This window comes from Nuphar pumila, chromosome 1, assembly GCF_984573655.1.
Source record: "Nuphar pumila chromosome 1, dmNupPumi1.hap1.1, whole genome shotgun sequence".
NCBI lineage: Eukaryota > Viridiplantae > Streptophyta > Magnoliopsida > Nymphaeales > Nymphaeaceae > Nuphar > Nuphar pumila.
In genome coordinates this window covers 155,984,529-156,128,707 of record NC_143249.1, presented here as the reverse complement: position 1 = coordinate 156,128,707, position 144,179 = coordinate 155,984,529, and the positions used below count along the sequence as shown (strand labels likewise).

Below are 144,179 nucleotides of genomic sequence, written 5' to 3'. Positions count from 1 at the left end.
GCCAGGTATATCATCTTGAAAAAAAAATGAAAGTCAAACCAATATAGAAACCTTTACACCAATAATATAGGATAATAAAACATGTTTAAGTGTATAACATACAACGATGAATTATGGTTCTCGTCTATAGTATAATTCTTCAATATACTTCATTACAAAGACACCACAATCGACGTCATTATTTTGTAAAGGAGCATCCTCTGCGACGTGAAGCCTCCATGGGCCAATGACGACACCCAACATGTCTCTAAAAAATCCAACATGTGGTTTATGCAAAAGCAAGTAAATTCCGGGCTACAGTACCAGATATAGTAATCTTATAGATAAAAACTTACCAAATGCACAATGTCATGGTCTACACCAATGTTATAGTCCAAGGAGTTGTATAACCATATTTTTTGTTTTTGTACATCCAACACGTATAAGACCTAATGCTTTTTCGATTGCCACAATGTAGGAATCAATATCTACAAATCGATTATAAAATATCTTACAAAATCAATATGAAAATGTGTATTGATAGTATAAAAATCGATGTTAAGAATCAACATATAAATCGATATTAAGCATCAAAACAATATCTTAAATTGATATTAGAAATCAATATAAAAATCGATATTAAGAATCAGAACAATATCTTAAATCAATATGGAAATTCCTATTGATAGTTTAAAAATTGATATTAAGAATCAATATAGAAATCGATATTAAGAATCAAAACAATATCTTAAATCGATATTAAGAATTAGCATAGAAATCGATATTAAGATTCAGAACAATATCTTAAATCAATTTGAAAATTCGTATTGATATCTTAAAAATCAATATTTAGAATCAAAACAATCTCTTAAATTGATATTAAGAATCAAAACATCTTAAATTGATGTGAAAATTTCTATTAATATCTTAAAAATCGATATTTAGAATCAAAACAATATCTTAAGTCGATATTAAGAATCAAAACAATATCTTAAGTCGATATTAAGAATCAAAACAATATCTTAAGTCGATATTAAGAATCAAAACAATATCTTAAATCGATATTAAGAATCATCATATAAATCGATATTAAGAACCAAAATAATATCTTAAATCGATATTAGGAATCAACATAGAAATTGATATTAAGAATCAGAAAAATATCTTAAATCGATATGGAAATTTCTATTGATATCTTAAAAATAGATATTAAGAATCATCATAGAAATCGATATTAAAAATTAAAATAATATCTTAAATCGATTTGGAAATTCCTATTGATATCTTAAAAATCGATATTTAAAATCAGCATAGAAATCAATATTAAGAATCAAAATAATATCTTAAATTGATAGGAAAATTCCTATTGATAGCTTAAAAATCGATATTAAGAATTAAAACAAGATCTTAAATAGATTTAACATCTTACAAATCGATATGGTCACAAACCTTTTCACTTGACCAAAATTCTGTCATTTGGTCATCGTTACCTCAGTATTGTAGTTCGTCTAGAAATCTAACTGTGTATGACATTCGGCGGACGATACTCTGTTGAACGAAACAATAATAATAGTAAGTTTAAAACATGAAGGTACATTAGTAAATCAAAAAAGAAAATAAACATATAAGATAACCGATATACCATAAAATAAGGGGTGACGACGTGGACCGGCATGGTTGTTCCCTTGCTTTGAATATACATGATGAAATCGTGTATAGTCTGTTTACAACAAATATGCACTTGTTAATATACATACCTATGGCATACGTAAATGTATAATTGATAGTGGTTTCATACGTATAAAATTACTGATAGTGTTTCCTTCTGTAAATTTATCTTACATCCGATCGATGTTCTCTTCGAGCACTTTACTGAGTTTTCTGGCACCTTGTTTTGTGGATGTTGCACTGAAATTAGCCGAATATTCAATAAACGAACTGTAGCATTATATTTAGTAAATGAACTGTAAATGACATAAAAAAGACGAAGCAGGTTAAAGGAATCGAAGGTACCCTTTTTTGTGGACGTTCGACTGAATTGCAGCATCCTTCTTCAACATTAATACAGCTTTTGCGATGAAGGAGGTTAAAGCAAATGTCAGCTTTTTTGTTCGTTGCTCATGAAGCAGGTTATAGGAAAGGATTTGGTTCTTCTTTAAATAAAATGTTGCATGTTCCATGCTCTTAAAGGAAACGTCTTGTGTTCCTTACGAAACACACTACTGAAGTTATGCGACGCTTCATTCATTTATTTTTCACGTCGTTTCACGTTCTGCCTATTTTCAAAAATCATGCCCAAAGAATATAATAAATAAATAAATTACATTGCGCATTAATTAAAAGACGTTGTTTCATTTGCTAGTATCATCGAAACGATGTTAATACGTGTAAATGAATGCCACGTCGCATAACATCAATAGTGTGTTAGATGACGTTTTTCTAAACTCTAGACCCTAAACACTAAACTAATGTTATGCGATGTTTCTTGCACTTAAAGGAAACACTATAAATAATAAACCATAAACCAGTAATCGCTTAACGATTGAGCTAACTTAAGTACAAATCGTGATAACTTCATAATCGCTATACCTAGTAATCGCTATACATAATAAACTCAAAACAAGTAATAATCGTTATCACATGAAACACTATAAATAATAAACCCTAAATCAGTAATCACTATACGATTTAGCAAATGTAAGTACAAATCATGATAACTTCATAATCGCTATATTGAGTAATCGTTATTACAGGAATCGCTATACATAATAAACTCAAAACTAGTAATTGCTATACGATTTAGTAAACGTAAGTACAAATCGTGGTAACTTCATAATCGCTATACCTATTAATTGCTATACTAAGTAATCGCTATCACAGGAATCGCTATAAATAATAAACCCTAAACTACTAATCGCTATACGATTTAGCAAACATAAGTACAAATCATGGTAACTTCATAATCGCTATATATAGTAATCGCTATACAGAGTAATCGCTATCACAGGAATCACGATACATAATAAACCTAAGCCAGTAATTGCCATACGATTTAGCAAACATAAGTATAAATCATGAAAGAATTATATAATTACAAACCTAAGTTTATGTAGTCTTGTCCATTTTTCAGTGGTACTTCTGTTTTACACTCATTAAGAAAGAATTATATAATTACAATAAAGAATAATAGAATTACAACATAGAATTATCAGGATACACAAATCATATAATATGTTTATTCACTGGCACTTGACGACTAAGATGGACATACAAATCGTCTCTTTCTTTGCCTTGGTAGAGTCTCTTTATTCGGTGGCCTCTTCGTTACCTTGATCTTATTAAACCCATTGGTAATCATTTCAACTAGTGACCCAATTTGCCTCCTTAAATTCTGCACGTCCTTTCGTAACTCTTTATTCTCCCTCTCCAGCATCGCTAACCTTTTGTCGAACAATACCTTCTCCTTTGGGAGTTGTGTTTGCTCCTTATCGTGTACTTCAATAGAGGGAATCGTAGTATCCACCAAAGGGACAGGATGGACATTACATTTATGCTGGAAGACGATATGCTCAGGGATAAGAGTGACCTTACTTTCAGGTTGCTTCTCCTCAATCTGTCAATTTTGACGCATGGGTTGCCAATACTGTTTGAAATAGTTGAGGTCATATTGTCATTCTTTATAATCATATGGTATGGCACGAACACCTCCTTTGTTTCAGTTATCCAATTGTTTCCTGAAACGTTCGTGCCAAGTCATGTTCCTGGCCCCACCACTATTCATCTTCCTTCTCAATACCACAGACACTTTTGGTATCGACTGTCCCAAGCCAGCTTGTAGGAGTACTCGACTACCATGCTGCAACTCAGCTTCACATTTGCTAAAGAACCAAATATTGCAGACAGACAGTCTCATAGCCACAACAACAACCTCTTCGTCCTCGTCCTCCCCATCTCCATACGGTCTCCACACAACCTGTATAATCGAGATTGTAGTTTAGATATAGACATAATTATTCATGCAAAATGTTGAATGCGATAACGATTTGTACTAAGAAAGACAAAATCCTAAAGCGATGATTACTTAAGAATGCTAAACATTACAATGACTTACGCTAATGAAAGTTAGATACAAATGTGATAACGATTTGTACTAAGACAAAATCCTAAAGTAATGATTATTTAAGAATGATAAACATTACAACGATTTACGCTAATGAAAGTTAGATGCAAATGTGATAACGATTTGTACTAAGGAAGACAAAATCTTAAAGCGATGATTACTTAAGAATACTAAACATTACAACGATTTATACTAATGAAAGTTAGATGCTAAGGAGATAAGGATTTGTACTATGGAAGGAAAAATCCTAAAGCAATGATTACTTAAGAATGATAAACATTACAACGATTTTAAAACATTTACCTCATTTAATTGTAGACCATCTACAATGAATTGAGCATTTTCCTCCTTGACATTTATTGTAGCCCACTGACCAATCTTGAGAAAACCACAGACCGCAGGGCCACATTGAGGATGCAAAACGACAATATGCTTCCATGTCCAAGCCTACAAAAATAATATATTAGTAAGACTACAACCTTCAACGAGCTTAGTTTACAAGTATTAAATATGTAATAAACAAATATCTGAATAAATGGCCAAAACCCCCAGACGATTTTTATACCCTTACTTGCACGGTAAAGTTGACTATACAAGTGTGCGAGCATAGCAACACCCCATGCCCAGTTGTTGACTTCATCTAAGTCTTCCACAAACTGCAGCCACAAGTAACTTATTCTCGAACCAGAACAATCGAAAAATAAAGTAAGTCCAAAAAAATAAAGAAGGAAGCCACTCAACTCTTGGTCAGCCGCTTCAGATGCACATGTAGCAGACCGGCCTTCCTATTTATTATGGAAAAAATAAACTTTCATCGATGAGGAATTGCTTCCACCAGAAATACACTCACATCATTCCTCCATTGACATTCCTAGATGGGTCGTGCACTTGTCCCTTGGGTTGTAGTTTGAATCTCGTGTTAGGACAACACTTCCATAGCACTTAAGACCCGTAATTTGTGCCATATCTTCTAGGGTCATGGTGATCTTAAAACCCCCAAACTGGAACGTGTTCGTCTTATGGTTCTACTTATTGACTAGGTGGGTCATGGTGTTCCAGCAATTTTCAAAATAATGTTGGTCCAGAAGGCCGCCAAAGTGCATCTTTCGTAATTGGTCCTTCTGATATTCGCTCAGCTTTCTGTACCACGACAGAACTATAGGCCACTGACACTGGCCTTTCAGCTTTTCACCTGTTGCTCTGCTTCTCTTCTGACCTGCCTATAATACAAAATATCAAATCACAATTAGTCTCATTATATATAGTAATCGCTATACATAATAATACCTATCATAGTAAAACGTGGCCAATTGGAGCGATTTGTGTATTAAATCATTTTTAACAAATGTCATTTTATTTGCTCGTATCATCGCTATACGATTTAGCAAACATAAGTACAAATCATGATAACCTCATAATCGCTATACACAGTAATCGCTATCATAGTAATCGTTATCACAGTAATCGCTATACAGAGTAATCGCTATACATAGTAATCGCTATACAAAGTAATTATTATCGCAGTAATTACTATACAGAGTAATCACTATACGTAGTAATTGCTATACATAGCAATCACTATCACAGTAATCACTATACAGAGCAATCGCTATTCATAGTAATTGCTATGCATAGTAATCACTATACATAATAATACCTACAATAGTACATCGCGATGTACAGTATTGATTAACGTACCTTTGTCATACTTTTCTCTTCTTTATCCACTCTCTTCCTCTGCTTTTTTACTTCTTCCTTCCTTCACTCCTTCGCGTCCATCCTCTGCTTTTTTATTTCCCTTTCCTTCTCTTCGTCCTCTTTCTCCTTCCTTTGTCTTTTCTTTTCTTCCTCGTCCTCCTTCTCCTTCCTTTGTCTTTCCTTCTCTTCTTCATCCTCCTTCTCCTTTCTTTGTCTTTCCTTCTCTTCCTCGTTCTCCTTCTTCTTCCTTTGCCTTTTCTTCTCTTCCTCATTCTGAATATGCTTTCTTGTCTTTCCTCTTCCTTCTTCTTTAATTGTCTTTGCTTCTCTTTCTCCTCCTCCTTCTTTTTCAACTGTCTTTGTTTTTCTTTCTCCTCCTTCTTCTTCAATTGCCTTCGCTTCTCTTCCTCCTTCTCCTTATTCTTCTTTTGCTTTTCTCTCTCCACCTCCTCCTTCTTTTGCCTTCGCTTCTCTTCCTCCTCCTTATTCTTTCTTTACTTTTCCCTCTCCTCCTCCTCCTCCTTCTTTTGTCTTCGCTTCTCTTCCTCCTTCTCCTTATTCTTCCTTTGCTTTTCCCTCTCCTCCTCCTCCTCCTCCTCCTCCTCCTCCTCCTTTTGCCTTTGTTTCTCTTCCTCCTCCTCCTCATTCTTCCTTTGCTTTTCCCTCTCCTCCTCCTCCTTCTTTGTTTGCCTTGATTTCCTTTGCTTTTTTTCTTTATCCTCCTCCTTTATTTGCTTTTGCTTCTCTTCGTCATCCTTCTTCTTCTTTTTCATCTTTACTTCTTCCTCATCATTTTTCGTTGGATTATCATCTTCAATATCTGACGGATTAGGCTCCGCTCTACACTTTACCAGCAATTGCTCCTTTTTTTTATCATTCTCAATCATCATTATTCTGTAGTACGCTTCTAATTGCTCATACAAAGCATATTGTTCAATGATTTCATCAAGAGTCATCCCCTCTAACGACGAAGTGCTTTTTTTCTTACAAATGTAAGCCATTGGTAACATGCACAACACGAAAACATCATTATAAGATTTAGCAAACGTAAGTACAAATCATGGTAACTTCATAAATCATAAAAACACATGATTACACGAAACTCACCGAGACGGCAAAGGGTGCTCCGACGAAAGCAGGTGACTGCAAATATTTTTTATAGAACATTTAGGGGAAAATATTGCAAGGAGCTCTTTTTATAGCAGAGGAGTTTAATGCTTATGGGACCCGCCAAATATTTTATAATAAAATAACATATACCTTTTTACGTTTTAGGCAGTTTACGCCAAGGATCAAATATCATACAAATCGATCTAAAAATTCTTGTTGATAGCTTATAAATCGATATACATAATCAACATACAAATCGATATGAAAATTCCTGTTTAGGGTTTATGGTTTTAGGGTTTTAGGTTTAGGTTATAGGGTTTAGGTTTAGGGTTAGGGTTTAGGTTCAGGGTTTACGGTTTACAGTTGAGGTTTAGAGTTTAGGGTTTATGATTGAGGTTTAGGTTTAGGGTTTAGGGTTTTAGGGTTTAGGGCATAGGTTTAGGGTTTTAGGGTTTAAGGTTTAGGGTTAAGGTTTAGGTTTAGGGTTTAGGGTTTAGGGTTTAGGTTTATGTTTTAGGGTTTAGAGTTTAGGGTTTAGGGTTAGGGTTAGGGTTAGGTTTTAGGGTTTGGGATTTAGGGTTAGGATTTAGGTTTAAAGTTTAGGGTTTAGGGTTTAAAGTTTAGGGTTTAGTAATATATTAAGGGTTTAGGGTTTAGGGTTTAGTAATATATTAAGGGTTTAGGGTTTAGTAATATATTAAGGGTTTAGGGTTTAGCGTTAGGATTTAGTAAGATATTAAGGGTTTAGGGTTTAGGGTTAGGATTTAGGATATAAGTTTAGGGTTTAGGATTTAGGTTTAGGGTTTAAGTTCAAATTGTTGCTCATTTAGCATTTTTTATGAAAATCGCTTCAAAGCGTCGTACCTGTAATTAAATAGCTATCACGTGAATCTCTATCGTCAACAACTATAAATCACTATTGCATCAAACATATAAATCGAACCTGCTTTATACATACAAATCACTGCTTCAAACATACAAATCGATATAGAAATCACACCCTTCATAAGTACATATCGTTGTAACGTTTGGGCTTCAACAGTAAACATCATTGTATGATTTAGCAAACATGAGTACAAATCTTGTTAACTTTATAAATTATAAATCGCTATTGCATTAAATATATAAATCGTTGTTGCTTTAAATGTATAAATCATAAATCATAAGTCGCCTCAACAATTTGCCTTTGTTACGAAAATATGTGTCATTCATTTATAAAAGAATTGTCATTTCACATCCCGCTCGTTATCAAAAATTGATATGCTATGTGAGGCCTGGATTCCGGTTGACGATTTATGTGATTTACACAATGACGTCTATGTAGGCCACAACGATTTGCCTTTGTATAAAAAATATTAAAATAGTATAACGCAAATCGCGGTTGTAGTAACATACTATTAATTTATGAGATATTATTTTCTTTGTTAATATCAATTTGTAAGCTATTATGCTGAATTTTTGTATCTATTTGTAATATATTATGCGATATGTATATCGATTTGTAACATATTATGTGTTTGCTAGTGTTGATTTGTAAGATATTTGTATTATGATATTGAAACATATGTGTGCAGCATTTACGTTGTTGCGCGATTGTAGTGGCGATTTGCATATTCAAATCGTTGTTCATTTAGCGATTAAAATTGAAATCGCTTCACAGCATCATAGTTGTCATTAAATCGCTGTCACGTGAATCGCTATCATCAACACACATATACGATAAGTCATTTCTTTTATTGGCATGGTAAATAACAACTTGATGCATAGAATAATGCGATGCAACTAACGATCATGATAGATAGCATGAAGAATGATGTGCATGTCGATTTAATTTTGCATGGTCGACAGGAAGAAATCCTTTTGCCTCATAAGTGCACATAGTTTTCATTCTCCTCCTCCTTCTTTTGCTTTTTCTTCTCTTCGTCATCCTTCTTCTTCTTCATCTTTAGTTCTTCCTCATCTTTTTTCGTTTGCTTTTCATCTTTAATATCTGATGGATCAGGCTCCGCATAATAAATATCCAACAATTTGTTCTTGTCTTTTACATTCTCAATGTTTATTATATTTTGGTACTTTACATAACCCTCATATATATCGGATTGAAGGATGATTTCTCCAAGAGTCAACCCCTCCAACGGCGAAGGCTTTCTTGTCTTACGATTTATAGTCATTGTTAACCTGCACAACACATAAATTTAGCCGCATCATTATATGTTACAACTGCCTCCCCAAGTATATATTATTATAAATTATCATATTCGTTACACAATCACCAACATTACAAGTAGTCACAATATTTGGCTTCATAAGTAAACATCATAGTATAATTTAGCAAAATTAAGTACAAATCAAGGTAACTTCATAATTACACATTGCTACTGCATCAAACGTATAAATCGTTGTTGCTTTAAATGTACAAATCGTTGTACAAATCACACCCTTCATAAGTACATATCATTGTAAATCATAAATAATAAATGCATAAATCATGAATCATAAATCATAAATCGCTATTGCTTCAAACGTATAAATCATTGTTGCATCGAACAAATCGCTACTACATTAAATGTATAAATCAATATTAAATTCAAACTTACAAATCGTTGTAGAAATTTAGCCTCCATAAGTACATATCATTGTAATATTTGGCCTTCATAAGAACAAATCGTGCTAACTATTTTTCGATGCCCAGAAGGTGGATATGTACAAATTGATTTATTTTAGTATGAAAATAGGTGTTATTTAGCATGAATAGTACAACCAATTGTAAGATTTAGCATTCAGATTTACAAATTAATTTGTTTACATAACAAATCCTTACACAAAACTCACCGAAAAAATACAAGTTTTGCTAATCCGATAGTGGAGGAGAAACACCTAAAAGGTAGATGCAGCCAATGGTGGCAATGGTGCTCTGACTACACTTCGACGATAGTATATGACAAAAAACGGTGTTTCGGTGGTAGCAGATGACAACAAAGGGGTGCTCCGGCAGTAGCAAACGACGATAAAGGGTGCTCCTATGGCAGCAGACAACGACAAAGGGTGCTCCCGCGGCAGCAGACGGCGTTAAAGGCTGCATCGTCAAAATGAGCTCCTATTACAGCATATGGTGCATCGTCAAAGGGTGATCTAGAATGTTTAGGACGACATATTGCGAGGAGCTCCTATTAAAGCAGAGGAGTTTACTCCTTAGGGCGAAAACTATGATGATTTTAACCCCGTCTGGTGGAAAGACATTTTTGTCCTTACTCGAAATATTGTTTTATGGCGCTTATGACGGGAAATAATACTTAAGTCTTTGCAAACGCACCGAGCTTCGATGCTAAGTGATGTTGATACACACGAGAAATGAGCCAACCATGCTTATATATGTGGCGCTTATTCAGACCCGAGAACACGCACCTGTGTGTTTCGAATGCTTTGACCAGGAAAGGGTGTTGTGTGTTCTCCCCGAAACACAAATTCTCGTGTTTCGGTGTGTACGGAGGAATATCTTGGGACCCATGATAATTCATATGCCAATGTTGCCCGCAATGACTTTATAATAAAATAACATATAAAAAAGGTAGATATGCTTTTGATAGAAATCTCCTCCTGTAAGATAGATATGCATTAGACAAAAATGTCCTCTCGCTCCTTGTTAATAGATTTGCATGTTCCACCTTTGTTTTTAGCTTGTGTTGCAACACATGGTCGCCTTCGCCTTCCTGCCTGATATGTAATAACCACTTTTTTGGAAGGCGAAATTAATGGGAATTTTAAAGATATAATGCGTAAATGGTTTGATTTGGGCCTGGGATCTAAATCTCGGATCCAGGACCCATAAGAAGTTATAAAGTAAACATAACGCGTGGAATCAATATGCGGATCCACACTATTAGAGAACTTCAGATCCAAATCGCGGACCCAGGTAAGCAAAGGATCCACTAATCCAGATCACAGCAGGCTCGCGGGTTTTGAATCCAGACCCGGGTCGCACCGTGTGATACCGATAAGTAATGGTTAAAAAAAAAACAAGAAGACCTTGCCCGATAAAACAGAAAGAAAGAATTTAGGGTTCAGAGTGAACCCTAACAGAAATCACAATAGGGAAGTGTGGAGCACCACCGCCGGAGGAGAACTCCTCTCTTCACGAGCTTTCCCCTACAAAGGGGGACCCCGAGTCAGTCTCATCTCACTCTCCTCTGCCTCTCAACTCTCTCGTCCTCTCCCCCTCTCTGTTGCATCATCGACGCCGCTTAGGCGAGCCGTCGTCGCCTCCTTCCTTGCCTCTCTGTGTGCGACTAAAGTCGACGTCGCCAGCATCCTCCTTCTTGCAGTAAAGTCGACCATCTACAGACTTCAGTCGGCTTTGTACTCGCATCTCTAGCCTCCAATCGCCGGAACAGGTAGGATTTTGTGCCACTTTTTGTAGGTATCGACTGACATCGGTGTGGGATTGGGTCGGTCATGGGCAGGGAATCTGATCTTTCTCATTTTTCGAGTGCTCTGATGAGATTTTTGGCTACCGGAAAATGCAGGCCCGTGAGTTGGGGTTTCCAGTAGTCGTGATTTTTGATTTGGGGGTTTTCTTGCTTAAACCCTAACTTGGAAAATCTCAAATCAAACCGATTTGGGATTTTGGTTGAAGCTTTGGTTAGCCCAGCCGTGGGGTTTCGATTTCTTGGATTTGATAACCCCAGATTTGGGGGTTTCCTATTGGGGAGCCGATAAACCCAGATTTTTGAAGAAGGGAATCTGATTCTTGGTGTTGGGTGACACATTTGTTGGTTCAAGTTAGTCATCGATTGATTTGGGATGATTCACATGCCTTGTTGGTTCCATGTGAATCGATGTTTTTGGATAGGTGTTTGAGAATTGTATATACAAAACTGATTTTGTGCTTATTCATGTACTCATTTTCGTTGATTTGATTTTGATAGGCCTTAAACCAGAATCTCTACTAAATCAAATGAAGTTTGTGGTTTTTCTTAGAATAGATATATTGAACTTTACGCTAACCTGCGTTTTCTTGATCTGAGTTCAATTTGTATATTGACATATTGTTTACATGTATGGTGTTATCGTTCTGTTATGACTGTCAGAAATCTCATTTCTACTGAAGGAGTTTTCAGATGGCCTGAAACCTATGGATTCGGCTGAAAGAAGATCCCCAATATTCACAAAATTGGGGACGGTTTCTTAACCTGGATTCTGATTTGGGGTTAACTACAGAGGGGGGTTTTGCCGATTTCCTATGGTTTTGTTTCTGTGATTTCATCAAGTATAGGGTTATGTTACGGAAGGGGTAAACACCACGTGTATATTCTTGTTCCTCCGTAAATGAATGCAAGGTGGTTAACACAAAGGGTTGGCTTCACAAATACTGAATTCATACCTATTATTGGTCCTAAATATTGTGACTGATTTTCGTGTATATTCTTTAAGGTTTATGGTTCAGAATTTGGGTATAAATCATTCTGTGAAATCTTCGTAGTTGTATATCATGGATTATAGCATGAATACTTTAAGAATAATTTCCTGGTAATCACATGAATGGTCAAAGTTTGAAACCTTAGGGTGTTCGCTAGACACTGGATTTGGGTTTCCCATGAGTAGTCGGTTTTTGAAAAACATTCTTGAGGGAAAAAGGATCTAACATTATTAGGGATTTTCATTATTGATTATGGATGCTTTATAGAGGACACTAATATACATGTGATCTATATGCTTGCGGAAAAGAAATCTCGTCAATGTGCTTTTGGAAGTATTTGTGGCTTTTAGGATGATCAGTTTGAAGGCACTTAGCTGAAGCTTATTATAAGTTGTTAATAACTACTAACTTACAACTGAGAGGATATCATCTTGCAGTTCATTGTAATCTGGTCTATGAAAATTATGATAGTGGTGTTTCATGTCTTAGCACCATGACTATATTTTAGGGTGCTATACAAACTGGCCCTGTTAGAGAATGCCCAGGTTAAGATATTTTCAATATAAACAATGTCTCTACAATTTATTTGGTTGAGAGGGAAAACTATCTTTTTTATGACATTGGTTGCATATCTCAAAAGATCATAAACTAGATCTTCGAAAACTTGGGAGGACTAATAGCATCTTATGTGCATATCACCACAGGGACTCGAATTTGGGATACTACCCAAACTATCTCTAACAAACTGAGCATCCTTATTTTAATTATTGATTAGCTGAATGTGTTCATTTTGTGGTATCGACTCCTGGTATTATGCAAGCTGTATTCTTCTCTCATGGAAGTCCATGAAATTTTATTATGATGGACTGAATTTAGTCGGTTGGACTGAATTTAGTCGGCTGGACTGAATTGACTATTTTTTAGCTAAAAAGATGGGGGTTCGGGATTGGTAAGCTCGACCACCTTCCTTAGCCTATGCAAAAACTTACACTTCTGTCTGGCGAATACGTGAAATGTTATCTTAGCATTTCATTGTACTGGTTATGCATTTATGAATGAGATCATGACTCGGTTAGTGATATTTTTTATAAGCGTGTGTAATTTATGTGCACACTCACACACTCAAACGAGATATGCATTGGTTAATACACGTATGTGATGTAGGTAACACACATAGTGAGGATGCATATGGCTGAGAAATGGCATGCTTATGATTGGGTTTGTATTTGCGTGGGTGCACATGCGTTTGACACATGTCAGCATGCTTTATAGTTTGCAACATGTGAGGTATTTGGTACCTATTAACATATTATTGCAAAGCTGGTTTTGGAAAGTGCATACATGAAATCAATGTGTGTTTAGCATGTAAAATCATGCATAAATGTTCTCATGTACTTATGAATTATGGATGAATGCATGTGTGTTAAGTGATTACAAAAAAGCACTTGTACATGGATGGTGAACACATGCATATGATTATGGTAACTCATGCACATTATTAAATTGGTTTGGATGAATGTGTATTTGGAGGCATGCTGACCTCATTGCATAAATTACAAGTTATGATTTTTGTATATGATGCATCGATGGTCTAAATGAATCATCACAGGCCTGGAGAGCCGTGAGCTTTGGTTTGCTCTTTCTTTAATTGTTTAAATGCATCGCAATAATCATATTTACATGATGGTTTTATTTGTGTTGTTCTATTGTTGCCACAAGGGGAAGGCCGTGAAGAGCTACGCATTGGTGATTTGCGAGCTTATGTTGCATGTTGATTTGCAAGCTTATGATTAACTTTGCATGTTGGTTTGCATATGTGATTTTATTGCTCTATATTACACTGTTAGATGTGTTTCCACGGGCTGGAGTCTCGTGATGGTTCTCGCAGGGGTTGATGCGAGCTTTTGCCTTGTTTTTGCATGTGGAACTGCAAAACTCAATAATTGGCTCATAATAAAAAGATAATGAATAAGAATAGTGTAATATATATTCTGGGATATCTCATCTGGAAAATGAGGATCATAGAGTTCCAGTCTTTGGGAGACTGTGAGGATACAAAAACTCCGTGTGCTGAAATTTTGGCCCCTGAATCCAATATTGAGGTTCCTTCTCCTGGCCACGGTTTTCGGGAGAGTCTGCCACTTTACCTGGAAGTGGTGTGTTGGTCACAGCTGTGAGTTTGTTTTGGTACCAAAGAAGTGGCACTTGTGAGCGTGGGTTGTCCCTTGTGTCTCCGACATTAGATGTGGAGGTCTAATGATCCGAAGGTGATTTGGTCGAGGGCTAACTTCGGAACCTAGTAATAAAATACAAATTATGTGTTAAGCTACACTAAGAACCTACTTGACCTCGAGGTTTGTACCCGTTTAGTGTATTTGTGGGCAACGGTAATTAAAAAGAGGAACTTAAACTGTATGCATTTAATAGGGCATGCATATGGAAAGAGAAACTTAAGGAAAGATAATAAGAGGATTCATGCATTACACATAAGTCATGCATTTTTCAGCTATGCATTAGAACATGCATATGTTATTTGTTCCTTTAATTGTTATATATTTAATGGATACATGTTTAACTTCTAATGCATGTTAAATGCCTTGTTCTACTTGATTTGTAATTCATGGTATTGTTTAATATTCCTTTATGCATAATGGATGTACCTTGTGGCATGAATGCGTACTGGAATTATGAATTGTCATAATAGCATTTCTCTGAATAATTGTGTGGATTCGTAATTGTGGTTGTGGGATATATAAATGTTGCTATTGATGTTACCTATCAGTTAGCTTCTGATAAATTGTTGATTGTCGTAGTATAAACCTTGGTTTATTTTTTATATATATTGAACATCATACTTGACACCCATATCACATACTGGATTCATGATATATCACATTAAAAGTTACAGGATTCCTACTTAGACAGTTGTAGTCTAATTCCTATAAATTTTCAGGTGAAGAATTGGAGTTAGGAGCGACTGCGGGATGGGGCTTCGATCAGGATTTTGGATTTACTGTTCCAATGATAGTGTGATAACTCTGATCTTAATTTTCATTGATATCGAAATAAAAAGAATGTTTTGGTCTTGCTCCACCTATAATGTTCTGGAATGCTTAGCCCTCTGGCATGACTGGTTTCCGCTGTATAAAAAAAATCCTCAAAAATTTGGGTTAAGATTTTGGGGCATTACAATTATGGTATCAGAGCATTGGAACACTAAATCAAAGATCACGGTCGTGTCATACCCTGCAAGCGCTCTGTAAGTATAATTTATTTTGTTTTGTTATTGGTTGTGTTACTGGTACTTTTTATTATGATGCTCATATTAGCGTATAGGTGAATTCTCGCCTACAATTGATTAATTTTGACCTATTAGGTGAATGATGTATCACGCCTACATAGTTTCATATTGTAGATGATTGCATTATAGATGATTGTCTGAAGGAATCTATTATAATGGCATAGCATGATTGATATATGTATCATGAATATTCGACTAAATCTCTTAGTAGACATGTGCATGTGTTTCACATCGAAATCATCGATTGTGATATGATGCCAGAATTATCAAAGCACATGAAATGATGAAATGATCTAAATATCTTAGATGCATATATGCTTTGAATCCGGTGTGCATAACTCGAACTACGTAGAAGTTACGTACCTTGAGGTTTAGTTGATTTTTGATATATTCAAGATCACAATGTGTAAAACTTATGTTTCGGTTACACATGCTTCGAGGTTAAATTTGGAAATACAATGTTTCTAGTGGCAATGATATAATGCATAGGATAATATGCTTCTGTATGATAGGATTAAAATGCCACGTGATTTGAAAATTTTGAAAGCATGTGATATATGCTTAAGTTCAACAGTGAACTAGGATTCATGGAACCTTATTGGGGAAAGGTATGATTTTATAACTTATGTGCCATATGAAGTGATGATGCCTATTGGTGATATGTATGTCCGTGCCAATATTGGTGGCTATCGACCTTGAAAGCGGTCATTTGTATGTATCACTATTTTGGCATCTGTTGAAGATCCTTTTCTGCAAAGGATTATCTGTGAGGGTGTGTATGACCAAGATCAGGTGATCCAGCTAGAGGGGCGGATCTCTGTGAGGAAATACATTGTCCAAGAGCAGGTAGCCGCAAGGACGGTGAATTCTTGTGAGAAAGTTTATTGTCCAAGACCATGTATACCTTCTAGAGCGGTAATTTCGTGTGAGGTTGTACAATTTTCAGACCAAGTGATCCGACGCGGATCTTGTTAATCTTTAATTAATAAAGAGTTATGGTAAATTGTGAAGATTCTCCAAGATTGAGGGAGATAGCTTGACATGAATCAACAGATTTGGCTTTTAGTGTAGCCAAATTTTATCGTTATTGATTTTAAATCTTGATATAATGACATGTTTGTGTGTTTTGTGGATAGAAGGGTCACTTTGTAGGAGATTTTAGACCTTGATTTGAGGTTATGTTTGGTTTTTCTGTGAAAAGATGGGGTCATTTTGAGCAATAGGAATACGTAGAGGTTATTCAGGACAAGAAGACTCTTAGAAATAATGAGAACAACAAACAATGACGTGATTTTGTACGGATTTTGCTATCAAAGAAATCATGTATGAATTTTTGTTTAGATCGACTTTTAGCTCCAAACTTCTCAGAGAAACACATTGTGTTTTGTCTTGATCCGTATATGTTGGAATATATGTTGGGAGCTCGCACACATACGTGCATCCTTGTCAATACCAATCCCCTCAGATACGATCTCTACGTGAATCCTGCAATGAAATTTCGAGGACAAAATTCTTTTTACGAGAGAAGGATGTAATAACCACTTTTGGGGGAAAATTAATGGGAATTTTATAGATATAATGCGTAAATGGTTTGATTTGGGCTTGAGATCCAAATCTCGGATCCAGGACCCATAAGGAGTTATAAAGTAAACATAACGCGTGGATCCAATATGCGGATCCACACTATTGGAGAACTTCAGATCCAAATTGCGGACCCAGGTAAGCAAAGGATCCACTAATCCAGATCGCAGCAGGCTCGTGGGTCTTGAATCCAGACCCGGGTCGCACTGTGTGATACCGATAAGTAATGGTTTAAAAAAAAAATAAGAAGACCTTGCTCGATAAAACAGAAAGAAAGAAGTTAGGGTTCAGAGTGAAACCTAACAGAAATCACAATAGGGAAGTGTGGAGCGCCGCCGCCGGAGGAGAGCTCCTCTCTTCGCGGGCTTTCCCCTACAAAGGGGGACCCCAAGTCAGTCTCATCTCACTCTCCTCTGCCTCTCAACTCTCTCGTCCTCTCCCCCTCTCTGTTGCATCATCGATGCTGCTCAGGTGAGCCGTCGTCGCCTCCTCCCTCGCCTCTCTGTGTGCGACTAAAGTCGACGTCGCCGGCATCCTCCTTCTTGCAGTAGCGTCGACCATCTACAGACTTCAGCCGGCTTTGTACTCGCATCTCTAGCCTCCAATCGCCGGAACAGGTAGGATTTTGTGCCACTTTTTATAGGTATCGACTGATATCGGTGTGGGATTGGGTCGGTCAAGGGCAGGGAATCTGATCTTTCTGATTTTCCGAGTGCTCCGATGAGATTCTTGGCTACCGAAAAATGCAAACCCATGAGTTGGGGTTTCGAGTAGTCGTGATTTTCGATTTGGGGTTTTTTTTTTTTGCTTAAACCCTAACTTGGAAAATCTCAAATCAAACCGATTTGGGATTTCGGTTGAAGCTTTGGTTAGCCCAGCCGTGGGGTTTCGATTTCTTGGATTTGATAACCCCAGATTTGGGGGTTTCCTATTGGGGAGCCGATAAACCCAGATTTTTGAAGAAGGGAATCTGATTCTTGGTGTTGGGTGACACATTTGTTGGTTCAAGCTAGTCATCGATTGATTTGGGATGATTCACATGCCTTGTTGGTTCCATGTGAATCGATGTTTTTGGATAGGTGTTTGAGAATTGTATATACAAAACGGATTTTGTGCTTATTCATGTACTCATTTTCGTTGATTTGATTTTGATAGGCCTTAAACCAGAATCTCTACTAAATCAAATGAAGTTTGTGGTTTTTCTTAGAATAGATATATTGAACTTTACGCTAACCTGCGTTTTCTTGATCTGAGTTCAATTTGTATATTGACATATTGTTTACATGTATGGTGTTATCGTTCTGTTATGACTGTCAGAAATCTCATTTCTACTGAAGGAGTTTTCAGATGGCCTGAAACCTATGGATTCGGCTGAAAGAAGATCCCCAATATTCACAAAATTGGGGACGGTTTCTTAACCTGGATTCTGATTTGGGGTTAACTACAGAGGGGGGTTTTGCCGATTTCCTATGGTTTTGTTTCTGTGATTTCATCAAGTATAGGGTTATGTTATGGAAGGGGTAAACACCACGTGTATATTCTTGTTCCTCCGTAAATGAATGCAAGGTGGTTAACACAAAGGGTTGGCTTCACAAATACTGAATTCATACCTATTATTGGTCCTAAATATTGTGACTGATTTTCGTGTATATTCTTTAAGGTTTATGGTTCAGAATTTGGGTATAAATCATTCTGTGAAATCTTCGTAGTTGTATATCATGGATTATAGCATGAATACTTTAAGAATAATTTCCTGGTAATCACATGAATGGTCAAAGTTTGAAACCTTAGGGTGTTCGCTAGACACTGGATTTGGGTTTCCCATGAGTAGTCGGTTTTTGAAAAACATTCTTGAGGGAAAAAGGATCTAACATTATTAGGGATTTTTATTATTGATTATGGATGCTTTATAGAGGACACTAATATACATGTGATCTATATGCTTGCGGAAAAGAAATCTCGTCAATGTGCTTTTGGAAGTATTTGTGGCTTTTAGGATGATCAGTTTGAAGGCACTTAGCTGAAGCTTATTATAAGTTGTTAATAACTACTAACTTACAACTAAGAGGATATCATGTTGTGGATCATTGTAATCTGGTCTATGAAAATTATGATATTGGTGTTTCATGTCTTTGCACCATGACTATATTTTAGGGTGCTATACAAACTGGCCCTGTTAGAGAATGTCAAGTTAAGATATTTTCAATGTAAACAATGTCTCTACAATTTATTTGGTTGAGAGGGAAAACTATCTTTTTTATGACATTGGTTGCATATCTCAAAAGATCATAAACTAGATCTTCGAAAACTTGGGAGGACTAATAGCATCTTATGTGCATATCACCACAGGGACTCGAATTTGGGATACTACCCAAACTATCTCTAACAAACCGAGCATCCTTATTTTAATTATTGATTAGCTGAATGTGTTCATTTTGTGGTATCGGCTCCTGGTATTATGCAAGTTGTATTCTTCTCTCATGGAAGTTCATGAAATTTTATTATGATGGACTGAATTTAGTCGGCTGGACTGAATTGTCTATTTTTTAGCTAGAAAGATGGGTTCCAGGATTGGTAAGCTCGACAACCTTCCTTAGCCTATGCAAAAACTTACACTTCTGCCCGACGAATACGTGAAATGTTATCTTAGCATTTCATTGTACTGGTTGTGCATTTATGAATGTGATCATGGCTCAGTTAGTGATATTTTTGATGAGCATGTGTAATTTTTGTGCACACTCACACACTCATAGGAGATATGCATTGGTTAATACACGTATGTGATGTAGGTAACACACATAGTGAGGATGCATATGACTGGGAAATGGCATGCTTATGATTGGGTTTGTATTTGTGTGGGTGCACATGCGTTTGGCACATGTGAGCATGCTTTATAGTTTGCAACATGTGAGGTATTTGGTACCTGTTAACATATTATTGCAAAGTTGGTTTTGGAAAGTGCATACATGAAATCAATATGTGTTTAGCATGTAAAATCATGCATAAATGTTCTCATGTACTTATGAATTATGGATGAATGCATGTGTGTTAAGTGATTACATAAAAGCACTTGTACATGGATGGTGAACACATGCATATGATTATGGTAACTCATGCACATTGTGAAAGTGGTTTGGATGGATGTGTATTTGGAGCCATGCTGACCTCATTGCATAAATTGCAAGTTATGATTTTTTTATATGATGCATCGATGGTTTAAATGAATCATCACAGGCCTGGAGAGTCGTGAGCCTTGGTTTGCTCTTTCTATAATTTTTTAAATGCATCACAATAATCATATTTACATGATGGTTTTAATTGTGTTGTTCTATTGTTGCATGGGTGGGAGGTCGTGAAGAGCTACGCATTGGTGATTTGCGAGCTTATGTTGCATGTTGATTTGCAAGCCTATGATTAACTTTGCATGTTGGTTTGCATCTGTGATTTTATTGCTCTATATTGCATTGTTCGATGTGTTTCCATGGGCTGGAGTCTCGTGATGGTTCTCGCAGGGGTTGATGCGAGCTTTTGCCTTGTTTTTGCATGTGGAACTGCAAAACTCAATAATTTGCTCTTAATAAAAAGATAATGAATAAAAAGAGTGTAATATACGTTCTGGGATATCTTATCTAGAGAATGAGGATCTTAGAGTTCCAGTCTTGGGGAAACTATGAGGATACAAAAACTCTGTGTGTTGAAATTTTGTCCCCTGAACCCGATATTAAGGTTCCTTCTTCTGGCCACGGTTTTAGGGATAGTCTGTCAATTTACCCGGGAGTGGTGTGTTGGTCACACTTGTGAGTTTATTTTAGTACCAAGGAAGTGGCACTTGTGGGCGTGGGGTATCCCTTGTATCCTCGACATTAGATCTGGAGGTCTAATGTTCCGAAGGTGATTCAGTCGAGGGCTAACTTTGGAACCCAGTAATAAAATACAAATTGTGTGTTAAGCTACACTGAGAACCTACTTGACCTCGGGGTTTATACCCGTTTAGTGTATCTGTGGGCAACAATAATTAAAAAGAGAAACTTAAATTGTATGCATTTAATAGGGCATGCATATGGAAAGAGAAACTTAAGGAAAGATAATAAGAGGATTCATGCATTACACATAAGTCATGCATTTTCCAGCTATGCATTAGAACATGCATATGTTATCTGTTCCTTTAATTGTTATATATTTAATGGATACATGTTTAACTTCTAATGCATGTTACATGCCTTGTTCTACTTGATTTGTAATTCATGGTATTGTTTAATGTTTCTTTATGCATAATGGATGTACCTTGTGGTATGAATGCGTACTGGAATTATGAATTGTCATAATAGCATTTCTCTGAATAATTATGTGGATTCGTAATTGTCGTTGTGGGATATATAAATGTTGCTATTGATGTTACCTGTCAGTTAGCTTCTGATAAATTTTTTACTGTCGTAGTATAGACCTTGGTTAATTTTTGGTATATACTGAACATCATACTTAACACCCATATCACATACTGGATTCATGATATATCATATTAAAAGTTACAGATTTCCTACTTAGACAGTTGTAGTTTAATTCCTATAAATTTTCAGGTGAAGAATTGAAGTTAGGAGCGGTTGCGGGATGAGGCTTCGATCAGGATTTTGGATTTACTGTTCCAAGGATAGTGTGAGAACTCTGATCTTAATTTTCATTGATATTGAAATGAAAAGAATGTTTTGATCTTGTTCCACCTGTAATGTTCTGGAATGCTTAGCCCTATGGTATGACTGGTTTCCGCTGTATAAAAAAAAATCCTCAAAAATTTGGGTTAAGTTTTCGGGGAGTTACATGATGAGTTGTGGAGCCTGATTCATAGTTTCTTCTCTTATAGAAGGGGGGGGTCTAGGGGTTCCTCAGGTGTGGGTCCCGCTGAACGGTCAGCAGGCGAGGGTCCAGAGGGGGAGCCCCTGGCGGGGGCTCTCTGGGGGGCAGCGCCCCCCAGAACAAATTTTTCTTGGACCTGACTTGTTTAGGTTTAGGGTTGTCGCCCTTGCCTTGTATAAATTCTTTCTTTTCTTTCTCTCTTGTAACTGTTGAAAAGAGCAATACGATTTCTCTCTGAGCGGCCGTGGTTTTTTTTACTCTCTCTAGTTTGAGCGAAGGTTTTTTTTACGTAATTCTGCGTGTTCCTCTTCTTTGTAGTTTGATTGTTATTGTTTATTCGTTTTCTTGCTTGAACGTTTCCTAACACTGCCTTATGTAGAAATTAGATCAGAGAGTAGCGATTTATAATAAAAATTAGATGAAAGAGTAGCGATTTACAGTAGAAATCAGATAAGAGAGTAGCTATTTATAGTATAAATCAAACCAGAGAGTAGCGATTTATAGTAGAAATCAAATAAGAGAGTAGCGATTTATAGTACAAATCAAATTAGAGAGAAGTGATTTACAATACAAATCAGATGAGAGAGTAGCGATTTATAATAAAAATCAGATCAGAGAGTAGCGATTTACAGTAGAAATCAGATAAGAGAGTAGCTATTTATAGTAGAAATCAAACCAGAAAGTAGCGATTTATAGTATAAATCAGACCAGATAGTAGCAATTTATAGTAGAAATCAGATAATCGCTACTCTCTTATCTGATTTCTACTGTAAATCGCTACTCTCTGATCTGATTTGTACTATAAATCGCTACTCTTTGGTTTGATTTATATTGTAAATTGCTACTCTCTGATTTGATTTCTACTGTAAATCGCTACACTCTGATTTGATTTATATTGTAAATCGCTACTCTTTTATCTGATTTCTACTGTAAATCGTTAATCTCTGATTTGATTTCCACTATAAATCGCTACTCTCTGGTCTGATTTCTACTGTATATCGCTACTCTCTCGTCTGATTTCTATTGTAAATCACTACTCTCTGATTTGATTTCTACGGTAAATCGCTACTCTCTTATCTGATTTTTATTGTAAATCGCTACTCTCTTATTTGATTTTTATTGTAAATCCCTACTCTCTTGTCTGATTTTTACTATAAATCGCTACTCTTTGATTTAATTTCTATTGTAAATTGCTACTCTCTTATCTGATTTCTACTGTAAATCGCTAATCTCTTAACTGATTTTTACTGTAAATCGCTACTCTCTGATCTGATTTCTATTGTAAATCTCTACTCTCTGATTTGATTTCTACTGTAAATCGCTACTCTCTTATCTGATTTTTACTGTAAATCGCTACTCTCTTATCTGATTTCTACTATAAATTGTTACTCTCTTATCTGATTTCTATTGTAAATCGCTAGTCTACTTAGTTCGACACTGCCACCGTTATCTCTGTTGTAAATCATTCTTCTCTGTCTACTCAGTTCGACGCTTGCACCCTGGTATCATGATTAACAATAGACAAAATGCTGATTCCTCTGGTAATTCAACTATTTCTCACAAACAGACGATGACAAAGAGTGCTCTGGCAATAATAGATAACGATGACGATAAAGGGTGCTCTGACGACAGCAAATGATGGTAAAGAGTGCTTCGACGACAATAGACGACGACAAATGGTACTCTGACGGCAGCAGACGATGGCAAAGGGTATATCGTCAAAGGGAGTTGCTGTTACAGCAAATGGTGCATTGTCAAAGGGTGATCCAGAACGTTTAGGGTGACATATTGCAATGAGCTCATGTTAAAGCAGAGGAGTTTACTCCTTAGGGCGAAAAAAATGATGATTTCAACTCTTTCTGGTAGGAGAACATTTTTGTTCTTTACTCGAAATACTACAAGAAATTTATGGATTAGCGATGACCTAAATCCGTCGCTAATCCGTCACTAAACCGTTTAGCGACGGATATCTTTCATTGCAATTTTTTTGATGCTAATTAGCGACGAAATATATCTCTCGCTCGTTCCGTCGCTAACTTGCGATGGATTAACGAATGCCAAAATCCGTCGCAAGGTCATCGTTACTTTGAGGAGGTTTGGATTAGCGATGGATTTATATTCGTCGCTAAATTTAGCGACTATAGAAAATAGCGCCGGATATATCTGTCACAAAAAATGAAAAAAATAAAAATATATATTTAAAAATTTAATATCGAGAAAAAAATTCTTGTGATACAATTTATATTTCCTTTACAATTTATATTTCATGTGAATACAAAACAAAGTACACATCAAAATACATATAAATAGAAATCGAAACAATTAATCGATCCACTATAAATTTCTCAAGTTCTAATTATTTACAATTCAACAATTACATTTTTGAAACAAAAAGAAAGTAAAACAAATTCAACACATAAATCTAATCATCGCCAAGATTTTGTGCGTCCTCTTGTTCGTTATCTCGATCTGTCCTTTCAGCTCCACTACGCTCATTATCGCCAGCAACCTACACGAGAAAAGAAATGTCAATATTGATAAACAAAATATACTGAAATAAATTATACTCTATATGTGATTCTATCATGCTCATATGTGTTCTAAGGCACTTAAAAAACTTTATACAAGACTCTATCATGCTCATATAAGTGTTATAAAGCAGTAAAAAAAAACTTTATATGCAATTCTATCGTACTCATATGTGTTCAAAGGCAGTAAAAAAATAGTATATGTGATTCTATCATGCTCATATGTGCTCTAAGACCGTCAAAAAGCTGTATATGTGATTCTACCATGCTCATATGTGTTCTAAGGCAGTAAAAAAACTTTAAATGTGATTCTATCATGCTGATATGTGTTATAAGGCAGTAAAAAAACCTTATATGAAATTCTATCATGCTCATATGTGCTCTAAGGCAGTAAAAAAACTTTATATGTGATTCTATCATGCTCATATGTGTTCTAAGGCAGTAAAAAAAACTTTATACATGATTCTATCATGCTCATATGTGTTATAAAGCAGTAAAAAAACTTCATACATGATTCTCTCATGCTCATATGTGTTTTAAGGTAGTAAAAAAACTTTATATGTGATTCTATCATGTTCATATGTGTTATAAAGCAGTAAAAAAACTGTATATATGATTCTACCATGCTTATATGTGTTCTAAGGCAGTAAAAAAAACTTTATACATGATTTTATCATGCTTATATGTGTTATAAAGCAGTAAAAAAACTTCATACGTGATTCTATCATGCTCATATGTGTTCTAAGGCAGTAAAAAAACTTTATATGTGATTCTATCGTGCTCATATGTGTTATAAAGCAGTAAAAAAACTTCATACGTGATTCTATCATGATCATATGTGTTCTAAGGCAGTAAAAAAACTTTATATGTGATTCTATCATGCTCATATGTGTTATAAAGCAGTAAAAAAATTGTTTATGTGATTCTACCATGCTCATATGTGTTCTAAGGCAGTAAAAAAAACTTTATACATGATTTTATCATGCTCATATGTGTTATAAAGCAGTAAAAAAACTTCATACGTGATTCTATCATGCTCATATGTGTTCTAAGGCAGTAAAAAAACTTTATATGTGATTCTATCATGCTCATATATGTTATAAAGCAGTAAAAAAACTTTATATGTGATTCTATCATGCTCATATGTGTTCTAAGGCAGTAAAAAAAACTTATACATGATTCTATCATGCTCATATGTGTTATAAAGCAGTAAAAGAACTTCATACGTGATTCTATCATGCTCATATGTGTTCTAAGGCAGTAAAAAAACTTTATATGTGATTCTATCATGCTCATATGTGTTATAAAGCAGTAAAAAAACTTCATACGTGATTCTATCATGCTCATATGTGTTCTAAGGCAGTAAAAAAACTTTATATGTGATTATATCATGCTCATATGTGTTCTAAGGCAGTAAAAAAACTTTATACATGATTCTATCATACTCATATGTGCTCTAAGGCAGTAAAAAAACTTTATATGTGATTCTATCATGCTCATATGTGTTTTAACGCAATAAAAAAAACTTTATACATGATTCTATCATGCTCATATGTGTTATAAAGCAGTAAAAAAACTTCATACGTGATTCTATCATGCTCATATGTGTTTTAAGGCAGTAAAAAAACTTTATATGTGATTCTATCATACTCATATGTGTTATAAAGCAGTAAAAAAACTGTATATATGATTCTACCATGCTTATATGTGTTCTAAGGCAGTAAAAAAAACTTTATACATGATTTTATCATGCTTATATGTGTTATAAAACAGTAAAAAAACTTCATACATGATTCTATCATGCTCATATGTGTTCTAAGGCAGTAAAAAAACTTTATATGTGATTCTATCATGCTCATATGTGTTATAAAGTAGTAAAAAAACTTCATACGTGATTCTATCCTGCTCATATGTGTTCTAAGGCAGTAAAAAAACTTTATTTGTGATTCTATCATGCTTATATGTGTTATAAAGCAGTAAAAAAACTTCATACGTGATTCTATCATGCTCATATGTGTTCTAAGGCAGTAAAAAAACTTTATATGTGATTCTATCATGCTCATATGTGTTATAAAGTAGTAAAAAAATTGTTTATGTGATTCTACCATGCTCATATGTGTTCTAAGGCAGTAAAAAAAACTTTATACATGATTTTATCATGCTCATATATGTTATAAAGCAGTAAAAAAACTTCATACGTGATTCTATCATGCTCATATGTGTTCTAAGGCAGTAAAAAAACTTTATATGTGATTCTATCATGCTCATATATGTTATAAAACAGTAAAAAAACTTTATATGTGATTCTATCATGCTCATATGTGTTCTAAGGCAGTAAAAAAAACTTATACATGATTCTATCATGCTCATATGTGTTATAAAGCAGTAAAAAAACTTCATACGTGATTCTATCATGCTCATATGTGTTCTAAGGCAGTAAAAAAAGTTCATATGTGATTCTATCATGCTCATATGTGTTATAAAGCAGTAAAAAAACTTCATACGTGATTCTATCATGCTCATATGTGTTCTAAGGCAGTAAAAAAACTTTATATGTGATTATATCATGCTCATATGTGTTCTAAGGCAGTAAAAAAACTTTATACATGATTCTATCATGCTCATATGTGCTCTAAGGCTGTAAAAAAACTGTATATGTGATTCTATAATGCTCATATGTGTTCTAATACAATAAAAAAAACTTTATACATGATTCTATCATGCTCATATGTGTTATAAAGCAGTAAAAAAACTTCATACGTGATTCTATCATGCTCATATGTGTTTTAAGGCAGTAAAAAAAACTTTATATGTGATTCTATCATGCTCATATGTGTTATAAAGCAGTAAAAAAACTGTATATATGATTCTACCATGCTTATATGTGTTCTAAGGCAGTAAAAAAAACTTTATACATGATTTTATCATGCTTATATGTGTTATAAAGCAGTAAAAAAACTTCATACATGATTCTATCATGCTCATATGTGTTCTAAGGCAGTAAAAAAACTTTATATGTGATTCTATCATGCTCATATGTGTTATAAAGCATTAAAAAAACTTCATACGTGATTCTATCCTGCTCATATGTGTTCTAAGGCAGTAAAAAAACTTTATATGTGATTCTATCATGCTTATATGTGTTATAAATCAGTAAAAAAACTATATATGTGATTCTACCATGCTCATATGTGTTCTAAGGCAGGCAAAAAATTGTATATGTGACTCTACCATGCTGATATACTGAAATAAATTATATCCAATGCGCCTAAGTTAAGGCAATCAAAGTTATATGAAATCTAACGACATGCAATACATCACATAAAACTTTTATACATGAGAAGCACCTGCAATCGAAGTTCCCTTGTCCTGCAAAAAAATATTGAACTCATCTTGGAGAACATCACGCACTGTTTCATGAAAGTAGTCACACATTGTGTCCTTAACGATTTGGCGTACATCATTACCGTCAAGAATATGATGTTTGGAGCTGATGTGTATGGGAGAAGTCTGTGAGCCATGACTGGAAGAAGCAACAACTGGTGATGTGTTCATATTACTCCCAAACCCGAACACACGACCCTTTTTTGGGTTCACCTGCTGCAGTCACCCATGCTGCAAGATCAAATGATGGATGCTGAGTAGAGTCATCACCATATCGCTCTACCATTTGTTTCTCATATGCCTCCTACAAAATGATGTTTACAGTATGCATTAATAATTAAGAATTACGATGTTTATGATAACTTGTATATTATAATGATTATTAATACAATAAATACATATCGTTATCGTTCTCGCCTTCTCTGATACAAACTCTCCCGTGGTTTACGTTTATGTGTTTCAACAAACACATCTTGTATGGCACAATGCCTCCTTTTTCTGCTTTCTGCGAAGTGAAATGATAAAAGATTTAGTTAACAGGTTTGCAACAATACTTATAAAATTGACAATATATATATATTGATGAGTTATCATTTTCTTCTGGAGGCTCCCAAAAGTCCTAGATTCACCTGTGTGTAGATGGGCTTCGAGCATTTCCGCTGGATTTTGTGCAGCCTTCGCTGAGCGGTTTCGAAATGCATCCCCCGATCACTTGTCACACATTCCCTCCAAATAATCTCTCCTCATAGTAATAGGGCCATGACCCTTCCACTGTAGTGGATCATCTATTCCGCCAGATACTTTTTTTGCTGCAGTCTTCATATTGTGCAGCATGTCTGCAAATTGATTGGCAGTCACCTTCTGTCACACCTTCCTTGTATCATTTTCCTCCACCGTAGTTGCGAAGCGATTCGAAGCCTACAAATATTTTCAGAAAGTTAGTAGACATGACTAAAAAAAATTTAAATATGAAACACATTAACTATGAGAAATAATTCTATACCGTGAATGAGGACCACAATCTGTCTAACACCTCCTTTGGGTACTCTTTCCATTGAGCAACAGGTCCTGGTAGATGTTGAAGTAGTGAATTCCTAATATCGCGTACTACTTCTTGTGGCTCGAACCTCGTGTTTCACATGAATTGGTACACAGTAAATATCAATATACAATATTTATAAGATATGAAATAAGTGAAAGCGAAATACTTACGGTCGATTATCGAAATACACTATTCAAATGAGTCTTCTTGTGCCAGTCTGAGAAGACTCTACATCCTGTGTTGGCTCGTGACTTGTATGATCAACTGGTGTAGGTGGGTCATATACAGGCGAAACATCATCTGTAAAAAAATACGTTAGAAATTCTCAGAATGCACATTTCAACTAATCAAGTATCCAATTAGTTAAATGATATACCTATCAAAGGAGCCCATGAAGATGAAGGCTGAGCCTGGCTACCACTGGATGAACGACCACTGTAAACTCCACGAACCATATTCTAACAAATAAAAAATGTCATGCAATACATTCAAATTGTTTAATGCATAACTTATAAACTTAATTTCGTATCAAAACAAAAGTGAATGACATTAAACCAAAGAATAAAGGAAGGCATAAAATTATCCAACCTAAACCCCTAGGGACACAATGGACCAATCCTAAACCTCAACTCATCAATGGTAGTGCAACAACAGAATAAGTCATGTACCTAGGGCGACCAAGCATACATCATAATAATGTCATCATTCACTTGTATGTTTTCATATACCTGACCAGAAAAAAATAAACAGACTACAAAGACATCACTCGGTAGCAAGAGCACTCTAGGATTTGTAGAAATTCTCCCCATTCACAAAGAACGACACCTTCAAACACCATAAACTTTTCCAATGCTCATAACTTAATTTGCTACAGAAAAGTTCCCAGCTATGCTATCTCATATGCTTATTTCAACTGCACTTCTAAAAAAATGAGTATCCAACCGCCACACTTGCTTTCTCCATTTTAGAATAGGATCTATCCTGCATGTCAGATGACTTTTGTAGGACACAGAATCATCAAAATTAAGTTGGAAAGTGGTGGTGTTAGTAGGCTCACAAACATAAAAAAAAAAAGACATAAAGGAAAGCAAAATATTGAGAAGGGCTACAATGCAATGCAATGTTGGGGCCCCTCTTGTTTCCCAAGGACTTTATATGGTATGTCAATAGAAAACCTCATCATCCTTAACGCAATCACTCACAAATACTTAAAAATCAACATTACAAGATCATGGTCTCTCAGACCCACTCAACAATCAAATACCAAAATGAACTCAGGCACACACGACCAAAAACCAGAAAGGCCAATTAACTCTACTGAAGAAGACTCCCCAACTGACAGTAACACCCATTTAGACATTAAAAACTTCAGTCAGGCCATCCATCTCCAAACCTTTCACATCAATCTGATCAATACCCATCGAACACAAATGCTAATCAAACACATTAACAATGCAATGCAACCATACTTTTTCACAAAATCCCAAACAACTGCAATCCCATAAGCATGACGATGATAGACATCTGAAAAGCAACATTATATTCAACTACTCATTCTAATTGTCGAATGAAAAAATAAAAACACCCAAAACACGCATTTGCATGCTTCCCACGACAAATCCAATTGACACCCATGTAACAAACAAGTTATTTTTTAACGCATTTAAAGTAAAACCCCAAAAAGAGATCTATAACGTATTGGGTACAAAAACATAACCTGGAAATCACATTGTCTATCAATTAAATACCAAAAACCCCGAAAATTGTTGCATCGCCGGCAGGGGGTCGGCCCCCTGCCGGAAAAAATAAAAATGCAGACCCCTGCTGCCCCTACCGGAAAAAATAAAAGGGGCAGCCCCCCCCCCTTTGTCGGAAAAAAAAAAACTTTACATGCGGCGGGCGGGGGGCGACGGGTGGCGGACCGGGGAGCGACGGGAGGCGGGCCGGGGCGTCGGTCGGCGTAGCAACGGGCCGGGGAGTGCGTCGGTCGGCGGGGTGACGGGCCGGGGATTGCGTCGGTCGGCGGGGCGACGAGCGGCGGGGCGACGGGCGGCAGAGGAAGGCGTCAGGCGACGTAGGGAGGGTGGGAGAGAGGAAACAAGAAAAGAGGGAAAATAGTTTCTGATCAGATTTACGTGAAAATTAGCGACGAATTGGGCGACAGAATAATTCCGTCGCTAAGCCGGCGTAAATATATACAACTCCTTAGCGACGGAATATGTATGTCGCTAACGACGTCGCTACGTAGCGACAGAAAAATACCGTCGCCCAATTCGTCGCTAACCGCAGCGTGTTGTTGCGACAAAAATGGTCCATCGCTACATCTGTGAATATCACAAAACTTCATGATGGATTAGTGTCGCTCGCTAAGCTGTGGCTAATTAGCGACGAAAAAAATCCGTCGCTATTATCTATCACTAATTGACATTTTTCTTGTGGTGAAAGGTCATTTTATGGCGCTAATGGCGAAAAAAGGTACTTAAGTCTTTGCAAACACACCAGACTTCGATGCTAAGTGATGCCGACACACACGGGAAAACAAACCCCACGTGCTTAGATATGTGGCGCTCATGCAGACCCGAGAACACACACCTCGTGTTTTCGAGGGGAGAACATATAACCTGATTAGACCTGCTTCCGTGCCGGGGTGTTTAGGCAAGAAAGCGTGTCCGTATGACAGAGATTTATTAGGCCGCTTTAAACAAATTTTGTGCAATCTCTGAGTGTACGATAATTAAAGGACTCTTTTTTCTTTGTAACGTTAACTTGCTTTCTGAAAAAATAAAACCAAGCCCAAATCATACAAAAGTAATTTAAGTAATTTCGGTTTCTTGAAAAATCCTGTGTTCCAAGTCGGTGGTGGGAAGACCAGATCTGCACTACGAACACTACCACGCAATCGGGACTGGCTGAGTTAGAATTGGCAGTCAGAGAGAGTGTGATTTCTTCAAGCGAGCAAGTTAAAAATCAGCGGTTATTTTCCACCCTTCAAATTTTACTCCCTCCTGCCAGAGATCCATGGCGTCTAAGCACCATCACCTATCGGAAGGAGGCAGGGGACCCTCTGTAACCCAGAAAAAGTTCGTTCCCCAATCCCCAAAAGCGTCGAATTCTGATTCAATCCCCAACGCGCCGTTTACTACCTCCCTGAGGGAGAATTCGCGCAAACGTGAAGGTAGATCGTCGAGAAAACCGGCTGATTCCCGTGCTGATAGTGGGTCGGCTTCTTCGAGCCGCGGTGGGCGTGACGATATTCGACTTGGGATCTCCGAGAAGCTGGCGAGGTTCGTGAACTACTTGCCGCAGGATGAGGCGGTGGCGATCGGCCTTGGCGCCGAAGACGGCGGGCTGGATGCTGTGGAGTCGCAGAAGGTGGTCGACCTTCTGAACGAGGAGCTCTCTCGGTTGTTGAAGCTGAGCCCTCGGCAATTCTGGAAAGAGGGTAATAGTTTCTTTCTTTCTTTCTTCATTGTTTTCGGATTTCATTGTTTCGTAAATTTAGTCTAGAGTGGGCGAAATTGTGTTTCTTCTTTAGTTTCCATTTTAATTCTTTAATTTGAGGAACTGACGCTTGTTTACTGGATCATGACACGTTTATGTCAATTCGAGGAAATTTGTTGTTTTGTGAGAGATTTTTAGTAGGAATTGTGTAGAATTTTCTTTTTGTTAGTATGGCCATCATCATAATCTTTTTTTTTAATGAGATTTTGAGTGGGGATTGTATAGAAATTTCTTTTTGTTAGTATGACCATCGTCCTAGTCATGGTTGTTATTGATATTGAGATTAATATCTCATTTGGTTGCCGTAGACAACAAAATGCAGCTTAATTCTTTTTCCGGTTCAAGCTGATGCTTTTCTAGGTTTTAATTGGAAGAAACCGTGTATGTTGGCTGAAAAATGAAGAATATGTAATTGGAGCATAATGGGCGTATATTTCTGAAAGTTCTCAATGCTGAAATTCATGGCAGCTGACTTGGTGATTGGTGCTGGAAAAAAAGTGAAGAATGCAAGAGATTCTTTTGCAGGCATCTTCTAATTTCTTTCGACAAATTTCTCATTATCATTTCACTTTCTACAAATTCCTCATGATCATTTGGCTGCGTGAGTTCTTTTTCAATGAGGTGTCAAGGTTGTTATCAAATGCTTCCATTGTTGGATAAAAGTTTCATAGTCAGATCCTGTTTGGCCATTTCATATGGACATTGGTTTCTACATTTTCATGTTGCAATAGTTCTGTCAGTGTCACCGATATCACTGATATTTTGAAAATATCATGTCGGTAATTTAAGGTGGGACAATATTATTGGCAATATATTGTGATACTTTTAAAATATCGCCAAACTCAAAATATCCCGATATTTTTTCTATATTTTAAGCTTACATTTTCTATTTTTTTCTTTTTATATTTTAAAACCTTTTAAAACTTGTTTCTTTCTAGTTTTGCAAAAAAAGTAATGCAAGACTTTCTTGTCTTCTTGATTATTATTTATATGTTTTTCAAAATTTTAAACTCCTGAGATTTTCCCAAGAAAAAACAACTTTTGAAAATCTCTCCGCGAAAAACCCTCGGTGAGAAATTACCATGAAAGATATAAGTCACTATGGTTTCTAATAAGTGGGAGTTCTAAGTTAATTGGACTATACTAGTTTTGATCGCTTGACTAATAGGTCATGGAGGAGGTGATATAAGTAACGGCAATGCTGTGCGCTCAATAATGATCTAATTAGATTTATTCACCAGATATATTATGTTATGTACATATTTAAAGTGCCAATATATGCCATATTATAGTTGCAAGCAAGTTTGTTAAAAAAAGAAAGAAAAGTTCAAGCATGTCAAGAATATGTAGCATGACCTTCCTTAACATCTTCAACATGAACTCATATATGCTGTGAGCTATCCATGCTTACTGTATTATATTCTTACATGTATGCGTAAATGTGTTTGTGTTGATCAACCATCTTAGACCATGCTATATATTCATCAGTGCTCAACCATTCATGCAGGGTAAACTTCCGTCTTTATGCTGCTATTACCAGGATCTTCATCGACATTCACACGTGCCTGTTGGTCGAGTCATTTTTATTAACCTTATGTCTAATCTTTCCTGAGACCAAAAGAGAGATTGGCTTGTTTAGGTGATGCTTACTTGCAGATAGATAATTGGCTTATCCATGGCATGCTTTACTTGAAAACATTTCTGTGTCTGTGCGCATGCATGTGTGTCCATCATGCATATGTTTGTGGTTGTTTCTGTCTTGCCACCTTGATGATTATCTACTCTAGGATCGTATTTTATCTTAAATCTCTAACTTGTTGAAACAAATATTATTTTCTGCATGGAATGTGGTTCACAATTTTACCCACTCATTTTATGTTTTTCTCCAGTTGCTAGCGAAAGTTCTCTACACGATTTCTTAGATAGCTTTCTACAGTTCCGGAGTAGATGGTGTGACTTTCCTCATCATGGGTCCAAAGGAATGGTTGCTGGGGTGATAGTTGGGGAGGTTGAGCTAAGCCGCCGTGTCTTCATGTTCTTCTATCGCCTGTCAGTCTGGCTTTTATTTAGTTATGATTCTTTGGCATAATTGTTTTCCTCCATGTTGTCATGTCTAATTTGATCAGATCCAATTGTATGATGTAGATCTTCCAACAAAGATCCTGGAGCCCGCCCTAGTGATAGCCTAAGTTCCAAGGAGCATGCAGGTGTTCATCTTTACAATTTTTATACTTTGCGCGATATAAATATCTCTTTTAGCATAGCCATATTGGAGCGTATTTATGTGCCATACTGTATTCATTATGGCCTTCCCTTATGACCTGTGTAGCACTATTGCAAGAAAGGAAACTGCTTGACCTGCCAAAATTGTTGGATATATGTGCTATCTATGGTCATGATAACAAAGAGCTGACCAGATCACTGGTAAGTACTTCATGTTTCAATTGCATGTCGCTTGCCTCTTTTTAATTTTTGTTATCCAGTTTAACTACTATCTGTCAACTATGAAGGTCACAAGGATAAATTGTTTATATTATGAGAAAGAAATAAGCCTCTAATATTTAAGGATTCATCAAACTATCTCAAAAATTCTAAGGGCACATATCATTCACTAAAAGTTTTCAAATCAGGGCAGGTCAATTGGCACCATTAGCTGAATCTTGACTGAGTTTGGCCTTTTTTGTCAGATATTTTGTCCTCAAAAGTTCACTGAAGTGAATGACACAGTTGTTTCGGGCAAAGCTACACAACTTGGACCCACAACATTCAGAGCTGGATCTGGTTATTCATTGTCAGATTCTGTACTGAGAGGCTTACACCGGATTCAAATAGAAATGGATCTACATTTACTGAATGTTCCCCAAGACTGGACTCAGTTGCAAACCCACTTGGATTTGTCCTGAGTTTGACTTATCCATATTTTCAATAAGATCCTAGCTAGAGATCAACAAGCTGTAATTCAACAGGGCGAGAAGTTGACCAGCCTAGTGGGCCAGATAGACATATACTGCTTTGGGTTGGTAGGAATCAAGCCCTAGGTGGATAGAGCTCAGATTGGTGTTTATAGTGCATATCTGGATTCTACTTAATGAGCATAGATCCTTTTCACTTTATCTAAATGTCGAACCTAGACCATGCGTATCAGGACCCATCCCCACAAAAACCAGATTTTTTTGGGTCTAAGCTGGATCTACTAGGGCTGCCTCAAGGTGAGGTGATTCAGGCCTATGCCTGAAGTCACTAGGTCCAATCTATACCAATCATTATGTATTTTTATGTTTAGTCAGTCAATTTAAAGTTTAGCATTTTCAAACCTTTTGCTCTGTTTGGAATTTTTTTACATGCATCGATTTTGAAACGGTCAAATTATGTAATAACCCCATGTAAATGGTTCAATATCCTATTGGGAATTCAAGTGACTTGGGCAAATTGTCACTGGTTCAAAATGAAGATTCAACTAAATCTTGTTTAAACAGAGTTGTATACAGATCATCACTAAATTTAGTCTTAGGTCTAACACCTCGTCATGTAGACTGTAACCTCATCTTTTGGCTGTATATGCTTGCAAAATTAATCAAATAGATTTCAGGGCAGACAAGATCCACATTACGAACAGTCAGACAAGTGTCTATTGGACTAGAACTCAAGTTTTACCTACCTGATTTGATATGCTTTTCTTATGTAATATATACGTGGATTTTTGGTCTTTTTAACTTAGGCCTGGTAAGGAGTCATATTCAATGATCTATCCAAATAGGCTTCATAGGTCTGATCTTGTCAGGCTGGAGTCACATGGATTCTGTAAGAGCAGCTTTTACTACATCGAGATCTATGTCACATGAATGCAGATAGGGGAGTGGGACACGATGCGGATACACTTGGTGCAATACGATAGTTTTAAAACATTAGGACACGGATACATCTGTATGCACATATAGATGTGTGTATTGTGTATATAAAACAACAATTTTAAATCACTATGATTAGGAACATCAAATAATGAAACTATGTTGAAATTGAAATGTAATGTAATTGATGATAGATAAAAAAAAAAGAACTAAAGTGAATATGAAATAAGTATATAAGTTCATAAAAAAATAGATAAAGTTGATGACAATGTTGGCTGTGTGTAAAACTCATTTGTCTATGTCCATGAAGTGCTGTGTTGTCTGAGTGTCATGTCGTGTCGACATGAGATACACATGCTAAGTGAATTGTCCGTGTGGCATAAATTGAGATCCCAGGTGATTCAAGTTCCTCTCTGCATAGGAGGTGAATTAGAATAACCTGCTTAAACCACAATGACTATACGTCTTTAATGTAATGAAATGGTGGTCTTCTACTAAAGCACTTGAATCCACCAAAAAGAGTGTCTAAAAGACACTTCAAGCACAACCCATAAAAGGGCATAAAAGGAAGAACACAACAATAAATGAAAAATCTTTATTAATAACCAAAATGCTTAAAAAGCATTGAATACAAGTAATGGACGGGTTCACCTCTATTTATACAAGAGGAATGAAGAGGGAAGAGCTCAATTGAGCTCTCCCAAAAACACTCGTTGGACTCTAGTCCAACGGCTATCTAGAACTTGACTAGATTATATATCTAGTTCAAATGAAACTAGATATATATACAAGGCAAAAAATAAAATAAAAAAATAAGGAAATATATATATATATAATAATATAATGTAATATTATTATATATATATATGTTACACTTTATATTTTACATTTTAACACTCCTCAAACTTACGTACAATGAGCGAAAGTTTGTCTAAGAGGAAGTGAAATCTGGGAGCAACAAGAGGCTTGTTGAAGAAATCTGCTAATTGATACTCTGATGTAACATATGGCAGGTCAATAGTTCCATGCAAAATTTTTTCTCTCACATAGTGACAGTCCATTTCAATATGTTTGGTGTACTCATGAAATGTTCGGTTGCTTGCAATGTAGATCACACTTTTGTTGTCACAACACATTCTTGAAGCTTGTGTTGCTTCAACTCTCATGTCAGCTAGCAGTCGTCTGAGCCAAACAACTTCCATTGTGATGGTTGCCATGACTCTATATTCAGCTTCAGTGGAGGAAATAGAGACTTTTTGCTACTTTTTGCACCTCCACGAAATTAAGGACTCACCTAAGAAAACACAAAAGCCAGTGGTTGAGTGCCTATTATTAGGATCACCTCTCCAGTCAGCATCAGTATAGGCAATTAAATCTAATGATGATGATGAAGACAAGAAGAGGCCTCGTGAGAGAGAGGTCTTTAAGTATTTAATAATACGCAAAACTGCTCCCATGTGTACTGAAGTGAGAGCATGCTGAAACTGACTAGCTGTGTGTAAAACGTGTGCTATATCTGGCCTAGTAATGGAAAAATAGGAAAGCACTTCGATAAACTGTCTGTAAGGAGTGGGATCAGCAAAAAGTTCTCCATCATCAATTCTCATTTTAACATTACGAACTTCTGCAGTGTCCACTTTCTTATCATCCATAATGCCAGACCTGAAAACAATATCAAAGGCAAATTTAGATTAAGATATCAAATACCCACGAGGGGAATAAGCAACTTCAATTCCTAAAAAGTATCTTAATAAACCTAAGTCAGTCATTTCAAAGTGAGTTTTAAGAAGAGTTTTGATATTTGCAACTCTCTGTTTATCACCTCCGGTGATGATCATGTCATCTACATAGTGAATAATAACTATAATCCCTACATCAGAATTCTTAATAAACAAAGCAGTGTCGGTCAAATAGGGTTAAAAACCAATATCAAGCATTACATGACTAAACCTATCATACCAAACTTTTGATGCTTGTTTAAGGCCATAAAGAGTTTTTTCTAAACGAAGAGCCATAAAACGCTCCATATCAAGTTGTTTTTGACGGAGTTCAATGTCTTCGGGACAATGCCATTTTGGCTCTAAAAGAGCCAATTCTTCCCAAAGTTCGGACAACTCGTTGTAATATTCTCTAATGATTTTCTCCTTTTGAGTCATTGTTCGAACTTTGTCTTGTAAATTGCACACATGTGCAATATCTTTATGGGAATACATATTTTTGAGATATTCCCAAGCCTTATCAGGATGTTCGAACTTAGCAAAACTAGAGTATTTTTTAATGTCTATGCTATTAATTAACTATGACATAATTTTTTCATGCCCTATTCTCCACTCTTTCCATCTCTTTTCATAAGTGGCTAATGTTTTGCTCTTCTCCTCTTCCGTTAGAAGAACTTCTTTATCACTCTCTATCTTGGTGAGAGATTGTTTAGGTTCCGAATCAGAACCATCCACTACACCCCATAGCCCTTTTCCCCAAATGTGGTGCTTCATAATCGAAGCCCACATTACATAGTTAGTATCATTTAACTTCATGGGTATGATGGTGATCTTATCATTGTCATCCATCTTTTACAAGGGTGAGAGAGAAAGAGATGAGAGAAGAGAGAGAAAAGAAGAGATAAAAGTATGGGAGAGAGAATAGATAATACAAATTTTGTAGCAAAAAATTTCTTCAATAGTCTCCTTTTTCAAACGAATCTTCTTGAGCCAAAAAGAAGGTGATGAAACACCCTTTGCAAGTGAGGCATGGAAAAACGAGGCGAAAGCTTTTCACGATCTAAGATCTCCACAGCTCTTATACCATGTAATGAAATGGTGGTCTTCTACGAAAGCACTTGAATCCACCAAAAAGAGTGTCTAAAAGACACTTCAAGCATAACCCATAAAAGGGCATAAAAGGAAGAACACAACAACAAATAAAAAATCTTTATTAATAACCACAATGCTTAAAAAGCATTGAATACAAGTAATGGAGCGGTTCACCCCTATTTATACAAGAGGAATGAAGAGGGGAGTGTTAAAATATGATTGTACATATATATTTATATATATAGATCATGACACATACATACATATATATATATATTACATATATATATATGTCTATGTGTCTATCTACATGTATAAATTTATATATTTCCTTTATAATACCCACTAAGGGTAAAATAGTCTTTTTACCATTTCACGCCATGTATATTTTTCTCCTTTTTTCCCTTTTCTTTTTCTTTTCTTTTTCCTTTTTCCTTTTACCTTGGAAAAGCCCCCCTTGAGGGACGTTGGAGCTTCCAACGGTCACATTTGTGACCGTTGGAAGGGGCTTCAACGTCCCTTAGGAGCCCTTCCAAGGGTCCTCTTCTTGTGCCTATAAATAAAGGGGTTCTCCCCCATTGTATGTAAGCTTCTTTGAAGCCCTCTTGAGTGAAATATATTTTTTCACTTTATTTTGTGTGTTTTTACCACTTTTGTGGTTTGTTGTATTTTTGCCCATTAGTGGCTACTTGTGTATGTGCGTGTTTTGCTCTTGGAGATTTCGCTTCACTCATTTGGCACTTCATTACATGGTATCAAAGCAAGGTTAAGAAAGCTTCATCGGATTCTCACTTGACAAGTAATATCTATCCTCTCTTGCCTTTAAACCTTTTTTTTTTATAAATGGCCGACAAGGATGCAAAAATCGATCTCTCATTCAAATTGAATGGGACCAATCACCAAATGTGGGTGGCCACTATGGAAAATAACCTCAAAGGTAAAAAACTTTGGGGGTATGTGTGTGGGACCATTCCGGAACCTCAGTTGAAATTAACTAAGTTTTAAGGCAAGGAGGAAAAACTTTGAATGAAGAAGAAAAAGAGAAGGCTATTCTTGACTTCTATTCAAAAATGGAGGATTGGGAAAGTGAACATGCTAAAATTCTAGCATGGTTCATGAATAATGTGGGTTTAAAGATTTGCGCAAATCTTGCAAAGTTTAAGAAGGCCAATGAAGCTTGGTTCTTTATGAAAGAAATGTACATGCAAAGAGACCTTGCTTGGCATTTCTTTTTACAAGAAAAGATAAGAGAAACCAAGCAAGGTGACATGAGTATTAAGGACTATTATAGTGCCCTATCTTCTTTGTGGGATGAACTTGTTCTCCTTGAACTTCAATGGGAAGGTAGTGATATTGCCATGAGGCAAGAGCAAATGGAGAAAGAAAGATTCTTTCAATTTATTCATGGGTTTCATCCCGAATTTGAGCAACTTAGAGGATCCCTACTTCATAGGGCTTCTACTCCTCTAAGTGATATTTTGGCCGACTTATGTCAAGAAGAAACTCGTTTGGCCTTGAAAAGAGATGTTGATGAAGTTCATGCCGTAGCTAGACCAGGCAATAATGTTAGATCGTATAAACCACCCCATTTTTGGAAGAATAATGGTGGTTGAGGAAGATAGATTATTTGTCATAATTGTAATGAACCGGGTCATATTCGCCCGGATTGCCCTAAATTCAAAAGGAAGGTTGCTTCCGTTGGTGAAATTCCTCCAAATACAAATGAAGATTCAAAGAAGGATGGAGACATAAAGGAGTCCATTGCGCATCTTACCGAAACTCTTCAACAATTCATAAAGATGAACTCCTCTACATCATCTTCTTTGCCTTCCACTTCCGGTGCCGCCATTTCCTCTTTTCCAGGTATGACTTCTTGGATCCTTGACTCGGGTGCCTCCTTTCATATGACTCCAAATGCATCGCTTTTATCAAAACCAAGTCTAAACAAATTTAAATCATTTGTTTCAACCGCCGATGGAATATCCTTGGATGTTGAAGGCATTGGAAACCTTAGAGAAAACTTATGACCAAAACAAAGAATTTTTTGTTCCCAAAATCCGAATTATTCCAAAACTTAATTTAAATATTTTTTCCGTTTCTCAAATTACCGATTTTAAATGTAATGTCTCTTTTTTACCAACCCATTGCTAGGTGCAGGATCTCCGGTTCGGGAAGCGGATTGGGCAAGACCATAGAAGAGGAGATCTTTACTATATGGATTTTTTGTCTTTGCCATCTAAATCATTTTGTAATCATGTTCAATCTAAAGATATTGAGACTTGGCATAAGAGGCTTGGATATCCTAGTATGTCCAAGTTGTATCTCTTTCCTTTTTTGGAAAATTTTTGTAATACAAATACATTTACATGCAATGATTGTATTCTTGGAAAGATTAATTCGCTTCCGTATTTGCATAGTAATTTTGTGTCAAAAAGATTTTTTGAACTTGTGCATTCCGATGTATGGGGGCCAACATCCGTTGTGTCCAAAGGAGGATATTCCTACTATGTTACCTTTATTGATGACTTTTCTAGATATACATGGGTATACATTATTAAAAATAAATCCGCTGTCTTCAATATTTTTAAAGAATTCCATGTTCTTATTCAAAATCAATTTCAACACAATATAGCTATATTTAGATCCGATAATGGAGGGGAGTACATGTCTAGAGATTTTCAAAATTATTTTAAATCAAATAGAATTTTACATCAACGTTCTTGTCCTAAAACTCCGCAACAAAATGGTCTTGCGGAAAAGAAACGTAGACACTTAATTGAAACCACAAGAACACTTTTTGTCTCTAAAAATGTTCTTAAAATTTTTTGGGCCGAAGCTCTTCTTACCGCAACATATCTTATCAATCGTATGCCCTCCTCTTCATAAAAGAATGTATCACCTTTTGAAAAATTGTTCAAAATTACTCCCGATTTTAATAGACTAAGGATCTTTGGATGTAAATGCTTTGTGCTTGTTCAAGGACAAGACAAATTATCACCAAAGGCCCTTGAATGTGTATTCATTGGCTATGGTGAAAATTAAAAAGGTTATAGATGCTATGATCTTCAAAACAATAAACTCTATGTGTCAAGAAATATAAACTTTCTTGAGGATCAAAATGGTTTCGATATTCACACATCCAAAGAAGACATTGATTATTCCTTCCTATTTGATTTAGCTCCTAGAATTGAGTTCCTAGATACAACTATTTGTGATAATACTTGTGATGGGATTTTACATCATGATGACATACCTCAACATGATGAGGTTTTTCAAAATGAAAACCCTAATGATTTAAATGTATATACCCGGCGGTTAGGAAATGAACATCAACCGGCCCTTGAAAGACATTCTCAAAACTTAGAAGAATCTATTGATGACAACCAACCTAGAAGGTCTTCTCGTAATAGTAGGCCACCAAAAAAATTTGTATCTTACGAACCTTTTTCACCCAATTATAGAACTTGTCTCATGATGATACATTCGTATCATGATCCTACCTCTTATAAAGAAGCTAAGGATCATCTTCATTGGATTGAAGCAATGAGAATTGGATTAGAGACTCTTAACAAAGCCCAAACTTGAAGCATTATTCGTCAACCATTAAGAAAAAAAGCTATTGGGTGTAGATGAGTATATAAAGTCAAAACCAAATGTGACAGATCCCTTGAAAGATACAAAGCTCGTTTGCTTGCAAAAGGTTACGCCCAAGAATATGTGATAGATTATGAAGAAACCTTTGCTTCAGTTGCTAGAATGACTAGTGTACGAACGTTAATTGCCTTAGCCTCTATTAAATAATGACCGATTTATCAACTTGATGTTAAAAATGCCTTTTTAAATGAAACTTTATGTGAAGAAGTCTTTATGGATCCTCCGCCAGGTCTTGAAATTGGTAAAGAAAATATTCAAAAGTTAAACAAATATTTCTATGGTCTCAAACAAGCACCAAAAGCTTGGTATGATCTTTTTAGCAAAGTAGTTCTTGATAACGATTTTTCTTCTTATACCGATACTGCTTTGTTTGTTAAAACTTCTAATGAAAAGATAACAATCTTGTTGCTTTATGTTGATGACATGATTATCACAGGTAATGACAAAAAATGTATTGATCTTATTAAGAATATTTTGAAAGAAAAATTTGATATGTCTGACCTTGGTTTTCTAAGGTATTTTTTAGGTATTGAAGTTACATATTCCCCTAAAGCGTATGTCCTCTCCCAAATGAAGCTTGCCTCCGATATCATTGTCTGGTCTGGGCTCACGGATGACAAAAGAGTGGAGACTTCAGAAATGATCAACGCCAAGATGAGAGCCAGTGATGACACTCCTTTAGAAGATCCCACGCCTTATCATCAGTTGATTGAGTCACTAACCTATTTATCTATCACCAGGTCAGACATTTCTCATGCGGTTCATAGTGCAAGCCAATTTCAGACAGCTCCTTCTACCATTCACATGGCTTCAGTCTTGAGAATTATTAGATATTTGAAGAACACTATAACTAAAGGATTATTCTTACCCTCTTCTTCACCTCTTACTTTAATTGCTTATACTGACTCTGATTGGGGTGGTAACCCCGATGATCGTATTTCCACCACAGGTTATTGTGTGTTTCTTGGAGAGTCACTTATTTCATAGAGGTGTAAGAAATAGCAGAAAGTATCCCTCTCTTCTACAGAAGCCGAATATCGTGCGATGGCCACTACCACCACTGAGATTGTATGGTTAAGAAGTCTACTTAAAGATGTGGGCGTTTTATTCTCAACTCCTTCGAAGCTGTGTTGCGACAACAAGAGTTCTATCTACATTGCCTGCAATCACACCTTCCATGAACGAACCAAGCACATTGAGATGGACTGCCATTATGTTCGTGATGAGTTCCTCTGAGGCACTATTCACTTGCCATATGTTCGTACCGAATACCAGTTGGCGGACTTCTTTACCAAAGCTTTGCCATCGCTTCGCTTTTGCTTTCTTCTCAGCAAACTTTCGGTGATCTCCTCGTGTGTTTGAGGGGGGGTGTTAAAATATAATTGTACATATATATATATATATTTATATATATAGATCACGACACATACACACACATATATATATATATTACATATATATATATATATGTCTATGTGTCTATCTACATGTATAAATTTATATATTTCCTTTGTAATACCCACTAAGGGTAAAATAGTCTTTTTACCATTTCACGCCATGTATATTTTTCTCCTTTCTTTTTTCCCTTTTCTTTTCTTCTTTTTTTTCCCTTGAAGGGTCCTCTTCTTGTGCCTATAAATAAAGGGGTTCTCCCCCATTGTATGTAAGCTTCTTTGAAGCCCTCTTGAGTGGAATATATTTTTTCACTTTATTTTGTGTGTTTTTACCACTTTTGTGGTTTGTTGTATTTTTGCCCATTAGTGGTTACTTGTGTATGTGCGTGTTTTGCTCTTGGAGATTTCGCTTCACTCATTTGGCACTTCATTACAGAGAGCTCATTTTGAGCTCTCCCCAAAAGAGTCGTCCAACGGCTCTTATTGTAGCCATTGGACTAGAGTCCAACAATTATAACCCAGTCAAGTTCTAACAAGAACTTGACTAGATTATATATCTAGTTCAAATGGAACTAGATATATATAAAAGGCAAAAAATGAAATAAAGAAAATAAAGAAAAAAAATATATAATAATAATATAATGTAATATTATTATATATATATATATGTTACACTTTATATTTTACATTTTAACATTTAATGCAGTGTATGTTGGCTTATTCTATCCTTGTAGTTGATGACTATTCCTAGCTACTACTTTACACCTGTGTCACGTGGATGCAATTGTGGATACGTGGAGGTGACAAGATACGAGGGCCAAAATGAAGTTTCTGTGTGACATAGTTTGACACTAGAGAAGTGTTTGGTCCAATCATGTATAGATAGGAACCAACAATGAGATCGTCTTGAACCAAGAGAACTAAGCAAATCCATGTTATTAGAATTTATGGTGGACAACACATGCTAGTATTTTTTGGGATTCTTTTGGCATGATATTGGGGAATATCCTCCAACGTTCGACAAGACAATGTGGGTGTGACCTGGTATTTCTCCTTAGGCAAATATTTTGTTTTTGAGGTTATTAAATGCATATGCAAGGTAAACTATATTATGAATAAAATCCCTGTGCTTGAGTACTTCTTTAAGCTTTGTAGAAGGAAGATCGATGCACAACCACCTAGAGAGAGAGAGAGAGAGAGAGAGAGAGAGAGAGAGAGAGAGAGAGAGAGAGAGAGAGAGAGAGAGTCAGCTGCACAATAGAAAACTCGTTAACCTATGTTATTAGGGCTTCTCTCTATGTTAAATAGAGAGAGGCTAAAAAGAATAATTACTCTAAGCCCATTATGAAAACAAAATTTAAAATAACCTCTAATATAAAAAGGCTTAAACTTAAAACCACCTATTCTCAACACTCCCCCTCAAGCTGGAGCATAGATATCAATCATGCTCAGCTTGTCACAACATTTTGAGAAATTTGGTCTAGCAAGAGGCTTTGTAAACATATCTGCAACTTGGTCTTCCGACTTTAGATATTTGGTAGTGATATGACCAGCTTGAACCATATCTCTTACATAGTGGCAATCAACCTCAATGTGCTTTGTTCTCTCATGAAAGACATGATTGTTCGCTATATATGTTGCCGCTTTGTTATCGCACATCATGGTCATGGGAGAGGAAACCTTCACCTGAAGATCATGAAGAACAGTACGAACTCACATCAATTCAGCAGCTGTTTGGGCCATAACCCGATATTCTAATTCTGCACTCGACCTGGAAACCACATTTTGTTTCTTACTTCTCCAAGAAATCAAATTGTCTCCCAAAAACACACAGAATCCTGTGGTAGATTTTCTATCTACTACAGATCCAGCATAGTCAGCATCAGAATAGGCCACTATCTCCAGAGTTCCACCTTTCCTGAACAATAACCCCTTTCTAGGAGAAGATTTTAGATATCTGAGAATCATTATGGCTGCATTCCAGTGTACCTCAGTTGGTTTGTCCATAAACTGGCTAACTTTGCTTACTGCTAAAGCAATATCCGGCCTGTCACAGTTACATATAATAGCTTCCCTACTAGGGAGCGATAGCTTTTGCTATCAACTGGTTTTGACCCTTCTTCAAACAACTGAACTTTATGGTCCATGGGAATATTTGCTGGTTTAGCTTCCAACATTCCCGTTTCCTTTAATAAGTCAAGAACATACTTCCGTTGAGACAAAACCATCCCTTCATGACTCCTAGCAACTTCTATACCTAGGAAATATCTAAGTGAACCAAGGTCTTTTGTAACAAAGTGTTTTTGAAGATGAGCCTTTGTGTTTTCAATATCTTTCACATTGTCTCCTGTAAGGATGATGTCATCCACATATACCACCATAACAACTATGCCTGAGTTAGTTTTCTTGATAAATAGAGTATGATCTGCCGCTGACCTATTAAAGCCAAAGCATGACATCACTTCAAACAACTTTTGAAACCATGCACGAGGACTCTGTTTCAAGCCATAAATTGCCTTTCTTAGTCTAAACACCTTCTCACACTCCCCCTCAACCTCGAAACCTGGAGGTTGTTGCATGTAAATGGTCTCAGATAGATCCCCATATAGAAATGCATTTTTCACATCTAATTGCACAAGCTCCAACCATGCTGAACAACTACTGAGAGAACAAGACAAATGGTACCCATCCGTGCAACAAGAGAAAAGGTTTCAAAAAAGTCAATACCATATGTCTGAGTATACCCTTTCGCTACTAATCTGGCCTTGTACCTTTCAATAGAACCATCAGATTTGTACTTTATTGTATATACCCATTTATATCCAACAATGTCAGCATCTGCTGGGGAATCAACTAGATCCCATGTATGCTGAGATACTAAAGCATCCATTTATTCTTGCATAGCCAGCTTCCAGCGATTATCAAGCTCTGCCTGTTGATAGTTCAGAGGAATAGTTTCAGCAGATAAGGCTGAAATAAAAGACTTCATCTGATTTCCAATTCTGACATCGGAGACAAAATGAGATATGGGATATAAGGTACATTGTCGTGTCCCCTTTCGTAGAGCAATAGGCCTGTTATCATCATCATGAAGATCACTATTGTCAGTAGAACTTACCTCAGGAGAAGAAGAAGATGAAGGCTCTTGCGGAGGTGGAGCTCTACGCACATATACCAATGGAGGATTATTAAATTTGGAAGATGATGAAGTTTGGTTCGGTAATGATGGCACAGATTTCAAAGGAAAAGGAGGTATAGGTAATGAAAAAGACTCAGCTGGATCAACCTGCAGCGGGGAACTGGTACTGGAGTAATATGGAGTGGATTCCAAGAAAGATACATCCGCACTGACATACTCTCGGTGATAAATAGGATCATAACATCGATATCCCTTTTGATTTTTGGGATAACCTATAAATATGCATTTTGTAGCTTGAGCAACTAATTTATCACGGTCAGGGCCAAGTTTGTGTACAAAACAAACACATCCAAATATTTTTGGTGAGAAAGAAAAGAGTGGGGCATTAGGTTTTAGGATATGTAATGGAATTTGATCACCCACAGAAGACGAAGGCATGCGGTTGATCAGATAGCAAGCAGTGGTAATCACATCACCCCAGTATAACGCATGAACATTGGATTGAATCATAATGGTCCTCCTGGCAACATCAAGTAGGTGCCGATGTTTTCGCTCAACCACCCCATTTTGTTGAGATGAATAGGCACAGGAAGTTTGAGGTTGGATGCCCTGATCTTGGTAAAATTGTAACAGACCTTTTAATTTAAACTCGAGAGCATTATCAGTGCGAACAATCTTGACAATAGATTCAAACTGAGTTTTTATTTCAAGAATTAAGGATTTGATAATACCTGGAACTTCAGATCGTTCTTTTATTAAAAACACCCATGACAACTTAGAGAAATCATCAACAATAACAAGATAGTAACGACACTGAGTCCTAGTAGGAAACTCGAAGGGAACGAACTTCGATGATGCTTTCCCAACTGACATGCTTCACACTGAAATGATGTGGTGGAAGGAATTTGAGGAAAGACCGAACGAAGCTTTGACAATGAAGGATGACCAAGACGACGATGCCACTGAACAGGACTGAATGAGTGTTCCACTGCAGCATGAACATTACCCATTGGATGATGTAGGTAGTAAACTCCATTTTCTTCATAGCCTCCACCAATCTTCTTCCCCATCAGCAAATCCTGAAAATGACAACCCATCAGATCAAATATTACTCTACAGTTTTGTTCTCTTATAAGGCAACTAATAGAGAATAAACTTTGAGGAAAGTTTGGAGCATGAAGAACATTTTGCAACTGTAATGAGGAGGATATAAAAATATTTTTCTGACCAACAACCGGGGAGGAACTCCCATCGGCTAATGAGACTCCTCGATGAGCATTAATATCCTTTATATCTGAGAAAACAAGTGAATTTCCACACAAATGTCTGGATGCACCAGAGTCAATAATCCACTTACTGTCAGTCTGATGAAGATGATTTCCGGTTGAATAGGCAACACCAGCTACAAGAGGGGTGGAACTCAAAGGACGAAGAGCTATCAACTCATCATATTCAACACGACTGAGGGTGATACTACGGTCACTTGTAGAGATATTCTCCTATACATTTGTTGCCTCGATAGTAGTAACATTTGCTTTAAGAGCATATGACTTTGATGAAGAAGAGGTTGGTATTAGATTTGCTTTCATATGTATCTGGTTCAGCTTCCATAGGAAACAAGGAGAGAGAGAGAGAGAGAGAGAGAGAGAGAGAGAGAGAGAGAGAGAGAGAGAGAGAGAGAGAGGAATACACAATGGCTGGGGCAGCACTCAATTGCTCGACCTCTAAAACCCTAAACATTATAAAGTAAAACATATACAATGCTATTACAAGTATGCCATTAATAAGGTTATATGAGCATGTGTTTCATTTAACATGTGTATGGATCTGGATCCAGATCCATACACAAACTGTATTTTAACACCCTCCCTCAAGTTATACGTGATTTTGGAGCATGTACAACTTGCTCTTCAATAGCCAAAATTGACGTCCTGTTAATCCCTTGGTAAACAGGTCTGCCACTTGATCTTCTGTTCGAACATGACGTAGTTCTATCTGCTTCATCTCGACTTTCTGCCGTATAAAATGTTGATCAATCTCAATGTGCTTCGTTCTGCTATGCTGGATAGGATTACATGCAATGTTTATTGCGCTTTGATTGTCACATAAAAGAAATTATCGAATAATTGTCTCCCCAAGATCACTCAATAAGTGTCTAATCCATGTGGCTTCTGCCGTGCCTGCAACCATCGATCTGTATTCAACCTCTGTACTCGATCGTGCCACTGCCTTTTGTTTTTTGTTGCTCTAGGACACTAAATTGTGCCCAATATATACACAATATCCAGAGACATATCGTCTCTCATCTGGATCCCCTGCCCAATCTGCGTCTGTATAAGTGATGAGTTCATGTCCTCTATGCAGATTATCGTTCTTGCGATAAACAAGTCCGTCTCCTATAGTTTCTTTTAAATAGCGTAGAATGCGCTTCACAACTTCCATATGACCCTCCGTTGGAGCATGCATAAACTGGGATACCTGATTGACAACATAAACTATATCAGGTCTAGTAAAGGTCAAGTACTGTAACATCCCCACTAGACTTCTATACGTTGTAGGGTTGACACAAAAATGACCATCTTCAGAGCTCAGCCTTTGATGTAATACACTAGGAGTGCTGACTGGTTTGCAATTCATCATCCCGGCTCTTTCCAGAAGGTCAAGAGTGTATTTTTGTTGCATGAGTGTCAATGTGTCTTGTTGTCTGTCAACTTCCACACCAAGAAAGTACCGCAACTCCCCTAAATCTTTCATCTTGAAAGTTTTCATTAAAAACTGTTTCACGTCTTGCACATGATTATCTGAGCTCCCAGTGATCACAATGTCATCAACATATATAAGAAGTATAACAATGTCTGCCTTTTGGTAAATAAAGAGTGAGTGATCCAGAGAGCATCTTCTAAAACCATAACTCTGAATTTGCATAGAGAAACTTTCAAACCAGGAATGAGACGCCTGTTTCAACCCATACAGAGATTTCCTTAGTTTGCACACCCAGGCAGTAGGATCCTTCTCGGCATAACCAGGTGGTTGCTTCATATACACTTCTTCCTTTAAAGTTCCATGCAAAAATGCATTTTTAACATCCATCTGGCTAAGGCTCCAACCTTGATCGACTGCTAGGGTTATGATGATACGAATAGTACCAATTTTGACTACCGGACTAAAAGTTTCATCGTAGTCTTCACCATATTGTTGTGTGAATCCTCGAGCAACAAGTCACGCCTTATATCTGTCAATACTTCCTTCAGGCTTATACTTTATTTTATAAACCCATTTTGAGCCAACTACATTCTTTCCTTCTGGCCGAGGGACTATTTCCCAAGTCTGGCATTCATGAAGAGCTTCCATTTCTTCATTCATAGCTTCAGTCCAATGACGAGATTGAAGAGCTTGATTAAAACAAGTGGGTTCATCTTGTTTTGTGAGCTGAGACATAAACAACTGAAAATCAAGGGAGAAGGTCTCATAACTCACCCATCGTTGAATAGGATGCTTAATGCGTGACGACCTTTGAGCCGAATCATTGGCGATGCTTTCCATATTCCTCGGCTCTGTATTTTTGTCCCGTCTAGTGTATATCTGTCCAGAGAAACGTTTTACTGGGGGTGGCTCAACTGGAGATAATTCAACATGTATCTGTGAGTTATTCAACTCCCTACTCAAGCCGAAGGAAGGACAATTTGTTTGACATGTTTCTCCTGTATTAGCAAAAAGATCTGCGCTCATCCATGGATCATATACTTCTAATTCTCGAGGTGGCAACGCTGCAGAGTCATTGGCCTGAAAATTTTGTTCGTCAAAAACAACATTTCTGGAGGTCCTAATACGTTTTGTAGTAGGGTCATAGCATCGATAACCTTTGTATTCATCTGCATACCCAACAAATTTGCACTTGACAGCCTTGTCCTGAGATGAATCAATATGTACATAACATACACAACCAAAAACACGCAGCTCATCGTAAGAGGGATGTTGCCCAAATAAAGTATAATAGGGAGATTTCCGATCCAAAAGTGCCATAGGAAGACAATTTATGATATGAACAGATGTGTGAAAAACTTCTGTCCAGAGACTAACGGGCACATTGCTATCATGTAACATGCTCATCGCGCTCTCGACAATATGCCTGTGTTTCCTCTCCGCAACCCCATTTTGTTGAGGAGTATGAGGGCAAGAAACCAATCGATTTATTCCTTTATCCCGAAGAAAGGCAATAAACTCGTTCGATGAATACTCTCCTCCACCATCACATTGTAAATGCATAATATCACAAGCAAACTTTGTTTTGACCATCAAATGGAATTCTCGAAATATTTGAAAAACTTCATGCTTGTGTTTTAAGAAATATATCCAAGTATAACGGGAATAAGAATCAATAAAGATAACATAGTAACGGCTGCCAGAAAGAGAAGGAATAGGTGCGGGTCCCCAAACATCAGAACAAATAATCTCAAATGGCTTTGAAGCTCTTTTATGTATAATATGAAAAGGAAGAACATGACTTTTGCAGAGTTCGCATAAAGAACATTTATTATTATTATCAGAAAATGAACATAAACTAGACTCTGGAAGGAGACCATCAGATACAAGGTTTTCAACGAAACCCCGACTACAATGTCCCAAACGACTATGCCAAGTATCTGACTTATTACAATGAGATGAATTAAAAACTTCCAATGAAGGGAAAAACAAAGACTCTGAAGGTGAAGATACTGAAGAATGCTTGGACGACTTCAACTGGAGAACTGGGACTGAAGACTAAGACACTGAAGGAATCTCCTTGAAGACGTACATGTTTCCTTGTCGCTCCCCCTTAGCGAACGTCTCATTCGTTCGTAGATCCTTAACATAAACAGAAGAGGGAGTAAATTCGACGGAAGAATTCATATCGTCAACAAGTTTAGCTACAGAAACAATGTTCTTTTTAATATTAGGAGCAAGAAGGACATTGGACAAGTGAAGTGAGGACTTTGACATAGGGATATGTGCATTGCCAGTATGACTAATGGAGTGATAAGTTCCATCTCCCGTAACTATACTACCTTTTTCAAAATAAGGCAATAAGTGAGATAACTTACCCGCATTACCCGTAACATGTGTGGCGGCACCTGAATCAACATACCATTCGCCTTGTTCATTTTGCTTGATCGTCATCTGTGACAATGCTGATAACAAAAGTTGTTGCACATCTGTGGATGACACTTTTGTGTCCACAATAGTAGCTGATTTATTCTCAATTTTGTTTATTTTTCCTCTATTTTGTAGATTGAACCAACAATCAGCTTTCACATGTCCTCTTTTGTTACATAAGAAACAAGTGGGCACTCTCCTCTGATTCCCTGTATTAAAACCCCCTGAAATATTAGGTGTAGGCAAGATACCACGTCCTCCCTGCCCAAAACGTCCGCGACCTCTGCCTCCTTGATGCCCTCCATTCCCTCGTCTAAAACCTACAGAAGTGTCCATGGACAAAACTGAATGAGGACGAGCTGATTCATTTCCTTCTGCCCTTTGCTTCATAATCATCTGACGTTGGAGAAGTTTCGCTTGGAGGTCGTCAAAAGTGGGCAAGTGAGGAAGGCATGATAAAGCTGTGGTAAACATGTCAAAATCAGGACCCAATTCATTGAGAAGTTGTTGAACTTTATCTTTATCTGCAATAGCATTTCCAACAACAGCCAATTGATTAGTAATGCTCTTCAAGCGGCCTATGTATTCCATGATTGTCATGGAGCCTTTCTTCAAACTTTGAAATTCATTTTTTAAGTACATAACTCGAGCTTCTGATATCTGAGAGTATGTCTGAGACAACTTACTCCACAGATTCGCCGAAGTGCAATCATCTGAAAGAGTAACCAACACTTCTTGAGAGAGTGTTGACGTAATATAAGCAACCAAAGACTGATCCCGCTTCCTCCAAGTTGTATACTCTAGATTCTTAATAGAAATGGTAATTGTGTCACCCTTCTCATCCTTGGTTTCCTGCAAAATAAGCCGTGGTGGTATAGGAACTAAACCATCCAAATGTTCATCGAGATTCTGACTCCGTATAAAAGGAAGGATTTGCCTCTTCCAGGTCAAAAAATTAGAATGAGTAAATTTTTCTGTAACGAGCTGACTCAAGAAATTGACAGAGGGACCTGATGACGAAGAGTAATCCATATCAGTGGAACAATGAATAAGCAAACAAGATGAATGAAAATAAATAAACAGATTTGAAATCACTTAATCAATCAGTAAAACTTTAATAAGGCATATACCTGTACTACCAAAAGTGTTGCACAAAGAACATTAAAGCAACAATAAAGGAAAGGAAAAACTTGTGGAATCAAAAAGCTGGTTTGAAATAAAAAGGGGCTAGCAGTCGGTCGTTGATGTTTAGGAAAAGATGGAACCAACATAGACGATGGAATGAAGAAGATAAACAGATACCAATGAACGAGAATAACAAAAAATGAGTAACAAAAAAGAAAGGATCGATGAGCACGTTGAAAGGAAAAGAGAAAGGTACCAACTTTTCGAAGATGAGATTTCAGAAGGCTGCTGTTCACGCTGATCAGGGGTTTCAGAAGATGAGATTTCAGATCTGCTGTTCACGCTGGAACTGTCCACGCTGGGAGCTGTTCACGCTGAAAAGGAAGGTGTTGTTCTCGATGAGCACGCTGAAAGGAAAAGAGAAAGGTACCAACTTTCAGAAGATGAGATTTCAAAGGCTGCTGTTCACGCTGAAAAGGAGGTTGTTGTTCACGCTGATCAGGGGCTTGATCTGCCAAGTTTCAGAACTTCTTTACGCACAAGATTAATTCAGCTCTGATACCATATCAGATTTACTTTCGTATGTATCTGGTTCAGCTTCCACAGGAGAGAGAGAGAGAGAGAGAGAGAGAGAGAGAGAGAGAGAGAGAGAGAGAGAGAGAGAGAGGAATGCACAATGGCTGGGGCGACACTCAATTGCTCGACCTCCAAAACCTTAAACATTATAAAGTAAAACATATACAATGATATTACAAGTATGCCATTAATGAGGTTATATGAGCATGTGTTTCATTTAACATGCGTATGGATCTGGATCCAGATCCATATGCAAACTGTATTTTAACAGTTGGCCGACCATGCTTATCCCAGCAACGATCTTCTAAATGTCCAGATTTTTCACAGAATGTACATTGAAGCTTTCCTCTGCCTCCCATACCACGTCCATGACCTCGTCCTCTGATATTCTGAATATTTCCACGCCCATAACCAGATGAGACAACAAGAGCAGATGACTGAGTCACAGGCTGAGATTGTGGAAGAGAGATCGCAAGTCTACTCACGCGATTGTATGCATCAGCAAGAGTAGGAACATCTGATCCACTCAACATTTGAACTTTTACAACAGAAAATTCTGAAGAGAGACCTGTAAGAAAGCGAGCAACCATGGTTTGTTCTTGATGATCCTTTTGCTTCAAGCAACAAAGAGGCCTGTGAGCATTAAGTCTTTCAAACGTAGCTTTGACAGAGCCATAGTATTGGGCCAAGGTCTGATCTCCCTGCTGCAAATTATATATCTCCTGTTCGACTTGCAAGATACGACTCACATTAGTTTCTTGTGAGTATGTATCACGAAGATTTTCCCACATCAGTTTGGCTGTATTATAGTAGATCAATCCATCTGCAATATGGGGTTTGACACTATTCATGATCCATGACATAACTATGTGATTATCTTCATCCCAAGTAACATATTTTCCCAATTTTTTAGTGGGTTCGTCTTCCAACAAAATATGTTTTCGACGATGTCCAGATACCGACATCATAAAAGTTTTGGACCACCTGGCATAGTTGGTTTCATTCAACCTTACGGAAGAGCCGTACGAGAAGGGGTTGGCAAAAGCCTTATACTCCTCAATATGTTCCATTTTGGAATCACATTTCGAAGTTTCAGCCATACTGAAGATGTAATTCCAAAAAAAAACCAGATTACCTCACTTGAACAACAAGTGCTCAAGTAGATTTTTCCAACACAGCAGGGAATCAGACCTGCTGTTTCCACGAAAAAACAACAGCCCACAAACAGGGAAATTTTCCAACACAGCAGGGAATCACTCCTGCTGTTTTCACCACAGAAGGATAACTTAAACTAACATGCTTCTTTCACAGCACGAAAAAAAAACTCGACACAGCAGGGAATCACGACTGCTGAAATCCATATTCTGAAATAAACCAACCAACTAAAGTCCAGGAATCACGACCATTGCTGCGCCCAAACACATCACGACCAACGATAATATGCAGTCGCATAAAAAATAATCACGACAACTGCTGTTCTCTAAACATATAAGGCACGACAACCAATAAGTCTTCAGGGCACAGTTAAACAGATCAATCATATCTCGATCACACGCAATAACACATTAAATAAATCTTGATCACACGCAATCATAACAAGAAAGAAAATTTCAGCTGCTCCCAAACAGCAGGAAATCACGGCAGGCACGCAACAACACAGGAAATGAAATCACAGCAGGCACGCAACAACACAAAAAATTTCTGCTGCTCCCAAACAGCAGGAACACAACTCGGCAACAAACAAAAATCACGTCACGACAGGAAAAGAACTCGGCAACAAAAGATCACGGCAGAAAATCCAGGAAATCACGACAAGAGATCACGAAAAAAAAAACTCCAAACTGAGGAGCTCAAGGGTTACGGCTCCACATCTGCTCCTTAGATCTGACGACAGATCTGGGTAACATCCCAGATATGTTATCAGATCTTCCACAACAAACAACAACAAACAACAACAAACCTGATTTCAAGAAGTCGTGTTTTTTTTTTCTCGTTGGTGAAGATCAGTCCTCTCGTGATCACGCTCCCGAGATCGAGGGCTCTGATACCATGTAGAAAGAAGATCGATGCACAATTACCTGTGTAGAGAGAGAGAGAGAGAGAGAGAGAGAGAGAGAGAGAGAGAGAGAGAGAGAGAGAGAGAGAGTCGGCTGCACAATAGAAAACTCGTTAACCTATGTTATTAGGGCTTCTCTCTATGTTAAATAGAGAGAGGCTAAAAAGAATAATTACATCTAAGCCCATTATGAAAACAAAATTTAAAATAACCTCTAATATAAAAAGGCTTAAACTTAAAACCAACTATTCTCAACAAGCTTTATATCATTTTTTTGATACATAACTTTTATGTTTTTTTACTAGGATTTTGTGCATAATTTCATTAACTATTGTACATAAATTTCTAATGTTTTTTATGTTTGAATGCATTTATTGTTACATTTCTTATGAAGCGTGTATCAACGACATTGAATCGTGTTTGACTTGTGGGTTGTGTAATGAAAATACAAAAAGAGTAAAAGTGGGTGCCTCTTATGGGCATAGAAGACACAAAAACATACACAATCAAGATTACTTATGGGTCAATACAAGAGCACAATCACACAAGCCACTTAAGGGCTAAAACACAAGTAAAAAATATAGGAATATTATTAAGAGAATTCTTGTGAACAAGCTTAACATACCAGAGGAGTTGCACCTTCTATTTATACACAAAAGGAAGCAAAGAACAACCATTGGGAAGTGCTCCCAACAACTAGAAATATAGCTGTTAGGAGCACTTCCCAACAACTAGAAATATCCCAACAACTAGAAGTATAGCTCTTGGGAGCACTCCCAACAACTCTATTCCAAGGGCATTATAAGGACTATAATACCCTTGAGGATAAGAATAAAATACATTAAAAGGGAGAACCCTAAAGCGTCCTCTAGGAACACAACTAATTACATAATGTGTAATGACCAAAATACCCTTAATGAGTTTCACTTTATATATATATATATATATACTTAAACACTCCCCCTCAAACTTATGGTGTAATCATCGAAAGTTTGTCAAGCAAAAAATGAAACTAGAGAGAAGAAAGAGCTTTCGTAAAGAAGTCGGCCAACTGAAATTTCGATACTACATAGGGTAGGATAATGGTCTTCCGATACTCTTCACGAATATAGTGACAGTCTATTTCAATATGTTTGGTGCACTCATGAAACGTGTGATTGTTGGCTACGTAGATGACACTTTTATTGTCATGGTATAACCTTGAGGGTGAGAGCATATGCACCCCCATGTCTTCTAATAATCTTCTCAGCCACACAATTTCAAATGTTGTGGTGGCCATGTCATGATACTCAGCTTCAGTGGACGACAACGACACCTTTTGTTGCTTGCATTTCCAAGACACCAATGAGTCACCTACAAACACACAAGAACCTATAGTTATGCGTCTATCATTAATATCTCCTCCCTAATCAGAGTCGGTATAAGCAATTAATTCGACTGGGGAGGTAGAAGACAAAATAATCCCCTTAGAAACAGAATTTTGTAAATATCTAATAATACACGTAACGACACTCATGTGCACAGTGGTAGGGGAATGCTGAAATTGACTGACAGTATGGATGCATGTGAGATATCAGATCTAGTAATGGTAAAGTATGTGAGGGCCCAAATCATTTGGCGTAAGGAGTAGAATCATCCAGTGGTGTGCCATTGTCTATTTTCATTTTTGCATTTATTACTTCAAAAGTGTCTACTCTGTTTTCATCTGAAATGCCAAACCTATTTATGATGTCAAAAGCAAACTTAGATTGAGTTAGAAAATAGCTATGAACGGAATATGCGACCTCAATCCCTAAAAAATATCTAAGAAAGCCTAAATCAATCATTTTAAATCTTTGTTTAAAAACATTTTTAATAAAACAAACTCCCTTTTTGTCTCCACATGTGATGATCATGTCGTCAACATAGAGGAGGAGGATGACAATACCTGCATCAGACATCTTAATAAACATAGCAGTGTCAGTATAACTGGAAGTAAAGCCAAGTTTAACCATAACAAAACCACAATGATCATACCGGGCTTTAGGCGCCTGTTTCAAACTATACGGGTTTTTTCTTAAATAAAGCACCTTTCCAACATGAACCTTATATTCAGGTGGTGGTTCCATATAAACTTTTTCCTTCAATTCACCATTGAGGAAGGCATTCTTGACATCCATGAGAAATATGCCAACATCCAATGGCAATTACAACTATGAGGGTTTTAACAGAAGTCATTCTAACTACTGGAGCAAAAGTTTCATTATAATCTATGTTATACTCCTGAGAGTAATCCTTGGCTTCTAACCTAGCCTTATGCCTCTCTAAAGTTTTATCACTTTTGATTTTAATTTTAAACACCCATCTATAGCCTATCGTCTTCTTTCTATGAGGAAGATCTTTTATATCTCAAGTTTTTGGACTTTTCTAAGGCTAGTATTTCATTATTCATAGCATTCATCCATTCAGGATAATTCTTGGCCTGTTTGTATGAGGAGGATTGAAAGTAAGAGAAATCTTTGGCTAGAGAAACTCTATATTGAGGAGTAAAGTTTTCGTAGGATACAAACCTATATGGAGGCCTATGTATTCTTTTTGATTTTCTAAGAGTATTTTGTACGAGATTTTCTATGCTAGAATATTGTTTTAAGGCAGTGGGATGTCTATCACCAGTTCTTCTTTTGTATTGGATACCTAAAGGTCCATCATTAATATCGTGAGACTCACCACACTGGATGTCATATTGAGGTTCATCATTAACAACATTATTGTTGTTTAACACTTCATCATTACATTTAGGAGATAATTCCAAAAAGGAGTAATCATTTTTTTCTTTAATACACACATTTAAATTAAAGAAACTTTCATTTTCTATAATGGTAACTTTACTTGATATATAAAGTTTATCATGCTTAAAATCAGAACATCTAAATCCTTTTTGACTTTCCCAATAACCAAGAAAGGCATAAAGAATGGCTCTGGGAGAAAGTTTGCCATTTTTATTGGTAAGAATAAAACATTTACATCTAAAAGTTCTTAGTTTGAAATAGTTGGGGGTAGTTTTATAAAGTTTCTCATAAGGAGAAATATTTTGAAGTTTGGATGAAGAAAGTCTATTTATAAGGTATACCGAAGTAAGCGCAACTTCAACCCAAAAATGTTTTGGAACATGTTTGGAAATAAGCAATGTTCTATTGGTTTCTATTATATGTCTGTGTTTCCTTTCGGCCAAACCATTTTGTTGAGGAATGTTTGCATAAAATCGTTGATGAAAGATGTTATGATTTTTCAAATAATCTTTAAAGTCATTTGACATGTATTCTTCCCTTGACTCAGAACGAAATATATAAATATTGGTTTTAAGCAATTTTTTAACAAGGTTATGAAAAGTTTTGAAAGTTTCAAAAACTTCATATTTGTGTCTAAGAAAATAAATCCATGTGAATCAAGAATAATCATCCACAAAAATTATATAATCAATAAATCCTCCTTTAGAAGCAATAGGAGTAGGACCCCAAACATCCTAATGTATTAATTGAAGTGGTTTGGAAGCAAAAAAGTTGTCTTGATAAGGAATTGCTTTCATTTTCCTAAGAACACAATTTGTACATTGGATTTTTTCATTACAAAATTTTCTCAAATGAGATATATTGGATAATTTGGAGATACTAGGATGACCTAGTCTGTAATGCCACAAAAACATATCCAATTTTTTTTACATTTAAACAAAAAGTATCTTTGAGAATAATCATCTGGCCCATGTAGTAGAGGTCTCCTTTATGACCTTCCCCAATCTGCTTGCTAAATTGGAGATCCTGTATAAAATATCGGTCAGAAGTGAAGGAGTTACTACAACCATGGTCAATAATTTGGGAGACTAAAACAAGATTTAAATTAAGTTTTGGCACAATTCTAACTTTTGAAATAATTTTTTTTGAATAATTTATAAAATTTTCAATTCCTTTAACTTCAAGAGAGGATCCATCCGCAGTAAAAACATTAGATCTACTTGAATTAATACTATAGTCGGGAGTATAGTTTCATTAGGGGTCATATGAAACAAAACATCAGAATCTAAGGGCCAAGAGATCTTATCGGGAGGTGAGGAAGAGGAGATCGCGACTGGTTAAGGAGGATGAGTCTTTGTGTAACTTTCCAAAATTCTAACACGAAAAACATGTAGTTTTTTTTTAACATTTTAAAACAACGAAAACCTCGATTTGCTTTTGGTTAAAACTTTAGGCGAGTTATAGATCATACAATCATCTCAACTGAATTGGAATATGAATAGCATTCATCCTTCAATTTAATTCAGTCCCAAACAATTTATCAATTTAATCAGAGTATATCAATGTCCAAAATAAACAATCAATGTTTTTCAAAAACAATCTCTAGAAAGGAGAATGACTGGCTCTCGATACTGCCACAACATCTCGTCATTAGAAGGCTTCTCAATCGGTACCTACATGTTTATAAGTAGGGTCAGACTCGTCAAGTCTCAGTAGGAAATACAAAAGCACAATGCATGTGAATAGAACCGAATATATATGGGACATGCATTCATTCACATACATACACCAATTAAGAAATTGCCAGAACATGATAACATTTTTCAAGCACTTAAGCTTCCAACTCCCAAATTTTACTTCCTAATTGTTTTCTCCATAAATCCTAAGCTTACTTCAACTTTTTCAATGCATTTAGAATTTTTTTAAAATATCTAGGCTTAGGGTCTTATTTAGAATTTTGGAAGTTTTGGATTTTATTTGACTTGCTTCAATGTAGAAGCTCCAACCATCAAAGAGGGGCCACTAGAGAGGGACGTCCCACCCTAAGGATCCTCTTTACCATAGTTAAACAAATTCTTAATTTTATTTCAAGTCCATAGCTACTTAACCTACAATTTAGTTTAGGAAATAATTGAGATTTTTTTCTTTGACTTCAATTCCAAGTAGGAGTATGGGCTCACATCGGGGGATGTCCCACCCTCTTGGACTCCTTTTAATTAATTCCAATTGAAATTTTCTTTTCCATTCCATGTAATTTCCTATTTAAATTCCAAATAGATTTCTATATTGGATTCCAATTCCAATTCCAATGTAGATCCAAATTAATTTAGGTAAACCCACATCCAATCCAAATCCAAATTAAATTTCTAAAATCTAAATCCAAATCCTATATCCAAATTCACATTAAATTAAATCCAAACTAAATTAAATTCTAAATGCAATATCACACTTAATTAAATTCAAATTCAAATTCAAATTCAATTCCAATTTCAAATTTAGTTAAGATTCAAATTAATGTGTAATTCAAATTCGAATTGACATTCAATGAAATTTTATTCCACCAATTAAAGCATAAAATTCATGATTTAATTATTTATTAATTGTACAAAAATCACGGATATTACACTTTGAGGAGCGGTTGTAGCGCTTCTGCGAGTTGAGACAAAGACATGTTTTTGTAACCAGAGTTGTTAGTATCTTTGTCTTCTTGAGAAACTTCTAAGGTAGCTACTCTTTTTTCATCCTTTTTGAATTCTGGGCAAAAATGTTTGATGTGCCTCGGTTCTCCATAGTTATGACAAAAGATTTTCTCTTTTCTATTATCATTTATCTCCCATCATTGTTCCTTGGCTTCCAATTATTTTTGTTGAAATGAGGAGGCCTATAAGGATGAGTATTGACACCGGGTCTAGAAACCACCAATACATTATCCTTGGACTCCCTAGATTCAGTTATGGATTTTAACCTTGTTTCTTCCATGCAAACTTGTGCTAAAATCTCATGTAAAGGTGAAAGCTCTTTTTGATTTTTGTTCCGGTGGATGATAGATACTCGAACATGTGCAAACTCCGGCTTAAGCCTTCCCATAAATTAAAAAATTGATCACCAAGGATTTGAATTTTTTTACGGCGAGCAACATCAATGGTATCCCAAATGGGCTCCATTTTGGCCATTTGGTCCCAAAGTCTTTTAAGAGTACCATAGTACTTTCTAACACTTTTTTCACCTTGCTTGCAATTGTGAATCTTATCTTGCAAGTCTCATTTATGGGCACATCATGTTGGGTGTAAGTTTGTTTGATATAAACCCATGCTTCATCGGCCCTCTCAAATTCCAATATATTTTCACAAGGGTCTTCACATATACTCTCCATAAATAGGGATAAAACCTTGGCATGACCAACATCCCATGCTTTAATAGTTTTTTTGTAGTCTGAGAGAGCTTTTTCTCTTTCTTTGTCTTTAAGAGTTTCCTTCTTTATTTCATCGTCTTCCCCACAAATAGATTTTGTGAGAATAGGTTGAGGTTCCGATACAGAGCCATCAACATAGTCCCACAAGTCTTTGCCAACTAGGTTGGATCTGACCGGATCTAACCCAGATCCAGGTGGGATGTCGACATCCCCCATTAGCCTATTTAAACCCCCTACTGCGGGGTTTCTTTTTAAAACGAGATTCCTTGACTGTAATGACCCCAACTCATACCCCTTAAAAATTGCAGATTTTTTTTTTTAAAACTATTGCGGAAATATTCCTAGATACCCGGGGCCTTTACAGTTCCACTCCCAATTGGATAACCAAACACACTACAAGGGATCTTACATTTATCATCTCAAACCATAGCAACTCATTATTTATTAATTATAAAAGAAAGAGTGTTTAAACAATAATAGCAAGGGCCATATCAGAGTTATTTAAATGACAAAAAAGTAAATAAAGAAAAAGACTCCGCCACGCTGTCCCTCTGTGAACTGTCTAGCAAAAGTGTGACACTCATAGCTCTCGCAGAAGATAGTCGCTTTACTGATCCCTTGCGGCTGCGAAAAAACCACAGAAGTAGGGTGTTAGAAATTCGAGGAATTCTGCGTATATGTACCTCTAATGAAATAAATAAGCATAAAGAATACATATAAGAATCTATGCAATAACTTCGAGGTATGCATTTATGACAAATTCATAATTCAATTAAGCATTCACGTAATAAAGAACAATTATTAAGCATTAGAGAACATTTAATAAATAACAGAGATCACCATTTAAGCAATACAACCATTTAACATGCTTTAGGGAACAACATTATGCATTCACCAACATTTAACAACCAAAGAAACTGGTAAACATGCATGATTCAATGCAATGTATAAATAAAATATTATCTTTTATCAGAGTTTTTTTTATATGCATGTCTCTATTAAATGCACACAATTTAAGTTCCTCTTTTTAATTACCATTGCCCGCGAATACTCAAAACAAGTAAAAATTCTCGAGGTCAAATAGGGTTTCCAGGGTAACTTAGCACACAAGTATTTTATTACTGAGTTTCAAACTTAGCCCTCGATCGATATCAGGAAACAACACTATCCATCGGAACATTAGAAATCATCATCTAATGTGCTGACACTAGGGACATCAGCATTCACAAGTGCCACTTTTCTTGGTATACCAAAATAATAGCTGTGTCTACACACCACCCCCAGATAAAGTGACAGTCTCTCCCTAAAACCGTGGCCAGGAGAAAGAACCTCAATATCGGGTTCAGGGGCAACAACAATGCACATGAAGTTTTTGTATCCTTTCGGTTTTCCCAAAACCGCAACTCCAAGACTCCCGTACTCCCGATAAAACATCTTAGAAAGTACATTACACTGTTCTTTTTCATTATCTTATTATTAATAGTTGTTTCATAAATTTGCAAATCCAGCATGCCAAATTAATACCACAAATTTGCATTTCCAAATGCGAGGCTCATCACGGGACTCCAGTCCGTGAGAAATACAGAACAGTGCAACATAGAGAAAAATATACAAAATGTGATTTTTACGATGCATAAACACAAGTAAAGGAGCAATCCAAGCTCAGGGCTCGCCCAACCCATCGTGATCTATTGTTTGATCACCAAGGCATCATATGTAAAAGTCATAGCTACATGCCATATATGCAATATTATCCACATGCTTTCAATAACACAATCATATATGTAAATTTCAATTGTGTGCATGAAACAGAAGTATTCATATGCATGTGCATGGGTTCACACCTTCATACCAAATGCATGCTTTTATTCAATTCATATACTTATGACAAGTGAACGCTTTCATTTAATACACATATTCATGTCAAATACATTCTCCCATTCATGATTTGCACATGTGAACATTCATGCGACTGCATACACGCCACCCCACATAAACTTTATGTATGCTCATGACATAATTTGAAAATCTTATGACATAATCGAACCCATTCATTTTAAGTGTGCACATGCATTGAAAACAACTTGAAATAACATAATACTAAAGCATGTCATGTCAAGCTAAAACATGTAAATAAGGACATCCCATTCTTAGCATGTATTCAACTCAAAATACTTAGCTAGATCTAAAATTTTTAGATACATAACGAAACATATATATATATATATATATATATATATATATATATATATATATATATTTACCTCATTTTTTTTTTGGATGACAGGTTGCAGCCCCCACTTAGCCGAGCACCCTTACAGGACTGTCAGGGCATGGTCTGGTCTGACAGTCAGCATGCAGCCCCAGCAGGGCCTATGCACATGACTGTCGAGGCCTGGCCTGACAGTCAGTGTACCGGCCTTGTAGGGCTTGCGCACTTGACTGCCAAGGCCTGGGAATCAGCCGAGTAGAGCTCGACTGGCTGCCAGCCAGCCCGTAGAACATTGCACAGTTTGCGGGGTGTGTTAAGGACTGGACATAGATAGTGGATCTTGGATTATGATCCCACTGTTGCATATTGATTAAATGTTTACCAATTATAGCTTATTGAGGCCATTCTTGTAATTTAGCTTATATAAGAAATATGCATATTAGACGTCCCAACCCTAAACTGATTGCCGGATGTCTCATTGCCTCCAAACTTTTTCTCTTCTCCTTTCTTGTCCTGTACAACAGGACACAGATCCCAAGGAACGACTTCACATGAAGCACCTTGAATATGTGTGGTCCTATTAGACCAAACAACTCTAAATCTGACATATCACCTTTCTGATCCTCAGTAAAAAATATCTTAAGGGTTTCGAATGAATTCTGATGATACCACTACAATAATCTTTAAATGGCTTATCAGTTTCCAACCGTGCAATGGTAATGGCCTCCACCATTTTCAGATAACTTATCCACAACGTATCAATACATGCATTGAAAGATGCACACATGCTATAACAATATTACTACAAAAATCAACTAGAAGAGTAATTACTGAAATCAAAACTACTCATAGGTCATAACCAATTGTATTGTTGCATATTGTTAAATAAATAACATGTACAGAGTTGCCTACTTGGCCAAGGGTAAAAACCTTAAAGACAAAAGTAGAATTTGTGCTTATGCTATTAATCAGCAACATGTAATATTATATTAACTTCTATAGAAGAATATGAGGCCATAAATATGTGAGATCTAAGCATTCAAAGAGCAACATGACTCAGTCATGTTAACATTACTATCTCTCATGTTAGTATTTTACTACTTTTGAAGGCTGACGTCAGAAACAAAGAGATTTGGTACTTAATCCCTAAACCTTGGTTTAGTTGCTTGAATAGCACCCTGTAGTAGCCATACGGTTTGCTGCACCATAAGGGTTAATTTGTGTGTGTGTGTGAATGTTTTCCCTGGTGTGACAGAATACCTACTATGTATCACAGTCTGTGTAACGACCCCAACTCATACCTTTGAAAAATGCAGAATATTTTTTTTTTCTAAGAGTTGCGGAAAACTTCCCAGAGACCTGGGGTCCCTACAGTTCCAATTTCAGTTGGATAATCACACACCACAAACCAACTTACATTTATCACTCATAACCAATCCACTGAACTCTTTTATTAATGAATCAATAAGAGTAATATGTTCAATGTCAAAAGTGAAATAACAACTTGCAGTAATTAAGAAGACTAAAAGTAAATAACAGTAGAGCCACTCTGTCCGCAAGTGAAGCCGTCTGAAACAAATGTGACCCTCGTATCCCCTCAGAAGCGAGTCGACTTCACTGATCACCTGTGTCTGGGAAAAACCAATAAAAGAAGAGGGTCAGAAATCCGAAGAATTCTGCGTACAGGTTTCCCTAATGAATCAAATAAGAAAAAGAGCATAAATAAGATCCATGTAATATTTTGAGGAATACAGTTATAAACAATTCATAAGACAATTAACTATTCATGCAGAATTGAACATAAGGGAACACGAAGTAATTAACATTGATCACAACTTAATCAATAAGGAAATTAAATGCAACAGAGATCAACATCCTCCAATGATCAACATATAATAAGCAAGTGAACAGGTAAACATGCATGAACTAATGCATAGCAAGAATATGTATGATTTATGTGCGATGCATGAACCATTTATTATCTTTCATTTAAGCTTTCCTCTTTCCATATGCATGTCCTATTAAATGCACACAATCCTTAAGTTCCTCTTTTTAATTTATCATTGCCCGCGGATACACCAAACAGGTACAACCCCGAGGTCAAGTAGGGTTCCCGGGGTAACTTCACACACAATTTGTATTTTATTACCGGGTTCCAAACTTAGCCCTTGACCGATATCAGGAAACAGCACCATCCATCGGAACCTTGGAAAACAACATCCAAAGTCGGGGACACCATGAAAAACAGCATCCACTAGCGCAACTTTCTTGGTATACCAAAACAAACTCACAGCTGTGACTAACACACCACTCCCGGGTAAAGTGGCGGATTCTCCCTAAAACCGTGGCCAAGAGAAGAACCTCAATATTGGGTTCAGGGCAACAAAACGCACACGGAGTTTTTGTATCCTCACGGTTTCCCCTAAACCGCAATATCCAAAATTCCCACGCTAAAGCAGGGACATCAAGAAGAAAGTGAATTACACTGTTCTTTACTTTCTTTTTATCTGGTTATTAATTCATTTCTTTTACATTTGCAAATTTACATGCAGAATTAATAACATAAGCTTGCACATCAGCATGCTAAGCTTTTCACGGGACCACAGCCCGTGACAACATAGAACAGTGCGGTAAAAGAATAATATCACATTTGATTTGTTGCAATGCATCAAAATAACTAAAACGGAGAACAACTAGTTCTCGAGGCTCACCCAGCCCCTGATGATCCAATTTGATCATCACTGCCTTTATAAGCAAAAATCATAAAGAGTATGCCACTTATGCATTCTTTTCACATGCTTTTTAATGCGCATTCATGTATGCAAGTTGTGCATGAAACAATAATTTCATAAGCATAAGCATAAATTCACACACCCACATTATATGCATGTTTTCATGACATGCACGTACTCGTGTCAAATGCAAGAGTTCATTCATCAATCGATCCAATTAAAACATACGAACAACCATGCCATTTTGATCTTGCAACCACACCTAAATTCCATATATGTGCACGCACAAGTAAGCCTGCTTGCAACAACAATTTCACATAAGTATCACACAACAAGTTTAATTAAGCCCCATACACTTAGCATGATTTATAGTATTCGCATGCATAGCCTAACCGATTTATTTTCATAAACAAAAATCTGGGTCTGTCGATACCAAACTGCATATATTATATATATATATATATATATATATATATATATATATATATATATATATATATATATATATTTGAAAGGGAGACTGATCCAGCACCCAGCCCTATGAAAGTAACCAAGCAATGGTACCTAAATCAAGCATAACAATTTAAACTTAAGCATGTTAGCATTCCCATTCACCTGTATGCGAGGAGCCAAGTCTAATACGATTGGCCACTCTCCTAACATTAACGTACTAGGCTGAACTTCCATATGAGCCATACTATTCATGAACCAAGATTCAATCAACCGGACATTTGTCCACAAGCCTAGACAGTCAAGGAAAATAGCATTCAGCCTGTTACCCCTTGAAATGTCTAGCCCAGACTCCAGCAGCCATTATCAGCCAGCTGGGATTGGCAGAGCACCAATTTATCCACTATGTGAGGGGCAACTCACAAAGTCAATACAGCTGATAGGTGATATGCAAAATTTCTGGTGACTACTTGTGTTGCGCGTAAAACCAAGAATAGCTAGAACTGAAGCGTAATAGATTGTGATGCCAAGACCCATAGTTTAACTATCGTAAGTAGTGCTAAAATATAAACCAAAATCTTAAGATGTGCACTTTCTGCTGTATCTGAAGTTTTCAAAAAGACATAGAAGTGGCCAATTATAAGTGCAGACCATGTGCCTTTAGGTGGATATAAACTGGCATATTCAAGATTTACAACCTAAGGCAATAATGCATAGATGATGTCTTGAATGTATAAAAGAAAGTTATACTCATAGTGCAGGAGTTTAGCAGGTATTGGTCAAGAAGATCTGTGTTTTTCTAATGCAGAGGAAAATATGATATAAGTGTACAGTATCTGTATTTTCTACTACAGGAATACGTAAAGAGTTATGCACACGAGACCCGTGCTTTCTAGTGCAGAAAAAAACGAAAAGACAGCATGATATACATACACAGGATATGTACATGAATTTGCATATACTTACACACGTCCGAATGGGTAAGATCAGGAACCTATTTACATGGTCATGCATATAAGATCAACATGTTTATCTTTTAAACTTAAGACTAATGAATGCATAAATCCCATCTCACACACGTTTTTCCCCTAAATCAACAGATTCAATGTACTATACCCATAAACCACCATGAATCTATTGATTCCTCATAAGTCAAGCATAAAAGAAATTCAGATTTTTATGGATTCATTAAAAACAATACCTAAATCGTATTTAGGTTCTTTTTCCCATTCGAGCCAAAAGAAAAACCCGTACCTCTTGACGAAATTTTTCGGCGAACTCTCCGGCGATCGAAAGCTGCAGTCGCGTCCCTTGCGGCTGCTGTGACAGGGGTACCCACCGTGGCTGTTGGTCGCTGCTATTTTCCGGCGACCTCCACATCCCCAAAGCACGCCCACACGAGAGAGAGGGAGAGACGAGGGGAGAGAGAAATGAGGGAGACGAGGGAAGAGACCCCCCTCTCCACTCCCTTTTATCGGCTGATCCCCCCCCTTCCATGCCGAGATGGGTGGGGATCGGTTACGCCAGCCGACCCCCCCCCCCCTCTTCCTTCCTTTCTAGTAGCAGCAGGAATCGTGCCCTAGGAACGATTCTTGCTGTTCCCCTTTTTTAAAACCCTGCAGCCCGATATAGGGTTTTAAAAACCCTATCGGGTTATGGATCCGGGTCGGGTCCGACCCGGGTCCAAAAGCTTTCCTTACTTTTAAATTAACTTTTATTTATTTATTTTTTTGTTACCTTCCTGCCACAGGGGACATGACTCGGGTCCGAACCAGGACCCGGTGCATGTTCACCTGATTAATAGGGTCCACAAGTTTGGACCCGCAATCCATTGCGAAGTGGATCCATAGGCTGGGTCCAAATGGATCCAACTATGGATCCCTTGCATATTCTTATAATTCTTTTTATTAATTTATTAAATTACATATATATATTTCAAATATGATATAATTTACATATGGATCCTGGATCCGAAAGGTGGATCCCAGGCCCATAACACAAAAGTTTTTTTAAAAATCATGGTTATTACAGTCTGGTTTTTTTTTTTTCGCATGAAGCAACACGTATAGGAGTCTTGCTTCTGAACAAAGTTGCATACGATGACGACAACAAAACATTTTTGATATATATGTATTATATTTACGTCAAATATATATGTACACTTTTAACTCAAGGACATAGTTTTGCATATTTTTGTCCCATTTAAATTACGTTATTTACTTTGTCGTCATGTTGTTACGTGCATAGGCTCCTGTTTATGCAATTTACTTAGCGTGATGGGCGATTTTATATACCGGGCCCTGTTTACGTAATTTACTTAGCCCAATGTACGGTTTCATACACCAGGCCCTGCTTATGCAATTTACTTAGCCCGATGCGTGGTTTCACACATCAGGCCCTGCTCTACGCTATTTACTTTGTTGTCGTGCTGCTATGTGCACATGCTTCTGCTTTAATATATATGTATCTTATATACATATATAATTATTCAGAGTATGTAGTTTTGCGTACTCTTGTTCTATTTCAATTACGCATGCATTTATTTAGAGTATGTAGTTTTGCATACTCCTCCCTACTTTTAATTACACCAATATTTATTTAAAGACACATATTTGCACATCCCTGCTTTAACTCAATTTCCAAGAGTCTTCATGTGAGTTTTCAAGTTCGGATGCCCCAATGTCTCGTAAAATAAAACAAAGTGTTTTATATTTGCATGTTCATGATATTCAATGTACACATGTGCCGCTTATCCTACGAACCAAATAAGGCTCCCATGCTCGCATGAATTAAGGTTGTTGCGTCCGTTCTTATCGGACAATTCTCAAGCATTAGAGTGTTATTTGAAACACCTTTCCAACCTGGTTCAAACATTAACATAAGTTTTGATTGACATGACTCAGGTATTCACAATTGAGTTTTCTCTTCGAACCAATATAATGCAATGACGTTGACTATGCAGAGTCGTACTTAAGTCAGGTCCTTTTCTATATTCGGAATGACCTGGATAGTCCCCCAATCTAAGGTGCGGGAAATCGTGATTCCAGTGTTGTGATTGGTTTTCCTTCTGAGAAACCAATATCATTTTCATCGTTGTAGTACTATCAGACATGCACGACATGCTTATACATCGATGAATGGTTTTGAGGTTTATGACAAATCTCATTGTGCGATAATGCACCATTTTATGGGAAAATCACGTAAACAGACATGATCGCCTTTACAAGTAAGATGCTAGATTTGATTTAAAAGATCAGAACATATTGAGTGGGTTGTCATAAAATAAGACCTGACACACCCATTTGTCCTTTGGTTCTGTCAAGAGAGAGGATAGGAGGTACAGTCTCCGATGGATAATGTTGATAATAACTATGCTTCTCGAGTGACAATGGCTCGGTGTCCCTAGTAATCGGAGTTAGGGGACTGGGCTACCAATTATTATCCTAGTTGGTAGATCTTACAACTTCTGCAGGAGGTTGGATGCATCCCCTGTTTATAAATGGCATATAAGGAATTCTTTTTTAGTCATTATACTATCTCCTTTGGAGTAGATTCAGCTAGTCACCGGGGGTATCAAAATACATATAATCAGTGTTGTTAAAAATACGCCTCAAGGCGAAAAAAGCGCGCCTCGCCTCGAGGCCCTTTTCGCCTTGAGACGCACTTAAAAAGCGCAACATCATTAAAGCGTACGCCTCATGCGCCTTGAGGCGTACGCCTTGAGGCGAGCCGTGCCTCAAAGTGAGGCGCACATTAAAAATCGGATGGCCCGGACCCGAGTTCGACCTGGATCCGGGCTCGTATTCTCGAAAGATAGAGAACCTGTGTCTTTAAAAAAGACACAGGCGCTTCAGGGCGAGGGAAAACCCTCGCCCCTTCTCTCTCCACTCCATCCCCTCTCGTCCCCCGCCACTGCTGTCGCCGGCCACCACTCGCCGCCGGCCACCACCCGTCGCCGATCATCGCCTCTTCCACCTTCTTCTTTCCTCTGCTGAGAAGGCATCCGCGACCCGCCACGCCAGCGACTCACAACCATCGCCGTCCATTCCGGTGACCTCTGCGTTTTCCGGTGACAGGTAAAGTTCTTTGCTTCTTCTTCTCAGTGATGGGTCGACCCCCCCTGTCGCCCCCAATCTGCTTTTCTCTCTTGGTCGACCGACAAGGGGCGGAGCCCTTGTCGTCGCCTTTGGTGGGCAGGGGGTTTCCCCCCTCTGCTTTTCTCTCTTGGTCGACCGAGAAAAAAATAATAAATATAATTAGGTATTAATTCCCATTCAGATTCCCTATTTCCACTACTTCGGTATTTACTGCTGGTGAGGAGTGCGAGAAGGCCTTTGGGGGAATCGGCGAGGAAGAAGGTCGAAGGGTGCCAAGACATCGTTATCTGAAGGTTGTGGCAGAGAAAGATTGAGAGAGAGAGAGAGGGAAAGTTGGGTGTCAACCTAATTTCTGAGACATCGTTATCTGAAGGTAACAATTTTCTGGGTTTTCTTCTACCCTTTTCGTTTTTTATTTTGTTTCTCTCTCTTTCTTTCTAGTTGCTTTTCGTGATTTATACGTAGATGTGTTTGTTTCTGAACAATATGTTCCTTTGTTTTTATGTTATTTTGCATCTAAATATGAATGAAATGATACCATTTTTATCTTTAAATGTAATTGGTATGTTTTCTTTCCCCTGTTGATTGATTTCGTTCATTAGAATTAGTGGGTTCCTCTTTTTATTAAGTTTCATCTTTTTTTTTTTTGGTGTTGATTTGTGTGAACTCATCTGATTCAGATATTTTAAGTTTAATTAAAGTATGCATTTTTTATCCCTGCGAATTGCTGGAATCAAAAGATCTCAGTCCTCTGATTGGGAATTTTCCATATATTCCCCCTTTCTTATGTTAAGCATCTGAAATATTCGAACAAAATGGTGACCTCTGTTTAGCATATTCAATATATGTTTTTTTTTCGGCATTTTCATAATTTCTTGGGGTTGATCTCCGGAGAAGTTCTTGATATACCTTCTTGTTGAATTCTAGGGATGGTTATTTTGTTGGTTTAACATGCTCTTCTTTCTTCGAAAAAAAGGAAGACAAATTTCGTTGGTGTTTTATTTGTGTTTTTAAGGATATTTTTTTGTCTTTTGTTGGTGCTTTTTTGTGATGGTATTCATTTCAATCGATGCAAAATTTGTTTGGAGTGCCTTGGAGTTGGTTGGTGTTTTCTTTTTATTTTTTGAGAAGAAATCTGGGATCCAAACCACCTCCACTCTATCTCTACTATGTGTGTGTGTGTGGCTATAAGTGTGCATTATTGAATGAACTTTGAGACCCAATTAAAAAACTGACCCAATTATATTTATTATTTCTTTCTCGTCAATTATGTTTTTTTCTAGGATTCGTATATAGTTTATACACCAAGATTGTCTATTTTGCATTTGTTTTCATGTAATGTGGTCAGCAGAATGCATGATGTTAATATATATTTTGTGTTATGTATTTTTGCAATTGAACAATGGCAAAAGATGTAGGATGAGATCATGGAGTTAATGTTCCAAATCCTACTAAAGATCCCAAACTCGTAGGACATGTAATTTGCAATTACTGTCATAAAGAGACTACAGGAGGCATCTATAGGCTAAAACATCACTTAGCTGACACAAAGCATGGTGTAAGCATGTGCGAAGCGGTTCCACCTGACGTGAAAAGATTTTTTCAGAATCATCTAAAAGATCAAAGGCTAAAGAAAGAAGAGTTAGAACAAAACAAGTTGGATATCGAGAGAAGTGTTTATTTTGGATCATCAACCGGCGATAATGTGAATAAAGAAGCTAGTGGATCAGGTAGTGATGCAAAAACAAGTGCAGCTGGTCCTATGGACCTTTTTGTGAACAAAGAAGCACGACAAACCACAATAAACACTGCTTTCAAAAGGGATGAAAGAAAGAATGTATGTCGTGCCATTGGTAGATTTTTTTATGCAAGTGCCTTATCATTTAATCTTTGCAACAGTCCATATTTTGGTGCAATGGTAGAAGCTATTGCAAATTATGGGCGAGGGTTCAAACCACCTTCTTATCATGAGATCAGAACGTGGATTTTGAAGGACGAGGTAGATTGTACTCATGAAATTTTGAAAGAGTTCAAAAAAGAGTGGCCAAAGGTTGGTTGCAGTATTATGGCAGATGGTTGGACAGATGGGAAAGGAAGAAACTTAATTAATTTTCTTGTGAACAACTCATCTGGGACAGTATTTTTGAAGTCCGTTGACATCAGCGACATGAAAAAAACTGGTGCAAATTTGTGTAAGTTGTTAAAGAAGTTGGTGAAAGTAATGTAGTGCAATTCATTACAGATAATGCACCAAATTATGTGGCAGCTGAAAATATGTTAACAGCAGAAAAAACATGTTTTTGGACACCATGTGCAGCCCACTGCTTGGATCTTATGTTAGAAGATATTAGAAAAATATCAATTTTTAAAGATACAGTAGAAAAGGCAAAAAAAATTACAAGATACATTTATAGTCATGCATGGGTATTAAATTTAATGAGAAAATTCACAAAGAAGAAAGAACTTCTGCGTCCAGCCGTCACTTGTTTTGCCACAACATATCTTACACTCCATAGTATTGGATGCTATAAGAAAGAGTTAAAGTCGATGTTCTTATCTTCAAATTTTAGAACATCTAATTACTATAAGAAATCTGATGCTAAGAACATTTCTTATATTGTTCTTAATGATCATAAGTTTTGGGCTGCCATATCATATGCAATTAAAGCTACAATACCTCTCGTGAAAGTGTTGCGACTCGTTTATGCAGACGAACCTGCTATGAGATTTTTGTATGAGGCAATGGATAGAGCGAAGAAGAAAATTGCTTCAAACATTGACAATGTCCAAAGAAAATATAAACCTATTTGGGATATCATTGATAGACGATGGGACTTGCAACTTCATAAGCCTTTGCATGCAGCTGCCTATTATTTAAATCCACATTTTCATTATGCTGACAACTTCAACCCTGATGGAGAAGTTATGAGTGACTTTTATGATTGTGTTGAAAAATTAGTTTCTGATGCAAATATTCGGTTGAAAATTACAACACAAATCGATGCATTTAAAAAGGCAAAGGGCTTGTTTGGTAGAGAGGCAGCTGTTACAACAAGAAAATAAAAAAGTCCTAGTAAGTTTGCCATTATGTTGTTATTTGTCAATATTTTTTTATGTTTTTGTTAATTATGACATTCTTAATGTTTTTATCAATTTTTTATTATTTTATTTGAATGCAGCTGATTGGTGGAGTTCATTTGGGCACAAAAATCTTGAGTTGATGAATTTTGCAATTCGAATTTTAAGTTTGACATGCAGTGCATCGGGCTGTGAGAGGAATTGGAGTACTTTCTCATTGGTTTGTGACTTTGTATTTTATTTTTGAAATACTTTTTTATATGTTTAATTATCTTATATTTGATTATCAATGATTTGAAATTATAGGTGCATACAAAACGAAGGAATAGACTTGAACAAGAGAAGATGAATGCATTGGTTTTTGTAATGTACAATATGAAATCAAGAGAGAGAAATATGAAGAGGAGGGCTACCAAAGACCCTATATGTTTAGATCATATAGACTCAGACGATGAGTGGATTATGGAGAAGGAAGATCCAGTGTTGCCAAGTGATCCCAATTGGTTGGAGGATTCATGGTTTGATCCAAACTTCGACATAAATGCCATTGAGCATGTGCCTATTGAAAAAGTCACTTCACCTCATGTTTCACAAAGTGGTTCTAGGCAAGACATGTCTTCAAGTGATTGAGGTAAAGTTATATTCCTTTTACCTAGCTATGAATATAAATGTATTTTTTTAATTACATAACATAAATATTTAATACATGATTTTTTATTGAAGGAAAAAGAAAAGCAAAAGAAGTAATTGAGGACGTGGATGAAGAAAGTGTAGATGATGAAGAGTCAGAGAATGAAGATGAAGAAGAACATATTGAAGACTTAAATATTGATGATGACGAGACACAACAAGAGCCTAGGCCCTAATTCATATCATAGAGCTATTAGCCATTTATATGTTTTTTGGGACTTTCAGTTGTAATTGTGAATGTTAACACTCTCATCAGTGTTATTAAAAACGCGCCTCAAGGCGCAAAAAGCACGCCTCGCCTCAAGGCGAGGGGCTTTGTGCCTTGAGGCGCAGACATAAGGAGCAATACCCTTGAGGCGTGCGCCTCATAGGCCTTGAGGCGTGCGCCTCATAGGCCTTGAGGCGTGCGCCTCATAGGCCTTGAGGCGCACGCCTTGAGGCGAGGTGCGCCTCGGACTAAGGCGCACACGCTCCATTTATTTGGTCAAATGAGGGTCAAAACCCTCATTCGACCTAAAAAATACGGCTTAAACAAAGCCCAACCAACCCATTTTTATTTTTTTTCCCACCTATCTCCCTCCCTCTAGTTTTCGTGCACGACAACAGGACCACCGTCGCCGGCGATCTGATGGCGAACCCCGGTGGCAGCATCCTCTGGAACGAGATCGAGACAGGCCTCCGGCACTGGGATCCGGTGAGGTTCGACTGGTGGTACAATGAGCTCACCTTTTTGGGGCTACCCTTCTACAAGAGGGTCATCTCCGCCATGAAAGCTCGCGACTTGTGTGTCGAGAGCATCGAGGGGTCACTGGTGTGCTACGCCAAGAAGTTCATTCCAGGCCTGTCACGACGGAACAGGGTGCCGTCCTCGCACTCCGTCCTCCGTCGCGACGGAGGACGATCAGAGGGAGTTGCTGGAGATGGTGGTGAGCCATATGCTGGTGAGGAAGAGCAGCAGCTCGACCACGACGACGAGGCTTCTGTTTGGGCTGCTCTTGACGGCGAACATCCTGAGCGCGTCGGAGTTGTGCCAGACAACGCTGGAGAGGAAGATCGTCGGGCAGCTGGACCAGGCGATGCTGGACGATCTGCTGCTGCCGAGCTACTCCTACCTCATCGAGACCCTCTACGACATCGATTGCGTGGAGAGGATTCTTGGCTACTTCCTCGAGGGGTGCGGTGGTGCAGACGGAGAGGAAGAGGATTCTTGGCTACTACCTCATCGAGACCCTCTGGTTATGAACTATTAGTTCTTGGTGCTTGAAACCCATCTGCTGGGTTGGACTGTAGGCCGAGTTGCTTGAGTATCTGGTTGTTGGTTCAGTTGGGTGAACAAGAAATGCAGACAGGTCAAAATCAAATGCGTTAGTTTGTATCAGCAAGCTACAAGTGCTGAAGTCACAAATTTTCTAAGATGGTGAATGTCCTTTTCAAAGTGTAATCTCTGAGGATCTCCTGATTTCTGAGAATGCAGCAAAAAACAACTAAGTTTTTGAAAACACATTTCAAGACAACTTTCCACTGGAGCTGTCAAACAGAAAGCTGAAATTAATTAATGGTTAAAATCCATACAAAATATCACTTTTAAACTTTTGTTTAAAAAAAAGTGTTCTGTATATTTTTACTATGCAGTTTAGTAATTTTATTATCTCATCATCTCATGGTTAATCTGTGTTAGTCTTCCTTCTTGTGCCTGCTATCTGTATGGTGTCGTAATTATATTAACATTTGGTTGTTAATGCTAACATGCATTTTCTAATTATGACATTGTATTGTTAATGCTAAGATGCATTTTGTTGTTAATGCTATTTTTTAACTTAATGAATGCCCATGCTTTATTTTTTAGATACTTATATAGATCAAGTTGTTGCATTAATGTTACTTTTATAAGTTAATCTCATATTTTTTTCAGTATTTATTTGAGATTTTTTATTTCATATTGGTTGTTGCTTCATCAATAAAGATTTTTTTATTTTTTTATAATTTTAGATATTTTTTATAGTTTTTTTTTTAATTTTTTTAAAAAAAAAAACTTTGAGGCTTACGCTTTACGCCTCGCCTCAGATTTTGGTGGAGCGCCTCGCTACGCCTCAACGCTTTTCACAACACTGACTCTCATTTTGAAGAATTCTGGACAAATGCATTCACATTTGGTTGTTAATGTTAACATGCATTTTTTAATTATGACATGATGTTGTTAGTGCTAATATGCATTTTGTTGTTAATAGTTTTTTATTGAATGAATGCTCATATTTATGCAATTAGATACTTATATAGATCAAGTTGTTGCATTAATGTTACTTTTACATGTTAATCTCATATTTTTTTCGTATTTATTTGAGATTTTTTATTTCGTGTTGGTTGGCGCTTCATCAATAAAGCATTTCTTATTTATTTATAATTTTAGATCATTTTTATAGTTTTTTTTTAAGTTAATTTTTTTTTTGAGGCTTACGCTTTGCGCCTCGAGGCTTACACCTCGCCTCAGATTTTGGTGGAGCGCCTCGCTACGCCTCAACGCTTTTCACAACACTACATGGAATAATAAACCCTCGAATGGTCTTAGTAATTTCTATATTTTGTCCTGTAAATACCCATAGGTCGTTAATTATCGAAACAAGATTATGATGTTCACTTTGCTTCTCTTGAAACTGAATGTTATGAAATATGTTAATGCATATGTTAGTCTTGTTTTGACGTCTGATATCGATGCACCTACTAGGCTTTCATGAGTCTGACCCGTTTTATGGGATATAAGTGATGATTAGGCTGATGCAGGCGATGACACACTGATATCAAGAATTTACTTTCTCTATTATTCGCCCCTGAGCACATTTTTGTAATTTTGTATATGGGCTTTTGTAATAACTTTTTCTATCTAAACTTGTTTTGAATCTTCATGGTTTTGAATGAATATATGCAAATGTGGACCCAAATTCAAGACATTTGGAGACCCAATTTGTTGGATGAAAATTTCGCCTGTAATCTGCCCAAGGTTCGCCGACTTGTCCTTTTCAAACATTGTCTTTTGCTAAACTATCATTTTCAACTCTAAAACAGGATTGTTAAAATTTTATATATTTTTTTAAAATTTACAAGTTCGGGATTTTGGGGCATTACATTTGCACTAATTCAACAAAAAGTCATGTTTTTGCCGTTGATGGGTCCTTCCTTGATATAAAGGGTATTGGAAAATTTCAAAATGTTTCAAACTTGTTTTTTCCAAAAATTAGAATTGTTCCTAAATTGAATTTAAACCTTCTTTTCATTTTCCAAATTATTGATCATGGGTGTAGTGCCTCCTTCTCATCAAACCAATATTGGATGCAAGATCTACAATCAGGGAAGTGGATTGAGGAAGGCCATAGAGGAGATCTCTACTATATGGATCAACTTGTTCTTTCAAAGGATACTTTTTGTTATAATATACAAAATGTGGATATTTTTTTGTGGCATCAAAGGCTAGGTCATCGTAGCATATCCAAATTGCCTTATGTACCACATTTGAAAATTTTTTATAATGAAGAATTTCATTGTACCAATTGCATTATCAGCAAAATTAAAGCACTTCCTTTTCCCAATGGGATTTATTTCTCATTAAAACCATTTGAATTAATGCACGCTGATGTATGGGGCCTGCTCCTATCTCTTCTAATAGTGGTTACACTTACTATGTGATATTTGTAGATGATTACACTAGATTTACTTGTATTTATTTTCTTAGGCACACATATGAAGTTTTTAAATTATTTAAAATTTTTCATAACTTTGCCAAAAATCAATTTAAAACTGATATTTCCATCTTCTGCTTCGATTCAGGGAAAAAATTTATGTCAAATGATTTCAAAAAATACCTTTAATCAAATGAGATTTTACATCAAAGATCTTGTTCTTCTACACCTTAAAAATATGTTTTGGCCAAAAAGAAACATAGGCAAATAATTGAGACATAATTTCAAAACATGTTCCAAAAGAGTTTTGGGCTACAACTTTATTGACTGTTGTATATCTTATTAATAGACTTTCTTCCATCAAACTCCAAAACATTTATCTCTATGAAAAGCTTTTTAAAATCTATACCGGTTATTCTAGATTAAGACCTTTTGAGTTCAAATGTTTGTTCTTACCAACAAAAATGACAAGCTTTCTCCAAAAGCTATACCTTGTGTACTTTTTCGGTATAGAGAAAACTAAAAGTGTAATAACCGCATTTTTTTTTGGAAATTATTGGAATTTTTATAGATATAATGCGTAAATAGGTCTGGGATCCACATTCCGGATCCAAGATATCTATGTATATAAGTATAATATCTTATATATATATATCTAAGAAAAAGAAAATAAGAAGTGGAATATATATATATATATAAATGGACGTAAGTATATTAAGGGATCCACGATTGGATCCATTCAGATCCAACCCATGGATCCATATCGCGTGGATGGTGCGGGTCCAAAACCCCAGTTGGACCCGGATCTTGGTCTCGAACCTGGTCCCAGCCCACACCCTACGAAGTGAAAAAAAAGCTTAAAGGCAACCCGTATCGGGTTGCCCGATAAAAATAGGTTGTTAGTGTTCTGAACGAACCCTAACACACATAAATCATAATGTGTGTGTGTGTGGGGGGGTGGGGGGTGGGGAGGCAGAGCGCAGCCGCCGGAGGAGAGCTCCTCTCTTCTCGGGCCTTCCCCTACAAAGGGGGACCTCGAGTCCGTCTCCCTCACTCTCCTCTACCTCTCATCTCTGATCTCTCTCGTTCTCGCCTCGACCCTCTGTCTCCCCTTCTTCCTCTCGACTTCTCGCGTGACCCCAACTGCGACAGCCACCTTTCCTTCCATCATCGGAAGCGGTAGGGCCACCGGAACCGGTGGCCATCGCCTCGTGACAGCCACCTGCAGAGCACCGGACGAGGTAGGTTTTACTGTTTTTGATCTTTAGGGTGTACTATGGGTCGAGCATGGGCTGGGGGTTTTCGGAAATCCATAGTGAAATGGGAGTTGGGGGCTTCAAGCTGCCGGGAGATCCCCAAACTTCGAATTTTCGACAGCAAGAATGACCACGAGTTTTTTTTGGTGGATGTCGAAAGCCCCAAATCCCCGATTTGGGGCTTTCAGATTGTGTTAAGAAGGTGGGGTTCGTGGGTTGCCTAAAACCCCAAATCGATCGATTTGGGGGATTCGGACTGCCATGGTGCATGGAAAAAAAGAAGAAGAGAGTTGTCCATTGACGAGTTCGGTTTTTCCGAAAGAGGGCATTCTGTTTTCTGTTAGGGGCAGATGCCTAGAAATCGTGGAACCGAGATTTCCCGGTCTCCTTGAGTTGTGGTCTTCGACCGAATATGTTTTTTTTAGGCCTAGTGGTAGCCGATCTGCATTGGTGATTCCTTCGTTTTGTTTTTATATGCACGTCGCATCTGATCAGGCTGTTATTGTTGTCTGTGCATTTAAGATTTGTTCTGTGAAATACATGATTAATTTAGCTCTGGTTACAGTTGAATTTTGTATGTTGATGCATTGACTCTGCTAAAACTTGAAATTTCATTAACTTCACTCAGCATGGTCTATTCCTTTTTCTGTGCAACTGAATTGCAGCATATCCTGTGCAATCATACGAACTAGGGTATTACAACCCATTTGTTTTATCCGGCATAACACAACCGCAGAATCTCGATTCTGCGCATGTGTTATGTACCAAGCTGTTATAATTGCATGATCTGTGATGGAAAAATCTGTATGTAAATGTTAAGCTAGATTCTTCTGTACTAAAGATATGGACTAGGATACATGCCTATATACATCGCCTATTAGTTAGCATTGTGTTCACTATTTTAACTTTTTTATATTAAGCGAAGAAACAATGCACTGATTATACCTGAATGAATGACTTGCAGTTCCTTACTATCAGATTAATCCCTAATGAATGCATGCCTAAATCTCGTGCAATCTTTTTGAGTTTTATGGGCAACGTATGGCTGATCCATGCTTGAGTTTTGTATAAGTTTAGTGATAATTTTTGTTATCTGTTTAATCAATGTTAGATGCATGATTAGGTCCTGTGCATACTCATTTGGTTATCGTATGAATAGTCGATGTTGTAGTTCTGCTATAGCATATTAAGAGTAGCACTAGCTGAATATGACTTTACCTTGAAGAAGCCTACTCTGTAATTGATGCATATACATTGTTGTGCTTTTCCAAATTCCTGTTTTATGGCATATTTACACATATGTAGTGGCAGCTGACCATATAAACCATTGCTGAGCATACATAGAAGTATGTATATGCTTAAAGTTGTTACATCGGTTTCAAATACACTCCGCCCACATTACTGTGCACATAGTGACAATTAGATATGTACCTTCCTTTGTAGTAGGACAATAATCATACACCAGTTGTAAAACCCATGTTTAAAAAAAAAAAAATTTATCGGACCCGGGTCGGGTCGGGACCCGATCCAGGCCCGCCCTTGTTAGGGTTTTAAAACCCGACGCAGGGGAGGATTTGTTTAAAAACAAACCCTCTCCCCTGTACGCCGCACCCCCCCCCCACTCGTGCCGCTCCACCCCCCTGGACAGGATAAGGGAAAACCTTTTAGGGTTTCCCCGAAGATCGCCCTCCCCCGAAGTCTTTAAGAGAAGGGCAGGAGGGGAGGGGAAGCACACGTCCCTTCTCTCCTCCTCCTCCTCTCCTCCTGACGTCTCTCTCTCTCTCATTTGCGATTTCCAGCAAGCCCTGACACTGCTGCCTCCTTTTTCCAATCGCTGCCACCGACGACCTCGCAAGGGAGCCGACATCGATGACGGCGCCCCCCTTCCAGGTACGCCCTCTATCTCCTCAGTCTTCTTCCTCCCTGTGTTTGGCAGACGCCTTGACGACCGCAAGAACCCCCTATCTCCGTCGACGCTCCATTCCTTCCACACCCTCTTCTCCTGTTTGCCGGGAGGTCGACAGGCGGCGCACGGGCCCTGCCGCGCCCTCCCACTCCCTCTGTGTCCATCGGAGGCCCGACAGATGGCCTACGGGGCCCTGTCGTCTCCCCCTCTCTCTTGAGGTTGCCGGAGAGCCAGCAAGGGGCCAGTCACCCCTGCGGCACCCCCTCCTCTCCTATGGGCTATCGGACGACCGACGGGAGGTCGGGCGTCCCCTGTCTCACCCTCCTCCCTCTTTTCCCTCTCCTTGAGGGCTTGCCGAGAGATCGACAGATGGCATACCGCTTGTGTCGTGCCCTCCTATTTCCGCTATGCCTACCTGAAGGGTGGCAGGGGACCGACACCCCCTACCACACCTTCCCCCTTGTTTTGCCACCGTTCCGTCAGGCAGGGGCCCCTGCCATTTTTCGTTTCGTCAGGCAAGGGCTGAGGCCCCTGCCAGTTGCCGTTTTGTCTGGCAGGGACTAAGGCCCCTGCCATTCATTATTTTGCAGGGGCCGAGGCCCTTGTCGTCTAGTATTGTCAGGCAGGGACCCAAGTTCCTGCCATTTGTTGTTTTCGTGAGGCAGGGGCCTCAGCCCCTACCATTGGCTGTTTTGTCAGGCAAGGGCCAAGGCCCCTGCCATTTATTTTCTTTCGTTAGGCAGGGGCCTAGGCCCGTACCGTTTGTTGTTTTGGCAGGCAGGGGTCGAGACCCTTGTGTTAAAATATACCATGCGTATGGATCTGGATCCAGATCCATACGCATGGCATATTAAATGAAACACATGCTATATTCATCTTCATTAATGGCATCCTTATAATATTTCTGATATTACAAGGCTTGTTGTATACTTGTTTTGTTTTATAAATGTTAGGGTTTGGAGGTCGAGCAAATGTGTGCCGCCCTAGCCGATTGTGCATCTCTCTCTCTCTCTACTTTCCTGTGCAGACTGAACCACACATATGAAATCGAAATCTCAGATGGTATCAGAGCTGCCAAATTTCTGGGCGTGAAGGGGCGTGAAAAGTCGTCTCCTCCTCGTCAACGAGTGTCGATTTGCCTCCAGACCTTCGTTTCCTTCTTCTCGTCAACAAGTGCCAGACCTTTGTCTCCTCCTCGTCAACAAGTGTCGACTTGCCTCCAGTCCTCATCCTCTTATATTATCCTCAAAGTCGTGCTTTTCTTCTCGTCAACAAGTTCCGATCTGCCTCTGGTCATCCTCTTCTCCTCCTAATTTGTTCACCAAAGGTTCCCTAAGTATCCAACAGGTTTGACCGACCCTGTGTTTCCTAAGTATCCAACAGGTTCATAGCAGATCTGAATCACATTCAGATCTGCTGTGTATTCCAACAGATCTGTCATATTTTTTTTTTATTCATTCTTTGATTTCCAGAACCTTTAACGTCTGTCATTTTCATTCATTCCTTGATTCTAGAAAAATTTTCCTTTATTGTTATTTTAGTGTCCCCTGTGCATCGCCTACAGGCAGATTGTAACTGTTTACAATCTCGATTCTGAACTGCAAAAAAAAAAAAGAAAAATTACTTATTGATTAAGTGATGTCAAACCTGTTTGTTTCTTTTCATTCGTTTTGTTTGCTTATTCATTGTCCCATTGATATGGATTACTCATCGTCATCCGGTCCCTCTGCAAATTTCTTGAGTCAGCTCGTTACAGAAAAACTTACTCATTCTAATTTTTTGACTTGGAAGAGGCAAATCCTTCCTTTTATACGGAGTCAGGATCTCGATGAACATCTGGATGGTTTAGTTCCTATACCACCACGCCTTATTTTGCAGGAAACCAAGGATGAGAAGGGGGACACAATTACCATTTCTATTAAGAATCCAGAGTATACAGCTTGGAGGAAGCGGGATCAGTCTTTGGTTGCTTATATTACGTCAACACTCTCTCAAGAAGTGTTGGTTACTCTTTCAGATGATTGCACTGTGGCGAATCTGTGGAGTAAGCTGTCTCAGACATATTCTCAGATATCAGAAGCCCGAGTTATGTACTTAAAAAATGAATTTCAAAGTTTGAAGAAAGGATCCATGACAGTCATGGAATACATAGGCCGCTTGAAGAGTATTACTGATCAATTGGCGGTTATTGGAAGTGCTATTGCAGATAAAGATAAAGTTCAACAACTTCTCAATGGATTGGGTCCTGATTTTGACATGCTTACCACGGCTTTATCATGCCTTCCGCAGTTGCCCACTTTTGACGACCTTCAAGCGAAACTTCTCCAGCATGAGATGATTATGAAACAAAGGGCAGAAGGAAATGAATCAGCTCGTCCTCATTCAGTTTTGGCCATGGACACTTCTGTAGGTTTTGGACGAGGGAATGGAGGGCATCAAGGAGGCAGAGGCCGCAGACGTTTTGGGCAGGGAGGACGTGGTATCTTGCCTACACCTAATATTTCAGGGGTTTTTAATACAGGGAATCAGAGGAGAGTGCCCGCTTGTTTCTTATGTAACAAAAGAGGACATGTGAAAGCTGATTGTTGGTTCAATCTACAGAATAGAGGGAAAATAAACAAAATTGAGAATAAATCAGCTACTACTGTGGACACAAAAGGGCCATCCACAGATGTGCAACAACTTTTGTTATCAGCATTATCACAGATGACGATCAAGCAAAATGAACAAGGCAAATGGTATGTTGATTCAGGTGCCGCCACACATGTTACGGGTAATGCGGGTAAGTTATCTAACTTATTGCCTTATTTTGAAAAATGTAGTATAGTTACGGGAGATGAAACTTATTACTCCATTAGTCATACTGGCAGTGCACATATCCCTATGTCAAAGTCCTCACTTCACTTGTCCAATGTCCTTCTTGCTCCTAATATTAAAAAGAACATTGTTTCTGTAGCTAAACTTGTTGACGATATGAATTCTTCCGTCGAATTTACTCCCTCTTCTGTTTATGTTAAGGATCTACGAACGAAGGAGACGTTCGCTAAGGGGGAGCGACAAGGAAACATGTACGTCTTCAAGGAGATTCCTTCAGTGTCTTCGTCTTCAGTCCCAGTTCTCCAGTTGAAGTCGTCCAAGCATTCTTCAGTATCTTCACCTTCAGAGTCTTTGTTTTTCCCTTCATTGGAAGTTTTTAATTCATCTCATTGTAATAAGTCAGATACTTGGCATAGTCGTTTGGGACATTGTAGTCGGGGTTTCGTTGAAAACCTTGTATCTGATGGTCTCCTTCCAGAGTCTAGTTTATGTTCATTTTCTGATAATAATAATAAATGTTCTTTATGCGAACTCTGCAAAAGTCATGTTCTTCCTTTTCATATTATACATAAAAGAGCTTCAAAGCCATTTGAGATTATTTGTTCTGATGTTTGGGGACCCGCACCTATTCCTTCTCTTTCTGGCAGCCGTTACTATGTTATCTTTATTGATTCTTATTCCCGTTATACTTGGATATATTTCTTAAAACACAAGCATGAAGTTTTTCAAATATTTCGGGAATTCCATTCGATGGTCAAAACAAAGTTTGCTTGTGATATTGTGCATTTACAATGTGATGGTGGAGGAGAGTATTCATCGAACGAGTTTATTGCCTTTCTTCTGGATAAAGGAATAAGTCGACAAGTTTCTTGCCCTCATACTCCTCAACAAAATGGGGTTGCGGAGAGGAAACACAGGCATATTGTAGAGAGCGCGATGAGCATGTTACATGATAGCAATGTGCCCGTTAGTCTCTGGACAAAAGTTTTTCACACATCTGTTCATATCATAAATCGTCTTTCTATGGCACTTTTGGATCGGAAATCTCCCCATTATACTTTATTCGGGCAACATCCCTCTTACGATGAGCTGCGTTTTTTTGGTTGTGTATGTTATGTACATGTTGATTCATCTCTGCAAAATAAGTTTCAGGACAAGGCTGTCAAGTGCAGATTTGTTGGGTACGCAGATGAATACAAAAGTTATCGATGTTATGATCCTACTATAAAACGTATTAGGATCTCCAGAAATGTTGTTTTTGTCGAACAAAATTTTCAGGTCAATGACTCTGCAACATTGCCATCTCGAGAATTAGAAGTATATGATCCATGGATGAGCACAGATCTTTTTGCTAATACAGGAGAAACATCTTAGACAAATTGTCCTTCCTTTGGCTTGAGTAGGGAGTTGAATGACTCACAGATGCATGTTGAATTATCTCCAGTTGAGTCTTCAGTTGAACCAACCCCAGTAGAACGCTTCTCTGGGCAGATATACACTAGACGGGACAAAAATACAGAGCCGGGATGACGAATTGCAAACCAGTCAGTACTCCTAGTGTATTACATCAAAGGCTGAGCTCTGAAGATGGTCATCTTTGTGTCAACCTTACAACGTATAGAAGTCTCGTGGGGATGTTACAGTACTTGACCTTTACCAGACCTGATATAGTTTATGCTGTCAATCAGGTATCCCAGTTTATGCATGCTCCAACAAAGGGTCATATGGAAGTTGTGAAGCGCATTCTACGCTATTTAAAAGGAACTATAGGAGACTGACTTGTTTATCGCAAGAACGATAATCTGCATAGAGGACATGAACTCATCACTTATACAGACGCAGATTGGGCAGGGGATCCAGATGAGAGACGATCTGTCTCTGGATATTGTGTATATATTGGACACAATTTAGTGTCTTAGAGCAGCAGAAAACAAAAGGCAGTGGCACGATCGAGTACAGAGGCTGAATACAGATCGATGGCTGCAGGCACGACAGAAGCCACATGGATTAGACACTTATTGAGTGATCTTGGGGAGACAATTATTCGATAATTTCTTTTATGTGACAATCAAAGCGCAATAAACATTGCATGTAATCCTATCCAGCATAGCAGAACTAAGCACATTGAGATTGATCAATATTTCATACGGCAGAAAGTCGAGATGAAGGAGATAGAACTACGTCATGTTCGAACAGAAGATCAAGTGGCAGACCTGTTTACCAAGGGGTTAACAGGACGTCAATTTTGGTTATTGAAGAGCAAGTTGTACATGCTCCAAAATCACGTACAACTTGAGGGAGGGTGTTAAAATATACCATGCGTATGGATTTGGATCCAGATCCATACGCATGACATATTAAATGAAACACATGCTATATTCATCTTCATTAATGGCATCCTTGTAATATCTCTGATATTACAAGGCTTGTTGTATACTTGTTTTGTTTTATAAATGTTAGGGTTTGGAGGTCGAGCAAATGTGTGCCGCCCCAGTCGATTGTGCATCTTCCTCTCTCTCTCTCTACTTTCCTGTGCAGGCTGAACCACACATATGAAATCAAAATCTCAGAAAGGATCTAGATCCAGATCCATACACATGGTATATTTTAACACCCTGTCGTTCGTTGTTTTGGCCGACAAGGGCCTCGGCCCCTGCCATCGACTGCTTTGTCAGGCGGGGGTTGAGGCCCCTGCCATCCGCTGTCCTGTCAGACAGGGGCCGAGGCCCCTGTCATTCGTTGTTTGGTCAGACAGGGGCCGATACCTCTGCCACTCATTTGATTCCGTCGATAGGGCAGGTCTTACCACTGGCCTTCTGTTCTTTTTGACAACTACGTCATAATAACTCTCACACTCTTGCAGATTTACGCAACAGGTCCCGTTCGTGCTCCGCGACCTGACCCTCGTATTATCCTCACACGTAGGCGTACACAACTACACAACATTCCGTTGTAGGGTAAAGTCGCACAAAAGGGCAATGGATGAACCTAATTAAGTTGAAATAATTAAGTTGCCCATGCTAGACATGCTTAGAGTTATATTGCTTCTGCATTGCGTATTTTCTTGTTTGCATGCTCATGGGTCGAGGGACAATTTTATTCTTCAATTATTATTTTGCGTAGTTGTTTATGAGTTTAAGGTGGGGTTTCATACTTCCTGAAATACATATGCCCTTGTTTGCTTGCATACATTTTTGCCTGCACGTGTCTTTTGAGTGTGGTACGACTTCGTGTCTCATGTATTACTTATGACCTTATGTGTTTGTCTATCTAAGTGGCCAATGTATGGTTTTGGTACCTCGTGTGTTACTTATGTGCTTTTCGCTCGAGGTGCGGCATCGCAAGTTGAGAGTTGTTTGTCGTCATGTTATAACCTGCATATGTTCACACTTATGGTAAATATGTACTTACATAAATGTAGTCTTGTGCCTATCCTGATTTCACTTGTTTTCAAAATACTAGAAGTTGTGCTTGTGCATTGCAGTTCTTTAAAAGCGAGTTTCCTTCTGCGAACCCAGTGCTCTTCAAATTGCACAGCTTTTGCAAAGTTAAGTTTTAAGCCTCGCAGGATTGCGAAGTTACATTTGAGCCCTCCCAAGTCCACACACTTGGGCGAAATGTTTTATAACCTCAATTCAAGTTGCGGCTCAATGTGAATAACCACGATTGGGGGCAGGAGCCTATGATCGAGTGAGGTTCTGTTGAAGGACCCATTCTTCATTTATTAAACCTAGTGTCGCGTGCTGTGCAAATCATGTCGATATTAAGATAAATTTTGGATGCAAGATTGATAGTGATGTGCCTTGTGTGAATGACTCAATGTGGCATTGTGGCTTTTAAGGATGAATCGTGCCAAATGAGCACTCCTATATTCTTTGGATCGTTATGAAGTTGTGTGTTGGGTATTCCTTTTGAGAAGCCTACGCACCTCCCTTTTTCAGTGTAGCGTACTTTTAGGCATGCACGACATGTTAAGTACTTTGTTGATCGGACGAGAGATCCGAGACGACCTTGTATCATGAAATATGCAAAATATTGTTGAAATGAATTCAAGACTTATCTTGCCAAATTGTGTTGTGTTACTTTTTATGCAGATAATATCTGTTGGGGTTTCTTTGGTGAAACCATATCCCTTTCATCGTAGTCATACTTTTGACAAGTATGACCGTACTTTTTGACAAGTACGTCTTCTTACGTTGCGATGATTGGATGAGTAGGTTATGGCAACCTCGATGAGTGCAAATAACAAAATGTTGTGATCACCTAAATAGGTGATGATTCCGCCTTCACCTACAAGATACTCGAGTTGGGTCGAAAGACCAGAGTATGTAGAATGGGTCTTCAGTTAACTACCCCTGATGTACTCATTCAAACCGCTGACTCCTGTCAGGAGTGAGGACGGGAAGGTACAAAAACTTTGATGAACAAGCCATTGATGACAGTTACGAGCAAAAGACTCGGCTTCCCCAATCATCGGAGTTAGGGGAAGAGGACTACCATAATTATCCTAGGTGGTAGCCCTCCATGTTCAGGATGCATCCATTGTTTATGCTGCTTTGGGGATTTCTCTCTTGGTCACCGACCGTCCCCTTAGGTGCGGACTCAGTCAGCTATCCGGGTTATCATAAAATACACAGCATAATAAACCCCCGGATCAGTTTAGGCTGTTTCTAGAGTCGTGCCTTGTGCGTACCCACTTGGCCAGTTAATATAGAAACATAATTTAAATCTGATCACACAATTTGTTGAGTTATGCCCATATGAAAGTTATAGTGTGTAACAATTTCAATACTTATGGAATTGTGTGTGTGGTTGATGTAGCATTGTATTTTGCTAGTTAAATTTCTTATGCAGTTCTTTGTTTGTAATAGTTAGCCTACTTGTGCTAGCAAAATGCTTGTAAAAATTCTAGCATTGTGCTCATGATAGTTTGCTCCATGACACTGCTGAAAGCAAATTGCTATTTAATTGCCTGTCTACTTGACGTATTAAATTATTCTGCTCAATTATGTTCTATATTGTCCTGTCCGTGCACCTACCAGTTTTTAGTGAAACTGACTCATTTTATAGGCAGGTGATGGATAGGTAATACAATCTGCGATTGCATGATGGCGTGATGAGATCAAGTTTGAGCTCTTTCCCTGACATTTCGCTCTTGAGGACATGTTGGTAAATTTGGTATAAAGTATATTTCAAAATTTCTCTTTTTATTAAACTTTGAGTTACTAAAACTGTTTTAGTAAACTTCTTCTTGGTTTCAACAAACAAATTCTCAATCATTGAAATTGCATTTTAAAACCATTTGATTTCAATAGTTGTGCGAAATTCGGCAAAGGAAAGTTTACCTGTAATGCGCTCAAGGTCCATCGACTTGTTGTTTTAAAAATATCATTTTCCGCTGAAGTACTATTTAAACTCTGATAATTGTATGATTTCCAAGCTTTCTAAACTATTCTAAAAGTTATAAGTCCTGGATTTTTGGGGCGTTACACCAGTGATGTTAGAGTTCAACTGAAAAAAAACTATATACAGTGGTAACCTAAATGGGTAAATGATTAAATTAGTCATTTTTATTCCCTCCTGCGAGTGGGTTGTTTGGGAAACCTTGCCTAATGGGCGTTATGGGTTGAGTACCTGATTTTGGGTATTGGGGCTGATTGAATTACACTGGTAAGTAAATTAAATGTTAAATTTTGTTGGCTTGACTGGTTTAAAGGTACCGGGTCTTGTGTGCTTGACTGGTTTAAAGGTATCAGTGCACTCTGAGTGGGTCTGTGCAATCAAATAGACAAAAATTGACTTGTATACCCTTGTAAAATCACAAAGGGTGGGGATCTACTACTATGGTAGTAAATTTTGGGGAAACACACCCCTTTACTTTGGGAAATTTAATTAAATGAAAAGACCAACCCACTCAGATTCGAGCTTACCTTGGAGAGGGTAGGTGGTACAAAACTCCGAGGACATGTGTTTAACTGTTTCGAGCGAAAATGACTCGTTGGTCCAGTCCTCGGAGTTGGGGGACCCAGTCTACCAATGTGTCCTAGGTGGTAGCTCTTTGTTCTTCTGCAGAAGTTAGGGATGCATCTTGTTTTGGTTTGGGCCTTTGGGAGGTTCTCTCGGTCACTAGCCGCTCCCTTAGGATTTACAGTTTCGGTTAGAACGTTCGGGTTAATAAAACATCCATGAATAATAAACCCCCGAATGTTCTCTTTCGTTATGGGTGATTCAGCCCGAATGTACTCGCTGGATAATTAAAGATAAAAATTTGAATTATATCATCTTAGGTATCACATTTGAGTAGGTAGTGATAGATTTACAATTTTATACATATATAGTTACTTGTGACATGTGAATATTTAATTTCAGCATGCAATGAAATTTATGCCTATGTGATATTTAAATTCTGCTAACGATATTACTTGTTGGTTAGTTTCTTATAAATTGTTAACTGTCGTGGCATAGATCTTTACTTTTCCTTTGTATATGTTGGAAATCACACACGACACCCACCTCACATACTTGACACATGATGTACCTGTAAGAAAAAATATAGTAATTCCTACTTAAACAGTTGTAGTCTAATTCTTATAAATTTATCATTTTTCAGGTGAAAAATAGAGTTTATGAGCGGCTGTGGGATGAGGCTTGGATCGAGATTTTTGATTTACTGTTTTCGGGATATTTTGGTTTCCTTTTAATTATTAGAACATGTCATTAAACTCTGATGTTATTATTCATTTGATAATGAAATGAAATAAATGATTTGGTTTGCTCTCCACTGTAATATTGCAGAATGCTTATTTGGGTTAAAATTTCGGGGCGTTATAAAAAGAGTTTTAGGTGTTATGATTTTGAAAGAGACAAACTCTATGTTTCTAGAAATATTTATTTCATAGAAAAAGAAAGTTTTTTTGATCAAAATGTGCCTAAGACAAGTGATGAATATTCTTTCTTGCTGGAGTTATTGCCTAAGAGCAATAATAATTGTTTGATTGATAATAGTAGTAATGAAGAACCTCAACCCAATATCCAAGATAGTGAAAATTTTGGTCAAACTGAACCTATAAAAATTCAATGTAGTATACGTGAAAATGATAGACAACCTAGTGCCTTAGAAAACTACTACAACTTAGAAAGATAACATTGATTTAGGGAAAGTTAGAATCTAACGACCCCAACTCATACCCTTTGAAAAATACACATTTTTTTTTGGTGTGCAAAAAACTTCCCAGAGATCCGGGGTCCTCACAGTTTCAATTCCAACTGGATAGCTAAATACTACAAAAGGACTTACAATTATCATCTACAATAATCCAACCAAACCTCTTTATTTATAAATAAAATTAAATTTCAGAAACACTTTTTACTCAACTGAAAATAAAGCAACAGTGACTAAGCAAGAAAACTGAAAGAAACAGTAGAACTAAAAGACAAAAGAAAGAGCCCTTCTATCCACTGGTGAAGCTGTTAAGAACCAAGTGTGACTCTCGTCCCCTCCTAGTAGTTAGTCAAACCTCACTAATCACCAGTTCCTGTGAAAAACCAACAAAGTAGGGTGTTAGAACCGAAATTTTGAGCATATCTACTTCTAAAGAAACCAGGTGAGACAAAGAACATGGATAAGATTTCATGTGCTAATTTGAGTGAGTGCAAAATATAACAATTTGCAAAATTTAAGTAACCATACATGCAACATGTTTCGTATACTCAGCAGGAAGGAACAATAAAACATTAGCATATAGCAAGAACTAAGTAACCAAGTCTTTCAACATGCATTTAGGAAGTAAATAACATACACTCACCATCATATCATGATTTAGAGAATAATTCAAATATGCATGATCTGGTGCATAATAGGAAAATGCATGATTTCTTTTCAATGCATGAATCCTTTTATTATCTTACCTTTAAGTTCTCTTTTTTCTTTCCATATGCATGCCCTATTAAATGCATAAACTTTAAGTTCTCCTTTTTAATTACCATTGCCCGCAGATACACCAAACATGTACAATCCCCGAGGTTAAGTTAGGTTCCCAGGACAGCTTAACACACAATTTGTATTTTATTACTGGGTTCCAACTTAGCCCTCGACCGAATCACCTTCGGAACATTAGACCTCCACATCTAATGTTGGGGACACAAGAGACACCCCACACCCACATGTGCCACTTCCTTGGTACCAAAACAATCACAAATGTGACAAACACACTACCTCCAGGTAAAGTGGCAGACTCTCCCTAAAATCGTGACCAGGAGAAGGAACCTCAATATCGGGTTTAGGGGACAAATTAAGCACACAGAGTTTTTGTATCCTCACAGTCTTCCTAATACCGGAACTGTAAGATCCCCATTCTCCAGATGGAAGATCCCAGAATATATATTACATTGTTCTTATTTATTATATTTTTATTAAAGTCAATTCTTTAAGTTTGCAACACCATATGTAAAAGTAAAGTGAAAACCCGCATCCTCCCTTGCGGGGACCCTTACGGGACTCCAGCCCGTGAGGACAAGTAGAACAATGTAGTAGTGTGCCATACCAACTCGTGTGGTTTAAGTGATGCAGTCAAAACATATATGAAATGAAACCAAACCTAAAGTAGTGTTTCATTCGTAACATTAGGCCAAAGTGCCAAATACATGTGCACTCATGCAAACATAAACTCAATCATAAGAATGTCATTTCTCAATCATATGCATCCTCACTATGTGTGTTACCTACACCACATACTGTGTATTCACCAATGCATATCTCCTTTGAGTGTGTGAGTGTGCACATACATTACCCATTCTCATCAAGCATACATGCTCACAAAAATATCAATAACCGATCCATGATCACATTTATGATTGCACAATCAGTACAATGAAATGCTAATATAACATTTTACATATTCACCGGGCAGAAGTGTAAGTTTCTGTATATGCTAGGGAAGTTGGTCGGGCTTATCAACCTCGGACCTAACATCCTCCCAGCTGAAATATCCAACTCAGTCCAACCGACTGAGCCTGTCAACCAACCCAACTATATACGTATGCTGTAGGGGAACAAAACGAAAAAATCTCAGGCATAAGTAATATTTCCATCTATTTCACATGAATGGAATTAGTATTATGGACAACACTAACCATGACAAACATGGTTAGCTTATTGCACGTGTATCAATACACATTCAAGCTGTTTCTCTCATGATTTCAGTGTCAGAACAACCCACACACCTATGCAGTTTTATAACAGGAGTTGTATTTTCTGTTCAGCACTGAACCAGCCCACGGAAAGTGGTTACCTAACAAGTATTTTCCCAGTCAAAATTTTAGTTGGAAACTATTCAAATTTCTCTTTTCTTAATTCTGGACAGAAAGGTTGATTCCCTTTTTCTTTGTTCATCTGTTCTACAGGCCAGCAAAAGCAAGTCATTCTTCACATGAAACATATTACAGATTTCTTTCTGATTTAACTATGCCATGAAGATATTAATTCAGTAATATTCAAGCACAGGTAAAAAGAATAAAGGAAGCAAGAGTGTGAAAGGATAACATGACTTCAAGCTCAACTCCAGTGAAAACTTCATTCTGAAAGGACAGAGACTATACTATCAGTCCAGTGTGATTTCGGTACAAGAAAACAAGGCAAACTACGCAGGCCAATATACACAGTTAAGTCTTAAACAAAACACACGTTGAACTGTGTAATGGCAATCCGACATAGGTTCACGTACACCCATTCCTTGGTGAAACCACAATCAGCTTGAACCCCCACGACTATGGATTTTATGCCCTGACATAAATCCAGTCCAAGAACGTGAATCCAACCAAGAACGTGAATCCAACCCAAGACATGATACTCAAATTGCAACTATGAAGTTAATCCCACCAAAAAGACTAAGATTCAACAAGAAAGGAATCAGTTCCTGTAGATACAACATTCAATTTTTTTTTAAGGGAACAAGAAACGCAGATGCACTGGTAATCAATCAAGTTGTGGGAGCGAACCAATCCATGGTTCGTTTCCCCCCGATTCTTGAAGAAGAACAACCCTCTAAGGGCGTTCCTTTGATTCTCATCACAAATCCATACACAGAATCGAATCCATATTCGATTCCTCACACAATTTCAAGAGAAGTACCGTACCTTTTTCGATGGTTTTTCCGGTGATCGGAGACAACCGTTACGAGAGAGGGGTCGGCTGAGGTCGATCTCTCCATTGTCAAACTCGGGTCGAGGGGGGACTACGAGAAAGATGAGGAAGAAGGGACTTCGCTTGACAAGAGTGGAGTATATGCCTGCCACGGGTGGGAAGTCGCCGACAACGGTGGCTCTGACGATGCGCACGAAAACGAGAGAGAGAGATGAGGGGAAGATTTGGGAAAAACAGAGAGAAAAAAGGGAAAAAATGAGAGATAAGGGGAAGAGAGAGCGAAGATGAGGGGGAAGGTACCAACCTTTTATTTTGAAGGAGGATGGCCTCCCGAAAATGGTGGAGGCCATTACCTTCTCGCCGGTGGATGCACCCCATCCTCCCCCCCATTTTCCTTGCGATCAAAGTTAGGGTTCTCTCTGAACCCTAACGTCTGCATCTGATATATCGGGCAACCCTTATCGGGTTGCCTTACTAACCCCACCCCTCTTTATCTCTTTTAGCGCGTGGGCTGGGTCCGGGTCTGCGACTCGGGATCCAATTCTGGTCGCGGTTCTGGACCCGCACCTCCCACTCGGTATGGATCCACGGATTGGATCCGAATGGATTCAATCGTGGATCCCATGAAAACACTTGTATAATATATATATATATATATATGGTATTTTACCTATATCCATAAGGATCCTATTTGGGTCTTGGATCCGGAATGTGGATCCCAGGCCCATTTACGCATTATATAAAAGAAAATCTCAATTAACTAAAGTAAAAATAAGGTTATTACATAGAAGATTTGATAGGATCTCCAAACCTCCTGACATATGAATCTTTTTCTCCCCAATATAGAGCCCGTGCCTACCTAAAATCTTGTCCTACTTTAAACCAACAACCTATAACCAAGCTAAAAATTACCCAGAATGGATAGGAGCCATGAATGACGAATTAGGGGCTCTTGAAAAATCCAGGACTTGGGAAATAACGAATTTGCCTAAAGGAAAGAAAACTATAGGTTGTAGATGGGTTTATGAAGTTAAAACCAAAAGTGATGGGATTTTAGAGAGGTATAAGGCTAGATTAGTTACAAAAGGTTATTCTAAAGAATATGGTATAGAATATGATGAAACTTTTGCATTCATAGGTAGGATGACTTATGTTAGGACTTTTATAGTTGTAGCTTCTCACAAGGGTTGGGCTATTTACCAAATGGATGTAAACAATGCCTTAAATGAGAATTTAAAAGAAGTTTATATGGATTCACTTCCTGGATATGAGGTTTCTTCTGGAAAGGTACTTCATTAAGAAAGGCCTTTTGGTTTTGATCATGCACCTAAAGCCTGATATAATAGATTTAGTTTTGTTATGCTCACTCTTGGATTTAAATCTTGCTATATTGACATTGCTATGTTTGTTAAGAAATCTGATGTAGAGATAATCATCCTGCTTCTTTATGTTGATGATATGATCATCATGTTAAACTGTGAATATCTTCACGTTCACCTGTGCAGGAAGAGGAAACGAAAGTTGGGAGAAGGGGTTGCAGAGAAAACACGTTAAGAATAGCTCAGCGCACCCTCCTTATATTATGTTTTGAGTATATAACAATTACATAATTTTAGGGTACAAAAATACCCTTTTACAACAAGCATAATTACAATACTTCAATGTTTGGATCTGGATCCGATCCAATACCAAAGTCGGGTCTGGATCTAATAACGACTTCTTTTCATCCTCCCTCAAGTTGTGCATGGTCCTGGACTATGAGCAACTTGCCTTTCAGAAACCAAAATTTGTCCTTTGTCAGTCCTTTGGTGAAAATATCCACAACTTGCTCTTCAGTTCGTACAAATATAGGCTAAATCTCCTTTTCTTCAACCTTTTTTCTGACGAAGTGTTGATCTATCTCAATATGCTTTGCTCGACTATGATAGATGGGATTAAAGGATATACTGATGGCACTTTGATTATCACACAATAGAAGTGATCGAGCAATTGATTCTCCCATCTCTGTCACGAGATGTCTTATCCATGTAGCCTCAGCAGTGGCAGCAGCCATCGACCTGTATTCAGCCTCTGTACTCGACCTGGCAACAACCTTTTGCTTTCTACTACTCCAAGAGATCATGTTTGTTCCAATGAAACCACAATAACCAGAAACTGATCTTCGTTCATCTGGGTCACCAGCCCAATCAGCATCAGCATAGATAATGATTTCATGGCCGCCTTGATTTGGTTCACTTCTCTTGTACACCAGCTCATCACCAACTGTACCTTTCAGATAACGAAGTATTCGTTTAACTGCCTCCATGTGCGATGTATGAGGTTCGTGCATAAACTGAGATACCTGATTAACTGAATACACTATGTCGGGTCTAGTAAAAGTCAGGTATTGCAGCATGCCAACTATGCTACGATACCTAGTGGGATCTCCATATAAATCTCCTTCTTTAGAACTCAATTTTTGATGAATGATACTTGGAGTTGCCAATGATTTACAATCTTTCATGCCTGCCCTACTAAGAATATCCATCGTGTATTTGTGTTGAGTAAGAGTAAGTGTATCAAACGTCTTATCAACTTCAACCCCAAGGAAATATCATAACTCTCCCAGATCTTTCATTTTGAATCTCTTATTTAATAACTTCTTCACTTCCTCAATATGATTTCTGCAGTTTCTTGTGATAATGATATCATCTACGTATATCAATAAAAGAGTGGTGATATCTCGTTCATTGTGAATGAATAATTAATGATCTAGAAGAGACCGAGAGAAACCGTGCTTCTGTATTTCCAGCGAAAAACTTTCAAACCAGGACCAAGAAGCTTGTTTCAATCCATAGAGTGCTTTGTTCAACTTGCATACATACTGATTAGCATCTTGTTCTGCATACCCAGTGGGTTGTTTCATATAGACTTCCTCTTTTAGGTCCCCGTGTAAAAAGGCATTTTTAACATTTAGCTGACTCAATGTCCATCCATGTTTAATGACTAGACTCAACACAATGCGAATGGTTCCCATCTTAACGACAAGGCTGAAAGTTTAATTAAAATCCTGTCCTTGTTCTTGTGTGAATACTTTGGCTACAAGTCTAGCTTTATACCTTTCAATGCTTCCATCTGGCTTATATTTTATCTTGTACACCCACTTCGACCAAACCATATTTCTATTTTGTGGTCTAGGCACAACTTCCCATGTACCACATTCATGTAAGGCTTCCATTTCTTCATTCATTGCTTCAATCCATCTTCTAGAACTTGCAGCTTGATAAAATGTGAGAGGCTCGTCCTCTTTGTTTATGGACGTTAGGAACAATCGAAAATCCAATGAAAATTTTTTATAGCTTACCCACCTGTCAAGCGGATGTCGGGTCCGGGTGGATCTTCTGATGTCCAACATTTGTGGAGCGGGAGTAGAAGAGCCAATGTCTGTGCAAGGGATGGATGACTCTTTCTCTCGCCGGGTGTATACAATACATTTATACCTTACTGACTCCAAGTTTTGTGTGGTAACCTCTTGTGGTTGGGATGTAGTTGTTGATTCTTCACATATCTCCTTCTGACTGCAATCTGTAGGGCAATCTTCTCTTACATTGGAGAAGAGTTATGAATTTAACCATGAATAGTACACCTCAACACTGGGACGTGAATCAACAACATGAACACTTGGAACATCAGGTTGATTGTCAAAATTCATCTCGTCAAAAACCACATTTCTCGATATTTTAACGTGTTTGCTCAATGGATCATAGCACCTATACCCCTTGTAGTCTTCAGCAAATCCCACAAACCTGCACTTTAAGGCTTTGTCCTGAAACTTATGTCTCAATGAGCTGTCAACATGAACATAGCAAACAAATCCAAAAACGCGTAATTTATGATAGTCGGGATGCATGCCAAACAGAGAAAAAGTGGTGACTTGTTTTCTAAGATGGTCATAGGCAATCGATTTATCACATGGACTGTGGAGTGAAAAGCTTCTGTCCATAGGGTGATAGGAAGATTACTTCCGTGCATCATGCTCATCATGCTCATTGCACTCTCAACAATATGTCAATGCTTCATCTCAGCTACCCCATTTTGTTGAGGTGTATATGGGCAAGACACTTTTCTCTTTATCCCATTATGTTGAAGGAAACCAACAAAATCATGTTGCGACTAACCTCCTTTACGATCTGTTATAGAGAGACGAGAGAGTGGAGGAGAGAGAGAGAGAGTTCGATGCTTCATTAACCCTAATCACCTATTTAAACAGGTGATTAGGTTGCACAAGATTACAACACGACATACGTAATTATGTTAAATTACGTATGACCACCCCCCAACTTTATTAATATTACTTTTAACACTTTTAACACCCCCCCTCAAGCTGGAGCATATCTATATCATGCTCAGCTTGCTGCAACATCTTGAGAACCCTACACTTGCGAGAGGCTTGGTGAAGACATCTGCAACTTGGTCTTCAGAAGTCACATGACTAATTAAAATATGCCCCGCCTGCACTAAGTCACATATATAGTGACAATCAACTTCAATGTGTTTCGTTCTCTCATGAAAAACTGGATTATTAGCTATATAGGTAGTTGCTCGATTATCACACATCATCAACATTTGGGATGAAATCACCAATTGTAGATCTTTTAGAATGGACTTAACCCACATCATTTCAATGGCTGTTTGAGCCATAGCTCTATATTTTGATTCAGCACTAGAATGAGCTATCACAGTTTATTTTTTACTTCTCCAAGTAATTAAGTTTCCTCCGACAAACACGCAAAACCCTGTGGTGGACTTTCTATCATCGATGGCCCTTGCATAGTCTGCATCTGAGTATGCGATTATATCCAGGTTGGGGCTTTGTTTATATAGCAATCCCTTTCCAAGAGAGGATTTCAAATACCTGAGAATCATCATAGCTGCCTGCCAATGCACTCGAGTAGGTTTGTCCATGAATTGACTTATCTTGCTCACAGCTAGGGAGATATCTGGTCGTGTTACAGTGACATATAAAAGTTTACTAACCAAGGATCTAAAACTTCTACTGTCAATAAGTTCTGCCTTTTTATCATACATTTGCAGTTTAGGATTCATTGGTATATTTGCTGGTTTGGCACGTAACATCCCTTTTTCCTGCAGTAGGTCAAGAACATACTTTCGCTGTGATAGAACTAACCCCTCACGGTTTCTGGCCACCTCTATGCCCAAGAAATATCTAAGAGACCCGAGATCTTTTGTGACAAAGTGCTTCTGAAGATGCATCTTTGTGTCTGAGATGTCCTTTGCACTACTCCTTGTAAGAATAATATCATCTGCATATACAACCATAACCACAATACCAACAAAGGTTTTCTTGATAAACAAGGAGTGATCTGAATATGACCTATTGAAGCCAAATGCAGACATAATTTCAAATAACTTCTGAAACCATGCACGAGGACTTTGTTTAAGACCATATATAGCCTTCTTTAGTTTGCACACCTTGCTACACTCCCTCTGGACCTCAAACCCAGGAGGTTGCTGCATGTACACAGTTTCAGACAGATCTCCATATAAGAAGGCGTTCTTCACATCTAACTGACATAAACTCCATCCATAATGAACTATAGATATGACCAACCGAATAGTACCAAGACGGGCTACTGGAGAACAGGTCTCAAAGAAGTCAACTCTATATGTTTGAGTATATCCTTTAGCGACCAACCGGGCCTTGTACCTTTCGATTGAGCCATCCGAATTATACTTAATGGTGTAGACTCATTTACATCCAACGATATCTGCATCAGTGGGAGGAACAACCAAATCCCATGTGTCGCATGAGAGCAAAGCATCCATCTCAACCTGTATTGCTTGCTTCCACTTAGGATCTAATAACCCTTGATGATGATTAAGTGGGACAAGTGGCAGATAAAGCAGAGATAAAATTCTTCAAGTGTACCCCAAGCCGTGCCTCAGTAACAAACTTGGAGATAGGATGTAGTGTGCATTGTCTTTTACCTTTTCTGAGAGTGATAGGTCTATCATCATCAACATTAGACATCTCAATACTTTCAGAAGAACTTACTTCTGAAGAAGACGGTGGTGTAGGTGCTGATTCAGGTGGTGATCTACGAGTGTACACCAGAGGAGGATCATGATACCGAGCAAGTGTGGGATACTGAGAATGAGACATAGTCTTAGAAAACGACTCCAAGAGAAAATGAGGAATGGGAAGAGGTAGGGAATCACCTTGTTTAACATGCAGTCTGGATGCAGTGGTAGAAAAATAAGGAACAGATTCATAGAAAGATACATCCACACTAACATACTCTCGACGGGAGATGGGATCATAACACCGGTAGCCTTTTTGATTTTTTGGATATCCAAGGAAGACACACTTGATGGCTTGGGCAGATAATTTATCACGGTTAGGTCCAAGTTTATGAACAAAAGAAACACATCCAAATACTTTGGTTATATTTGATTGCAACATAAGAGTACGAGCTACATCTAGAAGATGCCTATGTTTTCTCTCAGCAACGCCATTTTGCTGAGATGTATGGGCGCAAGTAGTTTGAGGACAGATACCATGATTTCGATAAAATTGTAACAATTCATTGGACTTGAACTCGAGAGCATTATCAGTGTGGATAATCTTGACAAGAGAATGAAACTGAGTCTTTATTTCAATGACTAATGACATAAGAATGGAGGCAACCTTCGACCTTTCTTTTATTAAGAACACCCATGACAATATGGAAAAATCATCAACAATAACTAAGTAATAACGAAACTGAGATCGACTAGGTACTCTACTAGGTCCCCATACATCAGCATGCAAAATCTCAAACATTGCTTGACTCGATGGACTCTGACGAGAAGGAAAGGAGCTTCTGTGATGTTTGCCCAACTGACAGGCATCACACTGGAATGAATCAGACAGAGAAATCTGAGGAATTATTCTACGAAGCTTTGTCAAAGGAACATGACCAAGACGGAGATGCCACTGATAGGTACTGGAAGATGGCTCAGACACATAATTCATGGATCCAACCGGCTGATGTAGTTAATAGACACCACCCTCCTCATGGCCTCCACCAATCCTCTTCCCCATCAGTAAATCCTGAAAAATACAACACACAGGATCAAATATCACCCTACAGTTATTTTCCTTGGCGATACGACTAACAGATAGTAAGTTATGAGAAAATGAAGGAGCATGAAGGACATTAGTCAATTGGAGTGAGGAGGATATAGAAATGTTTCCTTGACCTACAACAGGGGAAGATCTCCCATCAGCAAGTATAACATTGCGAGGTTCAGCAATAAGATGTAGCTTAGAAAAATTATGGTAAGTCCGACACAAGTGTCTAGAGGCACCCGAATCAATAATCCATCTACTACCTTGATAACTCAGGCTGTCACCAGTAGAGCATGCCACATCAACAACAGGCATAGGAGCACTCGAACTAGGAAGCCGGTGAGACACCAATTCATCATACTCTGCACGACTGAGAATAACCGAATCACTGGAAGAGGTAGTGGTGTTCTCTGCCTCGAGTTTAACAACTTGAGCCTTGGACACATTTGGTTTAGGTGATGGGATATGAGGTCGACCAATCTTATCCCAACACCTATCTTCAAGATGTCCAAGTTTACCACAATATGTACATTGAAGCCTTCCTCTTCCTCCAGTACTGTGACCACGACCTCTTCCTCGAAAGTTCAAGAAAGTACCTCTTCCACGACTTCAGGTGATTGATAGGGATGATGCTTGTGATTTAGATTGAGTTTGAAGAAGAGTAATGGCAAGCCTACTCAGACGATTATAGGCTTCAGCAAGAGTAGGAACATCAGAACTAGTTAGCATTTGGACTTTGGCAACTGAGAATTCCGATGACAACCCTGTAAGAAATCGGGCAACCATAGTCTGCTCCTGATGGGTCTTCTGTTTGATACAACATAAGGGTCTATGAGCATTTAGCCTCTCAAAAGCAGATTTAACAGAGGCATAGTATTGGGCTAAAGTCTGATCTCCTTGCTGCAACTGATAAATTTCTTGCTCAACTTGTAGAATACGACATACATTAGTTTCATGAGAATATGTATCACGGAGATTGTCCCACATTTGTTTAGCTGAGGTGTAATAAATCAGTCCATCAGCTATATGAGGTTGTACATTGTTCATTATCCATGACATCACGATGTCATTATCTTCGTCCCAGGTGACATATTTTCCTGTTCTTTCAGTGGGTTCCAATTCCAACAAGACATGCTTTTTCCGATGACCCGAAACCGACATCATAAAGGTGCGAGACCACCTTGCATAATTAGAATCATTTAGCTTAACTGAAGATCCATATGAAAATGGATTTGCAAAGGCCTTATATTCACCAATGGCCTCTCCTTTTTGGTTATTATCCAAAGCACGTGACTTAGCCATAAAAAAATCTTCACCAGGGACAACAAAAACAAATTTAGCAACCCACCTATTTATGTGCAGCAGGAATCTCCTGCATACTTTGTTTCCAGATCAGAATAGTGATCAGATCACTATTACGACCACAACATATTAAACAACGACTATTGACTTCAAGATTCGAACAACTACCATTTAATCTTCCACAACAATGATCTGATCGCAAGCATTCAACAACGACGACAATAATTCAACTGCATCTATTAAAATAAAATTTACCCCAAAATGATATCAATCCAATCCAGTCGATGTCTTCAGGTCTGATATCTTCTTATGCTTCACGATGATCAGACACGATCTTCAATCAGCAGCAGCTTCTTCACAATCAACAACTGCAGTATCTTTAAGATCCACGAGCCGTTCACTATCCACACATCCGATCCTTCTTCACGATCTACGATCAACAACAACAGCGTCTTCAAGCCACAAGCAGTGCACGGTTTCAGCAGCTTCGCCACGATTAGCAACTGCAACGTCTTCAGGATCCACAAGCAGTTCACGATCCACTACATCTGATCCTCCTTTACGATCTGTGATCAGCAACAGTATCACTGTGACCATCAGCAACAATGTCATCCCAGAAGGGAGACCCGCTTTGATACCATGTTGCGACTAACCTCCTTTACTATCGGTTATATATATATATATATATATATATATATATATATATATATAGAGAGAGAGAGAGAGAGAGAGAGAGAGAGAGAGAGAGAGTTTGATGCTTCATTAACCCTAATCACCTATTTAAATAGGTGATTAGGTTGCATGAGATTACAACAAGACATACGTAATTATGTTAAATTACGTATGACCACCCCCCAGCTTTATTAATATTACTTTTAACACTTTTAACAAATCACTAGAAGAGTATTCACCTCCTCCATCACATTGGAAATTGAGGATATTGGTAGAGAAATGATTTTTGACAAAGGAATGAAAATTTTGAAACAATAAAAAAACTTCTGATTTATGTTTCATGAAAAATATCCAAGTATAGCGTGAATAACTATCAATGAAAATAAGGTAATATTTACTACCAGAAACAGAAGCAATTGGGGCAGGACCCCAGACATCAGAACATATGACCTCAAAAGGCCTTGAAGCTCTCTTATTAATTGAATTGAAAGGCTAGACATGACTCTTACATAAGTGACAACTAGGACACTTTATATTATTTGTTTCTGAACTCAGACTGGACTTAGGAATGAAATTATTCAAGACAAGTTTTTCAATAAAATGACGACCACAGTGACCCAAACGACTATGTCAAAGAGTTGGCTTATTACATTCAGAAATGGCAAACACATATTTAGAAGAAGCAAACGATGGACGTTGATGAGGCTTCAAGGACGAACAAGCAGAATGAACAGAGAAGCAGGGATCTTCTTGGAAGATGTACATGTTGCCTCGTCCCTTTCCCTCAGCGAATGTCTCCCTCGTGCGAAGATCCTTGACATAAACAGAAGAGAGAGTAAATTCAACTGAGGCATTAACATCATCAACAAGTTTTTGAGACAGAAACAATATTCTTCTGAATATTGGGAGCATGAATAACTTTTGAAAGATTAAGGGGAGACTTGGACATGGGTATAATGGCATTTCCAATATGTGAGATGGAGTGATGAGAACCATCTTCTGTGACTATGCTATTCTTACCAACATAAGGAGTAGGATTCAAGAGTTTACCCGCATCACCCGAGACGTGAGTCACTGCTTCGGAGTCTACATACCAAATGCCCTTGTCATTTTGTTTCATATTCAAGCCTGCCAAAGTCCTTTACTTCTTCTTCTTTCTTAGCCTCTGTTTGTGGGATTTTTCCCTTATTTTGAGTGTTGAACCAACAATTTGCTTTAATATGCCATTTTTTATTGCATAGGAAGCAAGTAGGAATGAGCCTTTGTCCCTGTATACTGGGCGTCGGAAGGAGGCCACGACCCCCAAAAGCATTTCTCCCTTGGCCTCCCCTACCTTGAAAAGAATTTCCTCCTCTACCTCTACCATAAGTCAGCTCTGTGGCCAGCACATCTTGAGTTCCTGAATGCATATGGATGTCCTCGGGAAACCCTTTCAGAGTCATTTCATACTGCAATAGCTTTGCACGAAGATCTTTAAATTTGGGAAGTTCTGGGAGACAACAAAGATGTTGCCAGAACATGATAGTCTGCCCCCAATTCACTCAAGGTCTGCTGCACCTTGTCTTTATCACTGACAAGACATCCCACAATAGCCAGCTGATCTGTGATGCCCTTCATTTTATTCAGGTACTCCATAATAGACATTGAATCTTTCTTCAGCATTTGAAATTCTCTCTTTAGAAACACGATTTTCGCTTTAGAGATCTGCAAATACGTCAGAACTAGCCTGTCCCATAGCTCTTTGGCTGAACAATCATCGGGAATGGCTACAAGAACTTCCTAAGAAAGTGTTGAGGTGATGTATGCCACTAGCGCTTGATCTCTTTTCATCCAAGCAACATAATCTGGATTTTTGTAGAGAATAATGGATTGCACCCCTTTATCATCCATCTTTTCCTGCGAAGTGAACTCTGGAGGGGGTGAGACCGATCCATCCAGATGTCTAGAGAGATCTTGGCTCCTTATAAAAGGAACGATCTGCCTTTCCCAGCTCAAGAAATTAAAATTATTAAGTTTTTCATAGATCAATTGGCTAAGAAAATTAGAGGAAAGGCTTGATTGCGAGAAAGATGCGAGAAAGATGAGGAGAAAGATGAGTCCATTTGAAGGAATTGTGAAAACAGTCACTCAAATATTTTGCCTTTTTTTTTGGATATGATCAGAAAAGGAAACTAATCAAAACTGTATGTCAAAGATTGAATCAGTATCAGATTCATAAAATCATTCCAAGGCAAGTGTTTCAGACTGAAAATAGTGAAACATAAATAAAGGTATTTCAGACTGAAACAACACAATATTGAATATCTGCACAGAGGATGGTTTCAGATTAAAAAGACAAAAAATCGTGAAACAGAAATAAAGGTATGTCAATTGAAACAACACAATATTAAATATCAACACAGAGGAACGATGACTTTAGATTAAACAAAAATGTGAAACAAGAATCTGCGTCTTTTCACGTCAAGAGAACCAAACAAAAAGAACTCTGTTTGGTTAAAGAAATCCAAACAAAACAAGAATCTGCGTCTTTTCTTGTCAAGAGATCGTGCAAAAGGGATCGAGAAAGGGTTCTAGATCTGTTTCAGATTAAGTAGAATCATGAAACAGATCTGAAATAGAAGTGAAGAAGGAAGACGTTAAAACTGACGTTAAAACTGACTGATTCTTAGAGAATCAGATCTAAGGAAGAAAAGAGAAGAGGAGACACTGAAGAAGTAAAGAAGGGAGACGTTAATCTCCTTACCTGGACTAAAAAGAAAAAAAAGGAAGGACACGCTCAGAAACCGAGATTAAAGAGTCGATATTTTCTTGACTTGAAAACCTCAAATCACCTCTTTGGACAATCCTTCTGGAAAGCAAACTCAGCCCCAGCTTTAACACCGCTCTGATACCATGTTAAACTGTGAATATCTTCACGTTCACCTATGCAGGAAGAGGAAACGAAAGTTGGGAGAAGGGGCTGCAGAGAAAACACGTTAAGAATAGCTCAGCGCACCCTCCTTGTATTATGTTTTGAGTATATAACAATTACATAATTTTAGGGTACAAAAATACCCTTTTACAACAAGCATAATTACAATACTTCCAATGTTTGGATCTGGATCCGATCCAATACCAAAGTCGGGTCTGGATCTAATAACGACTTCTTTTCACATCACAGGTGAAGACAAACAGGGAGTTAATCATATTAAAGTTATTCTTAAAAAATATTTTGAAATGACTGATCTTGGATTTCTCAGATTTTTCTTAGGTATCGAGGTTGCATATTCTCCTCGAAGGTATTTACTTACTCAAACCAAGTTTGCTAATGATATTATTGATAGGTCTTAGATTACTGATAAGAAAATTCTGGATACTCCCGAAGTTATCAATGCTAAAATGAAAAAAGATGATGGGTCACCTCTGTAATGAGATATGCGAAAAAACAAAGAGTGCGATAAGCATTTACAACATCCACCAATGGACAAACAAAAGGGATAACACCCAAATCCACAAAGAGACAACACAACATAAAAATATAAATGTCTCTTATTGAAAAGAGAGAGAGCTCTCAAGAGTGAAGACTACAAGAGGGGTTCACCCCTATATATACACAAGAAAAAGGAGAGAGAGGGATGACCTTATGGCCTTAAAAGAAGAGCCACATAGGGGGCTCCCAATGGAGTCGTTGGGAGCCCCCAACGGTCACAAATGTGACAATTGGGGGCCCCATCGACTCCATGGTGGGGCCCCTTATGTGAGTAAAAAAAACAAAAATAAAAAGAAAGAAAAGAAAGGGAAAATAACAAGTACCCCTATCGGGTACTTGTGAAATGACTAAAATACCCCTATTGGGTATATTAGACAATATATATATATATATATATATAGATTACATGTATTTTAACACCCTCCCTCAAGCTTTATGGGGATATAACCGAAAGCTTGTTAAGGAGAAACAAAAAACGAGGAGCAACAAGGGATTTAGTGAAGAAGTCCGCCAACTGGTACTCGGATGTGACGTAAGGTAGTGCTATGGTTCCTCTTAGGTATTCATCACATATGTAATGACAATCCATCTCGATATGCTTAGTACGCTCATGGAAGGTGTGATTGCTTGCAATATAAATTGCGCTTTTGTTGTCACAACACATCTTCGAAGGAGTAGAGATGACAATGCTCAGATCACTGAGGAGACTTCTTAGCCATACAAGTTCCATGGTTGTAGTGGCCATAGCACGATATTCCGCTTCCGTTGAGGATAATGATACTTTGTGCTGCTTCTTGCATCTCCAAGAAATCATAATCACCTAAGAAAACACAAAAATCCGTAGTTGAGACTCTGTCATTGGGATTTCCTCCCCAATCAGCATCAGTATAAGCAATTAAATCAAGTGATGAGGAGGAGAAAAGAAAACCTTCCTTAGTTATGGTGTTTTTGATGTATCTGACGATCCTTAAGACTGCACTCATATGCACGGTTGTAGGTGCATGTTGAAATTGACTGACAGAGTGGACGGCATGAGCTATGTCTGGCCGAGTGATGGATAAGTAGGTTAGAGACCCAACAAGTTGCCGGTAGGGAGTAGGATTCTCGAGAGGTGTTCCATCTTCCAATCTTAACTTTGCATTGATGACTTCAGGGGTTTCTGTCTTCTTATCATTGGAGATACCAGACTTGGAACAAATGTCAGCAACAAGTTTTATCTGAGAGAGAATGTACCCTTGAGGAGAGTACGCCACTTCAATTCCTAAAAAATATCTTAAGAAACCAAGGTCAGACATGTCAAAATTTTCTTTTAAAACTTTCTTAATATCATTAATTCCTTGCTCATCACTTCCAGTGATGATCATATCATCAACATAAAGTAGTAAAATAACTACTGAAGACCCTGCACTTTTCATAAACAAAGCAGTGTCAGTATAACATGAACGAAAATTCAAACTTGTCATTACATTACTAAATCTATCATGCCAAGCCTTTGGGGCTTGTTTCAAACCATATAATGTCTTTTTAAGTTTAAGAATTTTATTTTTACCAATGCATACTCCTGGTGGAGGATCCATGTAAACCTCTTCATTTAATTCACCATTTAGGAATGCATTCTTAACATTTAGTTGATAGATAGGCCATTTTTTAACTGACGCAACTGTGATAAGAGTCCTAGCACTGGTCATCCTAGCTATGGGTGTGAAAGTTTCTTCATAATCTATACCGTATTCTTGAGCATATCCTTTTGCTACTAATCGAGCTTTATAGCTATCTAATGAACCATCACTTTTAGTTTTAATTTTGAAGACCCATCTACATCCAATCGATCTCTTTCCAGTGGGTAATGAAGTTATTTCCCAAGTTTTTGCCTTTTCAAGGGCACTAAGCTCTAAGTTCATGGCTTCAACCCATTGGGGAATGTTTTTGGCTTCATTATAATGTGCAGGTTCATGAAATGACTGTAACGCAATTAGACACGCTCTATACCTTGGAGTTAGAGACTCATAGGAAACAAACCTATTAGGAGGATTGGAGATTCGACCGGATCTCCTTAAAGAGGTTTCTTCTATGTTGGACCCTTGAGAGTATTTTTCTAAGGCGCTCATTTGAGCTTGTTGACCACGCCTAACATAGGTTTGGATTGGTCTATCACTTTCATTTTCAACATTGTCAAGAGGAATATCCTCTAGGTCATTCAACGACTCATTAGAGATTTCCTTTTCTTGAGAAGTCTCATCTTCTTGGGAGAGAAGATCAAATAAGAAAGCATATTCACTTTTGTCAATATCTTTAGTTTTCATAAAACCATTTTCATTTTCCAAAAAGGTTACATCTTTGGATACATAGAGTTTGTTATTTTTTAAGTCAAAACATCTAAAACCCTTTTGATTTTCTCCATATCCTAAGAAAACACATTCAATAGCTTTAGGAGATAATTTGTCTCTTTTATGTGTAAGGACAAAACATTTACACCCAAAAATTCTTAATCTATTGAAATCGGGTGTTCTTTCAAATAGTTTTTCATATGGAGATGTATTTTGTAAGGTTGAAGATATCATTCTATTTATCAAGTAAGTTGAGGTTAAGGCGGCTTCGGCCCAAAAACTTTTTGGAATTTCCTTGGAAATAAAGAGTGTCCTAGTGGTTTTCATGATGTGTCTATGCTTTCTTTTGGCTAAACCATTTTGTTGAGGAGTCCTAGGACACGATCTTTGATGACAAATTCCAATTATTTCTAAATAATTTTGAAATTCATTTGATAGATATTCTCCACCCGAATCGGATCTAAGAGTAGAGATATTACTTGAAAATTGATTTTTGACTATCATATGAAATTTCTTGAAGAAGTCAAAGACTTCGGATTTTAAATTAAGAAAGTAGATCCACACATACCTAGTGTAGTCATCAATGAAAGTAACGTAATAGGAGTATCCTCCTTTAGACATGACCGGAGAAGGACCCCAAATGTCCGAATGGACTAACTCAAATGGTCTTTTGGACACAAAAGTTCGATTTGGAAAAGGAGTGGATTTCATTTTTCCAAAAATACAACTCTTGCAAACAAAATGTTTCTCATTACAAAATTTCTTTCCAAATGGAAAGGAGTAGATTTTTGAGAAACTTGGATGTCCAAGTCTTTGATGTCAAATTTCAATATTTTTATCTTGGACATGGTTACAAAAAGAGTTAGTGGGAAGTTTCAAGTTGCTCATGTAATAGAGATCTCCCCTCTTATGGCCTTGCCCAATCTGCTTCCCGGACCGGAGATCCTATATAGAGCAATCCTTAGTTAAGAAGGAGATTTCACATCCATGATCACATATTTGAGCAACAGAGAGGAGATTTAAATTAAGTTGAGGTACCACTCTCATGTTTGGCACAAAGAAATCTTTGGAAAAATTTAAAGTTCCAAAACTTTTTACTTGTAGAGATGTGCCATCGGCAGTTGAAACATAGGAGTTTTTAGAGTTATTACACAAATCGGAAAACTCATTTTCAAGAGGGGTCATATAAAAGGAAGCTCCAGAGTCAAGGATCCAAGAAGACATACCTGGAGGAGAGGAAGAAGCTATGGCGGCACCCGAAGTTGATGGTATCTTGAGTAGAGTTTGTAGTGCTTCCGATAGTTGAGCAAGAGAAAAAGACTCCTTCCCTTTGATAGTTTCCTCCTTCTTCAACGGAGGCAACCTTATTTTTAGGTGCCTCATTCAACTTAGGGCAATTAGGTCTTATATGACCCGGTTCTTGGCAATGATGGCAAATGGCTTTTATATAGTTGCCATTATAATTATTTTGCCTTCCAAAGTGTGGAGGCTTATAGGCTTTCACATGGTTGCCGGGTTTAGATACGGCCAAAACATCATCTCCTCCTTTAATCATGCCAAGACGAGTTTCTTCTTGGCATATTTCGGCTATGGCATCTTCCAAGGGAAGAGGCTTAGATCTATGAAGAAGGGAAGATCTAACTTGTTCATATTCGGGCCTAAGCCCATGTAGAAATTGGAAAAAGTGTTCTTTTTCCATTTGTTTTCTTCTTAGTTCCACATCCACACTAGAAACCCACTTTGGTTCTAGTAAAGATAGCTCATCCCATAAGAGTCCAAGAGTGCTAAAGTAATTCCTTACACTCATTTCTCCTTGCTTGATAGTCCGGATTTTTTCTTGGAGAAAGAATTGACGAGCAAGGTCTTTTTGAGTAAACATACCTTTCATAAAGAACCATGCTTCATTAGCCATCCGAAACTTAGCAATGTTGGCGCAAATTTTGAGCTCTACATTGTTCATGAACCAAGCAAGAATCTTCGCATGCTTACTTTCCCAATCTTCCACTTTAGATTGGTGATCTTCAATGGCCTTCATGCGGGCATTTCCTTCAAGAGCTTTTTCTTGATCACTGTCCATCTTGGTGAGTTGGAGTTGTGGTTCCGGAATGGTGCCCATAACGTATCCCCAAAGTTTTTTACCTTTGAGGTTGTTCTCCATGGCGGCGGCCCACATCATGTAGTTGGAGCCATTGAGTTTGAAGGAGAGATCAATCTTTTGTTCCTCTTCCATTTAATCACTCACAAGAGGACAAACGAAGAGAGATACAAAAAGAAAACAACAATATATAACTACTCAACTAGCTATATTAAGAAGAAGAGCATACACAAGGCTCTGATACCATGTAATGAGATATGCGGAAAAACAAAGAGTGCGATAAGCACTTACAACATCCACCAATGGACAAACAAAAGGGATAACAACTAAATCCACAAAGAGACAACACAACATAAAAATATAAATGTCTCTTATTGAAAAGAGAGAGAGCTCTCAAGAGTGAAGAATACAAGAGGGCTTCACCCCTATATATACACAAGAAAAAGGAGAGAGAGGGATGGCCTTATGGCCTTAAAAGAAGAGCCACATAGGGGGCTCCCCATGGAGTCGTTGGGAGCCCCCAACGGTCACAAATGTGACCGTTGGGGGCCCCATCGACTCCATGGTGGGGCCCCTTATGTGAGAAAAAAAAACAAAAATAAAAAGAAAGAATAAAGTGCAAAAAATAAATACAAAAGAAAGAAAAGAAAGGGAAAATAATAAGTACCCCTATCGGGTACTTGTGAAATGACTAAAATACCCCTATTGGGTATATTAGACAATATATATATATAGATTACATGTATTTTAACAACCTCTAGAAGATCCTACTTCGTATCGTCAGATGATTGGCACACTGACCTACTTAACTATTACCCTACCTAATATTGCGCATGCAGTTCATACTGCAAGTCAGTTTCAACACTCCCACCACAGTTCACATGAGTGTTGTGATGAAGATTATTAGATATTTACGAAATGCTACTTCTAGGGGTCTTTTATTGTCTTCTTCTTATTCTCTCGAGTTAATCGCTTATTCTGACTTAGATTGAGGAGGAGATCCAAATGATAAACGCTCAACTACTGATGTTTGTGTGTTTTTAGGTGATTTTCTAGTGTCTTGGAAGTGCAAGAAGCAACAAAAAGTATCGTTATCATCTACTGAAGCTGAGTACCGTGCGATGACTACTAGAATATTAGAAATTGTTTGGCTACGAAGATTACTTGAAAATATGGGGGTTCATTTGCTATAACAATAAGAGTGCCATATACATAGCCGACAACCATACATTTCTTGAAAGGACTAAACATATCAAAATTAATTTCCACTGTGTACGTGAAGAATTTTTAAAGAAGACTATCATCTTGCCCTACATTACCTCTGAATATCAGCTAGCTGACTTCTTCACCAAGGCACTTCCATCACCTAGATTTCACTTTCTCCTTGACAAACTTTTTGGTATTTACACCATCAGTTTGAGGGGGAGTGTTAATGTACTTTATTGTTTTATATATATATGTATATATTATGTATGTAATATGAAATACCTATAAGAGGTATTTTGGTCATTTCCTGTTTTGTAATATGGACTGCCTAGTAGGGGCAGACGTATAATTCTATTTTTTATATTTTTATATTTTATACTAAGTAGCTGTTGGGACAGCACAACTAGCCATTGGGCTATTCCCAACAGCTAGATTTCTAGCTGTTGGGGCTAGTCCAATGGCTAGTTGGACAAGCCCCTTTGTCTTCTCTTTCTGCCTATATAAGAGGATCTTCCCATTGTAATAGTTATGCTTCTCTAAGCATATTTGTGTGAAATACAAGAATATATTTTTTATATTGTTGCTCTCTTGAGTTCTTGGTGTTGTGTATCTCCTTTGTGAGATTGTATTTGGCCCATAAGTGGCCCTTTTGTATTTGTGCTCTCTTGTATCGCTTAGTGGCATTCTCTTGTATTCTTTTTTTTGTTTTCATTACAACATAGACAACAGCTAAGTCTTCTCCCTACAACCCAGAGATATGTAACATTTATCTTGCCTTCTGTTCATGATAGATGAGTTGCTAAATTAACTCCTTCCAGAGAGTAAAGTGGTTTTTTTCTTTTCTTTGTTTTTTTTTGTTTGTACTTCCACCCAGGAGAGCGGTAGAAAATTAATGGGGTTTACTAGATAGTGCAGTGCTATAACTAGTACCAGATGTAACCACGCCCCTTTCTGAACAAACACACACACATGCACACAAACTGACACCAAAACCACCCTCCTAACAAAGGTATAGATTAAAAGTGATCATGTTTAAACAGAAAAAAATACTATTTTATCTAGTGGTAGGTCTGGATGACTCGATCTATGCAAGTCAAGCTTTTGATTTCTTTATAAATCTCAAAATAATATAGATGAAGATCATAGCCATTTTTTCTTTCAAATTAGGGTGGGATCATTGCGATTCTCTATTGCTTTCTCTAATGTGTGGTATGTTCCAAAGAGGCCCACAAATACAAACCAAAAAATCTAATGAAGCAATAATGAGAAGGGGTTTTTATACCTTTTTTTTTAATGACGAAGAACCCTTGCGTAGAACCGGGTCGCTTAATGGGCCTGCCCCCTGTAAGGTAAAACCGGTGTGATCACCGACACCCAAGCCTTTACGGAGCCCATCAGTTAAAGGCACCCACACACCCAGTGGGAATAGAACCTGGGACAAAAGGGTCAGCACCTTCTGCCCAGGCCCATTACCACTTGGGGGACCTGGGTGGTTTTTTTTACTTATCTAAAAAAAGGGTTGTCTGTATCGTCTTTGAAATCCTTGACAGAAAAATAAATTTGCATAAACTATCTACACCTTCATCAACTTTTAAGTGCTACACGCACTAGTGAGTCATTTGTGCTTTCATGGATTGCACACATTTGTCTGTGTGCATAGATGGTGAGTTGCTGCAATGGGCCAGAATGTGGTCATACCGAACTGATGTCTGACCATATCGAAGCTGAATATGGGTCCCACACCTGTCTGATCTGATTGGATATGAGAGAGAGAGACCCCCAGCCATATGATGATTGAATCCTTCAGATGATCCCTCTCTCACATGTCAACTTTTTGAGGTTGCTGGTGCATCCAAGCATGTAGGTCCCCCTACAAGGCAAAAAGGACAAGCAATGGCGAAAATAATGGGGAATGTAAGGGCACGCACAAGGTTATAGCTCTTGAAGAAGGTGGGTTTGGAAGGAACGAAAGAAGAAGTGGTTGATGTTGAGGAAGAATGACTACATAATTATGTACTTGCATCAAGTGATGATAATGATCATGCTGATGCTAAAGAGACACTTGGCTTTGAAAAGAGTGGTGGAAAAAAGATTGAGATTTGGAAAGAAGTGAAGAATGGTTGAGTGATTAGTGAATTCTATAGAAGAATATCATTCTTTTTTTCCCTCTTTCATTGAGATTAGGATGACATGTTTGACATTGAGTACTCTTAAGTTTTTATTTATAGTAACTAAGTACTACCTTACCATGATCATCACTTTCTACTTTTATTAGATATGTAAAGTGAAAATGTGGAATGTGGAACAATCATAATTTTTATGCAACTATTGCAAATAAAGTTGTGTTAATTATCATGATTTTTAATTATTTTAATTTTCACTTTCTATATTTGAACTTTTTATTTCGAGCAATGTTAGATGATGCCTAGGTGTACCTAGGCCAAATCAGGTGTCCAGGCATCTTGTTCAACTTCATGGTTAGGATTGCAATGCTTTGCTAATGTTTCTGATTTTAAGTTTGTAATTCCACATTATTCTATACACTTTATTGTACTTTTTCTTTTAACCAGAAATTCTTGTCCAGGTTTCAAATGCACTGCAATCTCAGCCTTGGCTCATTCAGAATTTAGTAGATGCCGTGAGCCATTTTCTAAGGATTGTTCACACAATGCATCATCGCTGCAGCTCACTGCTGGAGGTAGTATATGCCAACTTTTGCATCACTACTATTTGCATGCTCTGTCGTTGAAAGTTCTCTATTTTTTCTAAAATAACTTCAGTTGCCAAGAAAACATTCCCCAGTCTCATCTTTCAAGAGAAGATATGTTCCCTTGAGACTTAGATGGTTCTCCCTTTCTTATTTGTGAACCTTCAATCTTTTGTAGTTGTTCACAAGAGTGAGTATACTCCTTGATAATGTCAAACCTTTTCCCCTCTTTTGAATGCTGATAATGATGCATCATTATGTGTATATATTTGGATAATTTCATTGAGGAAATGTTTGTGATGTTATGACAATGCAGTTAATGAAAAAATCCTAGGCCTGTTGAAGGCGGTTCTCACTAATCTGTGTTTTGATTGGTTTCTATATAATGATCAGTTAGAATAACTTGGAAGTGGTCTTTGAAGTTGAAAAAACATCAAAAGGGTTTTGTTTCTTGCTTCAGTTAAAACACTTGGGAGTGGTCTTTCAAGTTGGAAAAACATCAAAGGGTTTTGTTCCTTGACCTAGGTGATGATAACTAGGGATAAGGGGCTTGCATTGGAGGTACTCATTTGGTTGCTATTCTCCACATTATCTACAATGAATGTTTGATGTGGGGTGGAGCATGCATCGAAGACCATGTGGCATTAGTGTTGCTGCCAAGCCATCATGACAGTGAAATCAATTTGTTGCCAGTTGTATCATAGGTTATAAGCTGTTATTCTTCCTGAACTTTTCTCCTCTATATAGCCACTGGGAGCATGGATTGGAGCAGCACCTAGAGCATCTAGGTTGCCAATTTTGCAGAGGCAAGTTTTGAAACTGTCATATGGATATGGGTCGCGGGTTCTAGTTGTTAAGATAAATGTAATATTATGGTTTAGTTACCGAGGTATACTTAGGTATACTTATCGGTGCTTCCTTTATACTTGTTATTCTTTGTATCCTTTTTGTTTTCTAGGTATACATATACCTTTGGTATACCTATTAGGTATTTAGTATTTAGATTAAGTATACTTAAATGTATACTTGTAAGGTTACAATAAGTATTTTTTAATTTGTATTTGTATGTTTATATGTCATTATTTAATGGCTAATATTTTTGTAATTTTTATCTTTGGTCAAACTGTTTTGACTAAGCTAGTATTAAGACTATACCTAATGGCTAGTTGGAGGGAGGTCCAATGTCACAAAATGGTACGGAAACTGAGACACAAGAAAATAAACATAACAAAATAGATAAAATACAAATGTATTATAAAGATGCATTTGGCTAGATACAATAAGCCATGCAAATACAAGAGAAGAAATAAGATATAAAAAGCTAAATATTTTAATGATGTGAAATAAACACAAAAAATATACAACAAAACCCCCACTACAACACTCATTCACACACTCAATATACATACATCTTCTGTTAGTTAAACACACACATACAAAACCTTTATATAAGGGAGTAAGAGAGAGAAAAGTAGAGGACTAGCCTAACGGTTAGTTGGAGGGAAGTCCATGGCTAGCTGGACCTCCCCCAACTAGCCATTAGGCATAGACCTAACGGTTAGCTTGGTCAAAACAGTATGACCAAAAATAAAAATTACAAAAATATTAGTCATTAAGTAATGACTAAAAAATAAACATACAAATACAAATTAAAAAATACCTATTCTAACCTTACAAGTATACATCTACGTATATTTAATCTAAATACTAAATACCTAATAGGTATACCAAAGGTATAGGTATACCTAGAAAACAAAAAGGATACAAAGAATAACAAATACAAAGGAAGCACTGATAAGTATACCTCATTATACCTTGGTAACTAAAGCAAAATATTACATTTGTCTTAACACTGGTACAGATTCAGGTTCAGAGGTACCACATGATAAATTCAGATAATGTGGGTATGGGAGTATGGCTATATATATAAACATATTATATATATGTTGTATAACATCTTTTAGGGCGTGTTTGAAAACGGGGGAGGGGGGCAGAGTTTCGTTGGGGGAACTTCCCCCTCTTTTTAGTGGGGCCCACATTCACCCATCAAACACCGGAGAAACTTCCCCCTGCTCTTCTGCCACTTTGGGGGAAGTTTCACCCTAAATTGAGGGGGCGGGGGAGGGAGGGGGAGTCATGAGGTCCCCCTTGCGACTTTTTCCCCCAAGGCAAGTTCCCCCAGGGGAGGGCATCAAACACACCCTTAAGGGTAAATAAAATCTAGAAAAATCAAATAAAACAAAAATGAATAGGAGTGTAAATATGAAATATAGTCCAATGAAACTATAAATTCTAGCAGTAATATATACAATAAATGAATTGAAGGAAATAACAGAAAAAAAGAAAAAAAAACAATAAGAAGTAAACAAAAACTTTTATGGTTGTGTTGGGACCCGATTGGCCCACCCTGCACCTGTTGTGTGGGTGGTACCATCACCCACACCTGCTGCACCTGACACAGGTGAGCAACCCTGACACACCCATGTGATATAGCTATGAAGAGTGCATGAGAGTGGCACACCAATTCACAAAATTAGGAGTTTCTGGTTGTTGAAAAGTGTAATATGGTTGTATCATATTCGTATTTGTATTTTATGCTACCCTCATTCTTGTACATAATATTATGAGGTCCCCCTTGCGACTTTTTCCCCCAAGGCAAGTTCCCCCAGGGGAGGGCATCAAACACACCCTTAAGGGTAAATAAAATCTAGAAAAATCAAATGAAACAAAAATGAATAGGAGTGTAAATATGAAATATAGTCCAATGAAACTATAAATTCTAGCAGTAATATATACAATAAATGAATTGAAGGAAATAACAGAAAAAAAGAAAAAAAAGCAATAAGAAGTAAACAAAAACTTTTATGGTTGTGTTGGGACCCGATTGGCCCACCCTGCACCTGTTGTGTGGGTGGTACCATCACCCACACCTGCTGCACCTGACACAGGTGAGCAACCCTGACACACCCATGTGATATAGCTATGAAGAGTGCATGAGAGTGGCACACCAATTCACAAAATTAGGAGTTTCTGGTTGTTGAAAAGTGTAATATGGTTGTATCATATTCGTATTTGTATTTTATGCTACCCTCATTCTTGTACATAATATTATTTATGAGGGGCATTCTTGTATTTTGGCTGATAGGCAGAGGGTCAACCAATTTTGTCTTGTGGTGTAGTCATGAGTGGTGTCCCTCTTTAAGATGTATCTTTTAATTTTTGCTTGATAATGAAGTTTTTATTGTGAGAGCCTCTTTTCATCTTCCTTCTGCCTCTTCCCTATTGTCGAATATGGTATCAATCACAAGAAATACATACTTCTGGATTGTTTTTGATATTGAATCACTATCCAAGTGATTTGGTGATGACCTTGAAAAGAAGTCGTTATTGGGTCTTGGACCCAACTCGTGTATGTGCAGGACTCGACCCGACCCATGTACTGGATCGGGTCAAGATCCGATTGTTGTGTAATGTATTTTAGGTCTGTTGTTAGAGGGTATTTTCGTACCCTAAAAAATTATGTACTCAATATATATTTAATACAATGAAAGACGCAGGCGAATGGTCTGACGCCTTTTCTCCCTGCAACAGCTTCTCTCAATACCTCGTTCTCTCTTTTCCTGCACAGGTGAACGTGAACCCCCTTTTCTAAGATGGTATCAGAGCGGTGTTGAAGCCTGGCCTGAGATCGCCTTCTCCTTTGCGTGCGTCTCCTTCCTCCTCGTTTCCTTCCTTCTTTCCTCCGTGTTCTTCAGTTTCGGTAAGATCGACAACATCCCCTCTTCCGTCAACATCTCCTCCTTAAGATCCCCTCCGTCAACGTCTCCTCTTACCTTGCTCTTTAAGATTTGATTCTCTCTGGAATCAAAGCAGTCTTTCAGTTGGATCTGCCGACGTGAAGAGACGCAGACAAGTTCTCCTCTCTCAATCTGAATATTTCATTTGCTGAAGTTAATACTTGTGTTATTTCTGTGTGCATAAACTCTTGTTTTGAAATATTCATGCGTTTGTTTCCCTCTTGCTAAATCTTGAATTATCTCTCCATTATTGGGTTGCTTCAGTCTGAATACTCTACTTTCTGAAATTAGTATTATGTTGTTTAAGTTTGTAATACACTTATTCTGAAACATTTACAATTCTGTTACACGCTTTCATTGAGTATATCACTGATTCAATTACTGATATTCAGTTTTGATCAGTTACCTCTTTTCTCTTTGATCATACCTGAATATACATTATATCTGTCACTGTAAAAAAAAAAAAAGACAGAATATTCGGGTGACTGATTTCTTTGTCTAGTCCAGACGTTTCTCCTTTTCTTTTCTTCTCTCAATATTTCAAATGGATTCACCTCATTCGTAGTCAGGCCTTTCCTCTAACTTTCTCGGCCAATTAGTCTCTGAAAAACTGAATAATTCCAACTTCTTGAACTAGAAAAGGCAGATTGTTCCTTTTATAAGGAGCCAAGATCTCTCTGGTCATCTGGATGGATCGGTCTCACTCCCTCCAGAGTTCACTTCGCAGGAAAAGACGGTCGATAAAGGGGCGCAATCTATTGTTCTTCTAAAAAATCCAAAATATGTTGCTTGGATGAAAAGGGATCAATCGTTAGTGGCATACATCACTTCAACACTCTCACAGGAGGTCCTTGTAGCCATTCCTGATGATTGTTCAGTCAAAGAGCTGTGGGACAAGCTAGTTCAGACATATTCACAAATCTCTTAGGCGAGAATCATGTTTCTCAAGCGAGAATTTCAAATGTTGAAGAAGATTCAATGTCTATTATGGAATACCTGAACAAAATGAAAGGCATCACGGATCAGCTGGCTATTGTGGGATGTCTCGTCAGTGATAAAGATAAGGTGCAGCAAACCTTGAGTGGGTTGGGGCCAGACTACCATGTTCTGACGACGTCTTTATTGTGTCTCCCAGAGCTTCCAAAGTTTGAAGACTTTCGTGCAAAGCTATTGCAGTATGAAATGACCCTGAAAGGGTCTTCTGAGGACATTCATGGGCTTTCAGGAACCCAAGATGTGCTGGCCACGGGGATGACTTATGGTAGAGGTAGAGGAAATTTCTTTCGAGGAAAGGGAGGATAAGGAAGAAATACCTTTGGGGGTCGTGGTATACTTCCAACGCTCAATATACAAGGACAAAGGCCCATTCTCACCTGCTTTTTATGTAATAGGAAAGGACATATTAAAGCAAATTGTTGGTTCAACCCTCAAAATAAGGGAAAAACTCTACAAGCAGAGGCTAGGAGGGATGGAGAAGTAAAAGAGTTGCTATTGGCAGCCTTGGCAGGCTTGAATATGAAACAAAATGATAAAGGCACTTGGTACGTCGACTCCGGAGCAGCGACCCATGTCTCAGGTAATGCAGGTAAACTCTTGAATCTTACTCCTTATGTTGGTAAAAATAGCATAGTCACGGGAGATGGTTCTCATCACTCCATCTCACATATTGGAAATGCCATTATACCCATGTCCAAGTCCTCTCTTAATCTTTCAAATCTTATTCATGCTCCTAATATTCAGAACAACATTGTTTCTGTCTCAAAACTTGTTGATGATGTTAATGCCTCAGTTGAATTTACTCCCTCTTCTGTTTATGTCAAGGATCTTTGCACGAGGAAGACATTCGTTGAGGAAAAAAGATGGGGCAACATGTACATCTTTCAAGAAGATCCTTCCTCTGTTCATTCTGCCTATTCATCCTTGAAGCCTCATCAACACCAATCTCTCCCTCCTTCTGAGTTTGTTTGTGCCGTTTCTGAATGTAATAAGCTAAGACTTTAGCATAGTTGTCTGGGTCATTGTGGTCATCATTTTATTGAAAAACTTGTCTCGAATAATCTCATTCCTAAGTCCAGTCTGAGTTCAGAAGTCATTGATATAAAGTGTTCTAGTTGTCATTTATGTAAGAGTCGTGTTTTTCCATTCAATTCCATTAATAAGAGAGCTTCAAGGCCCTTTGAGGTCATATGTTCTGATGTTTGGGGTCCTGCCCCAATTGCTTCTCTTTATAGTAGTAAATATTACCTTATTTTCATTGATAGTTACTCACGCTATACTTGGATATTTTTCATGAAGCACAAATCAGAAGTTTTTGAATTGTTTCAGAAATTTCATTCCTTTGTTCAAAACCATTTCTCTACCAACATTCTCAATTTCCAATGTGATGGAGGTAAATTCTCCTCTAGTGACTTTGTTGGCTTTCTTCAACATAATGGGATAAAGAGAAGAGTCTTGCCCACATACATCTCAACAAAATGGGATTGCTGAGAGGAATCATCGACATATTGTTGAGAGTGCAATGAGCATGATGCACGGGAGCAATCTCCCTGTTGCACTATGGACTGAAGCTTTCCACTCCACGGTCCATGTGATAAATCGATTGCCCATGACCATTTTAGAAAATAGGTTACCATATTTTTCTCTATTTGGCATACAACCCGATTATCATGAATTACGTGTGCTTGGGTCTGTTTGCTATGTTCACATTGACAGCTCGTTGAGACATAAGTTTCAAGACAAAGCTTTAAAGTGCAGGTTTGTGGGATATGCTGAAGACTACAAAGGGTATAGGTGCTATGATCCATTGAGCAAACACGTCAAAATATCGAGAAATGTAGTTTTTTACAAAATGAATTTTGACGATCAGCCAGCTAATTCAAGTCTTCATGTTGTTAACTCAAGTCCCAGTGTCAAGGTGTACTATCCATGGTTAAATTCAGAACTCTTCTCCATTGTAAAGGAAGATTGTCCTGCAGACTGCAGTCAGAAGGAGATATATGAAGAATCAACAAATGCATCTCAAACAGAAGAGGTTGTCACACAAAACTTGGAGCCAATAAGGTATAAGGGTGTTGTATACACCCGGCGAGAAAAAGAGCTCTCATCCATTCCTTGTACAAATACGGATCCTTCTGACGCCCCTCCACAGATGCTGGACATCAGAAGATCCTCCCGGACTCGACATCCGCTTGACAGGTGGGTAAGCTATAAAAAATTTTCATTGGATTTTCAACTATTCTTAACGTCCATAAATAAAGAGGATGAGTCTCTTATGTTCTATCAAGCTGCAAGTTCTAGAAGATGGGTCAAAGCAATGAATGAAGAAATGGAAGCCTTGCATCAGTGTTGTGAAAAACATTGAGGCGTAGCGAGACGCTCCACCAAAATCTGAGGCGAGGCGTAAGCCTCGAGGCGCAAAGCGTAAGCCTCAAATTTTTTTTTAAACTTAAAAAAAACTATAAAAATGATCTAAAATTATAAATAAATAAGAAATGCTTTATTGATGAAGCGCCAACCAACACGAAATAAAAAATCTCAAATAAATACGAAAAAAAATATGAGATTAACATGTAAAAGTAACATTAATGCAACAACTTGATCTATATAAGTATCTAATTGCATAAATATGATCATTCATTCAATAAAAAACTAACATTAACAAAAAAATGCATATTAGCACTAACAACATCATGTCATAATTAAAAAATGCATGTTAACATTAACAACCAAATGTTAATGTATTTGTCCAGAATTATTCAAAATGAGAGTGTTAACATTCACAATTACAACTGAAAGTCCCAAAAAACATATAAATGGCCAATAGCTCTATGATATGAATTAGGGCCTAGGCTCTTGTTGTGTCTCGTCATCATCAATATTTAAGTCTTCAATATCATCATCTGAAGAATCCATATAAATAGGTTCTTCTTCATCTTCATTCTTTGACTCTTCATCATCTACACTTTCTTCATCCACGTTCTCAATTACTTCTTTTGCTTTTCTTTTTCCTTCAATAAAAAATCATGTATTAAATATTTATATTATGTAATTAAAAAAATACATTTATATTCATAGCTAGGTAAAAGGAATATAACTTTACCTCGATCTCTTGAAGACATGTCTTGCCTATAACCACTTTGTGAAACATGAGGTGAAGTGACTTTTTCAATAGGCACATGCTCAATGGCATTTCTGTCGAAGTTCGGATCCAACCATGAATCTTCCAACCAATTGGGATCACTTGGCAACACTGGATCTTCCTTCTCTACAATCCACTCATCGTCTGAGTCTATATGATCTAGACATATAGGGTCTTTGGTAGCCCTCCTCTTCATATTTCTCTTTCTTAATTTCATATTGTACATTATAAAAACCAATGCATTCATCTTCTCTTGTTCAAGTCTATTCCTTCGTTTTGTATGCACCTATAATTTCAAATAATTGATAATTAAATATAAGATAATTAAACATATAAAAATGTATTTTAAAAATAAAATACAAAGTCACAAACCAATGAGAAAGTACTCTAATTCCTCTCACAGCCCGATGCACTGCATGTCAAACTTAAAATTCGAATTGCAAAATTCATCAACTCAGGATTTTTGTGCCCAAATGAACTCCACCAATCAGCTGCATTCAAATAAAATAATAAAAAATTGATAAAAACATTAATAATGTCATAATTAACAAAAACATAAAAAAATATTGACAAATAACAACATAATTGCAAACTTACCAGGACTTTTTAATTTTCTTGTTGTAACAACTGCCTCTCTACCAAACAAGCCCTTTGCCTTTTTAAATGCATCGATTTGTATTGTAATTTTCAACCGAATATTTGCATCAGAAACTAATTTTTCAACACAATCATAAAAGCCACCCATAACTTCTCCATCAGGGTTGAAGTTGTCAGCATAATGAAAATGTGGATTTAAATAATAGGCAGCTGCATGCAAAGGCTTATGAAGTTGCAAGTCCCATCGTCTATCAATGATATCCCAAATAGGTTTATATTTTCTTTGGACATTGTCAATGTTTGAAGCAATTTTCTTCTTCGCTCTATCCATTGCCTCATATAAAAATCCCATAGCAGGTTCGTCTGCATCAACGAGTCGCAACACTTTCACGAGAGGTAGTGTAGCTTTAATTGCATATGATATGGCAGCCCAAAACTTATGATCATTAAGAACAATATAAGAAATGTTCTTAGCATCAGATTTCTTATAGTAATTAGATGTTCTAAAATTTGAAGATAAGAACATCGACTTTAACTCTTTCTTATAACATCCAATACTATGGAGTGTAAGATATGTTGTGACAAAACGAGTGACGACTGGACGCAGAAGTTCTTTCTTCTTTGTGAATTTTCTCATTAAATTTAATACCCATGCATGACTATAAATGTATCTTGTAATTTTTTTTGCCTTTTCCACTGTATTTTTAAAAATTAATATCTTTCCAATATTTTCTAACATAAGATCCAAGCAGTGGGCTGCACATGGTGTCCAAAAACATGTTTTTTTCTACTGTTAACATATTTCCAGCTGCTACATAATTTGGTGCATTATCTGTAATGAATTGCACCACATTACTTTCACCAACTTCTTTAACAACTTACACAAATTTGCACCAGTTTTTTTCATGTCGCTGATGTCAACGGACTTCAAAAATACTGTCCCAGATGAGTTGTTCACAAGAAAATTAATTAAGTTTCTTCCTTTCCCATCTGTCCAACCAACTTCAAGGCACTCCAAACAAATTTTGCATCGATTGAAATGAATACCATCACAAAAAAGCACCAACAAAAGACAAAAAATATTCTTAAAAACACAAATAAAACACCAACGAAATTTGTCTTCCTTTTTTTCGAAGAAAGAAGAGCATGTTAAACCAACAAAATAACCATCCCTAGAATTCAACAAGAAGGTATATCAAGAACTTCTCCGGAGATCAACCCCAAGAAATTGTGAAAATGCTGAAAAAAAAGCATATATTGAATATGCTAAACAGAGGTCACCATTTTGTTCGAATATTTCAGATGCTTAACATAAGAAAGGGGGAATATATGGAAAATTCCCAATCAGAGGACTGAGATCTTTTGATTCCAGCAAATTCGCAGGGATAAAAAATACATATTTTAATTAAACTTAAAATATCTGAATCAGATGAGTTCACACAAATCAACAAAAAAAAAAGATGAAACTTAATAAAAAGAGGAACCCACTAATTCTAATGAACGAAATCAGTCAACAGGGGAAAGAAAACATACCAATTACATTTAAAGATAAAAATGGTATCATTTCATTCATATTTAGATGCAAAATAACATAAAACAAAGGAACATATTGTTCAGAAACAAACACATCTACGTATAAATCACGAAAAGCAACTAGAAAGAAAGAGAGAGAAACAAAATAAAAAACGAAAAGGGTAGAAGAAAACCCAGAAAATTGTTACCTTCAGATAACGATGTCTCAGAAATTAGGTCGACACCCAACTTTCCCTCTCTCTCAATCTTTCTCTGCCATAACCTTCTGATAACGATGTCTTGGCGCCCTTCGACCTTCTTCCCCGCCAATTCCTCCAAAGGCCTTCTCGCACTCCTCACCAGCAATAAATACAGAAGTAGTGGAAATAGGGAATCTGAATGGGAGTTAATACCTAATTATATTTATTATTTTTTTCTCGGTCGACCAAGAGAGAAAAGCAGAGGGGGAGAACCCCCTGCCCACCAAAGGCGACGACAGGGGCTCCGCCCCCTGTCGGTCGACCAAGAGAGGCAACGACCAAGAGAGAAAAGCAGATTGGGGGCGACAGGGGGGCTCAGCCCCCCTGTCGGTTGACCCATCACTGAGAAGAAGAAGCAAAGAACTTTACCTGTCACTGGAAAACGCAGAGGTCGCCGGAATGGACGGCGGTGGCTGTGAGTCGCTGGCGCGGCGGGTCGCGGATGCCTTCTCAGCAGAGGAAGAAGAAGGTGGAAGAGGCGATGATCGGCGACGGGTGGTGGCCGGTGGCGAGTGGCGGGGGACGAGAGGGGACAGAGTGAAGAGAGAAGGGGCGAGGGCTTTCCCTCGCCCCGAAGCGCCTGTGTCTTTTTTAAAGACACAAGTTCTTGATCTTTCGAGAATACGGGCCCGGATCCGGGTCGAACTCGGGTCCGGGCCATCCGATTTTTAATGCGCGTTGCCTCAAGGCGCATGAGGCGTACGCTTTAATGATGTTGCGCTTTTTAAGTGCGCCTCAAGGCGAAAAGGGCCTCGCCTCGAGGCGAGGCACGCTTTTTGCGCCTTGAGGCGCGTTTTTAACAACACTGCCTTGCATGAATGTGGGACATGGGAGATTGTGCCTAGACCACTAAATAGAAATGTCGTTGGGTCAAAGTGGGTGTATAAGATAAAGTATAAACCAGATGAGAGCATTGAAAGGTATAAAGTTAGACTTGTAGCTAAAGGATTCACAAAAGAACAAGGACAGGACTTTGATGAAACTTTCAGTCCTGTCGTTAAGATGTGTAGCATTCGTATTGTGTTGAGTCTAGCCATTGAACATGGATGGACATTGAGCCAGTTAGATGTAAAAAATGCATTTTTACACCGGGATTTAAAAGAGGAAGTCTACATGGAACAACTCACTGGGTATGCAGAACGATACACCAATCAATATGTATGCAAGCTGAAAAGAGCACTCTATAGATTGAAACAAGTTTCTCGGTCCTAGTTCGAGAGTTTTTCGCTAGAAATACAAAGGCACGACTTCTCTCGGTCTCTTCTGGATCACTCGTTATTCATTCACAGTGAACGAGATGTCACTACTCTTCTATTGATATATGTAGATGATATCATTATCACAGGGAACTGCAAAAATCACATTGAGGAGGTAAATAAGTTATTAAATTAGAGATTCAAGATGAAAGATCTGGGGGAGCTGCGGTATTTCCTTGGGGTGGAAGTTGATAAAAGATGTGATACACTCACACTTACTCAACATAAGTATACGTTGGACATTCTCAGTAGGGCAGGCATGAAAGATTGTAAGCCACTAGCAACTCCAAGTGTCATTCATCAGAAATTGAGTTCTAAAGAAGGATATATATATATATATATATATATATATATATATATATATATATATATATATATATATATATATATATATATATATATGGAGATCCCACTAAATATCGTAGCATAGTTGGCATGCTGCAATACCTGACCTTTACTAGACCAGATATAGTGTATTCGGTTAATCGGGTGTCTCAGTTTATGCATGAACCTCATACACCGCATATGGAGGCAGTTAAACGAATACTTCGTTATCTGAAGGGTACAGTTGGTGATGGGCTGGTGTACAGGAAAAGTGAATTAGATCCAGGAGGCGGTCATGAGATCATTATTTATGCTGATGCTGATTGGGCGGGTGATCTAGATGAACGACGGTCAGTATCTGGTTATTGCAGCTTCATTGGATCGAACATGGTATCTTGGAGTAGTAGAAAACAAAAGGCGGTTGCTAGGTCAAGTACTGAGGTTGAATACAGATCGATGGCTGCTGCCACTACTGCGGCTACATGGATAAGGCACCTCCTAACAGAAATGGGAGAACCGATTGCTCGGTCACTGCTATAGTGTGACAATCAAAGTGCCATCAATGTCTTTCAATCCCATTCATCATAGTCGAGCAAAGCATATTGAGATAGATTAACATTTTGTCAGGAAAAAGGTTGAAGAAAAAGAGATTGAGCCTATGTTTGTGCGAACTGAAAGGCAAGTTGTGAAAAGATAACGTCAGTTTTCTTTTGTATGTATCTTGGACTGGATCCTTAAGATCCAGATCCAATCTTTTATGTTTAGTATTCAGACGTCACTTGTAGGTGGACATGTAATTTTTTAATTATTGATAAGGGTAAACTTGTACCCTAATATGTCTTGTAATACCTATTTATTCAATGAGAAAGGACGCCCAGGTAGTTCCCCTCTCTGATTTGTGTATTCCTCTTTTCCTATTGTCTTTCTGTCTTCTGCAGGTAAATGTCTGGAGATCTGAAAATCTGACATGGTATCAGCGCACGTTAGATCTGGGCGTGAACGTGATTTCCAGAAGGTATGACTGAAGAGACTCTATTCTTCAAGTCAAATTTTTTTTTTCTTCCGCAGTCTTGTCTCTCTTCCATTAAACTTTTATTAAAAATTTTCACGTCCTCAAATCCTTCCTCTTCTCTGTTCTCTTTTGCCTAAACTTTTTTTTCTGCCACAGTTTTACTCTTATCTTTTCGTTTCAGCCTGACACAGATCTGGATTTTAACTTCAGATTTGTATCTTTCCGATATGGGAGTTGAAAGTCCAAAAGCATCAAATCTGTGTTGTGACTGTTAAATTATGTAATCAATCATGCAATGTAATATATATATTTTATATATATAAGGTAATACATATACATATATTAATATATATGTATATGTATCTGCTTATTATATATATAAAATATATATTTCTAATTGTTTAGCCATAGGGGTAGTTTAGTCTTTTTACACATTCTTTTTAGAATATGTTTTGTAATTATTCTTTTTTATTCTTTTGTATTTTTATTTTTTATTTCTTTTTGTAAAAGGTGGAAAGCACCTTGGAGGGGCCCACCATCTAGTCATTGGGCCCCTTTCAACGGTCACATTTGTGACCGTTGGAAGGGGCTCCAACTGCTAGAGGTGGTGCCACTCCAAGGACTCCACCTCCTCTATTTAAAGGGGCTCTCCCCTTGTGTATTGTTAAGCTTTTGGGATTATAGCCCAAGCTCCGTTTCAATCTTATGACTCTTGGGTATGCTTTTGCGCATTTGTGAGTTTGTATTGTGCTTTTCGTACACAAGTGTTTCAAGTGTTCTTGTTGTGCGTATTTGTACACATTTGTTTCCAAGAATATTGTAATATTGTTATTAGTATCTTGTTGAAGATATTTTTACATGGTATCAGAGCTTGGTTGAAGAAGGAGGTTCGTGTATTTATTTGTTTTTCAAAGTGCCTCGAAAAACGTGCCTTCAAGCTATTGGGGTTTGAAGTGGATAACCTTCTTCAGGCAATATTTTGAGAGACTCTTTTGTCAAGGAAAACGTGAAAGTTTCTTGAGGTACGTATTATTTTTCAACTTCTATCCTCTATAATGGGTTTATGCTTGTAAGATCAACTATGGAAGCTATACATCTTCTTAGACAACTTATTGAAAGATATAGAGAGAGGAACAAAGATTTGCATATGGTTTTTATTGATTTAGAGAAGGCATACGATAAAGTACCTAGGGACGTTCTCTGGTGGACAATGATGAAGAAAGGTGTTTCCCTAAAGTACATTAGTATAATTAAAGATATGTATGAAGGAGTAGTAACCAATGTCCGCACTTGTGGAGGGGTGACAACCAATTTTCCGATAACGGTTGGGTTACATCAAGGATCTGCTTTAAGCCCTTTCCTATTTGCGATAGTGATGGATGAGCTTACGAGATCAATTCAAGAAAATGTACCGTGGTGTATGTTGTTTGCTGATGATATTGTTTTGATTGATGAGTCTAGAGCTGGGGTTAATGCTAAGTTAGAATTATGGAGACAGACATTGGAAGCTAGAGGTTTTAAGTTGAGTAAGAGTAAGACTAATTATATGGAATGTCGGTTTAGTAAGCAACGAAGTAGTGATGGGAGTGTAGTGAAGCTTGGTGAGCAAGAAATACCGGTGAATGATTATTTCAAATATTTGGGATCCATCATTCAAAAGTATGGAGAAATTGATGGAGATGTAAATCATAGGATAAAGGTTGGGTGGATGAAATGGAAAAGTGCAACTGGAGTGCTGTGCGATCGTAGAATGCCATTGCGGTTGAAGGGAAAGTTTTATAGGACGACTATTAGACCCGCTTTACTATATGGTACGGAATGTTGGGCTGCCAAGAGACATCATATTCAAAAAATGAGTGTAGCTGAGATGCGGATGCTTAGATGGATGTGTGGAAATACAATAAAAGATAAGATTCGGAACGAGGAGATACGTAAGAAGGTAGGTGTTGCACCCATTGAAAATAAGATGCGAGAGAATCGTTTACGGTGGTTTGGACATATTCGGCGAAGGCCTAATGATGCTCCAGTTAGAAGGTTGGAGAAATGGGAAAATATATTAGTTAAAAGAGGTCGGGGTAGGCCTAGGAAGACATGGATGGAGATGATAGGAAAGGATATGAATGCTTTGAACCTCACCGAGGACATGGCATTGGATAGAAATGATTGGAGGAAAAGGATTCATGTGGAAGACCCAAAATGAATTTTTTTTTGGTTCATATCGCTGACCCCAATTGTTTTGGGATGAAGGCGTAGTTGTTGTTGTATCCTCTATAATGGGTGAAAAGGACTCCCATTTCTCTCTTGGCTTCAAATTAAATGGTTCAAACTATCATGTTTGGGCCGGGAACATGAAAGCTCAAATAAAAGGTAAGGGTCTTTGGGGATACGTTCTTGGTTCTATACCGGAACCCGAACCAAAGATTACTTTGGTAGAGAAAGGCGAAATCAAAATTCTTGAAGGAGAAGAGAGGAATAAAGCTCTTGAAGAATACTCCAAGAAACATGAAGAATGGCAAATGAAAAATTTCAAGATTCTTTCTTGGATTTTTTCATCGGTTGAAACAAAGATAAATGCCAATATTATTAAATTCAAGAAAGCATCGGAAGCTTGGCATTATCTAGAAAAAATGTACATGTCAAGAGACTTGTCACACAAGTATTATCTCTAAAAATGGGCTTTGACCTTTCAACAAAATGAGATGTCCATAAAGGAATACTTTGCGGAATTGTCGTCCATATGGGATGAACTCGCAATGCTTGAGCCTAAGTGGAGTGGAGAAGCTATTAAGCTTAGATACAAACAATTGGAAGATGACCACTTCTTTAATTTTTTGAATGGACTTGGACCCAAGTTCGAGCAAATTTGGTCCTCTCTCCTTTCCTCTTTCGTTTTCCCCTCTCTTGAAGATGTCATTACAAAGCTAAGTGGGGAAGAAACTCTTATGAACATTAGCAAAAACAATTCAAGTGTTCTTGCTACTTCAAGTAATGAAGAAAATGAAGGCGCTAATGTCGTTTCAAGACCGGGGAGCAATTTGAAGACTTATAAGCCTCCTTACTTCAAGAATCAAAACTCAGTTGGTCAAGGAGTGAAGAAAGATTATAGCAAGCTTACATGTTATTTTTGTAAAGAACCGGGGCACATTAAACCTATATGCCCCAAATGGAAGAAAATATTTGCTATGGCCATGACATCTCAACAAGAGGAAAGACCATCATCGTCAAGTGGGTCTCTTTCTCTTCATCAAATTGTTGAAGCTTTGCAATCTCTTCTCAAGGGCGGAACTTCCGGAGCCGCTATGTCTGCCTCTTCACCTTCCGGTAAGATATCTTGGCTTTTAGATTCCGGGGCCTCTTTTCATATGACTCTAAGTGTTTGCTCCCTTTCTGAATTTTCTAAAAATCCTCTTCCATCTTTTGTCTCAACAGCAGATGGAACACCTCTTGAAATTAAAGGAATATGAAATTTTGAAAAACAAGATTTTTTTATCCCTAAAATCCGTCTTATACCAAAACTAAATTTAAATTTACTTTCGGCCTCTCAACTCTCGGATCATGGTTGCGATGTAAAATTCACTTCTGATAAATGTTGGATTCAGGATCGCCAGTCCGAGACATTGATTGGGGAAGGCTCTAGGAGAGACGATCTCTACTACGTTGACTTTCTTCAAATCCCCAAGAATCAATTTTGTAATGTGTTTCAAAACAAAGATATTCATGTATGGAATAAGAGACTGGGACATCCCAACATTGTTAAAATCTCTTATTTGCCTTTTATTAAACATCTTTGTAAAGAAAATTTTGTTTGTAATGATTGAATTCTTGGGAAAATGAAAAGTCTACCTTTTTCTCAAAGATCCATGTTTTCAACAAACCCCTTTGAAATTGTTCATTCCGATGTATGGGGACCCGCTCTTGTGATATCTAAAGGAGGTTTCTCGTATTATGTTATCTTCGTTGATGATTACACTAGGTTTTGTTGGATATACTTCCTTAAACATAAACATGAAGTTTTTTCAACGTTTAAAACGTTTCATATGATGATTTTAAATCAATTTAATGGAAGTTTAAAATTTCTTAGGTCTAACTTTGGTGGTGAATACCTTTCAAATGAATTCAAGAGTTACCTTGAAAGTTATGGTATTATCCATCAGAAATCTTGCCCAAAAACCCCACAACAAAATGGGTTAGCCGAACAGAAGCATAGTCCTGTCTCGGTTTGGGACCGGGTGTGGCTCGGCCTGATTGCCGAGCCCTCACCCCTCGTCCTCTTGCTGTACCCGAGTAGCAACAACTACTGTTTCTGTCTCGAGTCAGGCCAAACCGAGCTCAGCCTGATTCAGTCTAGCTCCCTCGGGCCTGCTTGAGTGCATCGAGTTTGACTCGGTTCCACCAAGCCTAGCTCGATCCGGTCTATTCGAACTGGGTTCAAGTTCGACCGCTGCGATGCGATTGTCATAACTTTCGTCAAAATCTAAGAACTTAACATAGTACAATAAAAACCATTTGCATCGTACCACATCGGCACAACAAACGAGACTATACTTTCAGCATGGTTACCAATGCTTGGACAATATTATAACCTAAACTCGAAATTGCCGGAGATCTATACCATCTCCGAGGTAGGGGAAAGTTGCATACGAGAACAATGTCAAAATACTTCTAACTTATATGTATTATATTTATGTTATATATATATATATATATGATGTTAACTCAAGGATACCATTTTGCATATTTTTTTTTTAATTTTAAATTACGTCATTTACTTTGCTGTCGCGCTGTAATGTGCACAGGCTCCAACTTTCTGTAATTTATTTAGCTCGATGTGTCATTTCACACATCGGGCCTTGCTTTATGTCATTTACTTTGCTGCCGCGCTGTAACATGCAAAGGATCCTACTTTACGCAATTTACTTAGCCCGATGTACGGTTTTGTACACTAAGCTTCTCTTACGCAATTTATTTAGCTCGATGTGTGGTTTCACATATCGAGCCCTCCTTTACACCATTTAGCTTGCCGTCGCGCTGTAATGTATACAGGTTTATGCTTTAATATATATGTATTCTATATACATATATAATTTTATAAAGTACGTAGTTTTTTTGCATATTCCTTTATGCTTTAAATTATGCTACTATGTATTTAAAAACGTAGATTTGCGCATCCTCGTCGAAACTCGATTTTTGATAGATTCACATGCAAAATTTCAAGCTCGCATTCTCCGATGTCTCGAAAAGCAAAACAAGTGTTTTGTATTTGCAAATTCACAATTGAGTTTTCTATTCGAACCAACATAACGAAAAGGCCTCGACTATGTAGCTTTTGGTGGTACGTACGTCAAATCCTTTTTTGTATTCGGAATGACTCGGATATTTTTCAGTCTAAGGCACGAGATATTGAAATTTTTAAATGTTTGTGTTTCTTTATGAGAAACCAATAGCTTCCTCATCGTAGTGGTACTATTATACATGTACTACATGTTAGTACGACGATGAGTGGATTGGAGGTTTATGATAACCTCGTAGTGCGACAATGCACCATGATTAAAAGAAAATCACATAAATAGAGATGATCGCCTTTACAGGCAAGATGCTCGATTTGGTTTAAAAGACTAATGCATATTGAATGGGTTGTCAGATAAAATAAGACCTGACGTACCCATTTATTCTTTGGTTCTGTTAAGGGAGAGGATAGGCTGATACAAAAGCTTTGATGGACAAGTTGTTAACAACTATGCTCCTCGAGTAGCAATGACTCGGTGTTCCCGATCATCGGAGTTAGGGGACTGGGCTACCAAATATTATCCTAAGTGGCAGATCTCAATAACTTTTGCAGAAGTTTGGATGCATCCCCCCGTAACAACTGGCCTCTGGAGAATTCTCTCTCGGACATTTGGTCGTCCTCTTGTGAGCAGACTCAGCTAGTTGTCTAGGGTATCAAAATACATGGAATAATAAACCTCCGAATAGTCTCAGTTGTTTCTACGTTTTATTCTGTGCATACTCACAGGTCGGTAATTATCGAAACAAGTTCACATGCTCATTTTTACTTATTTTGAAACTACATGTTGTAATATAACGCATATGTTAGTCTTGTTCTAACTTTCGATATCTATGCACCTACCAAGCTTTTATAAGTCTGATCTATTTTATGGGATACATGTGATTAAGTTGATGCGGCAGGCGATGGCGTGATGATATCAAGAACCCCTTTTCTCGCTGTTGTTTCTCTCCTGAGCATGTTTTGTAAATTTGTATAAGGGTTTCTTTTGTAACACCTCATTTTGTGTAAACTTTAATTATCAAAAACCTTGTTTTGAATTTATGTGGTTTTAATGATTGTTTAAAGGAAAGTTCGTCTTTAATGTGCCAAAGGTTTGTTGACTTGTTCTTTCAAACACTGTTTTTCGCTGAACTACCATTTTAAACTTTGAAAATGGATTGATTGCAAAGCTTCAAATTTTTTCCTAAAAAGTTTACAAGTTAGGGATTTTGGGGCATTACATCTACAGCTATGTCTCAAGGAGAAACAAAAGTCTTGGTAGAGACATCCACCCAAACCTTCACCATAAAAGCAGGAACACCACCTTGCCTAAAAGCACACTATCTCACAACAAGATCCTCTTTTGTGATTTTTCCAGTTGATTTTTAATCAGCTATGTTACCTGCACATAGATATAATATCAACAAATATGATATATTGGAAATAGAAACTCATATTTTACCATTTCTTCAAAATTCATCAAACCATGGATAATGATGACAACAAGAGAGAATTGTTGTTTGAGGATTGCTCATATATTGTTAGATTAAGATGAGTGGCGTGGCTGACTTCATATCAACTTCCTAACAGTCTGTTCAACACTTTTGCTGCTGCTTTTAGATTGATGGTCCTATGGTTTGCGGTGAAGAGGTTTTTCCCCCTTTACCTAGGATATAGAAGTTACAAGCATATCAGTGCCTTTTTAATACTGAAAAAGTTAATTATAACTAAAGCTACTGATAGTATCATGTTAGAACTGTTCTAAATCCTTTCTAGGATCAGCTGCCAGACAGGTCCAAAATTGATTCTATTGGGATATACAATACATGCAAAAATAAGAAAATAAGTAATTGAAAGGAATGCTTTGAAGAAACTACACGTGTAAAAGCACTTGTCACATTCTTTAGATTGCTAATTTTCTTAATGTTGTGTGAATGCATGTGCATGTGTGTGTGTGACAGGTTTTTATAACTAATTGAAAAAACATATTTGATCTTCTCATAAATAGCCTGAGAAATATAATTTGCATTTTGGTGTAATTTATGGTGTCTAAACTGACATTTTTTACCTTGTTGCGGGACGATCAAAAATTTCAATTTCATCAATCTGTTCCATAATTTTGATAACGAATTCATATACTCAGTGAGCAACATTCCCATATTCAAGTTTCAGCAAGTCTTAAAAGAATGCAATTTTTGAAAATTAATAATGGGTTAAATCCCATCATGGATTGTCAGCTGGAATTCTGTAATGCACAGAAAGGTTGCAATAGAAACACACATCGAAACAATTTAGAAGAATCTGAGTTGAACACTAACAGTATTTTCAGCTTTTGAATCATAACGTGAGAATACAAATATAGACCTACGGTATAATTTGTCCTTTATTTTCCTATCTAAGATCTTCGTTAAAGTGGTTGAGGTTCTTGAGAATCAGATAATAGGCCCATCTGGACCCATACTATACCGACTTGAACTGATTTTTTACCAAAAGCAAGAGCAGATAGATCTGTTAACCATCTGATGTGAATCAATCAAATGGAACATTAAATACTGAAACAGAAGAAATAAAGAAAACTAACTACAGTGGCATTATCTTTTAAATTGTTTTGTTATGCCTAAATTTTACCAGTTTTCATGGTTTGCTTTTGTATGAAATGAATAAGTCCAGTTGTTTTATCTGTTCATGTAGCTTTGCTGGAGCAGTTACTTTCCCTCCATAACACTTTTGGGTGGAATTATGCAAAATCGAGTAGAACTAATTTCCCAACCCTTCTATTATGTGCAGGTTCTTTTTGCTGCCAGAAGTGATGAAAGGAATGGGCATAGTCAACTTCATGAGGATTTTCTGGAGGCAAGTTGTAGACTCCAGAGTAATTATAGGGTGTTAGTAGATATCAAAATTCTTTGTTTCTTTCTCTTAAACAAATTTCTTTTTACCAAGTTCTGATGGATTTCCAGGTAATGGACTTCATAAATGATGCTATTTCAACACTTGATGCCTTCGTGGATTCATACAGACCTGCAGCAGCATCCTTCTCATATCCTGTTGAAACAAGGTACTGCCATCTGGATATTCTGTTGCTATGTTTTTGTAGACTTGTCAGGCTGCTGCTTTTTAGGTAAACATAATTGCACCTACTGCTTGTATGATGCTGTTTCTTTGGCTTTTGTGCTATATGCAGCTATGGCAATGATGAATTGCTTACTGCTCTTGCTAGATTGCATGATTCATTGCTGCCATCTTTAGAACAGGGATTTGCACTTATTTCAACAACTGGTGCAGACAAATCCCAAAACTCTTCTTATGGCACTGTTCCTAATGTTTCTCTCTGCTTGAATATGCTGTCAACAAGGATAGTGAAGTTTGGTTGGAAATTGCTAGATTTCTGTTATTTGAACCAGTCACCTACTGAGAATGGCTTTCTTACTCACCCTACAAAGATGTTCCCTGCCAAATTTGAGGACCCAGGGATAAGAGGAGATATTGTCCTACAAATTTTGCGTGAGCTTAGCATGGTAAACTCATATGATCTGGCGCACCATGGGGGAGAGACATTCATTCAGGGTATGGAAAGGGAATACAAAATTTTGACCAGGATTGAAACCTTACGGAAAGATGGTAAATACTTCTTTATCATTTGATTGGTTTTGTGTTATTCTTCTTGAAATGACTTTTTTTTGTTCATATCATGTTTAGTTACAATTTACAAATGACATGGACTTCTTGTTCATCAAATGGCTGGTTGTTTTTCTCACTGACACATGCATGTAATGTGTGTGTGCGTGTGTCCTTTCATGCATGCATGTGTGTGGTCTGTGTGAATACAGTTATTTCCATGCTAAGAACCTCTAAAAGCATGTCAAACATATTGCTTGGCATCTTCATCAACAAGCATAAGCTTGGATGCACAACTATGTTGTGAAAAATGCAATGCAAGGTGAAGTGCTAAAGGCACCCCCAAATCAGAACGTAAGCCTTGAAGCATAACAGGTAAGCCTCATATATTGATATCTACAAGTTAAAAAATGTTTGTGAGAGAGAGAGTATTCTTCTCTTTCTAATAAAAGAGAAAAAGGAACCTCTTTCCAAGATGACACTCTAACGAAATCGGTGATTGGACAGAGGTTGCTGAATGTCCTAAACATACTTGCTGGATGGTGGGGAATTATTGTGAAATAGTAAACCCAAAACCCCTCTTCCATCAAATCTCGAATCCTTTCTCTCTCTCTCTCTCAATGTTCTTTTCTTTTGTTTTTTTGTTTTTTTAAACATCCTTTTTTCAAATAGAGGCTTTAATCCTGTATTGCCCACATATACGTGTGGGTTGGGGCATGTCTGAACACGAGGTGTTTGCTTCAAGGTGTAAGCCTCAATGTTAAGCAGGCATAAGCAGCTTGCCTCAAGGTGCAAGTGCAAGCACACAAACGTGGATGCTACTGCTTTAAATTCTAAAATCATATGAAAAAAGTTCTGGTTAGATCAATCAGCATGAACTCTTTTCAAGTGGCATATTTGGTACATTGTTATCTGCAATATTTTTTTGATGATCAGCTTTAATTTTAATTTCCTACTTTTTGATGTAGCTTCCAAATGAGTTGGGACATTCATTAACAAATGAATATGTACACAATTGATGGCAAATTAGCCAACTGTTCACTTATTTTCATAATTTCATGCTTTTTCAGATGGATTTTAATGATTCAGCTTTTGGTTCTTCTGTCGACAGGCTGGATTTTCTTGGATGATGAACAATGGAAAAGTTTTCAGCTGCTTGCAGTGCGTGAGCCTTCTGAACCGAGGGAACAAGAATCTGTTGAATCAATGCATGCGCTAATCGACAAAGCACAAACAGATGAAGAAAGAGTTATCCTTGAATCCAAGATCTGTCAAATCAAGGATCTTTTCCCTGATTATGGCAAGGGCTTCCTGTCTGCTTGTCTTGAGGTCTATAATCATGACCCAGAGGAGGTGATTCAGAGAATACTTGAAGGAACTTTACATCAAGATCTAAGATCTCTAGATATTACTCTTGAAACAATTCTGCCAAGTAAAACAGGCAGGAACGGCAAAGGAAAGGGGGTTTTGGAAGAGCCGGTGATGTCATCCTCCTCCATGAACATCGAGTTTGCAGACAGAAACAATCAAGGATCATCTTCCTCTTTGAACGTCGAGGTTGCAGACAGAAGCTACAAAGGATCATCTTCCTCTTTGAACGTCGAGGTTGCAGACAGAAGCAACCAAGGATCATCATCTTCTAGTTCTTCATATGGGAGGTTTGTGCGGAAGCAGAAAAATGACTCTCCTGATTCTTCATATTTAGATGAAAAAGACACCAACGAATCTGTACGATCTGCTGTTCTTGCTTCACAGTATGAATATGAGGATGAATACGATGATTCATTCGATGAGTTGGGCATTAGTATGGTTGAATCTGGATTTGAAGAGACAGAGGCTCTTGGAGATCAGGTCAATTCAAGACCAGATGAATCCATGCGTGCAGAAAATGGCAACTCAAGGAGAATTTCAAACTCAAGATGGGGACCAAGGAAAACTCAGTTTTATGTCAAGGATGGTAAGAATTACAGTTACAAAGTCTCTGGCGGAGTTGCTGTAGCAAATTCCCAAGAGGCTGCTTTTGTCAATCAAGCGCAAAAAGAAACCATTCACGGGCTGGGCCGCGGTGGTAACATCCCTTTGGGAGCAGTCAAGGTGCTGATGGATGCCAGTGATCAGGGGCAAACTTCTGATGTGGAAACAGGAGCAGGAAGGAATTCAAATTCTAGGGGACGCGGTCGAGGAAGAAGAGGAGGGGGTAGTCATTACCAAAAAGATCGTTCGATGGACAAACATTTCTCTCGATTAACTGGTTATTAAAAGGCCTTTTTTGGTTGAAAGGTTGGTGGAAATTTTTCCGAAATCATATTTTGTTTTTGCTGCTAAATAATTATACAGTTCTCTGGGGAAAGTATAGATTTGAGGTATACCAGCAGTGCACAAATCAGAAATACATATAATTTGATTTTGTTATGTAACTGAAACATCAAAAATTGGTTCTTTTTGGAGTTGGAATATATGTATCCATTTGTATGAGCGAATGGTAGTGAGATTCTTGAGAGGCTATATTTTGGCTGCAAGTCGCTGTTGGTTCTTGGCTTTTATTCAATCGAAAAGTATACTGTTTGTGAGCGTTGAATCGGTGTATTGTTTCCTTCAGCGCTTTCTTGCTCTCTGCTGATTGGGAGAAGTGGTGTTGCCAAAACACTGGATTGAGAATGGAGTTGGCAGCCACAATGCCACATTTTATGTAATACCTGCGATTTTTGGTAATTATTAAATTATTAAAAAGTGGATTTTATACCTTAATTTAGTGGAATTAGAAATTTATCTAAATGCCAACTTGAAATTGAAACTATACATTGAATTGAGTCAATAGTTAAATGGGGTTTAATATTGATTTTAAATGAGCATTAAATTGGATTTAAATCACTGGTGGAATTTAATTTAATTTGATAGAAATGTAGGGTGAATTTAAATTCTCGGTTGGATATGGGTTTTATAAATTGAATGTGGATATGGATTTGATATGGGTTGCTTATATTAGATTGGATTTCAATTGGATTCAAAATCAAGGAAATGAATCCAAGGAAAATTCTAATTAGCAAAATCATAGGGCCCTCCTCTATGGCTGGACCTTGTTAAAAAAAAAACATGAAATATAGAAAAAAATGAAAGAAAAACCCATTGTCAAAACTTTCTAAAAAGATAAAGCAATAAGGAAGGCTTAAGGAAATTGAGATTTGGCAATATTTTTTGGAAAGTTTCAACTACGAGGGAAAATCCCCCATGGTGGGCCTTCTTGTGTGTTGAGCATATCTTCTTTAAGAGGTAAGCCATGTATGTATATATATATATATATATATATATATATATATATATATATATATATATATATATATATATATATATATATATATAAAAGATATATGAAATAATAATATAAGTTTTATACTTTATAAATTATACTACATAGTAATAATGTAAATTAAATAGTTGAAGAGCTAGAGGAAAATTAGAGATTTATGAAATTTGTTTTAAGTACCTAAAGGGATATTTAGAATGGGAATTGAAAAGTTTGAACCCTTCAAAAGAGGAAGACTCACACGCCCCCCCTCATTTGGCTCTTTTGAGATATTTTTCAAAACCCCTATTTGTTCCCCTCTTTCCTTCTCCTTTTTCTTCTTCCTCCCAACCTTGGAGGTGGTGCAGAACTCTATTAAAGACTCACAACCACCTTAGAAAAGGCCTAAACAAACTCGAAAGGAGATGCGTGTGGAAGAAAAAATGAAGGTTTCAGTGTGGAAAAAACATTTTTGAGGTAGGGAATTTCTACTTACATGGTGTTCGATTTCGGGATGCATTGATATATCCTCTATTGATCTAGGGCTTGGATCTACATGTAATCTATGCCTAGAACCATCTATGGCTGATAGATCTACATGAAAAGACTTTCAAAAATAAAAGACAATGGTGTTTTGGTAAACCTTTTGAGAAAACTTTTTTGAAAAAGCTAGTTTCGAAGCCTTAAAAGCAAAGATCGTTGTGAATATTTAGATATGTATTTTCATTGATTTGTCCAACATATGTGATGTGTATAGGATGACTTAGTTGAGTGATTAGCATAAGTTGTGATATTGCATTCTTGTTCTTACTTAGATTTATGCTAAAAATATGCAAAAATCGTTTTGTAAATTAGTAAAGGCAAAATCAGTTTTTAAAGTTTGGTTTTCATGTTTGAATCATATTGAAATGAGTATGTTAGTGGATTATTTCATGTTAGAAAAGAGAATATGGATGTTATCATGTGTGCAACAATCTAGAATGTCATGATTAATTTATTTACCATGTGATTACTGGATTAGAAATTAGATCCATGTTGTATTGTGCTTTATAAATAAAATTTGTAAATCTTTCATGGTGGGTCAGCCTGAAAATGGCTAAATATTTACTATAAATTTTTTGTATTCATGTTATAATATTAAATACTGTGGTGAATCATTTTTTAATGCCACGTTTAGTCTATGGTTTTATTAGGAGCAATGACAACTCTGTACTATTGTTCTCGTTTGTGACTCGATCAATTTACAAAACAATTTTGTTTCACCTAGAATACAGATAATAAATAAATAAATAAAAATACTAAGATGTTCTAAACATTTGGAGATTGACTTTAGCATTTTATTTTGTTTGATTTGAGTCTGTTTTGAGGGAGAAACACTCGTTGTAACAAAGCATAGTTTTTTGACTCTAGTTATAGGATTGTTCTGACCAGTTAATTTGAAAGTCACGAAAACTTGTACAAAATAACTCATTTAAAATTGTGAAAAATCTGATACAAAGTTAACATATAGTAGAAGGCTTTGTAAAAATGATTTTATGAAAAGAGTTAAGAGTAAGTCCTAAGAAAATCCCCAAGTTGGAAATTTTTTTGTAGATTACATAAACTCGTCTGTAATTTTTTCAGAACAGTATGTAGTTGCAGATTTTTTATAATTTCTATATAATTGGGTTTTGAGATCTATTTCTTGGGTTGTCTCCTTGACATGCTAAGGCGTACTCAGTAAAAAAATGAGGGTTGAATCTATTTTCTGTGATTTTGAGTGGATTTTACAAAAACAGACAAACATAGGTTCAAATTGTCCTCACTTGTTCATCCAAATGCCTAAGTCTCTTTTAGTTGGCAATTCATGTTAAGTGTTGCATGAAATATAAGTTGTGATACTTGATGCATGTTATCTGATCATGAAATATGTATAATGAGGCATAATTTTGGCAATGTTTAGATACATATGTGCTATGTATAATTGCATTGTTAAATGGAATTTGCAATTGGTACACCATGTGATTGAATGTATACACATGATAGTACATGATATGCTTGTGTAATAGCATGATATGAAAGTATACATGTTGCATACATGAAGTGAAATGCAAAGCAATGCTATGTTTGAAATGTGTATGCATAAGTATGCATGATTAACCTACCCCGACTGTGAAAATGCATGTTGATTGCAATACTCATACAATTTATATGGTAGAGACTAATCAAACACATTCATGATGGTGCCACGAATATTATTGCATATGAACCAAGAATGTGGTTGCATGATTGCATTGACACACTTAACAAAAAAATTAATTAAGAAATCAAAATAAAAATTTAATTCTCTTGTAGCTTGTTGAGAGAGGGTAAGCATGGTACAACGAGTGACTATGTGGGAATGTTACTCAAGCATGAAAGGTTGCTTTGTCTTCCACCCACGAAGTTAGGGAGAACTACCATGACTTGTCTGTAGTGTGGTAGGTAAGATTCATGAGAAAATATTGATATATCAGGTTGCAGAGTTTGAAAACTCTCTCAAATTTACTGTCCCTTCTCTAGTAGTATGACCAGTGTTGGGGTGTAACAGATTAATAAATCATAATTGTTTGAATGTACAAACCTTGACTGTACCTCCAAACTGGGTGACTGTGTTGTACCTATAGATGATTGGCAAGTGAAACAAGAATGTGAAACACATATAGATAAACCATTGCATGTATCATTTAAGCAAGAAAATGATAATTGAAGATAAAAAATTACTCATTCATG

At 37.5% G+C, this 144,179-nt stretch overlaps 1 protein-coding gene and 2 long non-coding RNA genes across 4 annotated transcripts; 2 read left to right on the top strand and 1 right to left on the bottom strand.

Annotated features, from left to right (window-relative positions):
* The first annotated feature begins 31,854 nt into the window (after positions 1-31,854).
* On the top strand, positions 31,855-140,722 carry LOC149849244 (uncharacterized). The gene is made up of 9 exons (XM_090013855.1): positions 31,855-32,452; positions 34,401-34,560; positions 34,657-34,718; positions 34,841-34,935; positions 116,243-116,356; positions 137,315-137,380; positions 137,488-137,585; positions 137,712-138,148; positions 139,257-140,722. Exons 1-9 carry the CDS (start codon positions 32,029-32,031, stop codon positions 140,402-140,404), a joined length of 2,604 nt encoding a protein of 867 aa, XP_089869981.1. The 5' UTR covers positions 31,855-32,028; the 3' UTR covers positions 140,405-140,722.
* Positions 75,096-75,801, top strand: LOC149849246 (uncharacterized). Its single transcript, XR_016433279.1, has 3 exons — positions 75,096-75,215; positions 75,302-75,626; positions 75,719-75,801. It is a non-coding gene; the product is annotated as an uncharacterized LOC149849246 (long non-coding RNA).
* LOC149849245 (uncharacterized) lies at positions 123,835-125,178 on the bottom strand. 2 transcript variants are annotated; one of them, XR_016433278.1, is made up of 4 exons: positions 124,898-125,178; positions 124,673-124,791; positions 124,262-124,586; positions 123,835-124,169 (listed from the first exon to the last, which is right to left on the bottom strand). It is a non-coding gene; the product is annotated as an uncharacterized LOC149849245 (long non-coding RNA). The 2 variants fall into 2 exon arrangements; XR_016433276.1 differs by having other exon boundaries at positions 124,160-124,586.
* Positions 140,723-144,179: the final 3,457 nt, after the last annotated feature.

Coding starts and splice junctions, on each gene's coding strand:
- LOC149849244 (XM_090013855.1), top strand. CDS start 32,029: ATGGCGTCTAAGCACCATCACCTATCGGAAGGAGGCAGGGGACCCTCT. Junction 34,561..34,656: donor TTCATGTTCTTCTATCGCCT/GTCAGTCTGGCT, acceptor TGTATGATGTAG/ATCTTCCAACAAAGATCCTG. Junction 137,381..137,487: donor TTCATGAGGATTTTCTGGAG/GCAAGTTGTAGA, acceptor ATGGATTTCCAG/GTAATGGACTTCATAAATGA.